Source organism: Gastrolobium bilobum, unplaced genomic scaffold (genome assembly GCF_033153095.1).
Source record: "Gastrolobium bilobum isolate Gb01-03AN ecotype WA unplaced genomic scaffold, APGP_CSIRO_Gbil_v1 utg14285, whole genome shotgun sequence".
NCBI classification, from domain to species: Eukaryota; Viridiplantae; Streptophyta; class Magnoliopsida; order Fabales; family Fabaceae; genus Gastrolobium; species Gastrolobium bilobum.
Genome location: NW_026897131.1, coordinates 157,085 through 284,996, shown reverse-complemented (window position 1 = coordinate 284,996; position 127,912 = coordinate 157,085). Strand labels below are relative to the sequence as shown.

At 35.5% G+C, this 127,912-nt stretch overlaps 2 protein-coding genes, 1 non-coding gene and 1 pseudogene across 3 annotated transcripts; all 4 read right to left on the bottom strand.

The window, feature by feature from the left end:
• Positions 1 to 21,731: 21,731 nt before the first annotated feature.
• On the bottom strand, positions 21,732 to 44,279 carry LOC133304399 (lysine--tRNA ligase). The gene is made up of 18 exons (XM_061504438.1): positions 44,125 to 44,279; positions 43,958 to 44,033; positions 43,672 to 43,740; positions 43,412 to 43,577; positions 43,219 to 43,312; positions 42,164 to 42,249; positions 27,169 to 27,308; positions 27,032 to 27,091; positions 26,432 to 26,557; positions 26,067 to 26,349; positions 24,169 to 24,268; positions 23,919 to 24,075; positions 23,125 to 23,268; positions 22,965 to 23,033; positions 22,726 to 22,869; positions 22,586 to 22,649; positions 22,396 to 22,507; positions 21,732 to 22,073 (listed from the first exon to the last, which is right to left on the bottom strand). Exons 1-17 carry the CDS (start codon positions 44,184 to 44,186, stop codon positions 22,479 to 22,481), a joined length of 1,869 nt encoding a protein of 622 aa, XP_061360422.1. The 5' UTR covers positions 44,187 to 44,279; the 3' UTR covers positions 21,732 to 22,073; positions 22,396 to 22,478.
• A 14,165-nt stretch (positions 44,280 to 58,444) lies between these two features.
• Positions 58,445 to 58,550, bottom strand: LOC133304411 (small nucleolar RNA R71). The gene has a single exon (XR_009750601.1). It is a non-coding gene; the product is annotated as a small nucleolar RNA R71 (small nucleolar RNA).
• A 5,846-nt stretch (positions 58,551 to 64,396) lies between these two features.
• Positions 64,397 to 75,928, bottom strand: LOC133304410 (homogentisate phytyltransferase 1, chloroplastic-like). The gene is made up of 13 exons (XM_061504447.1): positions 75,877 to 75,928; positions 75,723 to 75,755; positions 73,661 to 73,932; positions 73,445 to 73,528; positions 73,289 to 73,363; positions 72,349 to 72,432; positions 71,658 to 71,747; positions 71,056 to 71,157; positions 70,815 to 70,910; positions 70,639 to 70,710; positions 70,459 to 70,554; positions 69,510 to 69,614; positions 64,397 to 64,532 (listed from the first exon to the last, which is right to left on the bottom strand). Exons 1-13 carry the CDS (start codon positions 75,926 to 75,928, stop codon positions 64,491 to 64,493), a joined length of 1,203 nt encoding a protein of 400 aa, XP_061360431.1. The 3' UTR covers positions 64,397 to 64,490.
• A 30,629-nt stretch (positions 75,929 to 106,557) lies between these two features.
• On the bottom strand, positions 106,558 to 108,591 carry LOC133304405 (sugar transport protein 13-like; annotated as a pseudogene).
• Positions 108,592 to 127,912: the final 19,321 nt, after the last annotated feature.

Sequence of the window (127,912 nt, the reverse complement as noted above, 5' to 3'; positions counted from 1 at the left end):
TAAGATTTATTCTTATTCAGTTTTGATGCATCAATACACGTTCTGAGGTGCAAGTGCAATTTATCATACTGACTTTGATCAAGTCGAAATGCTTCTTACCTCGGTCGAGAAACCTAAGGGGGATAAATGATAATACTGCCTTTACCTTGGATAAAGCCGGATTACGAAATTTGGGTTAGGATGAAATGGTTAAGTCAATAAAGACAATTACCATCATCAATGCAGGCTTACTAAAATGGTTAAGTCAAAATAAACATGCGTCATAGAAAATGACATAAAACGAAATCCGTATAATGCTTTTTGACCTCGGCCAGGTCAATGTACAAGTACTCATAAAATGCACGAGTTGCAAAAATGAAAGTATATTCGAGTTGTTAAGAATAACCCATGTCGGATGGGGAGCAACATGACTAAGGTTTAAGAAAAGTGGGAAAATTTTCTAAAAGTTATAAACCTAGATAATGGATATGCTAATCTGTTTATCAAATAAAGGAAATGCTAAGACCTGAGAAGTATTTAATAAATACTTCAGGCAACCCAGAAAAAAGATGAACCTTAAATACTTAGGCAGACGCGTCTAAGTTATTAAAGGCATATGCAATGCAAAATATCAAAATGCAAAGCCAAATTATGAAGGCATAAAATAAATGAAGGACTTCAAAAAAAATATTAAAAGGATCGGGTATCACCACGACAATATTCATGGCAAGCTAAAATGGGGCTCAAGAGCCCCAATTAGAAACGAAAAAATTACAAGGTAAAACTGTCATTCCGGTCCTTCAAGCAGCAGATTGATTGGTGGCCTCCTTACCCGCTTCAACTGTGATCTACTTAACATCTTTGGTTTGAGTAACGGAGCCTTCAGCTGGAGATTCGGGAGGAGGAGCAACAATTTTACCCTTGCTGACATATGCCTTAGGATGCAACCCAATGCATTGAACTGCAAATCTGGATTGATTACCTGCAATTGATTCAATACATTATTAAAGGAGCCTGCCATCGACTTCTCAAGTTCACCCCGGTAAAGTAAAGCATTGTGTTTAGCCTCCTTAAGCTTTGCCTCAACCCTCTCATGGATAACTTTGAAGTCCGATAAGGACTTGGAATTGAAAGCATGCAAAGCTTGAAGTTCATTATGCTCTCTTTGATGATTGGTGAAATTTTCTTTCACCTTGGCCAAGTCCCGAATTGCCTGGTCCTTCTCATCCTTCACCTGGACCAACTCGGCAACGGTTTTTCCCCTTTCCTCCCGAGATGCGTTCACCTCGTTTAGAGTACAAAGAAACTTGGTCTTCAAAGAGAGTAGAGGCCTAACCATGGTGGGAATCTTCATGCAAGAAAGCTCCATATCCTCTAATTCCTTTATTTGAGTTGCAGTGAAAGGATATGAGCAAAAGAAAATTTCAAGAGGGCAAACAGTATCCCGAAAAGCTCCAGTCACTCCGGATTTCCACAAAGCATGCTTGGCAATTCCTGAAGACGGTGGGGGCATAGCGGACTTCGTCACAGCTTGAGAAAAGGTGGGGGCACTTTTGTCAGCAGGAGTTCCCTTCGCCTTGTCAGTCGGGATTCCCTTGGCTTTCTCGACACCCGCAGCAGGAAGTTCCTTGGTTTTGTACTCAGAGGCTTTCCTCTTTTTTCAGTCAAGTCAACAATAGCTTCCTTTTTTCCTCGGCCAAGAACCGACAGCCAGCTTGGTTGGTCATCCTGCTGGTCTTGCTGTTGGTCCTGTTGCTGGTTCAGTTGCTGGCTTTCCATACCGAGAACTGCAAAATCAAAAACAATAAAGATAATTATAAGATGCAGTACAAAAAATATGCATATATGTACAAAGACAAGACATACTTATTTCAGCATCGAGCTCTTCTTGGGACTTGTAAAGAAGAGATGCAACGCTAACATGAGTACGGGAACCGTTATACGCACGCATGGCAATGACACTATTGACATCAGTGGGGTTCAATTCAGACTCTTTAAAATGGTAGCTTGAAGAAGAAAATTGGTAGTGGTCAAATGACAAGCAAAGGGGAAACTTTTCCTCCACATCATCGGAATCACAACCTTTAACGAACCACCCTTCCATTCCGAGATGCGCAGAAACTTTAAAAAACTTCTCCTTGAAGTTTTTGAAGGAATCAGTGTAAACATGAAAATGTTTACGACCAGGGACACCCCGGATGGTGACCCAACCTTTTCGTTCTGGCGGTTCACGGCCAGTTCGAGGAGTAAGAGGCATAAAGAAGTGAAAAAAACACAAACAGAAGGTGGAAGGGCGAGGTATGCGCAAAATTGCTCGAACGCCTTAACAAAACCCCAAGCATTAGGGTGAAGTTGACTGGGAGCTATGTGAAGATGATTTAAGATGTCCATCTGGAACTCGGGGAAAGAAAACTTGATGCCGAGTTGAGTTACAAGATCTCGGTAAAAGAAGAAAAAACAAGGTTCATCAGAACTTCCCCCAGAACAAACTGGTTCATCTTCATATGGAAGGCCTATGTCAAAGTTTTCCAGCTTCCCAACGGGGAGACCGGCCACATCGTCCGTACTCATCTCGGACGTGGTTTTTAAAACTTCATAAATTAGAGGATACTAAGGAGGCTGGAGGAGAATCAGAGCATAACTCGACAGAACCTAACTCCTCTACAATCTCTGGGGGGGAGATGCCATATATACCTAAAATAATAAAGAACTTAATCAGAAGGACAGAATGAGCATACCTGAATCAAAAATGCTACTAGATGAAGAATCACTAAAAGTCGACTTCTCTGATATGGTGATTGGGTTATCTGCCTCACCAGATGCCGAGGTAGATCCCGGAACATCTCCATGCCGGTAGCTAGCAAACGTAGACTCGGCCAAAGAGTCACATCTTTGTTCAATGAGTTTGGAACTCATAAACACGCAGGAATAACACTAAACGATTTTCCGGATACGGAAAGACTGTGGGATATCCCGGTTGACTAATGGAAGACAAAGGTTAGCTACAAGTGAACTACTGGAGGGCTTAGAATCGGTTTGGGGAAAATGCTGGGGAATGCGTCTACTCACAGAAAGACGACTCCTACCCCGGGTGGACGAACCTCTACCCCGGCTTTGCCCTAATTCCCTGTTCGACAACCCGGATCTCCTCTAGGATCTACCACTGCGGTAACCACGAAGCATGGCTTCACGCTCTTCCTCTTCAGTTCTTGGAATCCCCCACAGCCAAAAACGAGCACCAGGGGAAATCTTTTTCAAAAAATATGAATCCTCCCCATCTTTCCCCTCACAATGCAGAATTGAAGAAGGAGGTTTTTTCCCCCTCATTTCGATTTAAAGTTCCAAATGACACTAAGTTTTAAAGCAACAAAAGAAAAAGCAACAACCAGAGGGTGACACACACACTAAAATGCAAGAAGCGAAGCGGTAGACAACGCTTTAGAAACACTAAGCCTTGGCACAGTAAGAAGAAAAACCATTCAACAAACAATTTTCCAGAATCAGGTTCGAAGAACAACAAACTCAAAACAGAAATGACAAATGTCTAAAATGCATATATCCAAATACACGTTATTCAGCAAGAAGATAGGGCAAGTATAAAGGAAAGTGGCAATACCTGAGTAAATGAGACGAATAAGATGAACTTGCAAATATGCACAAAAACACTTGCAGATGCTAGCGCTCAAAGAATTAGGGCAAAGACTTCTCCAAGATAAGCAAAGTAAAGAATGAAAAGGGGAAAGGTACGTACTTATATAGGCACAAGCGTAACTGCTGCGGTTACGGATGGCAAAGGTCAGGGGTACCAAAGTCATTTCACCCGTGAGTGGTAACCGCAGCAGCCGTGGATGGCAAGGGTCAGGGGCACCAACGTCATTGCACTTAAAAAGCAATGATTAAACGTCTGAAATGATGCTCCTAATAAATGTGCATGAAATGCCAAAATGGCATAAAACGGCTGCAGCACGTTAACACACGCGGCCAGCAGCACGTGTCAGAATGAAATGAGTGCTATTAATAAGTCGGCGCGTGAGACTGAAGACACGTGTATACGACAACTCTTAGTCGGGTTATACGAATGATGCTTGGTGGCAACTCGCCAGTTGGGTCCCAACTACTCAAGCACATTCATTACCCAATTACACATGTAGAGTATCTTGACGGGTTCATACATAACCCGTCCCAGTAGGTAACCTGGGAAAATCATTCCCGATTCCAGAAGAAAGCTACAAACTCAGGACGTGTGCGTAAGGAATGATGCTTGGGGCAACTCGCCAGTTGGATCCCAACTACTCAAGCTCATCCCTAACTCGGTATGAGAATACGTGAAATGTTTTCCCTGGTTTATGCTCAACCAGCCGAGATAAGGGGCAATGAGGACCCTGGTTGAAAATCCTGAGATATAAGGAACATGTATGCAAAGAGCTCACAAAAACTCAAACGCTCTTAGATCAGCACAAAGCCTAAAGCAAAACGCGAGGAAATTCACCTCGATAACTCGGACACCCAAGTAGCCTGACTGAGGGGCAACTGTTATGGACCCGTATAAGGGACCCATTGAATGGCAGGCCCAATAATGGGCAACCCAAGATTTAAATCAAGTGTAATTATGGATAATATCCATTAAGGATACTAATCCTAATACGACAGCGTAGCAGACAGGCCTAGGCCCTCATCAGATGTACTAAAGGTTCACATCATATTATCCACATGTAACCTCTATAAATAAAAGGTAAACCCTAAAGGTACATTACGCTCTCTCTCTCTCTCTTACTATTATGTTGTCACTGTGCACACACACACCCCTTTCGCAAAGCCGTTGTTTGTATACTGTGCACAATGATCTGCTTGACTCAAGGGTATCTCCTTCATAGATACCTTGGAAAGGGCACTAGATCCAAGATCAACATATCAGCCTATTGGGCTAGACATCTCTGTCTCATAGACAGAACAATACCCAAGACAAAAAAATGGTTGAGTGGCTTTAAGCTATTAGATGGAGGTAAGGTTATAATGGGAAATGATCAAATATATCCATTTAAAGGGATGAGATCAGTTAGTTTAAGATTAATAAGAATATGGCTCTCATACTCAAAAGGATGAATGGCAGTAAAAGCCTTTTTCTTGTTTCTAAAATAGAATTTCATGCAAACTTTGTTATGTGAATAACTTATTAATATACTCAAACAATCCATAATATACATTCTATCATATACAAAATATCAAAGATGAACTTAAAGTTCTAGAAATAAAGAGTAAATGTTAAGGAAAAATGCAAATCAGATTTATCCTGTTTCAATCACCACCAATTGTGACTTACATTCGAGTGCAAGTTGTAAGAACTCGCACCGTTAAATTAGGAATTTAAATGATATAATTACGAATTTAGAAAATAATTCCATAAAATACTTTGGATAAATATAGAAAGATTAGAATAATTATCGAGAAGGTCAAATAACGCTTAAATAGCTTTTCTGATAAAAAGTGCATATACCGGTTCTGCTTCATGTATAAATGCGTATCGATGAAGTATTCCGAATAATTATAATAAAAATACAAATATTCCTAGAGAAATATCTAAGTCAAGGATATCAAGTTTGGAGTAAAAATAATGAATGGTGATGTCAGAACTAATACCGGCTATGTATAAAATGTGTATCGGTAAAATGTTTCCAAAAATTATAACAAAAATATGATAATTCCTAGAAAAATGTCTAGATTCAGAATATAAGATTTGTAAAAAAATGATTAGCGGAGCTATTAGAACTAATATTGTTAATTAGTGGGCACACTTATATAAATAGCCATTTAAACTAAACCCTAGGTCAGTTTTTCTGATCCCAAGGTTGATCCCATTACTGCCACTTCCTCTCTTCATGAAAACTTGAGCTTTGTGCATGAAACTTAGCCTAGAATCCACCTTTCACCATATTCCTCTAACCTTATGCCATTAAACCATCATCATCCCTTGTAAAACTTGAGTCTTGTGAGGGAAAGATCATGTCTTGAGAGTTTGTGTACTGTTTTCATAAGTGGGAGGGCTAACCATTTGAGTTCTTAGTGTGTGAGCCATGGATACACTCTAGGAAGCTCCAAGAACCAAACTTTGTGAAGAAAGAACCTACCTTGGAGTGAGATTTTTGTGCACCACTAAGTCAATAGCTTATAGCACCCTCGAAGTCCTCAAAGCTTCCCCATTTTTCTATTTTCAAAGGTCCATAGGGAACTACAAACCATTTCCTTTGTAGTTTCTTGAAGATGAGTTAGTTTATGTGGAAATCTTAATTATACATGTAAAACATGGTATAGTGATGTTTAAGCATGTGGTTTGAACTACTGTTTGATGAAAAATTGGACCTTGGACCCTTGGAAGCCATGGAACCCGCGAATTATGCAGCAAAATCTGCAATTTTCGTGTTCTGCCCGCGTGGTAATCAATTACCATGTGGAGTAATCGATTACCCTGTTTATGGTAATCGATTACCCTCTGTGTGGTAATCGATCACCACCTGTCAAAATAACCAGAAACCAGTTCTGATGCGTTGAAAAGTCCCAATTAGGTTATGGTACCCTAGGGAGTCAGTGTTACTGCTGAAAATATAAACACAAATAATAGTAACGGTTAATATACTATAATTGTGGTTTAGGAAGTACTTGAGTCACTAAACGAAAAAGAAAACATTGCTCAATTAATGTGAAATTTGGGATTTTGAATATTAATAATGTTCTTGATATAAAACAGATTGCAATTGTCGAATTGTGTGACTGTTGGTGTGTCTGTGTATACTGAGCCTTTGTATAGAGATTTTGGCACTACAGGTAAGTTTTCGTGTCCTCGATTTTACCCATTGATGACTCCACCAAACCTCGTGGAGCTCATGGAGGGATGATTTATATGCATGATATATTTTTCTAAAAAAATATTTTTTACATGATAAATATTAAATATGCTGTTGAACTAAATTATTATTATAATGCATTTGTCATATGCATATATATGTTAGGTATTCCACACGTGAGGATAATCTCTTAGCATGTTGATGTTCCATGCGCGCATATGCTTTGAGTAGAACGGTACAAATAACAAGACGATTCATAAAGTTGTTTTATTATATTGTACTTTGCACGGAACTCCGCGCAAATTTTGCATTACTTTTCATGAAAGCATGCTCTTACGTATATTATCCCACCATAAAACAAAAAAATAATAATAATCAATTCATCCTCTTAAAAAAGTGATTAAATTTAAACAAAAAAGCAATGTTGTTTGTCCTTTGCATAAAAACCGGTTCAAAAGTAGGTGACAAAAAGTTAGTTCCATGGTCGAACTGGTAACTATTGAATTTGAAGTTTTTACGGCATTTATCAATAATTAATACAGATGATGATGATTTTTTTTTGGTGTCCTAGATGATGAGAATTTAATCACACGTCTCAAGTTTCAACTCTGAAAATAGATAAAATAATATTAAGAGAGTTGTATCCTATAATGAATCCAACCAAATTAGTTAAATAAAAAGAATTTATTGCATTTTAAATTTTTATAAAATCTCATAATTATAAATTTAAAAATATTTAACATATTGTAAAAGAGATATTGCATAATTAATTTAGATAAAATATAAAAAGTATAAATTTAAAGAAAAATGTTTAATATTATTAAACAAAGATGTACATACTTTATTCAAAAATTGAATTTAAAATTTTAAATAAGTCAAAATAAAATTCATTATTTTTAAAAATTGGAAAAAGAGTATATTTATACTTAAAAATATTCTAATTTAATGTCCAAATTACTATAAAGACTTCGCATACTCTTTCTCTAAATATTGACACGATATTTCTTTGATGAATTATTGTCCACGCATAGTGGTAAACGGGGTAGGTAGCTTAATTAGTAAAATTTTCAAAGAATAATTGTCCTCGCAAATGAATAAACGGCGCTTTAAAAAAGGCTATGAGTATGAGGATAGCCTCTTATGTCATCATGTTTCACATTCACTTCAATTTTCACCAAGAGTATAGTTGAATTAATTTATTTTATAATTAAAAAAATTAAATAATTCTTTTAGATTTTTCTTAAAAAAAATATGTCACCAAACGTACACTAAAAAATATCGATGTTCTAAAAAAAAGTAATAACACAGCAGACAAACCTCACTTTACTTTCTTCAAGAGTTGTATTACACTTGTATTCTTTTGTATATCATTACTTTCCTACATTATTTGCGTCAACTAATAAAATAATAATATCCGTTTACATTTTTTGTCAACTATCTAAATAAGTCACATCTTAGGCACTAAATTGTAAATCAATCATTTTCAGATATATATTAATATTACGTATGCTATTTCACTAAATAATAATATTTATTTGTCAATGAATCATTGTCCACGCAAAAAAATAAATGGGGCAGGAGAAAAATTTGAATATACTGAAAGTATCGAACTCGATACTTTCTTTTATTACAAACAAAAATTTAAAATTTTTAAAAAATATAAAAAAATATGGATAAAAAGAAAAAAAAAATCTCTATTTAATAAAAAAGAGCACAAGTTCGGTGCTTCCGTGCATTGATGTTTTTCTCACGGGGCAGGTAGTTTAAAAGGGACTTCTTACGATCGCGTTATGTCGTATTTCATATCTATTTGCAGTAGTCAACTTCGACTATAGACTAGCCGTACTGCTATTGCAAACTAAAAAGACAAACATTTCTGATATTTTTATATTTAGAAATCCATTAATTTAAGGAAAAAAATATTTGTCATCTTAAAGAATGGTTTGATGTTTGTCATTTTATGAGAGAGATAGACACAAAAAATGTAAATATGGGAAAGAAAGTGGATGAGTTTTTTTTATTTAAATTTTAAATATAAAATATTATTTTGTATTTATCTCTCTTAAAATGATATAATTTTATATCATTTAAAATGACAAACGTACTTTTTCCTTTAAAGAATGGTTAGTTTAGTTAAAATTAGTATTTTTTATTTAAAATATAAATTAAAAAAATCATTTATTTTCTTCTCCATGATTTGTATTGTGTATTTCTTTTTCTCATTTAGAAGGACATAATTTTATATCCTTTAAAATGACAAACGTCAAACCCTTTATTTAATGATACAATAAACAAAAAAGAGCAAACATGATGACTTAAACCATCAGGCACGCTTGTATTTCCTTAATTCTTATGCCAAATAATTGAATATTTTTCCTTCATAAGCGTTAAATGAAAACCACGAGAATGCGTTCAACTCTTCAACTTGTAGTTGGTTTTGACAATTGCAATTCGTATGAAGAAAAGGTTTATATGCCGAGTTTATTGCAATTTGCTTTATTTAATTGGTTGTTGTGTTGTTGGCCAATTTATGCAAAAATGTCCATATGATTACACGCTCCCATGGAAAACTACCATATATATTTGAATTCATTTTCGATTATTTCACCAACCCATTTATACGACTTTTTCTTTACTTAGTTATTAATTAACACCATATTATTTTCTTTGAAGGTTATTAATCACAAAAACCAAACTTCGGGTTATTTGTGTGGTCTAAAACAAAGGATTCATGTAACCAAAAAATAAAAATAAAATAAACGATCTTAATTATTTTTCTAGAGTTATGAAAAGTGTTAATTCAATCCAAAAGTTTAAGTTAATAGGTAAAGGTCACATGTCCCCTTGCACTAGTTCACCTACTTGTTCCAAAAAATTTCATAATATTTAATTATTTATTAATAAAATAAAAGATACGGAGGATCAAACTCGTAAGCACTTGTTTATCAATAATTTTATTCTCTAACAATACGCTTGAACTAGTTGACATAAGAAAAACGGAAAAGTTTTCATCAAAAAAAAAAAAAAAACAGAAAAGTTCAAAGATCCCCCAATGATTTTGCTTTGAATCACTTGCATCCCTATATATTTTTTTAATCACTTACTCCTCCGAACCCAAAATATGATTTTTTTTTTTTTTTCATCCTAGTTCCTCCTTAACACTATTAGAAATTTAACTAATCTACATATTTTACCTTTCTTAGAATAAGAGAATAGACTCATGACAAAAACAGAGAAAAATAAGTCCAAATATGATCGAAACTTACAACACCTACGAAAAAAGACTAAAAGTAAAAAAAAGATCAAATGTCTTAAATCAAAAAGAAGAAAACAGCCTAGGGCCCATCTGTTTACCCAAAAAAAGAAGAAGAAGAAAACAGATTAAGAATAAAAAAAATAGAAAAAAAATAAGATCAAATACAATAAAAATTTGATCTTTTATTTTTTTCACTTTTAATTTTTCTATCACTGTTTAAAAGAAATGACAAAAAAAAAGGCAAAAAAGAAATAAAAGAAAAAGGAATCATTTTTCAAATTTCCAATATATTTGGTGTTATTTTTTTTCTATTTTTTTATCCTCCATCTATTTTTTATTTAAAAATATTCAGTCTTATTTTTTTTCCTTTTTTATCTTCAGTTTATTTTATTTTTTAGACTATTTTCATTTTTTTTTACTTTTATTATTTTCCATTGTAAGTTTTCAATATATTTGGTCTTTTTTTTCTCTCTCTCAATTTTTCTTTTATTTTTAGTCTTTTCTATAAGTATTGTAAGTTTTCAACATATTTCGTCTTATTTATTCTTTTATTTAATTTTTTTTGTCATAAGTATATTTTCTTATTCTAAGAAGGGTAAAATAAGTAGATTGATTGATTTTCTCATGTGTTAAAGATGAACTTGAATGAAAAAAATCATAGAAAAGTAAATAATTAAAAAAAATAAAACACAGGGATGTAAGTGATTCAAAGCAAAATCATAGGGAGATTGTTATACTTTTTTTTAAAAAAATTCAAAATTATTAGTGCCTTGATATTTTCATAGATAAAGAAAAAGGAATCATTTTTCAAATTTCCAATATATTTGGTGTTATTTTTTCTATTTTTTTATCCTCGATCTATTTTTTATTTAAACATATTCAGTCTTATTTTTTCTTTTATTTCTTTTTTATCTTCAGTTTATTTTATTTTTTAGATTATTTTCATTTTTTTACTTTTATTATTTTTTATTACTGTTGTAAGTTTTCAACATATTTAGTCTTTTTTTCTCTCTCTCTCTCTCTCAATTTTTCTTTTATTTTTAGTCTTTTCTATAAGTATTGTAAGTTTCCAACATATTTCGTCTTATTTATTCTTTTATTTAATTTTTTTTGTCATAAGTATATTTTCTTATTCTAAGAAGGGTAAAATAGGTAGATTGATTGATTTTCTCATGGTGTTAAAGATGAACTTGAATGAAAAAAATCATAGGAAAGTAAATAATTAAAAAAAATAAAACACAAGGATGTCAGTGATTCAAAGCAAAATCATAGGGAGATTGTTATATTTTTTTTAAAAAAAAAATCAAAATTATTAGTGCCTTGATATTTTCATAGATATGTGGTCATGAGTTTCATTTCAAAATTCATATGCGCGAAAGAAAAAAAAACAAAAAAGAAAAAACATAGAAGACCAATGAATTCCCCCTGCGAAGGAGATAGAGGAGTGGAGAGAATCAATTATTAGTTCCAACATGGCTGCAGCTAATCAAGTATGACAGAGGTTCAACAAAATTAAAAACCTTTTTATTTGTTCAAATTAGTTTAATAATAGAGGCCCTTCTGTATGATACGTAATCATTCAAACTTAATTCTCATTATAAGTTCTATTTGGTCGGCTACATATGTGTCCACAAGGCGGAATCATGGCCAACTACGAAATTGAAGAAGGCTACTCTCAAGACTCAAGTGCTTATTCATATCCTTTCTTGAACCATGATTCTTGTGAACATGACCAATTCGAAGCTAAATTTGACGCAAAATACTCTGTATAAAATAAGAATTGAAAACTTGCACATATAAATTTTTGGGCATCGGTGTGCAGAAAAAAAAAAAAACTTTTTGATCATTGTGCTCTTAATTACATAAAAAAAAAATCACTTTGCTCCTGTATCAAAATATTTCACCTATCTTTCCATGTTTGACTTTTGACCGCACAATATACTCGAGTACATAACCTATATACTCGAGTACAATATCTTGATACTCAGAGTATTTTTCGTCGTCTGACTTTTTTTGAACATTTACTCTAGCATAAGACCCAAATATTCGAGTATTTGATGTTCCACGCAGGCAAAAAAATTAATTTATTACTTTTTTAATAAAAATTATGAATAAGTAGTCGTTTTGCAAAAAATTACGAATCTATAGCACTCAAACACGCCCACATGGGGCGTGTTCTGATGGAGAGAGACACGCCCATGTGAGGCGTGAGCTTATGAAGGAAACACGTCCAAGGTAGGGCGTGTGTGGCAGGAGAGAGACACGCCTAGGATTGGGCGTGTTCAGTGTGGTAGACACGCTCAAATATGGGCGTGAGTGACTTAAACTGACTGCTATTTAAACACCCACCCCCCTACACACTCTTCACAATTTTGTCATTGTTATGCTAAACTCTCTTATAGTTTGCACTTGTTTACTCATATTTTGTTTTATCTTTTAAAATTTAGATTTTAAAAATGAGTGCGAATTCTGATACTATTCGTGTTGTTCTATATTTTAACGGTAGGAAAGAAGAAGGTCGTCGTGGTGTCATTTTTGTAGGGGAGAAAAGGCCATCACGTATTAAACGAAACTCAACGGTTGCTGAGCTGCATTAGAAAATACGTCAAAAATTATGTCTTCAAGACAACCAATTGATCACTCTTGTCACGGCAAGATTATGGCAATATGAACAATACATTAGCTTGCAAGTGGTCGATGACGAAGACATCGATATGGTAATGGAAGAGTTCTTGAACCAGTGTAGAAAGGATTTCTTAGAGTTGTATGTGGATACTACAACCGCGGAGGAAGTTGTCATACCAATGAGGTTAGTTAGGTCTACTTCTCCTCTTAATGCATCATCATCTGTTGTTCCTGTTGTTAACATGTCTGAAGAAGATGAACATGACCCTACTTGGGTTATGGATGAGGAGTATGACGAAGATGATGAGGAAAATATTGCAATGGAGGATCGTCTTCTTTTAGAGGATGCGAGTGCATCGGACAATGACGAAGAATGTGGCAGGTCTGGTACTGAACTTCAACCATTGCATGATTTGGGGGAGTCTCGTATCGTTGTACATCATGGCACAACATCGAGTCAAGTACCAGAATATCCTGAAGGTATGCTATCAATTAATATACTGACAGTTTGGTTGTTGCAATTTTTTATTAAGAAAATAATTCAATTCTATTATTATTATTACGTAGTACATGTAGGCGATGCACCTGTTGATCCTTTTTGGTCAAAAATTCCACATTACACATATATTGATTGGGATTATCCGAGTGAGGCACAATCATGGACGCAGAGTTCAGGTTCAATCCAGGGTCCTTGGCAATTGGGAGAAAAGTTGTTTGTTAACCAACAATTTACATCCAAAAAAGAGGCTCAGATGGCAATCAAGCGCTACCTCATGAAGGAGCATCAAGAAGCAATTGTGGTTGGGAGCACTCCCACAAAATTAAGCATGAAATGTTGTGCACACGTCCAAGGTTTCCCGTGGAGGGTCAGGGTAATTAAACCAACGTATGGTGAAAATTGGAAGGTAACGAAATGGGGTGGTAAGCACAATTGCTTGAATGACCATCTTTCTCAAGATCATCGACAACTTGATTCTGACGTTATTGCAGCACTTGTAGTAGGTACGTAATTTCAAATTAAAAAGCTGATTAAAATTGCAGTTGATATACCTGTTGTCCTGTTAATGTTTATATCCAGCTTTTCTAATTCAGAGATGATAAAAAAGGAACCTTCAGTGGCCATTTCGCTCGTTCAGGAGAGGATAACTCATTCATATGGATTCAAAGTTTCATATCGAAAGGCATGGTATGCGAAGCAGAAAGCAATGGCAATGTTATATGGTGATTGGGAGGAATCCTATGCATTTTTACCCAACTGGTGTGAATATATGCTTCGTTTTTCACCAGGTTCCTTTTACAATATTCAAACAAAGGATTGTTTTGTTTGGGGGCAGTTGGTTATCGGAAAATGTGTATTTGTTCGTTGTTTCTGGACTTTCAGACAATGTTGTGAGGCATTTAAATTTTGCAAACCAATGATACAAATTGATGGCACTCATCTATACGGAAAATATAAGGGAAAGTTATTGATTGCCACAGCTCAAGATGGTCGCTAGCACGATTTCGAGACACAAGAAGGCAGGTAGCGGAATGGATTGATGCCATCCCTAAGGAAAAGTGGTCGCGTGCACATGACCTTGATGGACGAAGATTTGGGCATATGACAACAAACTTGGCAGAATCCATAAACAGAGTGTTAAAGGGAGCAAGAAACATGCCCATTACTGGTCTGGTAAAATTTACATACAGTAGATTGGTTCAATATTGCGTGGAAAGAGGTCAATCGACTTGTAGACAACTTGAATCTGGTCATACTTATTGCAAAAATGTGATTGAATCATTGACACATAATGAATCTGTGGCAACAATGCATACTGTGCGTACATATAATGTTGATGCAACGATTTTTGAGGTGGATGCAGGGTTTGAAAGGACATATGCTGTTAACCTTACTGCTCGTACATGCCAATGTGGACAATTTAAAGCATTTAAATATCCTTGTAGTCACGCCGTTGCTGCAGAGTTATCCATTTGTCGAAATTATCGACAATATATAGATGATGTTTTCAAGACGTCAAACTTGGTAAAGGCGTACTCATTTCCGTGGCAACCAATCGGCAATGAGCAAGCAATTCCACCCAACAATGCAGGTCCTGTGGTAATACCATATAACAATATGTTGCGGGCAAAAGGTCGTCCAAAGTCTACAAGAATACGGAACGAGATGGATGAGGTTGAAACTATTACATCACGCAGGTTATGTGGTCTTTGTAAGCAACACGGGCACAATCGTAGGTCGTGTCCTAACCGTGGAAATAATGCATGATATGAATTGTGGGTGTTTGTCACTTATGAACAATTATTTTGCCAATTAAAATGTATCGCTCTGTTTTTTTAAAATTAGCTTTTATGGTGATTGTGTGGTTTGCTTGCATATAACATATAACATCGCATACATAAAACTTATTTGTTTACTCCTTGCATGCTAATAGAAATATTCAAAAAATAGTCCACAATAGTCAGCGATAGCACAGTACACAATTACAACAGTCCCAAAAAAACAGTCAATACATCAGTCCATGTAACTAAACAAAAACATGAAATAAAACTACGACCAACGAGGCCATGGCCTATCACGTGCCTGACGTGGGGGTAATCGACGCCTAGACTGAGCCTCTATAGCCTGTGCAAATCCGTCAAGACATGGCTCCTCGTCGTCAACCGCCTCTGGAACATGAGCTGGTGGAGTCGTGCAAGACATGCCAGGTGTAGAGGCAACATATCCATCGCTCGCAGATGGTATAAAATCATGTTGTGCACTAACATGTGTAGGCCAATCGCCTACTCCGTCTGTGGTCAAGTCCAAGGTCTGGCACCACTCCGTTACGTCTTCCATATTCCACTCCTGATACTCTGTACCACAGGAAGGATCCTGAGAGACCGGTACCCCACCAGATGCGCATGCCATGGGGCTAGCCTGATAAACCTGGTCACTCTGTGTAAACCCCTGGCCATACGATGGACCTGGCTGGCTATCATAATACTGCGGCAGAGGAGGACCATGGTACATAGGCTGTGGCCCGCCTGCTTGGCTCAGCACTGGCGGTCTAAACCAACCCTGCATATCAGTGCGCGGTCTAGGAGCAATAATAGGATCGGGTATCGCTCGAACCGATTCCCGCTGTCGTCCTAGTCCACGTCCCCCCTGCCTGCCACTGGGCACCTCAATGGTCAACATCGGCTCCTCAACAGTCTGCGTAGGTGGAGCCTCTGGCCCTGGCTCCTCTACTCGTGCCGACTCTCTGAATATGGCAATAATGCGACCAATCTCGTCATGGACCCAGTCTAAGCCAAAGGCGGGGAACTGATCCGCAGTAGTCGCAAAATATAGCATCTCCAACCCATCAATCTATAAAGAAATGAAACAAAATGAAATAATTAAAAATGTATAAACACATAATCATATTCATAATTGAAGTGTCAAAACTTACTGCTCGTCCAACCCTTGCAGCTTTCCTGGCGACAAAACGTTTCCCTCGCTGTCTGTACCAGTGTAGGTACTCATGGTTCGGGGACATCAACCCGACCAGTTCAGGGGGAACACGTATGGACGTATCCCTGATCGTCCATCGATGTATGAAGGGCCTCAACTTACGCTCCCAATTATCATCCTTCTTCCCTCGCAGAGTTAGATCATGAACACCCTTAAGCTTTCTTGGTCTCCGCGGTATGGGCTGATCAAAACCAAATTGTCGCATACATCTATCCGGTTGAGCGTACTCAACTGTGTGGAAGCAAATGATAGGAGTAATGGCCAACCATAAGTACCGCTCATGATCAGATACAAACAATGTTGTATGGTACTCTCCGTATGGCTGCCACACAACCTACATATAAAAAAATGAGTAACAAGTACACAATTACCACCAACTATAATATGTAAATAAATAAAAAACAATTACTAAATAGATATCACAAACCTCGTCTCTATAAAGCGTGTCAAGGTTTGCCCGATACCAAGACTGCTCATGTGGCTTAAAGGGAGGTAGGGAATTAAACCTGTAATGGAATGTGTAACAAATTATCATACTCATTCGGCAAATGAACATGTAATAAATTAGTCAATATGAGTTAATAAAATATACCTATGACCAAAATGTCACTCCGGGTGGGTAGGCTGCGGGATAGGTGGTGCAATGGGGGGGAATCTAATCCAAGCCCATATCTGCAGTAATACGTGACAACCACCCAGATTAACAGTCCGCGGGTTTGTTGCCACACATAAACGTCTAAAGAGATGGGCGAGAACCGCAGACCCCCAACTGTATCCGCCAATGTCTGTAAAGTCCCCAGCAAGCAGTGGAACGTAACGACAAGCAATTTTGCTGCCACCTGATCTGTCACACACTAACCATGAGCCTAATAGCCGCAAAATGTGTGCCTTGGTGTAACGCCTCACCTCCTCTGGATTGTATGCTACTGTAAACCAATCAGCATATATCTTGTCTAAGTAAGAAATACGTAGATCGCCTCCGTGAATGTCTGTGCCCGCAACAAGGGCAGTCCCAAAAACCTGCTGACACATAGCAATCCAATCCAACGCTGTAGATCCGGTAACTGCCTGCCCGTCAGTAGGCAAACCAAGTATACCAGCCACGTCCTGTAATGTAACGGTCATCTCTCCCTGCGTCATGTGAAACGTATGTGTCTCCGGTCTCCAACGCTCAACCAAAGCAGAGATCAAGGGGGTATCGATCTGAAGGAAAAACAACAATTATACAAAGTCCACATACAGTAATTTAATTAAGTAATTTAAACATTACATACCTGAACATGAGTCATACGTGCCACGTGTATGAACCCAGCCTGTGTCAAATAGTCAGCGACAACGTCTGGTATATCATCATGATGGGGTCCCCCCTGAAGTTTCCCTCGCCTCGTCTTTAACCCTCTGAACGTATCCTCGTTCCACACAACTTGTGAAACGTGACTGCGTTGTGTCCTCTTACGGAGTACCTCCCACCTATATGGTCCAAGAAGTACATGCGTACAAGGATCGGATGGCTCAAGATCACCATCGGATCCAGAGCGCGAGGACTCTGATGAAGACGAATGGGCCATAATAGAATACTACTACAAATGAAAAATATGTACCCAAATTACTATTGATATTATATTAATTTACACTAAATAAAATTTAATTGCACTTAATTAAATAGCATTTAACTAACTTCAATTGTTATATTAATTTCAATTAAATTAACATCATTGACAATTAATTCATTTAACATTACATTATTCTTAAAATATATTTCAATACATTAAATAATTCAAATTCAATTTAAATTAATATTGCATACGGTATTCTTTTTTTACTAGCCCTAATTATAATGTGGTTAATTGAAAGGTCAATATGTTTGCAAGTGTCATTCATAAAAAAGTCATAAAACCAACATATACCAATTTAGAAGTAACTAATTAATTTTTAAGTCCATATCTAATACATAAGTCACATCACAATTCTCTTACATAGGTCACTAATATTTTTCTAACCCCCTAACAATTAAATAAAGTCACAAATATTTTTCTAACCCCCTAACAATTATCTAAGTCGCTAAATAACTATCATATATTAATTGCTGTTAATAAAAAAAATAAACAATAAATAGGGACTTACATGAGAGAGAGAGAGACAGAGCTTCGCTGCGCAAAACCCTCCAAAAGAAATTTAGAGAGAAGGAGGAGGAGGAGGTTTAGAGAAAGGATGGGAGGATGGAAATGAGGTAAAAAGGTGAAAAACGGATTTATATACACCGCGGAGAACACGCCCTACCTTGGGCGTGTCTCTCTCCTGGAACACGCCCTACCTTGGCCGTGTTTTCTTCAAAAGCTCACGCCCTACCCTAGGCGTGTCTCTCTCCTGCCACACACGCCCTACCTTGGGCGTGTTTCCTTCAGAAGCTCACGCCCCACATGGGCGTGTCTTTCTCCATCAGAACACGCCCCATGTGGGCGTGTTTGGGTGCTATAGATTCGTAATTTTTTGCAAAACGACTACTTATTCGTAATTTTTTATTAAAAAAGTAATAAATTAATTTTTTTGCCGTTCCACGCAATATACTCAAGTATATGGGTCATGTACTCGAGTATATGAGACCATATATTTCCTACAAAAAATTTCAAATGTGTGGCTCTCGAAAAGTTATGTGAAAAAAAAACACCTGATTCGGACACTCGAATCAAAAGTTATAGCCTTTCCAAGTTTCACTCTAAAATATTTATCCGAGTCAAGTCCAATATTATAAATATATAACTATATAAACTTGTTTGATCCAAAAAAATCTCGTAAAAAAAATTTAACCGTAAAATTTCGGAAAACCATATTTTTGGATCAAACAAGTTTATTATTACTTAATTTTCTTATAGCGAAGGCATAGTCTTTTTTTTTCTTCAAATAAAAAACTCATTGGCGCCAAGCGTGAGGGAATGCTAAACGTTTGGTAATTTCTCCTCCTGCCAAAATAAAAGATCCCTTGAAGCGGCTAATCCCATGCATACTGTCTGTACATCTGGTTGTACTTGTAGGTATCACAAAACCTATTGGTATTACAAAATTTTGGAAATGTTAGTGTAAAATTTTAGAAGGCCATAACTTTTGACTCGAGTGTCCGAATCAGGTGCTTTTTTATGCCAAAAAAATTTCTTGTTTAGAGATTTGGTCCAAAAAAATTCCCAAGTTGTGCCCCGTTTGGCATATTTTATGTTTGCGAAATGATGTTATTTAATTTTTTATTTTCAAACACTTACAAAATCCTCCGGGAATTTTTCAACGCGTAGGTCTAGAAAAATTATGTGGAATAAAAAAAAGCACTTGATTCGGACATCCGATTCAAAAAATATGGTTTCCAGAATTCTACCGTTAATGTTTTTTTTCACGAGATTTTTTGTATGAAACGAGTTTCTATAGTCATATACTTATAATATTGGATTTGACTCGAGTAACGTGAGGAGGAGCTGTGTGAATATCACAAAATCTATTGATATTATAAATTTTTAAAAATTTAGAGTAAAACTTCGGAAGGCCATAACTTTTGACTCATGTGTCTGAATCAGATGTTTTTTTTTTATTCCACATAAATTTTCAACAGCTACGCATTGAAAAATTCTCCTAGGAAATTGGGTTTCATTTACTCGAGTACATGATCCATATACTCGAGTATATTGCGTGGAACAGTAAATACTCGAGTATATTGCGTGGAACAGTAAATACTCGAGTATAAACTCATGACACTTGATTTATAGTTTACTCGAGTATAAAGGTCACGTACTCGAGTATAGAGGCCAATCAACAATCAAACAGAGACAGATTAGTATTATGTTTAGAAAAAATATCATCTTTTTTAAATAGTTTAAAAACGAGGGCAAAATGATATTTTTTTATGTAATTAAGGGCAAATACTAAAAAAAACAAAAAAAAACAAAAAAAAAAACCTCTTGCTATCTTTCTGAGCTTCACGCATGTCGATGCGCTCCAATAGAAGCACGAATAATTAAATTATTAGGACTGCTCCACACGCTAACGTGTAAGCATGTGAGCAGATATTTGACAATATTGGACCATTGAGAATGCTAGGCATCTCACAAGAAGTTCATTATTTGTTGTGAATTATTTTATTGCAAAGTACAATTTAGTGGCTAGATCCATGGAAGACCTTCCATTCTTTCATGGGCTAATAGGGTAAGTATGTATCAGATAATTTTTCAGTATAATTGCCTCTCCCATATTATTGCTTGACCCGATTTTAATACCAAATAAATGGAGAATCAAATTAAGTTAAAAAAGTTATTATTGATTAAGTTGTGTTTGTTTATTAGGATAGGTTTGCGGAGCTACGAAGGAAGGTACTTTTATTCTTAAATAATGCCTCGCTTGAGTGTTTTTTAGCCATTAGATTATTGTTATTTCTTAATGTGTATGTTTTGTTATTAAAAATTAAAATTAAAAATTATGGGAGTGGATTCTCTCACTAAGATTAATGACATGATTTAATCACGTTAAAATAAAATATAAGATGATGAATTATCCTTAACCTTTTACACATGATAATAATTGACTAATTGGGTTAATAAACCAAAAAAATGTTGATTAGATTGATTTTTTTTTTTCTTACATTATTGATTTGTGTTTAATTTATTGCAAATCTAGGAATCTTTCTTAATATTTGCTTCAAAATATCACCAAAGAACACCAGACATCCAGAAGATTGAACAAAATAGACATATAAAACACCAACACAAACAAAGGAACAAACAACTTTCAAACGGAGAAAAAAAGAAAGAAAGAAAGGCTAAACAACTACATACTTATAAGGACACATTAATTTTAAAGATCAGGGCTGTGAATTCACAAAAGGGATACATGTGAACAAATCCAAATGCTTATTTTGCCTACAGAATTTTGAGATAGACGAGAGATACATACCAAATAAACACAATAAAAAACGATTAATTTTCTAATAATTATAATTCAGTTTAAGTTCCGTTCTTCAGTTGACTACCTTTCAATATTTGTTTTTTCTTTCATATATAATTTATCTTTCTAATCACAATATATAATAGGTCGGATTCTCATAAGAAATATAAAGATAAGAGTATTGAAATAATTTATTCTTTTCCCTTTTTTTATTTTGGGTACTTATAAAAGATTATGTTTTTATTGTAATTTTTATATGACGAGTAATGTACGAGGGCTTTATAAATAAAAGGATATGATAAAGACACATTTTTGCTTTTGGGCTGAGCAAAAGGCACCATTTACTTAGTCCAATCAAGGGTCCATCATGAACGAACCGAAGGAGCTAAGTGGCCTGTCTTACCGTCTTTTTGGACAGAGACTTATGGATCAGTGACATTGAGTTGGAGCAACATAGGCTTCAGTTGATGGCAAGTCTATTTATCAATTTGACAAATGGAGAGACTAATAAGAAAAATTGCAAACGAATCAAAACTGCTTGAAAAATAAGAAAATGTATATAATAAGCGTGAAGTAATGATTGTCAAGAGTGAAAATCCTATAATCTTGCTCAGAAACTTTTGGAGATTATGAACTGATAGCTAACAAGTAACTATTAAACGATAGGTCAAATTGTGAAAGCTTAATAACAAACGGCAAATTGAAGTCTGAGCAATCCAACCAAATAAATCAAATAACAACTATGGTACTGTAGGGGGTTTCGGCTTTTAATACACGATTTGCTTATGTTTTAATTTACCTAAATTAGGTTCAAGTCAAACAAAATATAGAATAGCTAACTGCCCATGAAGAAAGATCAGTAAGTGTAGATGACGTATGAACAGTCGATGGCAAGACTACTAATCAAGTACACATATCAAAACTGAGTTCCCATCTTAATCATCTTGAATTTCTCATGTTCCTGAAATCAATTAGGAAGGGGAAAAAAAACCTCTTGAGCTACAACAAAAAAAGAATTATAACATGAAAACCAACATGAGCAACATATCTAAAAAACACATGCATTAAATACGAATCAATGGCAACAGGAAGCCTCGCCCTTTATACAAGTAATAGTTATGAATTAACTCGTAAAAACTCTTCCATAATATGTGGATCAAATGACAAACATAATTTTTCTACGCCCTCGTTTTCATTTAAAAAAAAAGAATGCACTAGGCAGAGTCATCATATCAATAGCAGCAAGTAGCAGTGCTATTGCTGCAGAGCAGCATTTAACAAACCTCGGTCAACACCAAAATCCAGTCGCGGAGTGTTATTAGTGTTGCAGCCACAGTAACCAATATAATGATGCTACATGCCTACATCACAGCCTGAATTGTGGCCACGATGCTTCTGCACAGATTGAAATCTGTTTTGACTTTCTTTTTGAATTAAAGTTCTATTATATGATCATCAAAACTAAAAGTATACCTGTAAACGATGCTTTCACTGGGCTGTGATCTTGAGGTTTCATGGCAGGGAAGAGAAGAACCTCCTGTCACCAAAAGGACCGAAGATTGTAAGAAATCGCCAGAATAAAGTGAGCGTGTAGATAGAGAAAGACCAAGAACCTTAATATTCTGTGAATCCGTAAGCAACATGGTCAACCGATCAATACCCAAACCCCAACCACCAGTTGGTGGCAAACCGTACTCCAGAGCTGTACAGAATGTTTCATCTAGGGCCATTGCTTCATCATCGCCTGATTGCCGATCCTGACATGTAAAACATATAATAAACCGTTACAGCGTTACTACTCTTATTGATCAGAATCAGTTTAGTACATAACAGTTGTATCATATCTCATTACCTTAAGTTGTTCAGCAAATCTTTGTCGTTGTACTACAGGGTCGTTCAATTCAGTATACGCATTGCAAAGCTGAAAAGTAACAAAAACATTGATCAGAACCCAGAAGCACGAATCCGTTAAATATTTTTTAATAATAATCATATATATATCAATATCTTACTTCATGTTTATTAACAAACAACTCAAAACGTTCAGTCAGGCCTGGTTTTGATCTGTGCCACTTTGCCAAAGGACTCATTATCTCAGGATGGTTTATGATGAATGTCGGATTCACACACGTTTCTTCCAAAAAGTGCCCCACAAGCTGCAATATGAAAAGAATACAATCATATATCCTGCAGACACCTCATACAGAGGCTCAAAATGAGGAATAAAGATCCAGGCAAACAAAGTGCAGCAATTAGAATTGCCTGCATTTAAATGGAACTTTACACCTATAATTAAGTAATAAAAAAGTACAGGAAAAATACACAAACGATGAAAAAGTAGTAGACCAGAGTTGTATCCAAGCTTTACTAAACCTGCAATAATATTAATCACAGAGAAATCAATGTAACAGTTCTCTAAATAGAATCGCCAGAGCTCATTACTGGAAATCAGAGTTTTAGTAATGGAATGGCTAGCTGTTGTTTTACAAATACTGGAATGTTTATAGTTCTAACCCCCCACCCTCCAATTCCTATCTATTTCATTTTCCCAACCATCAGAACAGAAAACTAGACATTAGTTTATCCAACATCTGAACTCTTATCATGGTCTTATTTGCTAATCATCCTAAATCAGACCTGAAACTCCACAATAAGTATGACATAGAAGGCACCACTGATAAACAGTGCCATTACAAATTTTGCAGCATTCTGACAAGGAAAAAGAAAGTACAATCTGCTTTTACATAAAGAGAAAAACTAAAAACAAAAGAGATTATTCTTTAAAAAAAAAGGGAAAGGAAGTTACTTTATCCAACAAGCGAGTAGTTGTTTCAGGAGGAGGACATTTGATCTCATGCTTCAAGCATGCATCCTTTAGATATTGATTAGCTTCCTCACTCGACAAGTCTTTGGGAATACTGAGGCCTGCCATCTTCTCTAATTCTTCAATCATGTCAATCCTTCTGTAACAATAAAAAAATCCAAATCAATCATTCAAAAAGAGAATACAATTATAACCAACCACCATAAGTGACCAGCAAAATTAAGCCACGTACCTGAAAGGTGGTGTAAAGTCAATTTCAATAGGATCCTTATCAATCCCATCTGCATGGTACTTGATTTTATAGCTTCCTTTTGTAAGCTCCTTAACCATACCTATTTAATGGTTTCCATATTATGAATGATAATGAAGGAACCCAGAAAAATATAGCACTGAATTCATTATCAATGGAGGCATAGCCTCTTTTCAGATACACTAATCAACAACATCAACATCAACAACACCTTTATCTCAAATTATTTTTTTTTTATTTTTTTTTTCAGATACACTAATACAAAGATAAAATGCAGAAAATAAACCCCAAGAAACCTCAACTCCCCCTCAAACCAACAAACCTAGGCTCAAGAGTTCAATAGATGTCTCCCAATTTCCCCATAAGCCAATACTGAATTCATGCATACCCATACTACACACACTGGTTACCTTTTATCCTATACTTAAGGAATATTCTAGAATAGTTTCCATAACAAACTAATTCACTAACATTTAGGCCCATGGCCCATCAATACTCCCCCTCCAAATCTCACCTTGTCCTCAAGGTGAAGAAAAAGGATAGGTGATGTGAGAAAACATCCACCGGGATCCCATTGTTTGAAGCATGTTGAGCAAAAATCTTGAGTGATTGACAATTCTGGTAATGACAGTACCACACCCCTACACATCCCTTCATTGTGGACTCTATGTCCATCTCCTACTTCCACGGAATATGTTTCTGTCTTAACCACCAGAAGCTTCCATTCTTGAGCCACTTGTATTGCTAGGAAATGGGAAACTCCTAAGTCCATTAAAAAAGCAACCCTCCTCTCTTCGATTTTTCCCCAAATCATTATTCCTACAACTGTGATTGTTTTTCTTTTTTCTTTTTCCTTCTTCAATTCTCGCATTTTTATCCAAATTGTCTCCCTCGCACATTCCATTCAGAATTCTTTTCCACCATCTATGAAGCACCGACACTTCAAAAACCCTGACGTGTCGTGTCTGACACTTCCCGACACTCTCGGACACTCCGACACTTCAACACGCATTATAGAAATTCAAAAAAAGGTTCAAAGGTTGCGTTGCGTTGAGTTTTTAGTTCCAACTATTAGATTCGTTGGATTACGATTATCATTTTATTGAGTTTAATATAAATATTTGGGATATCTTATGTTTGTTTGCAAAATTTTGTGAATATTATAAGTTTAGATTCATTTTTTTGTTAAATTATTGAATATTAAATATAATATACACTACATAAATTAAAAATATTATTTAATATCAAAATGTGTCCTAACGTGTCGAAATCTAACAAATTTTAAAATTAACGTGTCGGAGTGTCGTGTCGTATCGTGTCACGTGTCGTATCGGTGCTACATAGCCCACCATTGACGTATAGCTTCTTCCACCCTTCCCACTCCTTTTTCCACTCGATCCATGTGAGCTCCACAACATCCAATTTGTACTCCATTTTTTTTTTAGATATGGACAGAAGCATCCCGAGATCGAAAGTGCTCTGAGACAAAATTGACGAAACCCAGAAAAATATAGCACTGAATTCATTATCAATGGAGGCATAACCTCTTTTTACATACACTAATACAAAAATAAAATGCAGAAAATAAACCTTTAGAAACCTCAACTCCCCCTCAAACCAAGAGACCTAGGCTCGAGAGTTCCCTAGAAGTCTCCTAATTTCCCCATAAGCCAATACTGAATTCATGCATATCCATACTACACATACTACCTACTTTTTATCCTATACTTTAGGAATATTCTAATATAATTTCCATAAAAACTAATTAATTCACTAACTTTTAGGCCCATGGCCTATCAGATAATACGTAGGTGACTTGAAGATAAGATAAATGAAAAAGAATCAATATGAAAATCAAAAGGCACCTAGTAAATTCTTACCACTCAACATTTGCTCTGTTATACCCATCAAGTCATTGTAGTCCTGATAAGCCATATAGAACTCACAGGTGGTGAACTCAGGATTATGAGTCAAATCTATGCCCTCGTTCCTAAATTGTTTACCAATTTCATATACACGATCAAGCCCACCAACAACCAACTCCTTAAGATAGAGTTCTGGAGCAATTCGCATGAATAACCTCATGTTAAGTTCATTGTGATGAGTTACAAATGGACGGGCTGCAGCTCCACCAGCAATCATGTTCATCATAGGCGTTTCAACCTGAAAGCGGAGGAAAAAGTAGGTAAATGGAAGGAAAGAACCAGAGGCATCTGGCATCAGAATACTCAGTCAAAGAACAAACCTCCAAGAAATCAAGGTCATCAAGGAACCTTCTAATGTAAGAGATGATTTTAGACCTAGTCTTAAATATTTCTCGAACCTCTGGATTAAGCATCAAATCCAAATATCGTGACCGATATCTTGTTTCCTATAAAAAAGGATAAGTAATTGAATAAAACACATTTTTGTCAGTTCATGAATAATATATTTTGATAGAAAGATGAAGCAAACAGGAGATAATGCAAAAGAAAACTGTAAGTTCAGTTTCTACAGATTAGAGTTAATAAAACAGCTTTATTATGCCAAGCAGAAAATATTGAAGAAAAATCCATTTTAACTTTCAGTACACAGAACCAAGGACGCAAGCTTCAAAATTGCAATTTACTGTGTCCTTCAACAATCACACAATATAGGACTGAAATTTCTATGAAGTCAATTGCTATTGATTAGGGATTCAATCAACAAACATGATTCACTTCACTCTATTCAGTGCAAAAATAGGAAATTTTAGTTTAATTTCGAGTTAAAATCATCGGGCAAATGAGAGCGTTTGGCACGAAAAAAATTTAAAAGACCGAGAACAATGAAAGTATCTATAGAGTACATTTCATGCAAATGATACCTGATCCTTCAGAATGTATGTTTCAGGATTCCTGGTACTTCCAGGTACCCATGGAAGTCCCTGCAGATCATTAAAGAAAAACAATGTCATTGTTTATGGTCATCAAACAGAACCAAACATAGAGGAATTGTGCTGACCTTCACATTTGCATTATCAGCATCAGCAGGAGCAGATTTTTGGTGACCTTCAAATTTTTGCCTAGGCACCATATGTAGACTATGAGACAGCACCACAAAAATCTTCGGGAAAATACTAAGCTCTCCCTTCTTACTTTTGCCTGGAATATTAAACAAGGAAAAACTGAAAAAACTGCTGTTTAAAGAGTAAACAAACTTATAATCCAGAATATAATATTGTAGAATTCATCTCAATTCTCAAGTATTGAACATCAAAATAGAAAAATATATGCCTGATTGCAGAATATATCCCTTTATAATGATATAAATGCATCTAATACGGTTTCCGATTTTCGGCAATTAGCAAAAGATTTCAGTGTGATTCTTGTGCTTAAAATGGCTCCTAATTGTGTCATAAATCACATTGAGGCACGAATTTACTGGACTTAAGATAGAATAGTCTAATAATAAGCAAATTATCAACACAATATTTACATCTTAATTTATTCCCATATACCAAGGCTAATTTCAATTTCTAAAAAAGTCCTTATTCTCCTTATTGTATGTGTTTATACTTGGAAAGACAGAATTAGGGCTCGTTTGGCTCAATACAGTAAGTTAATATAAGAAATTATGGCTTTATAGTTGTTTGATGCAAGTACTAACTTGTATAGCTTATCATTTTTAAGTTAACATTTTTGGACTCTAATTGTATAAAAAAATAAAGGAAAAGGGAATCCACCAAAAATAAAATAAAGGAAAAGGGAGCCAAACATGCCAGTCCGAATAACACAAGCCCCGCATAGAGTTAGGCTAGGCCAACAATTTGCCAACTTGGACTAGCTCTATTAACAAGGGTTTGTGAAATAGCATGAGGAATCTCTTAAAAACCCCATTCTATTTATCTAAGATTTACGATCACTTTTCATTGAAATAGCAAATTAAAATCCCTGATATTGGGAAACATACAAATCAAATCCTAATTAATTAAAAATCAAGAGACATAAACTCCCCCTCAAGTTGGTGTGTGGAGATTCCGAAAACGAAACTTGGATAGTATGTAGCAAAAATCGCTCCCTGGTGCCTAGGTGAATAAAAATAGGCGAGTTGATGCTTAGAGGTAACTTTGGTTGATGCAATAATCCCAAATGAGATGACAATTAATTTCGATATGTTTAGCCCGTTAATGATATAATGGACTAGCAATGATGCAAAATTCAGCCTAATTATAACAATAAAAAGAGACCAATGGACGAAGCAGAAGACCAATGTCTCAGAGTCAATGTTGTTAAAACGTAGAGTCTACGTTGAAACGGTAGGGGTGAGAATAAATGTAAAATCGTAAAACGTAAACGAAACATAAGAGTTTACTACATACAAAGAAAATATATATATATATATATATATACATATCCAACATATATAAAACCAAAACACACTAATACATAAGACATCACAATTTTATTTTATAATTTTTGGGATACAAAGTCATCACATATCTAAGTCCAAACCAAAAAATACTCCCTGTTAAACTCGACTAGCGAGTGTGGGGTGGAGGCAATCCTTGTATGCAACCTTACCCTTGCATAGTTGCAAAGAGGTTGTTTCCTGGATTCGAACCTATGACTTTTCAGTCATGAAAGAATAGCTTTACCACTGTTCCGGTTCGCCCAAACCTAAGTCCAAACACTAAAGGAAATAAAAACTAAGTTCAAACTCAGTCATCATAATACATATTAAAATCAAAACACAAAGATAATAAAATTATAAAAGAGATCAACATCTCTAATTTAAGTTATTGGAGTCAGAGTCAATTTCTGATATTTGTTAGGGGAATTAGCATGAGTGGGTAATCGTCTCTGGAATTTATATATAAGTCCACTAAGAAAAAAGAGGGGATAAACCCAATGCTAAGCCCACTAAAAAAATGTTTTGAGCGGCGCATGTAATAGTTACCTCTCAGTCAAACTATTTTCTTCCACTTCCTCCTCCAAAAAGCTAATCTCTCTCTGTATTTACATTGAGACGCGAAGCAATCTATCTGGAAGTAGAATCTCCCCTAACTCAAATTACACAATTCGTGTTGCTTTGCCACAAGGATCTCACTGTTTTCTCCCTCTATAAACACCATTTTCATGCCTACATGACTCGCTTCTTTACCCTGCGCTACTGAGAACCTACTACATACTACCTTATAGCTCTAAGCTATGCGGAGCCTAAGACTATGTTGATAGTGGCAACGAGATAAACCATCTACAATCACAAGCGATGTAACTTCTAACATTTGCAATCATCGATACCCACACCCATGCACCCATGGTCTGTCCCAAGCAAGATAAAGGAGGAGGATTGGCGTCAGGTGTAGCGAACCGTCCATAAAAAGCAGCTATATTTTATGAGATGAACCCTTATGATTTTTCGTTGGGTGTACCCTTCATAGCGACGCGTTGCATCGGGCCCGAGGTGTAGCGAAAAATGGGCTAGAGCACTTGCCACAAGGCAAGGCGCTGCATCAGGACCCGGATGTAGTGATAAATGTGCTAGGGTCCTTGCCTCAAGGCAAGGCGCTAGGTCTTCACCCGGATTTGGTGAGAAGTATGTCAGGGTCCCAACACACAGATGGGCGAGCGTGGCGGGCAAGTACAGCCCAGGGGTTAAGGATGCGATTGGGAAGCTGGAACATAGGAACCTTAACGGGCAAATTGAGGGACTTAGCAGATGTTTTTGCTAGAAGGAAAGTGAATATTGTTTGCTTGCAGGAAACTAAGTGGGCTGGAGAAAAGGCCAAGGAAGTGGATGAAATTGGTTTCAAGTTATGGTACACAGGTATAAATAAGAGTCGAAATGGTGTTGGAATTATGATCGATAAAAGTTTCAGAGATAAAGTTGTTGATGTCAAAAGGAAAGGCGACAAGATTATTCTGGTTAAGCTTGTAGTGGGTGATCTAATCTTGAATATCCTCAGTGTGTATGCACCCCAAGTTGGATTGCAACCAAATGATCAGAGCCGATTTTGGGAAGACTTGGAGTAGGTTTTGAAGGGGATACCACGAGAGGAGAAGATTTTCTTAGGAGGAGACCTAAATGGTCATGTTGGTAAAAGCAATGGAGGTTTTGATAGAATTCATGGAGGTTTTGGCTATGGGACAAGAAACAAGACTAGAGAAGATATTTTGAATGTTGCACTAGCCTATGATTTGATGCTAGCGAACACCTTTTTCAAAAAAAGGAGTCACATCTAATCACATATCATAGTGGCCATAATCGTAGTCAGATTGATTTCTTTATGGCTAGAAGAGTAGATAGAACTTCTTGTATCAACTGTAAGGTCTACCCTGGAGAGTGTGTCGCTACGCAACATAAGCTGGTAGTCCTGGAGGTTCGGTTTAACAAAGTTCTTTCAATGATGAAGAGGGCCCAGAACCCTAGGATAAGACGGTGGAAGCTTAAGGAGGAAAAAGAGAGAGTTCAATGAAAGAATGTTGCATGAAGGACCTTCGGAGTTTGATGGAGGAGCAAATGCAATATGGAATGAGAAGGCTATGTGTATTCAAAATATGGGAAGGAGGGTGATGGGAGAAAGCAAAGGAAATGGATTTCATGCAAAGGAAACATAGTGGTGGAATGGAGAGGTGCAAGAGGCAATTAAACATAAGAAAGAATGCTTTAGATCTTTTCATAAAAGCCCCAATGAAGAGAACTTGCAAAAGTTTAGATTGGCGAGAAAAAATGCAAAGAAAGCAGTGCGGGAAGCTAGAGGCAAGGTTTTCGCCGACTTGTATAAAAATCTTGGGAGCAAGGATGGTGAAAAAGGTATTTATAAACTTGCAAAAATAAGGGATAAGAAAAGTAAAGATCTCACCCAAGTTAAATGTATCAAGGATGAAAACCAAAAACTATTGGTGAGAGATAAAGATGTAAATGAAAGATGGATGAACTACTTCAACAAGTTGTTTAATGGGGATGGCAATATAAGCGAGGTGGACTTGGAGGATGCCTATGATGATTTGAATAGAAGATTTGCCGCAGAATTAACACACATGAAGTTAAGGAGGCTTTAAAGAGGATGAAGACTAATCAAGCCTTAGGACCTGATGGTGTCCCTATGGAAGTGTGGAGAGGCTTGGGAGATGTGGCAGTAAATTGGTTGACTAATCTTTTTAATAAGATTCTTCAGACAAATAAGATACCTGAAGCATGGAGGAAAAATATGCTTGTGCCTATTTACAAAAACAAGAGAGATATACATAATTGTTCTAACTATAGAGGCATTAAGCTAATGAGCTATACTATGAAGTTGTGGGAGAGAGTTATTGAACATCGCTTGAGAAGAGATACCAAGGTTTCTGTAAATCAATTTGGATTTATGCCAGGAAGATGTACCATGGAAGCCATTTTCTTGATGCAACAATTAATGGAAAGATATCGAGAAAAGAAGAAGGACTTACATATGGTGTTCATAGATCTTGAGAAAGCATATGATAGGGTTCCAAGGAAAGTTTTACGGTGGGTTCTTGAGAATAAAAAAGTACCATCAAAGTATGTAAAGGCAATCAAGGATATGTATGATGGGGCTACTACATGTGTGAAAGCTTGTAATGGAACATCAAGTTATTTTCCTACCACGGTAGGTGTACACCAAGGTTCGACTCTAAGTCCTTATATCTTTGCCTTAATTATAGATGAACTAACAAAAGATATTCAAGAGGAAGTGCCATGGTGTATGTTGTTTGCAGATGATATTGTGCTTATTGATGAGAGCAAAGACGGTGTTAATAGAAAACTTGAATTGTGGAGAAACACGTTGGAATCTAAAGGATTCAGGTTAAGTCAGAGCAAAACTGAGTATTTGAAGTGTGAGTTTTCTCTGGTAAGAGATGTAGACCAAGATCCGGTGCATCTAAGTGGTCAAAGAGGTACACAAGAAAGATGTTTTTAGATACCTGGAATCCATTTTGCAGAAAAATGGAGAGATTGATGAGGATGTAAATCATAGAATCAGAGCAGAGTGAATGAAATGGCGTAATGCATATGGGTTTTTGTGTGACCACAAAATCTCCCTTAAGTTAAAAGGAAAATTCTATAGAACAGCAGTAAGGCCTGTAATGCTATATGGAGCTGAATGTTGGCCAGCACATAGACAACATGAGCATAAAATGGGAGTAGCAGAGATGAGGATGTTAAGGTGGATGTCCGGTTATACGAGATTGGATAAAATAAGAAATGAAGATATTCGACGAAAGGTAGAAGTATTACCGGTGGCTGAAAAGATGAGAGAACATAGATTGAGGTGGTTTGGGCACGTAATGAGAAGGCCCTTGGATGCTCCCATAAGAACAAAAGTTTGTTACCAAGAGCTCAATACAAAGAAAGGTAGAGGTAGACCAAAACTTACTCGGGGGAAGGTAGTAAAACAAGACTTAATGGAGTGGGGTATAGATTGGCAGACGGTGTGCCTTAGAACGGAATGGAGAAAAGCTATAAGCATGGTGGAGGGTTAACCTGTTGTTATTCCTATGTTCCAGATAGTCCCTTTTTAGTCTTTTTCCTCTTCATTTTCCCCTCTTCTTCTTTTCCCATTCTTTTATTTCTTTTATATATATATATATATATATATATATATATATATATAATAACTATTTTATTTATTTATTTATTATTATTATTATTATTTTATTTTTTATTTATTTATTTTTTATCTTTTTCCAACCTTTTCGTATCTTTTATTTGGGTTCATCTACCATCGACCCCAATTAATTTGGAATAAAGGTGTAATTGATGTTGATCCTCCATTTTTTGTTTTATTTTTTCAGTATTGAGTCAACTCAGTAAACTCGTCTAGTAAACCGAATTTACCGAGTCCACTTGGCGTTCCAATCATTTCTACACAGATTTCGTTCCTACCATCGTTCCAACACGTTTTTTGACCCAAAAACGTAGAAACATCCGCTTCTACGTTTGGAAACAAAGTTTTAACGCTGCTCAGAGTAGACTTGATAACCATATGAGCTCACAAGTGGCTATAGCCATGGCACAATATTCAGCCTCGGCAGAAGATCGGGAAATAGTCGTAGATTCTTCGTCTTCCACGAGATAAGGTTAAATTCAAGTAGGACGCAATTACCGATTGTTAAGTGACAAGTCATAGGGAAACTTGCACAATAGACTTGGAGATCAAGGTATCAGGAGAGAAATGTAGATCTTGGCCCCAGGTTGATTTGAGGTATGGCAATAAGTTGTGGTCAATATCGAGATGTAGTTGACGAGGTGAATGCCCTGTCATCCCTTGTAGAGTCAACCAAGACTCAGATCAGAGAGGTTTCCACTAGCTTTGTAGGCACTCTGCATGCCTCACAAAAACATATGAACATGATTTTCTTGTCCTAAAAGGTCCCTTTACTGATCTAACATCACCTTATGCTCTTTCAAGTAGATATTCTCATCCAGCATCTCACCCAAAGTCAACAAGGTCTTAGGTGCCTCTTGAATGGGTGAATTGGCAATGAGGGAAGAAGCTTCATTTCTGAAGATGGATCAAGTGTAGGAGAAGTTATCATCGACAGGTACAACGAGAGAAAATCCAGGTTCAGATGTTGTTGCAAGGCATGCAAAATGTCATGAATGCTTACAATGCTAGTGGAAACCTTGTTGCACCTGCTGCAAAATATGTGGATACGGTTGTTCCTCAACCAGAATTTAGTTACAAACCTCATCTAGGTGTTCCAACTTTAGTTACAAACCTTACAATCACAACCTCAATCTAGCAATTCAAATGTTGAGGGTGGAAATTTCTCAACAGCCATGACGAATGTACATGACACAAAGAGAAAGGATACTAAAGTCGTAGATGCTCCTTCAACTGCAAAAAATTATCTCGTGGTAGATCATCCAATAGAAAATTTTCCATCCAAGATCAAAATGCACTTCAACAATCTAATAATGTTCGCAATAATGCAATGGTAGCTCAGCCCTCTTCTGCAATTTGATCTTCACAAGAAAGCTACATAACTAGTGGGTCACAAGTTCAGGGATCCAATGTTGCTCAATGCTTATTTAAGAAGTCCCCAATTTTTGCTCCGTGCGACTCTCCAATTTCAAAGAATTGTTAGAAATACAAGTGCGTGACTAATTAAGTCTCACATCAGCAACAAATGGACTATGGAATATATAAGTGAAAGGACACAAACTTAATTTATTAGGTTAACATGTGGCATCAAGACCACTCATTGTTTGTTCGGTTCCTTAGTTAAGCCATTGTTAGTGGCCTCCCCTATTTTGGGCTCCCCCTATCTATCATAACAATATTGCAAGTTACAACTAAAGTTTCAACCGAGAGAGTTATAGTCTACAAAACAAAATGGCTTACATATTGATGAGTCGTTGCATTTCTCCTGTCAAGATAAATTCAGAGAAGACAATTAAGAGTGATCATGTTAGAAGCAACTTGGATTTTGATTACTCTGATGTCTAAGAGCTTGGAAAATCCATTGCTCAATGAAATTTCTACATTTGAATCTAAAGGAATTGGACATATTTGTCAATGATTTTCCCAACTTGGATGCCTTAGGATTCAACTTCTCCTTCGTAGAAATGTTAAATGATCTAGACCTTCCTTGTGAAGGCATTGATTTTTTTTGCCATGTTAAATTATCTCATGAATGCAACGATAATCATGTTACACCCGAATTATCAACTGTGAGCGAAGTTGCATGCGAGAAGGATATGAAAATACAAGGCCCTAATTGTTTGACTGCAATGAAAACGGTAAAGAAAAAGCACAATAGTTATAAGCCCTAAGAAAAACCGCCAGCGGTCTCTGGTTCAGGAAAATTGTAAAAGAGTGACATTTTAAAGAATGACTCAGGCCTACTTGTCAACCTTGTGATATGAGCCCAATGAACCCAAGCCCAACAACCGACACCACAAGCCCAATAACCGACACAACAACTCCCATTGAAACAGGTCCATACACGTGTTTAGAAGAAACAGTGGATCGAGTGATATTAACCACAAATCACTCACATGAAGAGGAAAGCAAGGCTGAGCAGATACAAGCTCAGCAAGAGAGCCCAATGGAGACGATGGGAGGAGACATGCCAAGGAGATCTAGAAGGAGACCGAGAAGACTAGATAGGGAGAACTACATGTGGTAGGAGCAGGGTTACTATAGCAGTAACCATGATTAGTATTCTGTTATGTAAATCAAAGAGTAGCATATGTGTGTGTTAGGGAAATTCTGTTAGCTGGGTTATGATTGTATAAATAGGAAGTTGAATGAGAAGAGAAGGATCTGAATTGTAATCAACATTGTTCTGAATAAGAATTCTTTTTTCTCATCTCTCTTCTTGTTCTGTTCTACCAGTAGGTCAATCCTATCAAGTGGTGCTTTCATCCTTGAACGATGGCTCCCGAGACACGTGCTCGTTCAATCGACGATCGTTTGGACCAAACGCAATCGGAGGTTGAAGGTTTGAAGGACCAGATGCACAAGAAATTACATGCAAGTTGGACGCGATCTTTGATAGTTACAAGGAGCGTACCCACTCTCCATCTTCTTCTGGACACAGCAACACAGGGCACAATCGTGAGTCCGCAGCAACGCGTAATCTTCGCATCAAAGTTTCTCGGTTCGATGGCTCTTCTGACCCACAAGGTTGGATTTACAAAATCAATAAGTATTTTGATTTTCATGACATTGAGGAAGGTCAACGTCTTCGTATAGCTTCCTTTTATCTCGATGGGAAGGCTTTATCCTTCTATCAGTGGCTCCACAAAAATACCAAGATTGAATCTTGGGATTCCTTTTTGCAATCTCTGCAGGTTCGATTTGGACCCTCCGAATTGGAAGATTATCAGGGCAAGTTATCCAAGTTGAGACAGAGAGGCTCTGTCACCGAATATCAGGAGGAATTCGAGACCTTGTCTAATAAGGTCGATGGTCTTTCTGAATCCTTTCTCCTTAGTTGTTTCACTTCTGGCCTTAAACCTGTGATTCAACAAGAGGTAAAATCGTTTCGCCCTACCACCTTAACTTCTGGTTGTGTTGTTCCACAAACACTGCGATTCACAGGACATATTGGTAAGTCTGCTATGGTGGTCTTAATAGATGGGGGGAGCACACACAATTTCCTCCAACCGACGGTAGCATCTTCATTAGGCCTTCCACTGTCATCTGATCGACAGTTTGATGTGATGGTTGGCAATGGACACATGCTTAAGTGTGAAGGTTTCTGTCCTGCTGTTCCTGTTCAAATTCAGAAGCACATTTTTTTGATTGATTTTTATGTCTTACCCATACAAGGGGCAGACTTGGTGCTGGGTGTGCAATGGCTACAAGGCCTCGGTCCTATTGTCCTCGATTACAACCAACTCACTATGGAGTTTTCTTGGGATAGTGCTTCAATTCAGCTACAAGGGGACAAACATCAATCTCCAATGTCCTTCAATCAGTTCAAGAAAATGCAGCAGCAAGGTCAAGTGGCCTCTCTATTCCAATTGACTCTTCTGGACTCATATACAAACAGAACCGAAACTGCATTGGACCACCAGGTGGCACAATTGTTGGAAGAATTTGCTTGTGTGTTCCAGGAACCAAAGGATTTACCACCTCATCGACAGCTGGATCATGCCATACACTTGGAGCCTCACTCCAAACCAGTCAATGTTAGACCATACAGCTCTTCTCTGGAGTTACATTTGCATCATCTGCGTTCAGTTCTGTTTACCTTGGAAAAACATCAATTTTTCGTTAAAAGAAGCAAGTGTTCTTTTGGCCAAAAAGTGGTAGAATATTTGGGGCATATAGTCTCAGTCTCTGGGGCCAGTATGGACCATAATAAAATCAAAGACATGCTGGAGTGGCCAGTCCCTACACACTTGAAGCAGCTAAGGGGATTCTTGGGCCTTACAGGCTATTATAGAAGATTTGTTAGTGGTTATGCTTCAATTGCTGCCCCTCTCATGGACCTGCTCAAGAAGGATTCTTTTCAATGGAATGAGAAGGCACAACAGGCTTTCAATCACCTCAAGACTGCAATGACTTCAGCCCCAGTTCTGGCCTTACCTGATTTCACTCAAGAGTTTGTAGTGGAAACAGATGCTTCAGATTTGGGTATTGGAGCTGTCCTCCTTCAACATGAGCATCCCATTTCCTATTTTAGCAAGAAATCCACCTTAAGAATGCAAAAGGCTTATGCCTATGTCAGGGAATTATATGCCATAACAGAGGGAGTTAAAAAGTGGAGGCAATATCTTTTGGGCAGAAAATTCCTCATCAAAACTGATCAAAAAAGTTTAAGGGCATTGTTGGATCAGATAATCCAAACACCAGAACAGCAGCACTACTTGGCCAAGCTTTTAGGCTTTCAGTATACAATTGTCTATAAACCTGGAAAGGATAATAGGGTGGTTGATGCCCTCTCTCGGTACCCTACACAGTTGTCTTTTACAACACAATCTGTGGTGCAAGTGGATCTCCTGGCAAAATTACAGCAAGAGAATTTGCATTCTGCCTTCTTCCAAGAGAAGTACAGCAAACTGTCTACGTCTGATGATAACAGCAGCTCTTTGGAAGTCAGAAATGGGTTGTTATTGGAAAAGGGAAAACTCCTTATTGATCCCTCTTCTCCCTTGGTTCAACAAATTATACAGGAGTTTCATTCTACTCTGGCCAGTGGACATTCAGGTATTCAAAAAACCATGGCTCGGGTAACAGCATCCTTCAAATGGCCTGGCCTTAAACAAGATGTCAAGAAGTTTGTCCAATCTTGTTCAGTTTGTCAGCAAGTCAAGTATCAAACTCAGCCTCCAGCTGGTTTGTTGCAGCCTATTCCTATACCACAGAGAATATGGGAAGACTTGTCAATGGACTTTATTACAAGATTACCTTTATCTCATGGCCATACTACCATTCTAGTGGTTGTTGATCGTTTATCCAAACAAGGCCATTTTGGTTCCCTGCCGCAAAAGTATACTGCTGCCAAGGTGGCAGATTTATTCACACATATAGTTTGCAAATTGCATGGTCTCCCTAGGTCCATCATTTCAGATCAAGATTCAGTGTTTCTTAGTAAGTTTTGGACTGAATTGTTTGAGAGAAGTGGTACCCAATTACGGAGAACAACGGCCTATCATCCACAATCAGATGGCCAATCCGAGGTGGTGAACCGCATTCTGCAGCAATATCTTCGATGTTTTGTGGCTGACTTTCCAAAGAGATGGTCAATGGTATTACATTGGGCAGAATTTTGTTATAATACTACTTATCATTGTTCAGCTGGAATGTCTCCCTTCAAGGCTGTTTTTGGGCGTGATCCTCCTACTATTTTGGATTATGTTCCTTCCACCACAGCACCCATAGAAGTGGAGCAGCTTTTATTAGATAGACAAATCATTCTGCAGGAGTTGAAAGATAATTTGCAGAAAGCACAAGAGTCTATGAAACACAGGGTGGATCAACACCGAAGAGATGTGCAGTACAAGATAGGTGACTTTGTTTAGGTGCAGTTACAGCCATATAGACAGACATCACTTGCTCACAGGTCCTCTAATAAGCTAGCCAGGAGATATTTTGGGCCTTTTGAAATTTTGAAAGAGTGGGAGCAGTGGCATACATGTTGAAATTGCCCTCACATGCCAAAATCCACCATACTTTTCATGTCTCTTTACTAAAACCTTTTTGTGGGGACAGTACCATACAATCCTTGCCTGTACCTGATATAGTCCGTGGAGGACTACCAGTGATGGAACCCAAGCAAATCCTAGCTACCCGTGTGGAGCAGCTCGAAGATAAACAAGTGCAGTGGGTACAAGTCCTATGGGATGGCATGCCGACTGATGTTTCCACATGGGAACCTTGGGAGGATTTCCAGGCCCAATACCCTTCTTTCAACCTTGAGGACAAGGTTAATTTTAATGGGGGAGGTGTTGATATGAGCCCAATGAACCCAAGCCCAACAACCGACACCACAAGCCCAATAACCAACACAACAACTCCCATTGAAACAGGTCCATACACGTGTTTAGAAGAAACAGTGGATCGAGTGATATTAACCACAAATCACTCACATGAAGAGGAAAGCAAGGCTGAGCAGATACAAGCTCAGCAAGAGAGCCCAATGGAGACGATGGGAGGAGACATGCCAAGGAGATCTAGAAGGAGACCGAGAAGACTAGATGGGGAGAACTACATGTGGTAGGAGCAGGGTTACTATAGCAGTAACCATGATTAGTATTCTGTTATGTAAATCAAAGAGTAGCATATGTGTGTGTTAGGGAAATTCTGTTAGCTGGGTTATGATTGTATAAATAGGAAGTTGAATGAGAAGAGAAGGATCTGAATTGTAATCAACATTGTTCTGAATAAGAATTCTTTTTTCTCATCTCTCTTCTTGTTCTGTTCTACCAGTAGGTCAATCCTATCACCTTGCTGCTAGAGATGCTCATATCAATTGCTCTCATGATGAAAAGGGTTTGTGAAATGGCACGAGGAATCACTCAGCAGCCCCATCCTATTTATCTAAGATTTACAATCCCTAATATTAGTAAATATAGACATCAAATCCTAATTAATTACAAATCAAATCTTAATTGATTACGAATCAAACCGGGATACATAAGAAGCTCAAATGCTCTATCCACATCCAAATTGACACCAATAAGAGGCAACAATTGACGTCTCACTTGAAACACTCCAGTCGATGCTTTGGTCGCTATAGACATTGGTAACATATTGAGTTCCTTCCACTGAGACGATGATGTAGAGGGAAATCCAAATTAAAAATAATAATAAACTTTTTATTTCAAAAATTATGTGTAGCAATTTTGTTATGGTTAATTATGACTCTCTTTATTTTATAAAATTGACAAATTGAATAGTGTTTGTAATAATATTCTTTTCAAAATTAATCAGTTATACATATAAACAATAAAATACAAGAATAAAATTAAATTGTAATACTTCATTATGTAGTAGTGCATAGATAAAACCACTCCCCATTAAACCCCAACTAGCGAGGGTGCGCTGAGGCAATCTTTGTACGTAGTAGTCATAATAGTTAATTGCACCGCAATAGCGCCGCATGGGCATTGCGGTCAATGTTGTTAAAACGTAGAGTCTACGTAGAAACAGTAGGGGTGAGCAGAAACGTAAAATCTTAAAAACGTAAACGAAACGTAAGAGTTTACTACATATAAACAAAAAAAATGTATCCAATATATATAAAATCAAAACACACCAATACATAAATCATCACAAATTTAAGTCCAAGAAAATAATTGTTTTAGTATTTTAAAAACATTTTAATGCTTAATATTTTTATTTAATAATCAAGAAGATTATTAGAATGATGGGCTTGAAAAAAATTAGAATTGTTTATTTATTATAATTATTTATTTAGTTAATGTTTTTATCTATTTCACCTACAAACGAGTGCAGGATCTGAGTTCAAGTATTTGAGGTTTTGGGAAACGGGTTCAAACTAAAGCCCAATTTTTTGGCATTTGACTCTTGAGCTCCCATTTTCAGAAGCAGCCAACAAATCAAAATTTCTTTTTTTTTTTACTCTCCCGCACGAGAATTCATAGATCCGCGTCACCCTATTTAATTCAATCTCAATTTTCCATCATTATTAGATCAACGATTGTCATTGAACACTCCCTACTCCTCCACACATCACGTCATTGATCCGCGTGCTGCTACAACTGCAAACAAATGACAACCATCCATCCCCTTCAAAAGGAATAAATGGTTAAGATCATAATCTATTCATCCCCATCATCGTTTTTCTACCTTCAACCAAGCCTTTCCTCGATCCTCCCAAGGAACACACCTTCCATTTGCAAAATTATGAAGGGAATGAAGTTTGGACTCCACCCTTTCTGCCACTGCGGGCACCATCTTGAACCGCCTCAAAACGCCAGCTACCACCCTCTGCGTAGCACTTTTGAGTTGGGGGAAATCACCCCAAAATATCCTCTGTTTCTGTTTTTTTCTCTCCAGTGAGTCAACTCGGTAAACTCGTTAAGTCAACCAAGCCAACTCGGGGTTTCAACCGTTTCTACCTCATTTTCGTTTCTACCACCGTTCTAAAACGTTTTTGTCCTAAAAACATAAAAACGGACGTTTCTACGAGTTGGAACGACGTTTTAACAACAATGATTGCGGTGCCTCGCTGCAAGAAACTGCGCCTTGCCGCACCAGAATGCAATAGAGGCCATTGCGATCGCATTTGCGGCCATATTGTTGTCATAAGGCAAAATGTCAATTTTCTCCTAAATTCAAATGTGTAACATAAATATTTTAAGGGGTTTTTAGTCTATCTACGTCTTTCTCTGTCACTTCTGTTATCTCTCCCTATAAAAAATGTTTATTTTTGTCATTATTTCTGTCATATATCTATTCCACGATTTTCGCAACCACAACCCGCTATAGCGCTATATGAAATAGTAGTGCACTATATTTCGGGGTTGGCTACGACATGCCGCAATCCACATTTGGTGCATAGATAATTAAAAGAAAAAGTGCATATGAAAATTTTAAAAAACTACACAAGCGCATATAAATATGTTACATAATAGTAAGAGTCCAAGGCTCTTGCAAGACCCTCCCCCTCCCCACCAAAAAAAAAAAATCATTGACTAATGGAACTGATTTTTTTTATTGAATGTACATAGTGGACAAGAGTTTTTTTCTAGGCCTTAGGGACTTTTTTTAACACTTGGAAAAAATTTAACATTTTTAATAAAAATCCTCTTTACTTGAAAATATACTATATTCATATAAATTTTATAAGGAATTATACAGTACATATATACATATGTGTGTGTATATATATACATATATAAAATGCCACACAAAACACTCCATTGTATTAAAAAATTTAAAGTTCTTACACTATCGGGCCTTATCCTATCATTCATAGGAAATGGGCCCTTGGAGACCGACCTTATATTGAATAATGACAAAGTCAAAAAAGAAAAAGAAAAATAGAAAACGTAAAGTTTGTAGCTGCCAAACCTGGAAACCCAGTGACACCAACAATATCACCACGCTTCACATTAGAATGGAGTTTGGTAAACTCAGCCTCATCCAAGTCTGATTCACTGCATTTCAGAGATATCAGTTGTTTCTGTCCCACTAAAATCAGACAGGATAAAAAGAAGAAAATATAGGATCTGACAGTAAGAAAAAGACAGCATTAAGAAAGGATTAAAACACTAACAGCATCATAAATTGAAAACCCAAACAGTTACATCTAAGTTAGTCAAACACCAAGGTAACCAGGAATACCATAGAACATGACATTGTAATTTAAACTCTTTTAAATTACATTTGCTGTACTTGAATTATTGCAACTAAATATTATCCTTCATAACTCTAGCATAGTAGCACCTACACAAAGTTGTATAAAGAAAAGTACGAAAATTTGATGAGACTAGATTGATAGATGTTATATTTACAACCTATTTTTGCTTACAACCTCTATAACAACTGTTTTTATCCTTAGATCAAAATCAAATCAACGGTAACAAGATAACATCAAGTGACAGCCGTTCATTAGATTTTAATCCAAGTATAAAGAAAGTGGTTGTAAAAGGTTGTAAACAAAAATATGTTATAAGTATAATCTCCCTCTACTAAATTAAGAGACTTCACTTTATTCTGCCAATTTATATTAGCCTATGGTCTGTGTGTAATAAAATTATAAAAGACACAAAAGGATAATGCACAGTGTAAAAATAATTGTATGACTAGACTTCTATGAGATAGTAATTCAGAATATTACTCTGATTTAATCATTTAACAAAATGTTCGTCAGTAGCTAATAAACTTTTTCATATGGTTCAACAACATCAAGCATCTCATAAGTCCTCTGCTCCGTGACAATCAATATAACACAATTTGAAATAAAATTCCACAAAACAACCCCAGAGAAAAAAGTCTAATAAATGATCTATATTAATTTGTACCACCATTTTATCTACATGTGCAATCAAAACAAGAGTCCATTATGCAGTGTCTTTTGCAGTTCTACTATATTTAGCAATGTTGGAGATAACAGTGTTGGGTACCTTGCATCAGCCATAATCTGTACTTTGAAACCATCACCGTACAGGTCATAAAAGACAAGCTTTGCACCAGAGGCTCGCTTGAGCATGATTCGGCCTGAAATGCAGAAAGATTATTAAAACCAACATAAATAACAACAAAATCAACCACGAAAATAAAAAATCATCGACATTCGACACAGAAACTGCTGACTACCAGCCAAAGACTCAGAGACATCCTCAAGGCGCTCCCCTTCGCTTAAGCCTCCATAATTCTTGATGTACTGATCAAAAGACAGAGTCACAGAGAACTTGTGCGGATACGGGTTATTCCCTTCTGCTTTCTGAGCTGCAAGATACTTTAGCCTATTCTCATAGTATTGCTGCAGTGAAAACACCCAAAGTAAAAAACTTCATCAAAATATTCTATAGCTGAAATAACATGATAACATTGCAGTGACAAAAGTAGAGCTATACGGTTTGGTCCATATCATCGTCATCAGCAGGTGCAGATTTGTTATCCTTAGCACGTTGCATCTCAGCTGCCTAGAAAAGAAAAATTATAAACTATAAATAAAATTCTATTTAAGATCAGAAATTGAAGTACAAATGCAAAGAATAAAATCACACAAAATCTTACTGAAATATATTTAAAAAAATTGAATTAAAAACAAAAAAAGAAAAACTATCACCACTAATTGAACGTCAAATCATTAATTGATCGTAGTGTTCCGCGGTTCCGGAACATGGAAATGAGAAGTACCTTTTTAGCCTTCTCCTCCTCTTTGCGCTTCCTTTCTTCTTCTCTTTGCTTATTCTTCAATTCCCGCTTCAGTTCACTACAAACAAAATTATAAAAAAGAATAAAAAAATCAATTCAATGGTGATGGGGAAGTCAATTTTGCATTGAGATAGTTTTTGAACACTCACTTCTTGCTTTTGGTTTCACCGGCGCCATTTCCGGTGGCTGGCGGCTCCGAAGGAGGTTCCATCGGTAGAAAAAGAGGGTCGCCGGAAGGGTTTGGGTGAGAGAAGCAAACTAGAGTGTGAGTGTGAGCAAGAGCACTCTGGAACTAGGGTTATAAGATACGGCGCGCCTAAATAGGCTAGCCGCTAGCCTATACTCGGTTTAAATAGGTGTGGAAAAACTATTGGGTTTGATGTAGCTTGTTAGTTTCCTGTAAGCTTGAAATTATAAGTTTCATCTGAGTTATATTCAAAAAATAAGAGCTTTCACTTAGATTTATTAGCCTGTATAAAATTATTAAATATTTAATAATTAAAAGAATAATTAAAATAATATTACTTTATGAAATAGTATATTGTAACAACTAAGTAATATTACTACTAATATTATTATCAATTAATTTCATCGTTAGATCAATTATGTTGATCCAACGATTATATTTATTTTCATCTTTATGTGGTTATGATTCCTCATATTTAAAGTGAAAGCATTAAATATGAGAAATCATAATCATACAAAGGTAAAAATAAATATAAAGTATTAAATATGAAGAATTATAACCATACAAAAAAGAAAATAAATATAACCGTTGTATCAACATAATCGATCTAACGGTAAGATTGATTGATAGTAACACTAATTGGTTGTTATAATATCCTTCCTCGTACTTAAATATCTATAAAAACATATTAATTTCAAATATTTTAAGATGAAAAATAATAAATTACATATCATTCTTTAATAAAAAGATCAATCAAACATATAATATTTATGATATTGATATTTCAAGTTTAGTCGATGACATCTCTAACTATAAAATTCTATCCATATTGCATAAGCGTAACCAAGATAAAATAAGTGCTATAGGTACATAATTTATGTAAGTTAATAAGCTACATATCATAGTTATTAATATTGTACTACACACGATACAATTAATACTATACAATTTGATTCACAAGCGCAGCAATACATATTATGGGGTGTATTGGGAAAGGGGTTTGTATCAGATATCATACAATACGATACGTTTCGTGTATCTACAATACTAAAATTAAATTAAAATTTTTAATTTTTAATATAAAAAAGAAATAAAGACTTGATTTATCATTTAAATTAAAAAATATAAAAAATTATTATTAATAAGGAAAATAAAATAAAGATTCTATTTAAATAATAAGGAAAATAAAATAAAGATTCTATTTGTGATTTAAACTCAAATTAAAATCAATCTGAAAAATTTGAATTAATAAAGTAAATATTTTCATAATTTTTAAATTTTTTTATTATATTTTTGTATCTTACAATTCAATACGCTTTACGATATACGATACAAAAAATGGGTCAAACGATACACGATACGTATTGCGATTCAACAACCTTGCTACAAATCACTTAAATATTCAAAAGAAAATAAATTTTTTGTGTGTGAGAAAAAAAAAGACATCAATTGATGAGAATAAACTAAATTTATTTTTTTATGAACCAGGTCGGGTCACCGGTTGAATCGATCGGATCATCGCTTTTTATAAAAAATAATATAATCGCACTAATTTTATAATATGGCAGGTCCAATATGAATACCAAACCATAATCGGTTCTGGATGGTCGAGTGGCTAAAGGCGTAGCATTGAAACTGCTATGTAAACTTTTTGTTTAGTGAGGGTGCACATAAATCGGCCCGGCTAGTTCATCCGATTATTATAACATTGATATATTAAATACAAATTTGGTTTTAACTTGAAACTGATGACATAAATGAAAAATACAAAATATACAAAAAAACAGTAATATAATAAATAAAAAAAGCAGATAGATTTGTACATGGTATGTGCAATTTAAATAAAATAAATCTTTAATATATGAGTGTTATTCGGCATACGCTTTTTCATTGTGTATTAATATTGTTCTTGGGATATGCAAAAATGAAGTACTGCAAGTAATTTAAGAAGTAAGAGGCACAAATATGAGCATGATTATAAAATCTAAGGAGAAATATATCTATATATATATATATATATTGAAAACTATCTTAGGAGAAATATTGAGTACTAGTCTAGCAAAACAACTAATAAATTAAGTCCCGTCACTAACATTTTATGAGGAACGAGAATGAAAAGAAAAAGAAAAAAAAATTTGTGAAGGTTATACATGTTGGTTCAGGTGCCATAGACTTTCTAGGAGGCTAGTTGCTTGTAAAGATAGACTTTCTCAAATGAACATAAAATGATGATTTTATGAGGTAAAAAATAGAATGGAAATAGAATATTTTGGTTATTCATAAAATTATAACTTTTTCTTATACATCTGGAATATGTTTTTTTGAAAATAATTTTACAATTTTATAACAATAACTTTCACTTGAATAAAAAAGTGTTTGAATTTAGTATTATCTCTTAACACTATCTTTTATACGTTGAAATTCATACCATAAATTAAGAGGAAAATAATTTATGTTTGTTGAGATATATAGTCTCACATTGATTGTATTAGCAACTAATGTGGAGTTTATAAGGCCTTAAGCGCTCCCACCCTTTGAGCTAGCTTTTGAGGTTGTGTATCGCAAGGTTCTTATCAAGTGGTATCAGAGCCCCGTATCCCGGGTTCGATCCTCGTCGCCCCCCACTTTCTTTCAAGTGAATTCTTAACCCAGGTAGACTGAGCCTGTTGCATCATCCACTCTTCAAGCCTAATGGGCTCTTGTGTGAGGGGGCGTGTTGAGATATATAGTCTCACATTGGTTGTATGAGCAACTAATGTGGAGTTTATAAGGCCTTAAGCACTCCCACCCTTTGAGCTAGCTTTTAGGGTGGTGTATCCCAAGGTTCTTTACATTTGTTGAGATATATAGTCTCACATTGGGTTTGAAGAGTGGATGATGCAACAGGCCCAGCCTACCTGTGCTAAGAAATTCCATAAGAGAAAGTGGAGGGCGGCGAGGTTTGAACCCGGGACAAGAGGCTCTGATACCATGTAAAGAACCTTGAGATACATCACCCCAAAAGTTAGCTCAAAGGGTGGGAGTGCCCAAGGCCTTATAAACCCCACATTAGTTGCACATACAACCAATGTGGGACTATATATCTCAACACGCCCCCTCACACGAGAGCCCATTGGGCTTGAAGAATGGACAATGCACAGGCCCACCTACCTGTGCGAACAAAGAAATTCCACTTGAAAGAAAGTGGGGGCGGCGAGGATCGAACCCGGGACACGAGGTTCTGATACCATTTAAAGAACCTTGGGATACACCACCCCAAAAGCTAGCTCAAAGGGTGGGAGTGCCTAAGGCCTTATAAATCCCACATTAGTTGGCTCATACAACCAATGTGGGACTATATATCTCAACAATGTTCATGCAAATGCTTCAAGAAAGAACATGCAACATGAAATATTCAAAACATACACCAAACATGCTAGACAATCAAACATAATCAAAACTTGCAATGAAAGACTAGGAAACAAAATTCGAGCTCAAGGATTCCTTTAAACTAGATTGAATTCCTTCAATTTAACAATTTGTCTGAACTATTCTGAACAATAGCAATAACATCTCTAACAGAGTCATATTTTATAAGCACCATTTTTAATAGTGATTACATAACATATTTCTTGTAATTGCTCAGCAATCAATAAATTACTTTTCAAATCAGGAACATACAATACATTAGATATTGTTTCAACAAAACCATTCTTGGTTCTTATTTTGATATCACATTTTCCCATTATACTTTCGCAGTAGAATGATCACCAAAACTAAAGATAGATTGAAAATTTTCTCTCGGGTGAGAAAAAGAAGAATTACTACCACTTATATAGTTACCGCATGAATGAAAATGTGATCTTTGTAAGAACCCGCACCGTTAATTAAGGTATTTAATTAATTAATTATGCAAAAATAGGAAATAATTCCATAATTGACCCTAATAATTATTTATGAGGCTTAATAATCATAATAAGTGATTAAGAATGCTGAAAGTCGTTTTTCGGAAGAAAAGTGCAGATACCGGTTATGCTAGTCGGTATAAATGCGTGTCGAAAAAGTATCCCGGAAAATTAAATTAAGTGCATGATAATTACTAGAATAATATGTAGGACTTGTAAAACGAGTTTCAAGTCCAAATAATGAGAACTGGTGCTAGAAACCGGTACTGGCTTTGAAAAGCGCGTACCAGATAGGTGCTCAGAAAAATATAAGATAAATATGATAAATCTTAGAAAATTATGTAGTTTCATAATCCAAAGTTTGGGATTAAAATGCTAAACGTAGCAATTAAAGTTAATACTGTGTGTTTAAGTGTGTTTGGGCTATAAATACTCCCATTATGGGCACAAAACCCTAGGATCAGAATTCTATACGTGACTTGGTGGCTGAGTGCACCTTGGCACTGTTCCATTGTTGTGTTCTTCTTCCTTGAGAGTCTTGGAGCCATTTCTTCCTTGTTCTTTGTGGTTTCTTCTCCTTAAACACTTATGTGAGGGAGAGTCACTTTGGGAAGGGGTTTGTGGTGTTGTTTCTGAGTTGTGAAGTCTGTGCGAGGGAGGTTTGGTTGCTGACTTGTTGGTTTTGGGTTGGGAGAAGCTTGGTTTTGGTTTTTGGAGGTCCAAGTGGTGACCTTTGTGTTAAAGAACCAACCTTTGTGAAGCCATTTTCGTGCATCTTCCTTGAGTCAGACTTGAGGGGCTGTGTTGAGCTCCAAGAGCATCTCCATTCTGAGTTTTGAGTCTTGGTATGTTGTACCAACCTTTAACTTGAGTTTTAAGGCTTAAAAATGGTACCTTGATGCATCTAATGACTAAAAGATGATAACTTGTTGTTAGGTAATGTTGAACACGCCTAGAAATGCATGATTAGGTGTTTAAAATCGGTAAAAAGGGAACCTTTAAGGGATATCTTCACGAAAAACCAGAAACTGCATTCTGTCGTGAAATATCCGGATATTTGTCGAACAGTTATCTGGATATTGGATATCCGGATATGTGGTTTTGGGATATCCGGATATTGGATATCCGGATATGTGAATCTGTATATCCGGATATTGCATATCCGGATATGGACAGTGAGATATCCGGATATTGTATATCCGGATATGGTCCCGAGGAATATTCGGATATTCTGGGATTTCGCAGAACAGTAGCTGTGCTTTGTGTACAGTAGGCTATTGGGGGTTTGTGGACCCTAGTTTGATGAAGTTGAACTTCTGTATGTATTGGTCTAAGCCAGAATCATGGGATTAAGGGCTTGTGGCTTTGTTAGAAGCTTTAAGACTTGAAAACATAATGAAAATGCGTTGTCTTTAATTTGTATGCATGTGGTACATGTTATTGATTTATATTTGGTCCATATCAGATTGTGATCTGCTGTGATTGGACTTTGAGCTTGTGGCATTGGATAGCTAACTTAGAGGTAAGCTTTCGTGTCCTCGGTTTAGTCATATTGTGGTTCCACCATGTCCCATGGGGATATGGTATATGCATGCTGTGTTACATGCTTTTGATGTTTTGGAAATGCTGTTGAGCTATTGTATGTTAGTGCCTTGTTGATATGCATGGAGGTGTTCCACCTATACGGTAAGCCTGAGTATGTAGAACATACAAGAGGGTGAGGCTGTGGGTGAGGTGCAAGCGGTGTTCCTTGTACTACGTGTAGGGAATAGACGTATTCCTACATTTCTCTGACCAGTAGATAGTGATTACACACATGCCATAGATATCTATTGCACTACATGGTTTTGGAACTGATAATGATATAAATGCTTTTTGAACTTATATTGCACATGTAAGTGAGCTTGGGGTGGAAGATCCTTGAGGACCCCTTGTCTTACTGAGATTTCTAGTTTAGAGATCTCACCCCACGTTTGGGGAATGCTTATTTCAGGGTCAGGTAATGTTGAGACCTCAGGCGGCAGGAGGCCGTAGCTGAGTTAGATTGCTGTTATATTATGCTGCCATGATTGGATGCTGGATTTGCATGCTGCTTTTATGCTTATAGCTTCGGTTTATGTTTTGGAGTATTATGTTGAGACTTGTTGTTTACTATGTTTATTTGGTGAGCATGAGAATTATCCATGACACATAGTATTATTATGTCTTGTTTATGTCTTGAGTCTTTTGGAGTTGTAATAATGTATCAGGATATTGTCCGGATTACTTGATGTAATGCCGTGATTTAGATACACACTTTATCTATATATTGAGGTATTTCAGTAGATGTCTTATTGCAATTTACATACAGGCGATATTTTATGAAATTGATTAAGTAATCAAGTTGGTAATTGACAATGACGTCATAATTGAAAAGAAAAAGAATATTCCGTTTTTTTAATTAAGCACCGCTTAATACGATGTAATGTTAATATTCCGAGTATACATGAGGTGTTACAATCTTTTTCTCACATATTGAAAAAGGCACTTTATGGACTAAAACTAGCCCATCGAGTTTGGTATAGTCGTATTGAGTCTTATTTTCTTATGGTTGGTTTTACAAAGTATCCTTATGAATATACACTTTTTATGTTTGAAGAATTTAAAAAGTCTATGATGAATGAGTTTGAAATGACTGATCTTTGTATGATGCATTACTTTATTGGCATAAGTGTAGCACAATCAAGTGATTGAATTTTTATTTCTCAAAAGAAATATGTGGGAGATATTCTAGATAGGTTTCAGATGCAGGATTGTAATCCTGTGCACACTCCAGTTGGATGTGCTTGGAGTTACATAAAGATCGTGAAAGAAGAAAGGTTGACAACACCTTCTACAAACAAATTATGGGAAGTTAATGTATCTCACTACAATAAGGCCAGACATAATGTATTTTGTGAGTTTGCAGGTATATGGAGAATCCTACAGAAATGCATTTGTTAGCTGTCAAGAAAATCTTTTGCTACTTGTAAGGAGCAAGAAATTTTCGGATATTTTATAAAAAGGGTGTAAAATCTGATTTAATGGGATTTATTGACGATAATTATGTAGGAGATCAAAATGATAAGAAGAGCACATCAGGTTATGTTTTTATGATTGATACATGTGCTATTTCATGGGCATCAAAGAAGCAACCAATTGTCACTTTGTCAAGCACATAATGTTAGCAAAAATCGGTATAAGGGATGGAATGTTGAAATGTCTCTTTAGTTTCCTGTGTCAGTTAGAATGTTGAAGAGTCAATTGTCTCTTCATTTTCTTATGTCAATTATGAAGTTAAATAATCTTGATGTTTAATGTGGGTGTTATCAGTAGTTTATGAGGCTTTTATTAGTGGTGTTATGAGGTTGTTATTAGTGGCGTAATGAGGCTCTTGATTAGCATTGTAATGAGCTTCTGCATTGGTACTTTCAGTTTTTATTTTGCCTTTAATAGGCTTGGTGTATTGGAGTCACACTAGCCTTCTACGGAGGCCTTGAAACATCATTGTCTCCCCAAATACTTGGTTTAGCCAAACCATAGGCTTTGATACCACTGTTAGGAATTGTACGGGGGAGCCCACTTATTGTGATTTATCATTTGACTCATTGGTGAAAATATCCCTTGCAAAGGGTTTTGGGCTGCCCCGTACCATTCGTAAGAATGGTATTAGAGCCAATGGTTTGGCTGGACCAAGTATTTGGGGAGATATTGATGTTTCAAGACCTCCACAGAAGACTAGTGTGACTCATACTTGAAGAGAAGAGACTTCTGTTGAAGTTGCCCTTAGTGGGGAGCATGATATTGGGCCTCACACTTGAGGGGAGGATGTTGGAGATATTCAAGTGTGAGTAGTGGTGTGAAGTCCCATATTGGCTAGACAAAGAGTGAGTGAGAACCGTATAAGTATGGAAAAACCCATAGACCTACAGCCTTCAGGTTTTGTGTTCAGATATGGTGTTGGAACCATTTGTTGTGGGTTTGTCACTTAGCTTCATTTGATGTATGGATAGTAGTCTCCCCGAATTGGACTCCCCCTAGCTGCTTCCTAATAGGTTCATCTTGAGAATATTTCTTGGACCTTGGACCTTGGAGCTCTCAAGACACTAGAATAGTCTTTTGATTATTTTAGTTGATCTTTTGTGTGTGTAAAATCTTGCTTCTTGATCAATAAAATTTCTCCACGAGTACTTCAGTCTGGATGTTATAACACCATGTGTACACTTGGTATATTAACTCATTATGGTATTAAACGCAACAAAATAATTAAGAAATCATTAAGAAAATTCCTTTACTTTGTCACTTACACTTAGTGACTTAACCATTTATTCTTATATAAAAATGTGGTTAACTTTTTCCTTTCGTAAACATGGTATTCAACTCAACTTAACTTAATTATAATCTATATAACTTATACATTCACTTATTCAACTCATTTTTCGATAGATTAAATCTTTGTTAACCCTTAAGTGATGGGTATACATGTTGGAACTCTAAATCATGGTGGAAGAGATTCATTTAACTCATCTAGGGTCACATACCCTTAAAACATCAACCAATTGAACAATAGAGTCCATAAGCCCTTCCACTGGAAGACGATAAAAAAAAACATATTCTATTGTCAAACTAAGAACTGAACCGCCATTATCATTTTTGAAACTGAGAGTACATAGGTTTACCCTTAATTTTAATATTTTACTATGTTAAACTAATATCTCAGGCTTTCTAACAAGGTATAACATTAACTATTTGGTTAAGTATAGCCGAAGTTATACAACTCATACGCCAGCTGTCCTATATTGACCTCTACATGCAAGTTAGCCCTTTTACGAGGAATTATTGGAAATTCATGGGTGCTATAAAATTACTAGATTTTGGACATGATAAACTAGACTATTTATTCTTTCTAGAGAATATTATATGCCTGAATTGGATTTGTACATCTCAAATTATGCATGTCGCAAGTCAACTGCTTCAAATAGAATTTTTGGAAATGGGGCAATAACTTCAAAACGAAAATATGATTAATCCTCTCATGCATAGGTCCTAAGATTTAGAATTATAGGTCTTTGAGTTAGCTTCAAGTCTCACTCAATTTGAGCTCTATAACTAGAGAAATGCTTAATTCATTATGCTATCTCCAACGCACGAAACAACATTGGCTTGTAGTAGGAGCGTTCTTTAGCGCCCTCAAACTGAGGGTTTTGGCCTTTAAGCGCATTTTAGCGCCCTATAATGCCCTCAACAGGTATTTTACTCTGATTTAATGCACTATTGTGTCCTGCAACGCATTGTAGCACCCTCAACTCGAAGGTTTTGGCCCTTATCGCATTTTACGACCCACTAACGCTTTTTAATATGCTAAGTCCAAAATTTAAGGTTCATTTTGGTGCCTTAAACCCCTTTTAAAGAGCATGAATACAATTCTTTCACCTAATAAACCATGCCATCAACTATACAAAAGAACCAATCATTATGTACACATTACGAATGATTCATAAAAGGATTTATCAAAAAATATCATGGTGATTATTGTACAAACTAATTTCCTTGATTCAAAATACATTACATCCAAAAGTATGATATCCATGTATTCATCAATCCAAGCTTGCTTTACAAGTTATAAAACATCTTTAAGCTTCCCCAAATGAATTGGTTTTACAAATATCTATACCCCAAGATATACAAGCAAAACCCCTCAAAAGATATATAAATATCAAAAGATGAAATCAGCCTCAATAGCTAGGCATGCTCTTTTCCCAGAGATGGTCAGTTCTTCCTCAATGAGTACCTGAAACATTTCTCCAACAAGGGTGAGAAATAAATACTAGTAAACTAAGGGCCCTTGGAGATTACTCCAACTTTAAGTTAACTTGCTTGCATGAAATGATAAAAACTTAGAACAACAAGGTATAATATAACACAATATAAATGGTGGGCAACCTGGAGTTCATCAATCCATACACCCCGTGCACTAGGACCACTCAATGAGCCATCACTCAAACAAGTGTCCACATAGAACTTCCAACGGTTTAACCTCCGAGGATAATACCCCAAAACAAAGCCCATGCCATGTTCCTTTGGCCACTGAATCTACTCAAGCCAAAAATTCAGTGGTAAAATTTTGAATATAGTTTTTGGCTCTTAAACATTGATGCTTCATGTAATTTAAGTTTCAGTGTTATTATAAAGGCCACTTAATGACAGAAATACAAAAGATTATAGTTTTTTAAGAACTTCACAGCTTTTCCGTTCCACAAATAACTTAGCTCATGGCTGTAACTATAAACATAATTATTCCAAATTGAAGTCTCATAGACCCGAAATTCAGTCCAGAGATAACGATTGAAAGAGAAAAGAAATAACAACTTATACTAATAAGAAACAAGATTAGGTTACATGAAAACAAAAATGGAGAACTATGGAGGTTGCTCGTGAGGAGTCTCAAATGGAAGGTATAGAATGAAGAAAGAGTTGTTGTCACTTAACTATTGCTAAAAACTATACAACAGAAATTGAAACTATACTAAGTGATCTCTTCCTAAGAAATTCGATGATTTTCTTTGTGTTGGAACATCATATTTATAGGCCAGAAGAATGGATGGCAAAGCTTGTAATTTCCTTTGAGTTGTTTTCTTGATTGCATGAAAGGGGCGGTGTGAACAGTACTCTTTTGGGAAGCAAGTTGCTGGATGAGACACTTATTGTTGAGATTTTCCTTTCCTTCTATACTTTCCATGCTTTGCTTTCGTCTTGCCCAATGGGAACTATTTATTCTTTGCTGTACACGTTTCTTCTTGCTTGATTGTTGTATCTCTTTATGCTTTTTGGAAGCTTCTTTTCAACGTTTCTTGCAAAGTGGTAAGAGATATTGAGTTAGTGGAGCAGGTGTATTTAATAAACCAATCCGTTCCCCTTTTTCCTATATTTCTCAAATGATTACCTGATCATCCGCTCCTTAGTGTGTTTTTGTTATAAAGATTTAAACATGTGTTTTTAATGCAAAAGTGGTTCACGAGGTGAAGGAACATATAGAATTTTACCATTAAAATGAGCCTAGATGGGAACGAATTTTTGTCCTATCAGTGATTTTTCCAACAATTAAACACAAGAGTCAATATTCGTACACCAAATATATACAAAACAACCATCAATTTCCACCCTAACAACCCATAATCAAAACCCTAAAATTAAAAACTCTAAGTTCATAACTCTTAAGAGAACCAAGGTAGGTCATAGGTCTTTACCTCTACCACTTAAAGCATGTAAAGGAAGAAGCTCCAAGCTTCCAACAATGGAGGGGTCCTTCTCCTTGTCTACTTGAAATGGCGCACAAAAGGAAGGTGAATAAGGTGAGTGGGTTGTTGCTCTCTTTTATTACTTGATCTCTAGGTTTGGGTTCTAATGGTCAAGGTGAGTAGAAGAGGATGTAGAGGGTTTAGGGTTCCCTTGGTTCTTGTTCATGGTTGAGAGCAAAGAGAGAAAAGAAGCTTTCTTTCTCTTTGAGATGTTGAACACGTGGGAATGAGAGGAAGAAGATGAGATGTCGATGGAGAGAAGAGAAAGTGAGGAAAGAGAATGTATAGTCACCTTTTGACTGGGATCAAAATATCTAAGTAGGTAAAGACCTCTTTACCCTCCCCTACTCTCCACATTTACACTTACTCACTTTAACCACTTAACATATGATTTGGGATAATTGAGTTTGGATAAGGTGTACCAAACTTTATTTATTTTGGAGGTTTTACCCAATTTTGCATAATTGTATTTTTGTCCCAAAACTTTTAATATTTGTAGTTTTGCCCCAAAAAATAACTTAGTTCTAAATTTAGATTTTTCATCTAATTAACCCTCTAATTACAACTTAATTATCAATTAATATAATTTAATTATTCAGATCATTATAGACGTAGCACTCCATTGCACTAGGTTTATTCATCACCAGAGTGGAATAATAATCCTGGTTGTAATTTGACATTTTTTTTGAATTTTATTTGTTATTGTTCTTGGTATCATCTTAATTTCTAATGTGTGTATTCAATTCTTTAAATTTCTTACTTTCTATGTAAGTTGCTTCTAGATATTGTTTTGCCTATCTAAATATATTGTTACTTGTAAGTAAAGGTGGCAATATGGGTTGGCCCGCCGTTGAATATGAGTTAAAAAAATGAACCTACTCTGTTTTATAGTGTGTTAGCGGGTCGTCAATTAAAAAAAGTTAATTAAAATTCAAAAATAATATTTTATGAATTTTATAATATTATTTAATTTTATTTCACACTCCTCTTAATTTTTTCCAATCTTAATCTTACATGTATACTGATATTCAGTTAAATATTCTTTAGGAACTCATTTGTCTCCATATATAGATAACATTTATCATGAATAAAGTTTGTATTCTTTATTTTTTCTAGGGAATACTAAGATAAAAAAATTTGGATATACCACAAGCTTAATAACAAAATAAAAATATTACTTAATTGTAAACTGATATGCCTCTGGCAGATGTAGTTTTCTAAGCTAAAATTGATAAGGATTAAGTCATAAAAGAGCAGTTTATAAACATGTTTGCTTACTATATTGACTTTTCCACGTCAATGATATTTCTCACCTTTTGGTTGTGTTTATATAGGTAGAAAAAGAAGAAAATATGGAAATTACGAAAAGCTTAGTGATCTGATTCCACTCGGGTGGAAATTCAATGCTGCATAAAAATTGATGGGCCAAATTCCAGAGAGTTGGCGCGGTCCAGCGCCACAGCGGCGTGGATCTGCGCCAGTTTGCGAGACAAAAGTACCGCGTTTTAAAAAGGGCAAACTTGGAAGAAGGAAAGAGGGCATATAAAAAGGAGACTTTACACAGAAAAATAAAACGCTAATTCTTGAGAGACGACGGTCGTGCTCAGAGATAGAGTCTTGGGAAGATCTTGTTCATCTTGTTCTTCTCTTTTCCAATTTTCAGTTCATGTTGAATATTGATAGGTCAGTTATGATAATGGTTGGCTAGTTTCTTTTTATTGTAGTTAGGGTCACGAACCCTATGTGAACCCTTGTTACAACGGATTTGTTTATAGTTATTCGTTTATATAATTATCTTTATCTCTACCCTGTGCGTAATTTCTGTCTTCGTTGTTAGAACTGATCAATCTAATAGTTGATGATAGTTTGAGGGTTAGAACCCTAGATAGAAATATTGGGGTTTTGATCTTGAAAGGGGGTAGGATAACAATTTATATGCATGCTAGGAATAGATGTATATTTGATTACAGATGCTTAAATTATTGGGTTCATTGCTTAATGCCATGATGAACATTGCAAGGAATTGGGGTTAAAGGGTTAATCTTGCAAGGAATTGAGGGTTAACTACTGAATATTTTTAGATAATAATTTATCCGAGTAATTATATAAATGAGTATTGTAAATCAATCAAAAGTAAGAAGCGAGAATCATTTGGTGGGTGCACTTTAGCTACAATGTTTTCTCATACTTTTACAAACCAATCCTTATTTTTATGTTATTTTTTATAACAAAAATTCTAAAAACACGTTCTTACTTTTAGTTCTTATTTTTATCCAAATCAACAACAAATTTTCATATCTATTTGAATTCCTTCCATCTTAAAAAGAACGATTATTTGATATTTGATCATAATCCTTGTGGAGACGATACTTTTCTTATCATTGTATTACTTGTGCGATCGGTACACTTGCCGGTGAGCATCAAGTTTTTGGCGCCGTTGCCGGGGATTGGCATTTCTGATATCATATAATTTTGATTTTTAAGATTGGATTTTGTGAATACTTTTATTTTATTTTATTTATTTTTATTTGAAAAGTTCTACTAATCTCCTTTCTGAGTTGTATGCGAGGCAAAACTGCAGAATTTCCATTTGATTCGGAGATTACAAAGACTGAAAAGAGAAACAGAAAACTCGCTCGGAAGAAGCTTGCATTAAACGAGTTAGAGACTCTTCCTGAAGAACCACAAATCATGGCCGAAAATAATGATGCAAACAATCCATTCATGGATACTATTCTCACTCCAGCATTTAACAGACCCAACTCAAGCATTGTTCAGCCTACTATTGCTAAAAACACTTGGGTGCTCAAATCTTCTAACATTTAATTGGTGGAGAGAGCTTAGTTTGGAGGAGAGGAGAATGAAGATCCTCACAGATTCATAGACAGATTTCTGATGATATGTGACTCAACCAAACATCCTCAAGTGTCCAATGATGCAATCCGGTTGCGATTGTTTCCCTTTGCTGTTAAGGGAAAGGCTCTTAATTGGTTGGAAAGACAGCCTGCAAGAAGCATTCCTACATTGGATGATTTATCTCAGAAGTTCTTTGTTGAGTTCTTCTCGATGGAGAGATACAATCAGATGGTGAATGATATCACCAATTTCACTCAATCAGAGGGTGAAACTATGTGTGCAGCATGGAACCGATTCAAAGATTTAATGAGGAGGTGTCCTCATTATAACTTGACTGCTGGAAATCAGGTGAGAATCTTCTTCGAATGGTGTTGAATGCTGCAACAGGAAGCACTATTAAATCCTTGAGAGCAAATGAGACTCTTGAACTGATTGAAAGAATGGCTGCAAATGAAAATGAAGGTTTGTCATCCAAGCCTAAGAGAGGTATCCTTCAGCTGGAAGGTAATGATGTGGTGCTAGCTGAAAACAAATTATTATCTCAGCAAATAACAAACTTGACTTCAAGGCTTGACAATATGCAGCTTTCTAGTATTCAGGCTCAAGCTACTGCTGTTGTATGTGAATATTGCAAGGACAATCATGAGTCTAATGAATGTCCTTATTTGATGGCTTCTGATTCTCCACAACAAATGCTAGTGAATGACATCTGGTATGATCAGAGACCTCAGCAGCAAAATGTTCAACGAGGTCAGAATTTTTCTGCTGGAGGTAGTAATTATCAACGGAGGATTCAAGGCACTGGTCTTGATTTCACATCAAACAACTATCTGCAGCCTCCACCAATCCAAACCAAGGAACCTTCTGATTTGGATAGGTTAGTTGGACAAATGGCTCAACATTCTAACGCCTTCATGGAAGAGACTAGGGCCAATACAAAAAATACAAATGCATCTATCAGAAATTTGGAGAATCAGATTGGCCAACTGGCTAAGCAAATTGCTGATAGAACTCCAGGTACCTTCCCTAGTAATACAATTACTAATCCAAAAGAAGATTGTATGGCTATCACAACTCGAAGTGGTAAAGTGGTGGCAGCTCCAGAAAGGCCAAACATAAATGTAGGAGCTGATGAGAAGTTTAAGGAGGTTAAGGAGCCAGAAAAAGAATTGGTAATTCCTTCTACTGTTGAGAAGCCTCTTCAGAAAGGTGAAGAAGAAAAGCAACTGTTTGTTACTGGAAAAAAGAAATTTGAGTTGAGTCCTGAATATGTGAGAGACATGTCACCTTATCCTGAAAGATTCAAGAAAGATGCTCAGAAGCAGCAATATGCCAGATTTCATTATATCTTCAAAAAGTTGTATGTTAATATACCCTTTGCTGAAGCCTTGGCTAATATGCCTAATTATGCCAAATTTATTAAGGACCTTTTGTCAAGAAAACACAAGTTGCAGGAATGCCAAACAGTGACACTCACTGAGGAGGTAGTGCAATAATACAGAAGAAGTTTCCTTATACGCGTCATGATCCAGGGAGTTTTAATATTCCTATTGCCATTGGTAACACAAATGTTGGCAAAGCTTTGTGTGATCTTGGGGCAAGTATAAATTTGATGTCCTTGTCAGTGTATAAATCTTTGGGGATATCTGAGCTCAAACCTACTATGGTTTCCTTGCAACTTACTGAAAAATCTTTAAGGAAACCCAATGGTATAATTGAAGATGTCCTTGTGAAAGTGGACAAGTTCATCTTTCCAGCAGATTTTGTAGTGTTGGACATGGAAGGAGGAACTGAAATGCCTCTTTTGCTGGGTAGACCTTTATTGGCCACTGCTCGGGCCATGATTGATGTTGAAAATGGAAAGCTTGAGTTAAGGATGAATGATGAGACCATTACCATCAACGTTTTTGACTCTATGAAACAATCTTCTAACAAAGGCGATTGTTTTAGACTTGATGTTCTAGAGCAAGCGGTGAAAGAAGAAATATCTTCTAGTCAAGAGCTTGATGAAGAACTTGAAGCGCGTGATATTGTTCCTTTGAAGGAAGAAAAGAATGTGGCGTTGGAGGTTCTTGAAAAAAAAGATTATGACAAAGAAGATGGTGCCCCTAAAGTGGAGTTGAAGGAGCTTCCTGAAACTCTTAAATACACATTCTTGGGTGATGAGGAGACTTACCCTGTTATTATTAATAAGGGATCGTCTTTTGAGTAAGAAAGAAGGTTGATTGAAGCGCTGAAGGAACATAAGACTGCCATAGGGTGGTCTATCTCTGATTTGGAAGGTATAGATCCTTCTTTCTGTACTCACAAAATTGACATGGAGGATGATGTCAAACATATGAGGAAACCTCAAAGGAGGCGTAATCCTACAATGAAGAAGGTAATGAGAAAGGAAGTGGTGAAACTCTTTGATACCGGTTGGAGGATGTGTGCAGATTACCGGAGGTTGAAGGCCGCCAAAAGGAGAATCTGTGAAAAGAGACACCGAGACTCTATCTCTCAGAGAAAACAATACTTCAAATAGTTCTTCACCTGGCTTCATGGTTGGAATCAAATCTGGGAATGGTGGTCTCATGCACCGATGCATCCAGTACCACCAGATCCTTCATTTGCTGAGTCATCCCATGCTGCTGAGGGGGATGACATGGAGGATTGATTATATCTCCTTGTTGTCAGAGATTTCTTGTATATTATTTTAGTTTATGTTTTTGATATTTTTGCTATTTTATTATGACCATAGGTTGATGTTAGGGTCATTTAGCTGATTTGAGTTGGTATATTTCCCAAACACTCTGATGTTTTATTGTGCACATATAGTTTATCCTATATGCTGCTGTTTGTTCCACGGTGCAGGTTTTTCATCCATCTTTTGGTTTGACTATTGCTGGGGACAACAATTCTTTAAATCTGGGAATGGTAGGCTTTCGGAAAGCACCTTGGAGCTGCACTTCTTCTATCAAGGGAGATATTTTAAACTCTTTTAAATTTTTTCTATTTTTAGTTAGTTATTTTGTGTTATTTAAAAAAAATAAAAAAATAAAAAAAATTCTCAGGTTTAAATGTTCTTATCCAGTTAATGTGCTTGAGTGAATTTTAAGAAGTATGTTGTATGACATTCTGGCATGACATTGCATAGGTATAATTGGATTACATGATTGCTCATTTGTCTGAATTAATGTTGTGAAATTCTGATAATGTCTGAAGTCAATTTTCTTGAGTCTATATTGAAACCATAACTGTGAGGTTTGAGCTTAAACACTGAATTTTCTTGTTGAGAGACCTCACTGTTGTAACACTTTATAACTTGATTTGTTTCTCTGTAATGCATGCATTGGTTGAGAGGATAAAGGCATTTTGTTCTTGTTAACTATGGCCAAAATAGCCCACCTGTATGAAATTTTTTCATTGCTAGCCCCTTGAGCCTGAACTTAATTTGTTGATAAATGACCTGTGGCCTGATTGATGGTTTAACTTATATCCATGTGACTTACCTTGATTGAGATTGAATTACTGATGTTTTGAAAATTAAAACAAAGAAATTGAGGTAAGCTCCACAAAGTTCAAGTAAGTAGGGGATGTAGATGTCATTTGTACCCTTATAAAAAAAAGGGTGAATGTGCATAAAAGGTGGCTGACAGGAATTAATTCCCAAAATTCTGTTGGAATTTTAGTGGAGCAAAATCATTGAGTTAAATGTGCTAAAGTGAAAGAGTGTCAGTTTTTCAATCTCATTGTTGTTTGAGCTACTATCTATATATTCCTACCCTTTAACTTGGCCAAGTTACAACCTGTGAAGTCCTTTTGATCAATTGGTGCATGTGTTTGATTCTTCATTTTTAAGAATTTTTGAGAATATGATCAAGCCTATGGTAGTGTTATAGCTGTGATTGATTGAGTGCTCATGATACCCTTAAACATTGAGTGTTGAGTGGACATTATTTATCTATGTGAGGGGTAATCAATGTAGACTTGTATCTTTAAGAAGCTGATGACATTGTTGGGAATTTATGATATTGGGTCAGTCATGCATGGCATATTGTGTCTGAGAGTGTCTATGGATTGTTATGCTAGATGAATTGATTGTTTTCTGGATTGAGTTTTGTACATTGCTGGGGACAACAACGTTTAAATCTGGGAATGGTTTGATATGCCTCTGGCAGATGTAGTTTTCTAAGCTAAAATTGATAAGGATTAAGTCATAAAAGAGCAGTTTATATACATATTTGCTTAGTATATTGACTTTTCCATGTCAATGATATTTCTCACCTTTTGGTTGTGTTTATATAGGTAGAAGAAGAAGAAAATATAGAAATTACGAAAAGCTTGGTGATCTGATTCCACTCGGGTGGAAATTCAATGCTGCATAAAAATTGCTGGGCCAAATTCCAGAGAATTGGCGTAACTTAGCGCCACACTGGCGCAAGTTTGTGCCACCATACAAGGCCAAATTCCAGAGAGTTGGCGCGGTCTAGCGCCACAGCTGCGTGGATCCGCGCCAGTTTGCGAGACAAAAGTACCGTGTTTTAAAAGGGCAAACTTGGAAGAAGGAAATAGGGCATACAAAAAGGAGACTGTACACAGAAAAATAAAACGCTAAGTCTTGCGAATATCTTGTTCATCTTGTTCTCCTCTTTTCCAATTTTCAGTTCATGTTGAATATTGATAGGTCAGTCATGATAATGGTTGGCTAGTTTCTTTTTATTGTAGTTAGGGTCACGAACCCTATGTGAACCCTTGTTACAACGGATTGGTTTATAGTTATTCGTTTATATAATTATCTTTATCTCTACCCTATGCGTAATTTCTGTCTTCGTTGTTAGAACTGATCAATCTAATAGTTGATGATAGTTTGAGGGTTAGAACCCTAGATAGGAATATTGGGGTTTTGATCTTGAAAGGGGGTAGGATAATAATTTCTATGCATGCTAGGAATAGATGTATATTTGATTGCAGATGCTTAACATATTGGGTTCATTGCTTAATGCCATAAGGATCATACGTCTCTCTCTATATGTATGTATATATATATATATACATATATATATATATATATATATATATATATATATATATATATGTATATATATATATATGGTTAATCGGATGTCAAGTCACTTGACATAAGGATTTGTCAAGTGGGAGAATTATAATCATACAAAGGTATATCATTGATAAAGGAAGAGAGAGAAATATGATATCCATTTTCGATCAATAAAATAAGAAAAATAAATATCCAAAATGACGTAATTTTGGATGACAGGATGGTCAAGTGACATGATAAATAATTAATATATATATATCTCTATATATATATATATAGGGGTAAGATATTGTAACAATATTAATGTTTCTCATATTGTCGGAGATAATATGAATTAATGTTGCTTATATTGTCGGAGATAATTTTATCTCCTACACACATAAAATGTGTAGCCCACTTTTTTTTTGTCTTCTCTTCACATGGGCTCACACATTTTTATATGTGTGTAGAAGATAAAAATTATCTCCTATATCATAAGAGACATTAATCTCATATATATAAACACTATTATATTATAGAATATCAAATCCAGGTTCTCTAAAACATGTAGCATATAATTTAAGGGATTAAAGTTTCTAAAATTACTTTAGATAATTTTCTCGAATATTCATCAAAATATACACATAAAAGTGTGTAAGGTTCGTATTTTCTTTTTCTCTCTCTTCTCTTCACATGGACTCCACACATTTTTTATGTATATTTTAGTGAACATTAGATAAAGTTATCTAAAATAACTTTAGAAACTTTAAACCTATAATTTAAAAAGTAAAATATAAATTAAAATGGATGATTTTTTTTTTAAATACTTATTAACTCCACCCTTTACTCTAAATAGCTTTTCTACCAGATTACGTTGTTGTTGTTGTTTTTTTTTTTTCGAAATTATTCCAAGGGTATCCCCCAGCCTAAAGCCAAACGCGATCGTGGGTGCAGCTTCTCTTAACAAAGCATTTTCTATACACATGGCTAGGGATCGACCCCTATCAACATAATTAAATGATCCAACTATCTATCAACTATGTCGGATTTTGTTGGTTCAGATTACGTTTTTAGAAAAAGCATCAATCACACCAAATTGATGGCAAACAGTAATGAAACAAGACTCAATCTCAACATAAATATTCTTCATTTGCAATTGTCATTGTCAATTTAAACTAGTATAGTACAAACTCAAGTCTGGTATGTAAGACATCCGGCGCCATTTCTTTAAGTCAAAAATGCCATTGCATCCTCATCTAACTAAAGGTATGAGGAAGTACTCCGCATAAAATAGCTGCAACAAAAAACAACTCAAATTAACAAGAGCTGAGAGCAGATGATTTAGTTCAAACAAACATGTGAAAGCAAATATATGAGGAGGTTACTATCAGATTAATTGGCAACGATTCATCTGGACAGTGTTGAATTTTTCACAACTGTTAATCACCAAGAGACAAGAGGTATTCATTGTAATCCTTGTTATATTAAACTACACAACATTGGTGCTATTATATAGCAAACCAATTGAAGAATACAAAGAGACACACTCAATGTGGGACTTCTATACTATGTACAGCAACACCCCCCCTCAAGGTGGAGCATATAGATCGTATACACCAAGCTTGTTACATATCTGGTCTATCCTAGGTCCTCTCAAAGACTTAGTAAATACATCAGCTAATTGATCATTTGAGTTGACAAAACGAGTGACTATATCTCTTGAGAGAACCTTTTCCCTAAGGAAATGACAATCTATCTCAATGTGCTTAGTCCTTTCATGAAACACTGGATTTGAAGCAATATGCAAAGCAGCTTGATTATCATAAATGAGAGATGTTGGGCCAGTGTCTCCAAACTTGAGTTCCTTCAGTAGCTGTTTTAACCAGATGAGTTCACAGGTAGCTGTGGCCATGGAGCGATATTCTGCTTCAGAACTTGATCTAGCAACTACACTTTGCTTCTTACTTCTCCAGGAAATCAAGTTATCTCCAACGAATACACAATACCCAAAAGTGGATCTTCTATCAATAGGAGAACCTGCCCAATCAGCATCTGAGTATCCTACAACTCTGGTATGACCTTTGTTTTCATAGAGAAGACCTTTGCCAGGAGCAGTCTTGATGTACTTGAGGATACAGATTACTGCATTCCAGTGATCTTCACAGGGAGAATTCAAGAACTGACTTACTACACTGACTGTAAAGGAAATGTCTGGTCGAGTAACTGTGAGATAGTTCAGTTTCCCAACCAATCTTCTATACCTTTCTGGATCAGAAAATAGCTCCCCCTGATTTGGTAAAAGCTTGACATTTGGATCCATAAGAGTATCAATGGGCTTAGCATTTAACAATGCTGTTTCCTCAAGAATATCCATAGCATATTTTCTCTGTGATAGTACAATGCCATCTTTGGATTGGGCCACTTCTATCCCTAAGAAATATCGGAGTCTTCCAAGGTCCTTTGTTTGAAAATGATGGCACAAATGTTGTTGTATCTGAGTTATGCCATGAGTATCATTACTTGTAATGACGATATCATCAACATATACTACCAAATAAATAGAACTTGAATCAGAGTGTCTGTAAAAGACTGAGTGATCAGCCTCACTTCGAGTCATGCCAAACACGTTGCACAATAGTGCTAAACCTTCCAAACCAAGCCCGGGGAGACTGCTTTAGACCATACAAGGATCTTCGGAGACGACAAACTAGGTTAGACTCCCCCTGAGCAACAAACCCAGGAGGTTGCTCCATATAAACCTCTTCCCGCAGATCACCATGGAGGAAATCATTCTTTATGTCCAGCTGATACATAGGCCAGTGATGAATGGCTGCCATAGTAATAAAGAGGCGAACAGAAGTCATTTTCGTCACGGGAGAAAATGTGTCACCATAGTCAAGGCCAAATATCTGAGTATAACCTTTAGCCACCAAGCGGGCCTTAAGACGGTCCACCTGACCATCCGGACCAACTTTAACCGTGTATATCCATCGACAGCCAACAACAGACTTCCCAGAGGGAAGGGGAACCAGATCCCAGGTACCACTACTCTGAAGTGCACTCATCTCATCAATCATGGCCTGTCGCCAACCAGAATGTGATAACGCCTCACCTGTAGTCTTAGGAACAGATACAGAAGAAAGAGAAGAGAGGCAAGCAAAATGGGATGGTGAAAGACGATGATAACTCAAATTTATTAAATACCTGGGAGGGGGACGAGAATCACGAGTACCTTTCCGGAGTGCAATGGGCACATCAATGTCAGACGGAAGGATCGGAGCTGCCGGAGGAGATGATGACGGAAGTGAGTCCACAGGAGCCTCAGTAACAATAGGGGCAGACTCGGTGGGGGCAGGGTCCTGGGGAACAGGGGGTCGTTGCCGATGATGATAGACCTGGAGGGGGGAACAAGGGCGGGAACAGGGACGGGGACATCGAAAGAAGGAGATGGTGAAGGTATATAGTGAACTGAAACAGGTGGTAAAGGTAGCTGAGTAGCAACAGAATCACTGGGATGGGAGGAGGAGTCAAAGAATGGAATAGACTCAAAGAATGTAACATCCGCCGAGACAAAGTAACGACGAAGACTAGGAGAATAACAATGATAACCCTTTTGTGAGCGAGGGTAACCCAGGAAAATACATTTATGTGACTTAGCAGATAACTTGTCAAGACCAGGACTGAGATTGTGGACAAAACAAGTAGAACCAAAGATGTGAGGAGTGAGTGGGTACAAAGGTTGATGGGGAAACAACACAGAATGTGGTGCCTGATTATGAAGTACGGAGGAAGGCATCCGATTAATGAGATAACAAGCTGTGAGGACAGCATCGCCCCAATACTGGAATGGGATATGACCATGTAACAAAAGTGTCCGAGTAGTCTCAATTAGGTGACGGTTCTTGCGTTCAGCAACCCCATTCTGTTGAGGGGTGTGTGAACATGATGTCTGGTGAAGGATGCCGTGAGATGCAAAGAAGGTTTGAAACTGATGAGACAAATATTCACGAGCATTGTCACTTCGAAAAATGCGAATCGAAACACCAAATTGAGTAAGGATTTCATTAAAGAACTTGTTAAAAATAGAAAACAATTTAGACCGAATTTTCATTAAAAATAACCAAGTACATCGAGAATAATCATCGATGAAAGTGACAAAATATTTGTACCCCATAGTGGAAACGGTACAACTAGGACCCCAAATATCTGAATGAACTAAAGCAAAAGGAGACGAAGACCGACGACTGTCACGATCGGGAAATGAACTACGAGTGTGCTTCCCTAACTGACACGGCTCACAAGACAAACTAGATAAATTTGAGAAACGTGGGACCATCTTCTGGAGCTTAGCAAGATTTGGATGACCCAACTGAGCGTGGATAGTAAGCGGAGAATCCACAACAGAGCACACTGGAACAGAAGTTGAAAGCTGATAAAGGCCATTGGACTCAGATCCGACGCCAAGTGTCCTCCTCGAGCTCCGATCCTGCAAAATGACAGACTCTTTAGTGAAAGAAATAATACAGTCAAGGGATTGAGTCAAGCGGCTAATGGAAATAAGGTTGAAAGGAGAATGAGGAACATAAAGCACATTCTCAATGGGAATATAAGGAAAAAGGAGAACAATGCCAATCCCTTGGGACTGAACCAGTGACCCATTAGCCATAGTGATACTGGGCAGGGGACCAGACGTACAAAGAGAGGTAAATAAAGACTTATTACCAGAAATATGGTCAGATGCACCAGAATCGAGAATCCATGGACTAAGAGAGGACGAGTGAGAAACACCAGCAAAAGAATTACCCGTGTGTGCACTAAAGGCAGTGGTACCAGGAGGTGGCTGTGATCCAGCAATCAAGGCAGAGTCCGAGGCAGGAACAGTAGTCTGAGCAAAATTAGCGGAGCGAGGAGGGCGACCGTGAAGATCCCAGCAACGATCAATAGTATGGCCCGGCTTTTTGCAATGAGTGCAGAGAAAGCGTCTCGTAGAGGGTTTACTTCCACGTGCAAAACCCTTGGAGACAAGGGCAGATGGGTCAATTGAAGAGGGAGCAGATACTGCAGGCTCCATAGAAGTCTTAGGTGGAATGCGAAGCAACGTAGACCAAACAGAGTCCAGCGATGGAACCAGCAACGAAAAGCAAAGAACTGCCCGTGAATAGTGACCAGCAACGGAAAAGACACCGTAGGAAGCCGAAACGAAGTCGAAACAACAAAGTGAGGACAGATCCAAGTGCGCAAGGAGAAGACGAAGGGAACCGTGGTGGTCCGACGGCCAACCGGAGTGGGACGCGCCGCCACGCGCCGCTGCAACAAACGGGTTACAGCCGCTGTTTGACGCGCGTGGAGGAGGATCTGAGGATGGGTCCTGGACAGAAAGGAGCGCCTTCTCATGGCGATCAGATCGATATGGGTTTCACCAGAAAAGTCGCCGGAGACGGCGGTGCCTAATGGCGGCAGTGATCAGACAGGTCCGTAGACGATATATGGAAGCCGGAAACTGACATATATGACTGTTGCCGGGGGAAAAAAAAATATTTTACTCAGCAGACAGTGGTCCACCGGAAAAAAAAAACGCGGATTAGGATTCCTCTTGTTAGGCTCTAGATACCATGTTAATCACCAAGAGACAAGATATATTCATTGTAATCCTTGTTATATTAAACTACACAACATTGGTGCTATTATATAGCAAATCAATTGAAGAATACAAAGAGACACACTCAATGTGGGACTTCTATACTATGTACAGCAACAACAACATATCAATAAATGACTAAGCTCACAATCTTTTATTTTTCTCTTTTGGTTTGATCAAAATACTGAAAGCAACAGCTCACTAACTTAATAATATTCTTTTAGGCAATAGCTCCGAAATTGTGAACGAAATTAACTGGCTTAAGCAAGTGAAGGTTGGGTGAGAAAAGAAAATTGAAGGCCAAACCCATACCCTTGTCTAGATGTTACAATTTACAATAGAAAAAAAAGGTGGGGAAGGGGTTAATTAAATTAAAATAATTAATTTATATTAATTTAAATTATATTATCAATTATAATTAATTATATTATAATAAAAATGCGCGCCAATTTTTCTGATTCCAAGTCATTAGATATCAAACAACTTTGAATTCTCAATACAAGGCAAAAGTAATTAGATGGCTATTTCTTTTGAACAATCATTTTATTGTATAAAGTTAACTATTAAGCAATGCGTATCAATCTTGAAAATGAATTCCTAAAATGATAAACAGCCTCGAAGGTTGGCGATTACCTTCCAGATAAACATATAGAAGGATGTTATGGCAGCCTTGCTTTTCAGATCTACAGACTTGGCTTGATACCAGAGGACTGAAGCCAGAATGGCATGTCCCAGACCCTAACACATTGAAAGTGAGAATAAACTTCAAACTTTGCTGTAATGATCAAACACATCCACATTCACTATATATCATTCTATATAATGAAAGAAGATAATTTGAAATTTTTTGAAGCAGCCTAAACTTTCTCCTTAAATAATGCCTCCTTGAAAAAGCCATTTTATCATTGACAGTACAAATACCAATACCATACATAAAATGATAAAATCAGGATATTTTTTGTAACAGAGATTTCTTTTCCAAAGGAGACATTTCCTTTTTTTTTTTTTTTTACAAACATTTCCTTGTTTTAGTGTAAACATAACTGGATTCTGCAGTGCTAGCTCAAAAAGCAGATAATTAATGAAATTTTGATAATTAACCAACCACTGTAATGTAAAGATGCAGCATGAGAAGGAAAGCGAGTATATAGATCAAATTCCTTGAAACACACTATTCTACAAATATTGTGCTAGTCAAAATCACACTCATATCATTATCCCCCAAGAACAAAAATTATAAATGCTCAAGAGGCAAAAGGATACAGCTCAAGTTGTTAAGTGATTGACCTTCAATAATTTTATATTATATCTTTCTAACACATCTCTCAGGGCAAGAGCCCTTTCGACTTAAAGTGTGGACATTACATAGGCCCGTCCTTTTGGATTCTACCTTGTGCTGACTTAATTCTACTAAAAAATAGGGGCGGTAAGGATCGAATTCATGACCCTGTGATCACGGAGGCTCTGATACCATGATAAACAATCATCTCTTCTAAAAGCTCAAGTTGTTAAGTGATGGGCCTTCAATGGTTTTATATTATATCTCTCTAATAGTAACCTATACAAGTAATTAACACATCACCGTGGCTGTTTTGCTCCAGAGGCATGGAGATGCTGCTCCAACAAGAAGGGCAACTCCATAAGCCATTTCAAGAAGTGAAACACAAATCCAGAATACCTGGCAAAGATTAATCAATCAGAGAAAACCATAGAAACGTGAGAGCTCAACCAAGCCTTCTGAATTGTTGCATAAGACTCATACCCGCTTCTGACCCAAACGCACTGAAAAAGATTGGATACCAAATTTTTTATCTCCTTCAATGTCAGGTATATCCTACATAAAATCCAGCATAGGTTTTTACATCAGGTACACATGTTGGACCAGAAGTCTGATATATGAAAAAGAAATGCATATTTTAAGGAACCAGAAGCTTTTACCTTAAACAATGCTATAACTACAGAGAAAAAGCTCATGAATGTCGTAGCAAAAATCAGTGATCTTGAAAACATAGGTGGTCTCTTGTACACACAGGTCTGGACATTTTTACACGTATTAGTTTATATGTATTCAACTAAATCAACCCAAAAACTTCGATAAAGATTTGTTGCTGCTGTTACGTGTAGTAAAGCTAATGCATGCACATACACAACAATAGAGCACAATTCAGTAGGACAAAACCTGCATGTGAAGAAAAAATGCAAGTTGAACTACTACTGCCCGAACAACCAGGATGCACATGGCTGCAAGCACTGAAAATTTCTTCCATCTCAACAAGGGCAACTGAGAAATTTCAGATACAATGAAGTTATGAAAACAATGAAGTCACCATCAAATGAGAATTCTAAGAATATAATATTCGAATCTCACTTATATAAAGCATACTAGTGTCACATAATGTCCCAACTCTTATAAACCCTTCCTCTAATACATAGTTTTCCTCCTAAAAGGAAAATTAAGAGAAGTAGATAATGTATAACATTTATTACCATGAATTTTGACCGGAACAATACCAATCCGAACTCTATAAAGTACAATATAATGGGAATGGATCGTCATGTCTCGTTTAACATGTTCATCACTCAATCCTAATTAGCTATTTCTCTAGTCTCTCATCACATTTGATTTGTCTGTGGGAACTGGAATCGTCTCACATGATATGATCTAGTTAAACAATATAATTCCCTGATTTTGAAATGAACAAATTGTACAATTACCATTTTCATAGTTATACCCTAAATAATGAGAGAAAGGAAGTTTAAATGCCATCCAAATGAGCTCACATTGATTGAATAAGCAGTTCCTAGTACAAAACTGATGAAAAGAGCCCAAAATAATGGCCATGAACCTACAATCCACCCAAGCCAAAAACTCTGTAAAAGAGAATAAAACGATAAGCCTTCCTTCTGCCTTGTCAATGAAGGTTATGTTGAAAATATATCATTAAAAAAAGCACACCACAAAAGGTAAAGTTACTGTCATCATACTCTTTCATTAATATTCAGCACTAAAACCATGTTGTGTTAGTTCAATTGCTTGGGCATCAGAGAATGTGCAACCAATGCTGCAGTAACTTAAAATTTCATCGCAGGAGGCTATAGAGAAAGAGGATATAAACAAGAAAAATATTAAAAAGGAAAGGCTTTGAACATAGAATACAGTTTGTAACAATCTCTGGTAGGGGGGAATCTAATAGTCTCACCAGAAGCAAATAGAGAAGAAATAAGCTAGATTGGTTATTACAAATTTTAAATTTTCATACAACTTCTGATATTAAGAAGAGAATAAAACAAACAAAAATATGTGTGTATGTGTGTGTGTCCAAATTAATATCAAGTATTTCACCAGTAACAAAGATACTAATTGGTTCCTTAAAACTAATAGAAAAAGAATTTACATAAATGACGAGGAAAATCAAGCAGGAAATATGATGTTCATCAAAGTTTCCGAAAAGGATTATTCTATATACTGTACCAGAATTGAAAATGATGCAACAATAATGACACCAGTTCCAAAGGAATATTCCCCTGATGCCAATGGAAGATATGGCTTGTTTATCTGCAATAAAACATGTAGCACAAGTCAATAGTAAGACAATTCATATATTATTTGCTCAAAAAAGTTAGTGAACCAGTGGGCTCACAGATGTACCCTAGGAGGGTGTAATATGTATGTGTATAAAGGGGAGTGTGTATGGGTAACTAGAGTAGCTCTCCATAGAGGCAGAATAACAGAATAAGTGTAGAAGAAGATGATCCTCCTCTTTAATGTGTGAGGGGTATTAAAAGAAAGAAAGTTCCTCTCAAGCGTGGGAGAGAGAAAGCATAGAGCTGTCACCCAGCGGGCCTAACCTTTTCGGAGTAGGTATGCTGCCTAATGAGCATGGGGCATCAGTGCGAAAAAGGGGAATAACCGAGTAATAAGTGTCTATGGCTTTTTATGGGTGTGTGTGTCTGAAAAGTTCCTAAGTATAAGTTTTGATATTGGACCCAACCGATTGAGCTTACAAATGTAGGCCGGACAAAACAGTTAGTAAGCAATAAAAAGGTTGTTTGTTTTTACCATGTTACAAGCCAGAATAATTGACAGAGATGCTTGATAAATCTATTTGATGTAATACTATTATATAATACAAGTTTCTTTATGCAAATCTTATGTCAGGTGTCACTTTTATATTCATTTTTTTTATTTCATAATATTTTTCACAATTTTGCACACTCTTTAATTCTTATTTTCATATATGTATATTTTCAAAATTAAAAAAACAGTACAATACATCCACTGCAAAGTTAAAAAAAATACTGTAAAAATATTAATTTATGTTAATTTTTTTTTTTAAAAAAATATTATATATTCAAAGTGTAACCCAATTTCAATTTAAAAATACACCAAATCTGTAAATAAGTTATAATACCTTGTCTATTTCAACATCAGATAATTGATTCAAACCAACAATATAAACATTCATAAAAAGTGCAGCTGTCACAGCCTGAAACAGAAAACTCCAAAGTATTAATAAACACATAAATTGGGAAACGCATGAAAATAGCATTAGCCATTGAGACCCCACCTCCAACACCCCAATAAAATATGGCAGAGATATATCTGATAATTTCTCCACTGCAAGGAGAGACACAGATATTATGCTTAATGCCTGTACAAACACAAACAAAGTAAGCCCTTTTAATAAAAAATTCCGAATATTACATTTATAAAAAATTAGAGGTTCATACAATGAATTGGATTAACAATAACAATGAGTATTATTCAAAACCTTTGACTTAACTGTACCGATTACTGTGTGTGGCCTGCTAAACCTGTAGAAAGCATCCAAGGCATCTTTGAAAGAACCCCAAATGCTTCTTGAATCATGATCTTGAGGTTCAGATTCAAATGATTGTCCAGAGGCTGCATTCACAACACAATTTCTAGCACATTCTTGGGATTTGGATCCTCCTTTGTAGTGATGCTTCAAATTATACTGTTGAGGCCTCACGTTAGGATATTCATTCTGTACTTTCTCAGTTTTGTACCATGAAGCTTTTATTACATAAGAGCCTACAATACCCAATTTTGAATGTTAGTAGCAGTGAACTCGAAAAAATGAAAAATATAAAAAATTTCTTCATTTGGGATGGAATAAACCTATAGCAAAATCTACTAAGAAGGGAAACATGGAAGGGATGAGAATTGGTATCATATATTGACAAAAATGCATCCTTTTATGCGTTTTCCATTCTCATCCATTCCCTTCATTACTCCCATTTTTCTTCCAAGTGAACAAAATTACCAAGATTCAAATATTCTGCAATCAATGTTAATAGCAAGTGAAGAATACACATCATGAAGCATTACAATAATTATTGTCCACAAGGAACAAAGGGAATATTTGACATTTTTATTAGATATCTTATTACAGAATGGGAGAGGTTATACTTACTATTTATTTTTCTTACTACTTGTTACTACTAAATCTTAACCGTTGATTTCCGTCAATTTAACGGTTATAATTTATTGTAAATTAATAATTAATTAATAAGTATGATTCCATAAATTATAACTGTTAGATTGACAAAAATCAACGATTAAGATTTGATAGTAACAAGTAGTAAAAAAAATAAGTAATAAGTATAACATTTCCTTACAGAATAGGCCAGGATCCTCTGCATTTATAAATAAAAACTGCATGAGTTTCTGTTACTAATCCAAAGAATTCACATTTATTGAACTTTACTTACTATTACGGACCTCCACAATGGACCTCTGTATTGGGCATATGGTCAGGCCCAAATCCATTCTCAAGCAAAGAATCCTCTATGAAAAGGGAATTTCACCCCACATGTATGCATTCCTAAAATTCTAAGTCTGTTTGATTGTGTTTTGTGTGTTTTTTTTCTTTTTAAAACTGTTTTGTAAAATAGTTAATGAAAAATGTGTTGTGTTTGATTACTGTTTTTAAAAACAGTTTTTTAGTTTTCAAAACAAAAAAACTCGTTTGGTAAGGTCTGTTTTGTAAAGAAAGTTTTAAAAGCTGTAACTATTTTTTAGAATCAAATTTAGAGAACATGTCTGAGTTATTTTTATTTTCTGTTTTGATTTTTAACTTTCAAAACAAAAAAAAACACAGAAAACAACTGTTTCCGTAATTATTCCACAAAACAGTTTTAAGAACAAAAAAAACCAAAACTCAATCAAACAGGCCCTTTTTTTTGTTTTGAAAGTTAAAAATCAAAACACAAAAAAAAAACAACTCAGACATGTTCTCTAAATTTGATTTTAAAAACAAAAAAAAATTGTTATAATTTTTAGAACTATTTTTACAAAACAAGCCTTATCAAACAAGTTTTTTTTGTTTGTTTTTTTTTCAAAAATCAAAAAACTATTTTTAAAAATAATATTCAAACAGGATCTGGTCTCTTGCTATCACTACACACATACCATCCCTTTTTTAAGGTCTCTGTTTCTTATTGTGCATACTGATTTGCCACTGGTTACTTACAGTCGTTTTCTCCATAGACACCATAAGCCCGAGATCCAACATCAAGCTTTTAATCCACTAGATCAAACCCTTGCCATTTTGTTTTCTCACTCAGATTGTTTGTTTATACAGCTTTAACATAATTGCAGAGGATCTATTCCCTTATTACAATATTATTTTTCTAAATAAATACTATATAGATTGATACTTTCCATATATAGAAAGAGGTTCACTAGCGTACCTCTACATCATACATGTTCTTAATATAAAGCTCATGTAATTATTGTAAAGAAAATTAAAGTGAAATGTTCTACTAAAAAAATAAACAAATAAATAAAGAGAAACAGAAGGAACGATATATTGAACGTACTTGCATAGTAATTTTTACTCCAGCAACTTCCACCTGCCAAGTGCCAATGGTAGTCAGCAAATATTTTTTAAAAAAATGAGGGAATATATACCTGAAATTTTCAGACATATTACACACACACACAAAAATGATCCAATTTTCATGCTATATATACCAGTTGTAACAGGAGAAGCTTTAGGGAAAGATCCAAGAAGCAAAGAACCCATTATATACGGTAACTTTTCAGTGGAACTTGAAACAGAACAAACCCAGTTCTCAATATAGAATGGTTAACAAAGGATAGTGCTATGTATGTAAGCATGAAAATGCATTCATTTACAGAATGGTTGTTAGTTCGAACAAGACAAGTTGCCTTTTCTGAAACGACAAGCTATAGTGCCAATACAGTGGATGCAACTGTTTTCTCCATTGAAAATTCAGCAAATAGAGGGATGTCAGAATCAGAGTGTACGTTTCATTGAATTAACATTTTTTGAAAGTATCGGAATCTTATGACTAATTAATGGAAATTCGTATGATAAGAGTGAAGGTAAATAAAAAGAGAGGTATTCGTTTACAATTTTTTTTAACAAATTATATTAAATATGATTGGTTATACATTTTTGATTGAAGTATGACTGATTATATTTAGTATAGTTCGTAAGAGTTTCTAAATAAAAAGTTTATAAATATAATATTTCCCAAATAAAAATAAATAAATTAGTTATCTTATCAGTATATTGAACAAATTGCTTAGATTAAATATATGCCTGATTATAAATTTTTATTTAATTAATAAATATTTATTATATATTTAAATTATTAGTATTTAAATAATAATGGCTAAAATTTTCTTTGAATAATATTTGGTTAAAGCCTTAAACATATATTTTATAAAGCATAATAGGGAGATTTATATATAAAATATAAAATTATATGATATGATTTAATTTTATTTATTTATTACAATACTTACATGCATTTTTTAATTTTACGTACATAATTTAATTGAAAAATGATATTGTATTTACTTTGGCATGTTAATTAAATTATTTTTTAAATATAAAAATACATATTATTATTACATGTTAATTAATTTTTTTATGCTAACCAAAATCTCTATTTGTTTTTGGTAAGATGGGAAAAAACCTCCAACAGAAAAATTATAGTAAGGAAATATGACGCATTCTACCTGACAGAAGCTAAATCAGCATCAAATAAAAGACTAATCCCACGAAGGGGCAATTGAAAATGCATAGGTTCTCAGCATCCTAAGTTCTCCAGCAGCAAATTGGCAAGTTAGTCCGCATGGAAGTTACCTTTTCTGTATGTGTAGACTGATCAGATGCTTCACTCTTGGTCTATCCAGCCCATACATACTCGAGTAATCGGACGGGCAGCGCGGGCTGCAAAATCTCTATTTAATATAATATCTTGTATTTTTAAAAATATTAGTGCATGCTAATATTATTAGTTAGTATAATTAAAAATATATATTAATAATTGAATAATATAAATTAAATAATTTTATAATATTATTTAAATATTGAGTAAATATCCATTCTGGTACCTGACAAAAGACTCGGTACCCGTTCTAGTCCCTAGCAAAAATAAATTGACCTGGAAGTCTCCAACAAAGACAAATAGATCCCACGTTAGTCCTTCTGTTAGTCCCAAATAGACGGCGTCACTGACGGAGCTGATGTGTAACATTAATGGCCATGCTCAACTGCCACGTTGGAGTGGAAACAACGTCGTTTGGAGACCTGAGTCAACGTTGCTCAGAATTATTTGGAGAAACCCAAAAGTGCCCCTCACCTAACCATTGTTCACTTTACCATTTCCCTCTCTTGAAAGTTGGACACTACATTGTTGAGAAGGAAGACCATCGCTCTGTCAACATATTCCTGCGTTTTGATTCTACAGCAGTTCAACAATCGGAGGGAAGTGGAACAAGAAATATCTTTGGTTTGGTACGAGGCTCATTGTTCTGTATTAAAAGTTAAGACAGTAATGTATTTTGGAACACTTTTTATTGTAGTTGCTATTTGTTGTTTATGGTCGCCATGGAGTTTCTGTTGTTTAATGCGTGTTTCATTCGTGCATGCTCTATGGACAATGTGGTCCATATTTCACTTTAGGGTTTAAAGTAAACAAATGGCTACCGGGTGTGGTGTGGTCCCTGTGTGAGTAAAGTGGTCCAAGGTTGACTTATGCACAATTAAAAACCACATGAAAAGTATGGGAAAAACGCATGTTCACTTTGTCTATTTGTTTATGGTTTTTTATTGTTGTCGAGGTATTATTAAAGAATTAAATAGGACCAGTGTTGGGAGTTTTTTCAATTAGTCATTGGATTAAAGAAAGCTAACTTATTTTTTGGTTTGTACAGATGTCTACATATATAATCATTGTTTATCATCATGGTGGTGTTTTAATAAGAGATGAAGATGGAGTGCTTACCTATGTAAATGGTAGAGTGGACTCACTGCCTGAGATGGATATTGACTACTGTAATTTGTGTGACCTTGACACTCTGTTTAAGGAATTCGGGTATGAAAAATGCAAAAAGATGATGTGGCTAAAGCCTGGTGAACCCGATTTATAACAAGGCCTCAGACCACTTAGTATCGATTCTGATGTATGTGCCATGGGTGAGGCTGCCTTAGGTAATGGCAATGAGATACATGTGTATTTTGAAGACTGTATATCAATTCCTCAGTTTGGTTCACCTGAACATGAAAGTGCAGAGGATAATATGGTTAATTTCATATATAATTAGGATGATGCACAAGAGCCTGATGGGGTGAATTCGGATCATAACATTTCATATGATGATGGGCTTAATGCAGATCATGAGATTTCACATGGTGATGGGGTGAATCATGAGCATGAGAGTGCGGGGATGGTGGTCATTCATCGGAACATGACACTGCAGATGATGAGATTACTTCTTCGGATTCATATGAGAGTGCAGAGGATGAGGCATATAAGCCTCCCCCAGGTGTTGAGGACCATTCAGATGATGAAACAGAACATACTGCACCATGTGGGGGGGAAAAGCATGTAAAATTGACCCCAAGGAAGAAGGCATACAAGAAGGATGGCAGCAATGAAGATTCTGATGATGTACTTGATGAAGAAGAAGACCAAATGTCATTTGAAGAAGATGGATATACTTATCTTTCTGAGGAATTAAGAACCCCTTCTTCAAGTGATGATGATGGGAATGTTAGACCTGTATTGCCAAAGTTTAATGAGCATGTTGCCTTTGGGCATGTTTATTTAGAACTAGGTATGTAGTTTCTGAATTTGGAGCAATTTAAATGTGTTGTGAAAGACTATAATATTAGCCTTAGGAGGCAGTTTATCTGGGTTAAGAATGACAAGGTCATAGTAAGGGCCAAATGTAGTTTTGAAGACTGTAAATAGATGGTGTATTGTGCTTGGAACACCAAGCTAAGCACATTCCAGAAGTTTATTTCAAGAAGACTTAAGAGATCATGGAGTTTATGATTAGAACTTCATATCAGATCAACAAAAGGTACTACTTTATGGTTTATGAATTTATTTATTTATTTTAAATTTCTTGTGTTGATTGATATATAACAATCAGTTTCATTTTCACATACAGCGACTGGTTACTGGTTCCAGCTTTGAAGAAAATTATGCCAGGTGCACATCACAGATTCTGTGACCAATATGTGTGGAAAAACTTCATGAAGCAATGGAAGGATAAAGAGACCAGGGGAGTTATGTGGGAATGTGCTAGATGCACAATTGTTCCCCAATTTCAGAAGGTTAGGCAATGGCTGAAGACCTTAAATGAACCAGCATGGAAGTATCTTGACAATATATATCCATCTTGTTGGGTTAAGGCTTACTATAGTCATTGGCCTAAATGTGACAACATTACAAATAACATGGCTGAGGTGTGGAATTCAAAGATTATGAATTATAGGTCCAAACCTATAATGACTTTGTGTGAGGAATTGAGATGTTACATAATGCGAAGGATGACAGCACACAAGAGGATTCTGCAAACATTTAGGGGCAAGATTGCACCTGCACAACAGAAGAGGCTGAACCAATTGAAGGTTGCCAGCAATGCTTGGACACCTACATGGACTGGAAACTTGGTCCAAGATGTGTATGAAGTCTCTGGAAATGGTCAAAGGGTTGGGGTGAACCTAACTAACTAATCTTGTAGTTGTAATATTTGGCAATTGACTGGATTGCCATGTGAATATGCTATTGCTGCCATTGCTCACAAGAATGAACCTGTAAAAAATCATGTTCATTAATGGCTGACAGTGGATGCTTTTCATGACACTTATGAACACACACTCAACCCAGTCAATTTCCAACAGTATTGGCCATCGTGTGATGCCCCAAAGCCACTTCCTCCACGCTTGAAAATGCCAATTGGACGTCCTAAAAAGCATCGCAAAAAGGATCCATCTGAAGAGCTTATGAAGGCTAACAAGAAACAAAAAGAGTCTTATACAGTTCAATGCTCCAAATGTGGTCAGACTAGTCATTACCCAAAGACTTGTAAGGGACCTGCAGCTCCTTCAAGGTCAAAGCAAAACCAGTTAATGTTGACATTCAATCAAGGACAATTGAAGAAATAGTCATGACTCAAGGATGTCCTGTATCAGAGACAAGCAGCCAGCATGCAACAACTGATGCTCAACCAGGCTCAAGAGCATTAAGAGGCAGCAGCCCACCTCCATTCAATCCTACTGAGGTTGTGTCCAATGAGACACTAACTGCAGCAAGTAGTGGCTCCAGGGCCAGATTCATAAGCTTCATGTCTACACCAGGGTTCAAGCCACCAAGATCAGCCCCATAGAATTGATTGGAATACTGTATAATCAATGTCATTAGGCCATTTTTGGATGCCTCTGATATAAGAATTGATTGGAATTGTAATTAGGCCAGTTTTTTTTTGGAAATACTTTGGTTTTGGCCCTGTTGAAATGTGTCAGTAGGCTTTTTTTGTATGCCTCTGATTATGGCCAAAGTTAATAGGAACACTATGCTTTTTTTGGAACACTATTGTATTGGTCTTAATGGAAATATATCAGTGGGATTTTTTGGTAGGACTGTGGAATGTTGGCCATGGTTAGTACTTGTAACTAGGATATGATGAAATGAATGGAAAATGTCTGGTTACTACTTGTCTTTGCTGTCATTACTCTCTACCGTGTGCAATTTTTAAATTTTGGTCCACACAATTTGTCATTACTACTTCTACTGATACATTTTCTTGTTTCTGTCAATATTGGTATTTATCTTGTGTTTGCTGTGTCATTTTAGTGTCATGTGTAGCATCACTGCACTTGTCATCCATCAGTAATTCATTTGCCTTATAGGTCCTTAACATTTTTTATCGAGGACCTCTTTAGTCCTTGTTTACTGCCACATAGATCCATATTGGTCCTTAACAATTTTATCGGGGTCCTTTTTAGTCCCTGTTAAACTTGTGGTTACACCAGTGCCACAATAAGTTGTTAACAGACCAGCAATGTCATTTCCCCTTATGCATAATTCACACAATCACAGTCTCAGTTTAGTGTTCATACAGTGTTTCCATTTTTTTTATCTCCTTCAAGTTTATACTACACTTTGTGCCAATAAACATAAGTTCAACTACATAAGCCATGTTATATACATTGCACGAACAACATTTCATTATATTTCAACACTGGTCCTTCCATTACAAATCTTTACATTCCAAAATTCTTACAACATGTAATGGTACATACACCAACAAATGTCAACAGAACCACACTTTTTATTTCATTCCAGCCTACTTGCAAGATATATACATATTACAAACACAACAATAATGGATCCAGCAAACACCCTAGCACACCTACACATATGTTTAATTTCCTTGTCCACCCTTTCAAACTATCCATGCATCTTCATTGATAGTTCATTAATCTTTACATGGTGCTCATTAATCTTCTTTTTGTGGTTATTCACCTCCAACTGCAGTTCATCATTGAGCTTCATGTCCACATAGTTCAACTTGAATTCCATTTCAGCTACATTCAACTCCAGCTTATTGATTCTCCAATCTTCCAGCTCCATGGTATCAGATGTAGCATCATCCACCCATGTAAAAAATTTGCAGTGTGGCTTCTTTTCCTAACACCAAATGAAACCAAACTCTTAATAACATTCAACTTAGACAAAGAATGCATGCAAAAAAAAAACCTTGCCTTGAAATTGGGACACCCAAAAAATGCTCTATTTGGGTTTCTACCCGTTTTAGAGGTGTAAACAACACTGTGCCTCCCACATTTACACATTGGAGAAGCTCTCCTTCTTTGACTTCTGGACCCAAATGAACTACAAGGGCTTGAGCTCCCCCTCCCAGAAGAAATATTCATCTCCTAAACACTAAGTTTCAAAAAATGCACAAAATCGAGGATAATCCCTAAATCAGTAATCCCCAAATTGAAACGTTCAATCTTTGATTCAATCCCCACCTAATGTGTTTCTGTAAACCCTACACTATACGACGAGTTTTTGTGAAGAAATTGGGGGGGGGGGGAGGGGGGACAACTTCACGTTCAATTGGTTTCTCCAAATGATTCTGAGCAACGTGAACTCAGGTCTCCAAACGTCGTCGTTTCCACTCCAATGTGGCCGTTGAGCATGGCCATTAACATTACACATAAGCTCCGTTAGTGACGTCGTCTCTTTGGGACTAACAGAAGGACTAACGCGAGAACTATTTGTCTTTGTTGGGGACTTTCAAGCCAATTTATTTTTGCTAGGAACTAGAACGGGTACCGAGTTTTTTGTCAAGGACCAAAATGGGTATTTACTCTTAAATATTCAACTTTTATATTACCAGAAAGAGTAAATACCCTTTTTGGTCCTCAGCAAATTTTCGCTTTAGTCCCTAGCAAATAAAAAAGCTATTTGTGGTCCCTAAGAAATTTAAAATGGACCGGACCCATTTAGTTGAAATCGTGGTCCCTCACAAATTCAAAAAAGACCCACATTAGTCCCTCAAAAGAACTAAAATGGGTCCATTTTGAATTTCTTAGAGACCATGTAACACCCCGTGTGCACCTGGCGTATTAAACATACATATGGCGGTAGCGCAGCTAATTAAATGCGGAAGCTAACTTTTTATTTTCAATTATGACGTCATTATTATCAACCAAGTGGATTAATTAATCCTCTTTCAAAACATTGCATGTATGTACGTTGCAATAAAAGCTAACTGAAATACCTCATATATATATTAAGTGTGTATCTAGTCACGGAACTACAACACGTAGACCAGATAATATCCTGATACAATTATACAACTCAAATCTAAATAACATAGTCAAGTCAATGTGGCATGGACAATCCCCATGCTCACCAAATAGGAAACAAGCCCAACAGAGTCTCAACTCAAACAATAATATCACGACAATAAGCATACTTCAGCATCCAATCAGATCAATATAAATAGGCAATAAACAGTCAACTAAGCTCCGGCCTCCTGCCGCTCGAGGTCTCAACCCCCGAGGTACCTGAACCTGAACTGTGCCCCAAACGTGGGGTGAGATCTCTAAAAAGAAATATCAGTAAGACGAGGGGTCCTTAAGGACTCTTCCGCCCCAAGCTCACTTACAAGTATAATATAAGTTCAAAAACAGTAATTTCAATGCATGTTCATGTTAAGGCATTTATATCATGACAATATAATCTCTTGTTCAACGAGTCAAATACTACAACTCATTAATCATGTGATGTATGCAAGTGCGGTTCGACTTGCCAGGGAACAAGATAGGATTTATACACGTCTGTTACCTACCAACATGAGGGAGGCTGCCTCATGCCTTGCACATCAGGTTGGCTGCCTGATCGTACAAGTACTAACATCACATTCATACATTACATCAACAACTATATTAACATGTCTCAAGCATATATCAATGCATATATCATTTTCATAAAAGTATACATGCATAGAAACCACCCTCCCATGGAGGTCGGTGGAACAAACAACAGACCAATCCGAGGACACGAAAGCTTATCTCGCAAGCTAACTATCCAAGCCAAGTCACCACAAGCTCAATCTCACCAAACAGCACAATCACATTCTGTTTATACAACAATTAATCATCAATAATCATTGCCCAAGGTTACATTAAGTGATTAAGGCTTTCCAACTCATTTTAAGTGATTTAATGCAAATTCTGCTAGAGGTATTCGAATACTCCTCGATGAGTATTCAAATACTCCATGCCTCCAGATAGTATCTGAATACTTTCACTTAAGTATTCGAATACCACAAGGTATCCTAATATTTTTCTCCCAGTATCTCAATACCACCAGGTATCTGAATACAAACACAACAGTATTCGAATACTACACAGTATTCGAATACTTACTCAAAGGTATCCGAATATTTTTCTTCCCAGAAAAGTATCTCAATACTCATGCAAGGAGTATTCGACTACCAAGGGATAAGTATTCGAATACTACACGAAAAGTATTCGAATACTTATCAGACAGAATGCAGAAATTCGTGCATTCTCTGCATAAGTCCCATTTTAATGATCCAAACTCGATCTGGAGTCCAGTAACTCCATCAACAGATGTTCATTAACATATATTAGCCTCAGAATCTCAGTCCTTAACTCAAATGATTCAAGTTTCACTTGTTAATGGATTAAACAAGCTTAAATCATGAAAATATCAAAGAGGTGATCAAGGTATACCTCAAGTGACTCAAACTCAGAAAAAGACTCCTCCTTGGAGCTCCCAACACAGTCCCAAGGTGCTGACCTTGCAAGGGCACGAAAATGCACTACAAGATGGGTCCTTTACACCAAAAGGTGGCTCCTTGAAGTCTCCAATGACAAGAGAATGGCTCCCTCCACAAGACTCAACAACTCAGCCCTCAAACCACACAAAGGCAGAAACCAAAACTCAGCAAACAATGACCTTTCACTCACACAAGCGTTGCTCTCACTCACCTAAATCACTTTGATGAAGGAAATATGAACAAAGGTGGTCACTTTGGTGGAGTTTATGTAGAAGAAGGCTATGGAATGGTAGAGGAAGGGTGGCAGCTGATGAGTGTTCAGATTTCTTCACGTAGGCAGCCTCAATATGGCCTAGGTTTAAGAGCCCAATAGTCCATATAGCCCACCTAAGTGTAATCGCACAGTATTAGCATTAATAGCTACGCTTAGTATTTTAATCCCAAACTTGGGATTCTGAACCTAGCCATTTTTCTAGGATTTGTCATATTTTTATATTATTTTTCGCAGTATTTTGTCGATACGCGCTTTTACAAAGCCAACAACAGTTCTAACATCAGTTCTCATTATTTTGACCTGAAACTTGTTATGCTAGTCCTATATTTTATTCTAGTGACATACATATTTTTCATAATTTTTCGGGATACTTCATCGGTACACATTTATACCGTGAAGCAGAACCGGTATCTGCACTTTTCGTCAGAAAAGCGACTTTCAACATTATTAATCACTCACCATAATTATTTAAGCCTTCTCATAATTATTAAGGTCAATTATGGAATTATCTCATTAATCTCATAATTAATTAATTAAATTCCTAAATTAACGGTGCGGGTTCTTACAGACCACAAATAGCCTTTTTATTTGCTAGGGACTAAAGTCGGCATCGTAAATTTTGCTGACGACCGAAAAAAGTATTTACTCTAAGAGAAAACTTACTATAAAGGTGAACCTTAAAAAAAAAATTGGAATGGAGACCTCACTATATTATAAGGTTTAAAGTTACATATTTTGTTAGAAAAATAATGTCAAATAATTACAGGTTGATTATCTATGTTTAAGAAATTAAAATGTTAATCATTGCAGACCAGTGTTTTAAAACTCCACCCCGCCCCCGGGTTGACCGAGGTCAACCCTAACCCCTATGAGGGTTTGGGTCACAAGTTGGACCCTATATGCATATCGACCCTCTAACCCCCAAAACCCGGCCGAGTTTAAGTGACTCCCGGGTCAGAGGGGGTCACTGTATGATTTTTTTTTTTAAATTCCATGAAACAACATCGTTTTATTAAAATAAAAAAATAAAAATGCTTGCAAACGTAAATCTAATTGTTCTCTTCTCTCCCAGCGACCTAGACATCTTCAATCTTCACGTCGCTGTCGTGAATCTTCTACAAAAGGTAAGAATTTTACCCATTCAAATGAAATTCTTACGGTCGTCGATGAAAAACAAAAACTCATTCTTACTTCCTTTAAATTTTTCTTTGTCAGGGATCTTCTCAAAAGAGACAGAACCGGGTCAGCGTAGTGACCCCATTATAATATGATTTTTGTACTTTGGTATCTTGATACTTTAATTAGGTTGTGTAATATTGACTTGTGGTTGTAATTGGTGAATTATGTTAAGTATATTTTGAATCTTTGATGATTGGTGGTTTGTTTTTTAATATTTTCATATAGGATATATATATTGGGAGAGGTTATACTTACTACATCTTTTTCTTTCTATCTCTTACTACCAAATCTTAACCGTTGATTTCCGTCAATCTAATGGTTATAATTTATTAAAATTAATAATTAATTAATAAGTATGACCCAATAAATTACAATCGTTAGATTGACGGAAATCAACGGTTAAGATTTAGTAGTAAGAGGTAGTAAAAAAAAGAAGTAGTAACTATAACCTCCCCCATATATATTTATATGTTTTAATATATAAATCGGGTCAGCGTAGTGACCCCTGACCCCCGGTTGAACCCGTGACTCCGTGACCCCTGACCTCGGCCGGGTCAATGGCCGAGCCGGCTTTTTTAACATTGTTGCAGACACTCTACCTTGCATAATGGAAATCCCACGAACTAAAAATGGTTTTATAAGTCATTGCATCCATCGTTCCCGATGCAGTTATTTCTCTTTGATCAATTGCAAATTGCATTGAATCTCATATGCATACAATCACGATAGTTAAACTTCTTTTTCGTGTGGGGGATTGCTAGAATTAATTTTAAATTGATTTTTTTTATGAATAAAAAGTTTGATTTCAAAAAGATGTGTTGTTTCATCACTGAACAAATGTGTTGTTTCGCTGTTCAATGGGTATAGTTCAAATGTGACCTCATATTTTTTTTAATTAAATGGGGAATCATAATTTTCGAACACTAGTTTTTCTCTATATACATTCTTTTGCATTTGCATCCTTCTATTACAATGTGGCTGGTCAGATATAGGTTGAGTTTGATGATGTTGTTCTATGTTAAACTGTTGCAACAAAAACAGAGGTAATTTATTCTATTGTGGGAGACAATTGGCATTCACTCTTGCAAATCATAGAGAGAACAAATTATTTTAAGGACATAGTATTTAATATTAGGCTCAAATTTTCTCTTTTTTCAATCCTATGTTTCCATACTTACATTTTAACTTCGAGTTATTACATGTCTCGATTTCTTAAGTACATTTAATGTAATTATTTGTGTTGCTGAATTAATTTCTTAAACACAGATAATACACCCATATTTATGTGACATTATTTTCTAACATATTTATAATATCAATTGTTTAGTGGTGAAAAACCTGGATAATTTTGATGAATTGTAGGTTTAAGTTTTAGTGCTATCATTTTTTTTTAGTAACATAAGGGGCAAATGCCCAGAAGAAAATTACAAGGGAACCATATCCGAGTCCAACAAAGGACCCAGTTCAACAGGGTAATCAACAAGGAGAACAAAGTGCTCCCTACTATAGATGGCCATGTTTGCAAGAAAGTCTGCACTACCATTACAAACTCGATTTACATGCTTGAAGTTGAGACTCCAATCTCGCTTACACAGATTCCTTATCCTTTCCACCAGCTGGAGTTGGCCGCTGCTTTCATTGTTTGAATTGATAGCTTGGATTGCAAGGAGCAAATCACTCTCCACCACAAGGCATCTAGCATTGTTGTCCCAAACCACACCCATTCCTATGTAGATAGCCCATAATTCTGCTATGAGGGGGGGGCATATGCCAATCTTATACAAAAAGCCTTTAATCCACAAGCCTTGATCGTTTCTTAGTAGCCCTCCACAGGCGGCTAACTCAGGATTCTTCTTAACTGAGGCATCAACATTTAATTTTCACCAACCATTCGGGGGAGTTGTCCAGTTGTTACTCTGCCTAGGAGCCGTGGGGATATGAGTCTGGGGCTTGTTAATGGCACTTGCTCTGATGTCTCTTATGAAGGAGGAGATAACCACAACAGGATTTTAGTGCTATCATTTTAACTAAAAGAATATAAACATTTCATAATAGTATTTTTAGAGTATTATAATAAAAATATATTTATTATAAAGTATGTATTTTCTAATTCATTAAAAATAAATATATTTGATTGCTATTTTAAAAAAAATCAAAAAGATGAAAACTCAACAACTGGAAAACAAGAAAGATATATAAATCAAGGGTTTTATAAAAGTTAGAGTAAATATCTTTTTTGGTTCCTAACGAAAAACACGGTCCTCACTTTAATCCCTTACAAAAATAAATTAGTCAGTTAGTCCCTAACAATTCAAAGTGGACCAATTTAGTTAAAATCGTGGTCCCTCACAAATCCAAAAAGACCCATATTAGTCCCTCAAAAGGACTAAAATTGGTCCACTTTGAATTTGTTAGGGACTAAGTGACTAATTTATTTTTGTAAGAGACTAAAGTGGAGACCGTGTTTTTTGTTAAGGACCCAAAAGGGTATTTACTCTAAAAGTTATGTTGTAGAAAAAGTGATTGTGTAATGTTATAGAGATTCATTTTGCGTGTCATAGTTTTTTTTTTTTTTTTTTGCTTTAAATAGTGTGGACCCCACAAAATATTATGTGTGTAGAAAAGTTTTTCTGATCATGTTAAAGGACAAACTAAAACCCAATAAATCAAAATCAAAAACTAAAAAATATTACCATAATTTACAAAATTTAAAATTTATCATGTTTCACTTTATTGCATTTCTAATTGCTTCGTGCCATTAACTTGGAGCAATTAAAATAGTACAAAAATCAGTGAAATCAAATCAAGTGATAGACTTGTTGAACCATCCTGTCATGTAATTAAAACAATATATTTGTTATCATTTTATGACTATTTTCGTAGATTTCAAGTATGAATTATTTTCCGATTTTGTCCCGTTTGATGAGTCAATTTAAATGATTCAATGATTTTCAAAAGTTTCATTAATGTATTATTTGGTTCAATTTTTACAACGTTAATTAGAAGTATAACATAATTAAATTATTTTAGCAAAAATGATACGGAAGATGAACTTTCATCATAAATATCACATAAATTTTAAAAACTTAAGGTTCATGTTAATTGACTTAGAAACTCTGAAAAAAAAAATACTCTTTAAAGAAATAAAAAATTAATCTGCAAAACAAGATCACAAAGTGATGTGAACACTCGAAAACCGAACAATTATACATACAATATATATGCATTGTGTGAGACGTGGGCAAAACAGTCCTAAACTTTGTTCACATAAAAACGAGATTTTAAGGTCCCCAAAGGTTTCGTCCTTTTATGAGGGTGGGGGCATCGGTTGTCCTCTCTTCCTCGATTAGTCCTCACAAACGAGATCATCTTCTATGTAATAGGAGCAGGTGCTCCATCCATTGGTAGTGGGACACTGATCAAATTTGTTTTTTTTTTTATACTCACATACCAAAAAATATTTTATTTTAAATGGTCGAGATTATTGAATCAAATGGTGGGTCAAAATCATATTAAATATTTTCCTCATAAATAATAATATTGGCAGCACATACTAAAGATATTTCCGTATGGGAGATAGCAGTATGGTGAGACCCACCCATTTGCTTGATCTTTAGGGGATGTTTGGTATATGAATTATTTTGGGAATCATGGGAAAATGGGGTGGGGAAAATAATTTTCCCACATTTGATAGGAGGAAAGTGAAAAAAATCCTAACAAAATTTTTTTCTTGCATTTTGAATTACAGTGTCGATTCTCAATAGAGAAAGCCATCTATGGCATGATATTATTTTTTTCAGTGGCGGACCTACATGGGCAAGGGATGGCCCCCGCCCCCTCTAAAACTTGGGGAAGTTTTTTTGTATATGGATGCCTGAGTGAATTGTTGAGGATAGGACAAGCAAGTGTATTGTGGACTATAGAAATTGTTAACGAGTGGTGCATGGACAGTGGCAATTAGAGAAGTCCATGGTGTTTTGCTGTAAGATAGATGAGAAGCCACGTGAATAAAAAAGATTTTGAAAATATAAACCAAACAAATAAAACAATAATTAATAATTGATAATAATTAAATAAGATATAGAAGTAGAAACACTTCGACAAAAACTGGTTGAATGGTTCAAATTAAAAAATTTAACTGTGTAAAATAAGACAAAAATTTAAAAATATAACCATTTTGTCTTATTAAAAAATAAAACCATTTAGATCTATATGATATAAAGTCAAATATGAATTGACAAAAATATAATACATATTAAGGAAAAAAATCATGATACATTTTATAATACAATAACTTCATTCAAAATATTGTTAAAAATCATATTCGGTTTATATTGTACGCAGTAAGTATTTTTATTTATAATATAATATTTTTTGTTTTGCTCCCCCATCGTATTCATTTCTGGGTCCGCCACTGATTTTTTTCCTGGGAGGTGAGAAAGTAGTCAGCCATATTTCAGACAAAAATACCTCCAGCTCTAGCTTTGGTTGTGTGAAAAAATTGAATTGCTCTGGAAACACATCGTTGCATAGAAACATATAGTTGGTCTGAATCGAAATGATTTCCACAAAAACTTGACTGCCTTGTGTGGTTCACACGATTTGCTGTGGAACTTGCCACCAGGTATTGTACATGGATTTTATTGTTTTTTGACAGGGTATAAATTTGGAAACATATCCTGCGATAATCCCTTCTATTTTTCGTGGATTCTCAGGTAGCTTGATTCTACGAGGAAGGTCCTTTTGGCCACTTACACAGATTATATTCATTGGAGTTGCAAGACGACATTGGTTCGTAGTAGCATGTTATTATATACTTTTGTTTTGGTGCACTGGAGGGTGATATCGCAAAGAGCAGTGAGTGAGAGAGCGCGCGTTCAGAAACAAACAGATATTTAATATTCAAAATTTAGGATAATTTTGTAATTTCAGTACATGTTCTCGTTAATATTTTACAATCAATCAAATATAACATCAGTAAAATTAATTCAATTTTTTTGAAAAAAATTTGACTTACCAAACACCTTTTTGTAATTCATCAGAAAAAAAAGTTCATCATATTTTCGAAAAAAAAAAAATTTCGATAAAAAAAATCTCCTATATCAAATGCGGCCTTAAAGGGATTGAGGTCTTGTTAGAAAAATGTGTACGAGACTCATTAATAATTACCGTTCTTTGAATTACTCGTTAGGAAAGTAAGGATTCATAATAAAATAAAAATTAAGTAAGAATAAAAATAAAATAAAATAGAACATGTCATTTCTTTATTGGGCAATGAACTTTTCATGCAGGAAGAGAAATTTTTTTTCCTGCTAACTCTTTGATTCTCATGCTAGCTTTTTTTTTTTAACATGTGGGCCTCACATATTTTTTTCTCTCCATGCCATAAGATAATAAAACGTGAGAGAAGTATAAAATCCTTCTTTATTTAAAATAAATTTGTTCAAGATAGATTTAAATTTATATATGTTCTTGATCAACTTAATGTCATGGGTTGACCCTTAAAGACTGGTCATTCTCTTGTCCCCCTAGTGAGCACCAGAGACCTTATTGTAAAGGATCTCTTACTCCCCTATATAACTCACCACAGTATACGTAGTGGTGCGCATCCTCGCTCTTCTTGTGAGGTAATGGGCAAACGATTATAGCTCCTCTTTCTCTCATCATTAGGGAATAATTTTTACTTATAAATATCCATATTCACCCATTAAAGAGGTATCTTGTATCCATCACTTTCATAAGTTGTTACTATATCTGCTGGAAGATAGAGTCATTATGCCCTTACATATTCCCCCTCTCAACATTCACGATGATTCCTCAAAGAGCTTCGAACCATATATGCAACCGCCTCTAAGCATTGGCGGACCTATTTATGTGCAAGTGTGTGCAAGTGCAGTCATAAACTCTTACGATTAATATTAATATGAGAAAGTGTAGATTGGTCATTTATTCAAAAACTATGTTCAGAACTCTCATGCCCTACAAGTGTATAAAATGGTAGAGAATAATTTTATCAAATGGAACAAATGACGTAGATAATAACACACATTACTCAAATACTTTACATGCCTCAGCTTACCTCTCAAAAAATAATTAATATAAGTTTTTAATCCAAGCTATTTAAAATACAAGGTTAATCACTATGTAATTCCCAAGTCGCATCCACCTACTTTATGTTACTCTCAAAAGTAAGGATAATATATATATATATATATATATATATATATATATATATATATATAGTAAATAGCGGTAAAAAAATTAAAATATTATTATTTCAATAAATAATTATGAATATATAACTGTTTCGAAACTATTTACGAATATATTGCACTTACTTACGTTCAATTTGGGCGTGACCATTCACGTTTAAGTTAGGCGTGACACATCTAGTATTGACACGTGACACAAAAAAATCAACAATTACCAACGGGGGTTGGCTCAAGTGGTAAGGTACTTGGGTCCGCTTAAGCAAGGACTCGAGTTCGAGACCTTGTATATGTAGAAAATCCTCGCTGGGAGACTCACCTGCCAATGCTAGGTAACCTACCCGGGTCGGACTGGACATAGGCGGGGCGAAGCCCCGAAAACCAGTGGAGCAATCCAAAAAAAAAAAAAATCAACAATTTTACCGTAAAACTTCGGAAGGCCATAATTTTTGACTCGGGTGTCTGAATTAAACAATTTTTTTTTGATTCCATATAACTTTTAGAGATCTACGCAATGACACCTCATTTGACATATTTTATTTCTCACAAACATATTTCGAATTTGCAACAATAGTACCATAAGAGCGTTTAAACCTATAAGCCTAAGAGTTTTTTCCGAATCAGCATCAAATAGAGTCTTCTGCCTACTAGAATCTCCTTATCCCTATCATATATGATGTATTCTTATCACTGTGAATTGAGACCTTATCTTGTAAATCGTGGCCGGAAATTAAAGATGCACTAAAGTGGGTTAATTCATCTATAAATAAGGATACTTAATGTCATAGTAAAATACACACTTTCTACCAAGTGTTTGAAAAAAAAAGTGTATAATATTGTGAGAAAAGAAAGTGCCACAATATAAAAGTGTGAGAGAGATTGGTGAGATTATAATGTGTGAGAGATTGGTGAGCATTCTATGTTCTTTTTTTATATATATACATGAATTCTATGTTCTTTAAGTTGCATTAGAAAATGCAAAACTTTTGATGTATTGCATTAAAAATATATAAAAGTTTCTCTCCATGTTCAATCTCTCTTAATTTCTAACATTCTGTAACTTCACGACTACAACCGTGGCATCCAATTGCAGGTTTTTCATGGGCATCCAATCCAATTTTTGATCCTAGGTTAACTTGACATATTGACTGCACAACAGAAAAACATATAATTTCCTCTAAAGTGAAGTACTTTGATTTCTTCAAATAGCTTCACAATATGTGAAAACAAAATTTAGAGTGTAATTTCCCCTATTTTAGATCATTAAATAAAGAATTCTATGACTTATTTTGCTTCGAAAAAATTCGAAGGCTTTTTTTGAGTTTTAAACGCTCTTATAGTATTATTGTTATAAATTCAAACTGTGTTTATTAGAGATAAAATATATCAAATGAGGTGTTATTGTGTAGATCTCGAAAACGTTGTGAAATTGAGGGTCTCCTCCCCTCCCCCACACCACAACAGGTCTTTGACACTTGATTAAGCTCTCCTCATCGTAAACTTCAAGTATTCGCCTCGTAAGTTGACTTGGCAGAAGCAACCAATAGGAACGATCCTGCAACTTATATTTTTTCATAAAAATAATGCTACATTCCGGCTAACATTCGTAGTGTTCTCTAGCTTCCAGTTCTTTAAGATCAAATTACCTTACACGATTTTTATAATTTTCTTCTAAATAGATGCTATTTTAATTTTTTAATTTTTTTATTTGTAATTTTGTTTTTTTCTTCTTATTTATGGATATGTACTCATTCAACGGCATTTTTAATATATTTATTTCTAATCTTGTTTTTAATATTTGATTGAATTGGACGATAATGTAGTGTTTTATTTTGACCGTGAAACAAAATTAAATTCAAATATTAAATAATTAACTATTATAATATTGTCTTTTAGAAACCAAAAATCAATGCCCAAATCTTAAATTGAATGGTGCTACTGTTGGAATTTGGTTTTGAAATGTTTGTGTCTCCAATGGTGATGAGAATAATACTTGGATTAAAGGTACAATACTACTTAGATAGCTTGAGCAAGAAAATTGCCATGTTGGTGGTGGTCATGGTTTGCACATTCGTGTCATCTTTTGCATGGTCTTGGGGTCCACTTGGGTGAGTGAGACATTTCCGCTAGAGGATAGGTTAGCTGGTCAAAGTGCGGCTGTATTCATGAACATGCTCTTCATCTTTATTATTGTACAAGCTTTCTCGTCCATGTAGTGCCACCTCAAATTTGAAATAATCTTATTTTTCTCGGCTTGGGTGCTTATTGTTACTAGACCAAAATCTAAAATGATTTGGGCTTGTTGAGGCCCAGCCCATTAACTTAACTAATCAGTTAGTTCAATTTCTGTTAGCTAGTTAGTTAGGATTAAGTTAGTTTTGGTTAGCTGGTAGTTCTGAGAAACCTTATGTATATAAGGATTAATCCTTTTTGCTTTCATCAATTATTCAAGAAGTATTCTTCAATCTTTGCTTCAACTATTTTCTTTCTCTCGATTCTGCAACATTTGCATGGTGATGCTGCTGTTGTAATATGGTATCAGATTTTTCTTCGCTTTAAGCTTTGTTGTTCGCATCTCTGATTCTTCCTTCTTCTTGCATCTTTCTTTATCTTCTTGATTCTTCAATTTCATGGCAAATCCCAACAATGCACTTCCGGATTTTTACACAAACCCTGGCAATCCTTTTTTCTTGCATCCAAGCGAAAGCCCTGGCTTGGTGCTTGTTTCTCCCCCTTTGGATGAACGCAATTATCATTCCTGGTCCAGATCCATGACTATGGCTCTATTGAGCAAAAATAAAATTGGTTTTGTGGATGGCACAATTGCTCCACCACCAGATCATGATCCTTCCTTCTCTGCATGGCAGCATTGTAACATGATTGTTCTCTCTTGGATCCATCGATCCATTAGTAGTTCCATTGCTAAATCCATTCTCTGGATTGATCGAGCCAGTGATGCATGGCTAGATCTTCGTGGTAGGTTCTCTCATTCTGATATTTTTCGCATTTCTGATTTACAAGAGGAGATGTATCGCTTGCAACAAGGTGAACGCTCCGTAACTGAGTATTACACTCAAATGAAAATCATGTGGGATGAGCTTGATAACCTCAAGCCATTGCCTTGGTGTCGATGTGCTAATCAGTGTTCATGTGGTGGTTATACCTTAATGCGCACTTACAGAGATCGTGATCAGGTTGTTCGATTTCTTAAAGGAATTAATGAGCAATATGCTCATGTCCGTTCCCAAGTTATGCTTCTGGATCCTTTTCCAAGTTTGATTCGAGTTTTTTCTCTCATCGTTCAACAAGAGAGACAAATGCAGTCTGTACTCTTAGTTGACCCGAATGATGATATTAAAGCCTTCAACAGTTATTCTGATAACCAGCAACGTCCCCAATTTGCAAGAGGCAGGGGTTCTGGTGTTCCTGCATTTGGAAGAGGCAGGGGTTATGCTGATCGTGGTCCAACTAGGGTGTGCACCTATTGTGGGAAGCCTAATCACACCATTGACACATGTTACCAGAAACATGGTTATCCTCCTGGTTTCAAGCCTAGAGGTCCGAAAGCTAACTTTGTATCTCAAGATGTTTTTGATAATCCTGAAGAAGTTGAATCTCCGGATGGCATGATGACCATTTCTCAAGAAGAGTATCAGAATTTGGTTCAAGGTCTGCATCTGAGTTCCTCCAAAGAAGACACTCCACTTAGTTCCACTAATTTGGTCCAAACCACTGCATTGAATGCTCATACCTCAGCTGTCACAGGTAATTCTTCAAAATGGCTCATTGACACAGGTGCCACTGACCATATCAGCTCCTCATCCTCCATTTATAGCAATCTTTCCAAAATTAATCCCATCTCCATCACATTACCTGATGGATCACATTCCACAGCACAATATGCTGGCACAATAGTTTTATCTCCCACTTTGACACTTTTCGATGTTTTATTTGTGCCTTCTTTTCATGTGAACTTAGTTTCTGTTACCAAATTACTTAAAACTATCCCTTGCTATCTAATCTTTCGTGATTCTTATTGCCTCATCAAACAGATGAATACCAATGTGATGATTGGTTCAGCTGATCAAACTGATGGATTATATGTGATGAAGCTTACAAGTACAGAAACTCCAAAAAGCCAACCTACTGTCTGCAATTTTCAGAATTCTATTTTTCCCATTTCTCTTCATTCTGTTAATAACATTGATGCCTCCATGTTATGGCATTCCAGACTAGGCCATGTATCTTCTTACATTTTGAATCATATGGAAATAAAATTTCCTTTCATTTCTGCTAAACATGTTTCCCCTTGTGATGCTTGTCACTTTGCTAAACAACATAAACTATCCTATCCTATCAGTAACACAACAACTACTTCTATTTTTCAACTAATTCATGTTGACATTTGGGGCCCTTATTCTATCCCCTCTGTCCATTGTCATAGATACTTCCTCACCATTGTTGAGGACTTTTCCCGTTTCACATGGGCTCTCCTTTTAAAATCTAAGGCTGATGCTCGATCCTCTTTACAAAATTTCATTACCATGATTCAAACTCAATTTCACATAACTGTCCAATGTATTCGATCAGATAATGGGGCTGAATTTGCTATGTCCTCATTTTATCAAAAGAAAGGCATCCTTCATCAAAAGAGTTGTGTAGAAAACCCCCAACAAAATGGTGTTGTTGAGCGAAAACACCAACATATTTTAAATGTGGCACGAGCCATTATGTTTCAGTCAAAATTGCCATTACCTTTTTGGTCTTTTTCCATTACACATGCCATCCATATCATCAACCGCACAACCACACCTCTTCTCAAATACCAAACTCCATATGAAATTCTGTATAAACAGCCTCCCACCCTATTGCATCTTAAAGTTTTTGGTTGCTTGTCTTATGCATCTACTCTTTTGTCTCACAGAACTAAATTTTCATCAAGAGCTCATAAATCAGTATTTTTGGGCTACCAAGAGGGTGTCAAAGGATATATCCTCCTTGACATTCATACCAGAAAAATATTCTTGTCACGAAATGTCATATTTTTTGAAACTGAGTTTCCTTTCACTGTTTTACACCATGCTTTTGTCCCTCCCAATTCTCATGTTTCCCCCAATACACATATAGATGAATTTGATCATTCTTCCTACCCTACACCAACAGTAATGCATCCACCAAACCCCATTCCCCACACTGACATACCCCCAGCCAATCCCAATACTCAATCTACCCCATCAATATCCACTCTACCATCACTTCCTGTTACTGACCAACTCATACAGCCTATGCCTATTCCCACACGAAAATCCACTAGATTGAGTAGACAACCATCTTACTTGCAAGATTATCACTGTACTCTATCAGCTACATCATTTATTCCATCTCTCAGGTAATTCTTCTTCTTCCACTCCTCTTTATCCCATATCTTCAGTTTTGACTTATGATAATTGTTTTCATTCCTATAAAACCTTTTGCTGTAACATCTCCACACACAAAGAACCAAATACTTATCTACAGGCTTCCAAACATGATTGCTGGCGCCAAGCAATGCAGGCTGAAATTTCAGCTCTTGAACTCAATAAAACTTGGACTCTTGTACCTCTTCCCCCTGGCAAGAACGTCATTGGGTGTAAGTGGGTCTACAAGATCAAGTTTCATGCTGATGGTTCCATTGAGAGATACAAGGCACGCCTTGTAGCAAAATGGTATACCCAAACTGAAGGATTGGATTATCTTGATACTTTCAGTCCAGTGGCCAAGCTCACTACTGTTCGATTGCTCATCTCTCTTGCTTCCTCCAAACAGTGGTTTTTAGAGCAACTTGATGTCAATAATGCCTTTCTCCATGGTGATCTACATGAGGAGGTATACATGGCTTTACCACCGGGCTCACAATCTTCCAATTCTTCACTTGTTTGTAGGCTCCACAAGTCTCTCTACGGGCTCAAGCAAGCAAGTAGACAGTGGTACTCTAAACTGTCCACTGCTTTGCTGTCTCTTGGATATTCTCAGTCTCAAGCTGATTTTTCCCTTTTTACCAGAAAGCAGGATCACTCATTTACAGCACTCCTTGTATACGTTGATGACATCATACTTGCTGGTGACAATATGGATGAAATTCACAGAGTCAAGTCTTTTTTGGATGCCACATTCAAGATCAAAGACTTAGGTAAACTCAGATTTTTTCTGGGCCTTGAGGTCTCTCGTGCTTCATCAGGAATCATCCTCAACCAACGTAAATACACTCTGGAGCTACTCTCAGACTCTGGTCTATTAGCTTGCAAGGCCGCTAATACTCCAATGGATTCCTCTTTGCGTCTTCGTCGTGACCTTGGTGAGCCTCTACCTGATGCTTCTTTGTATCGCAGACTCATTGGACGTTTGTTGTACCTCACTACCACCCGTCCAGATATAAGCTTCAGTGTCCATCAGTTAAGTCAGTATCTGTCTGCTCCAACTACCATTCATCTTGAGGCTGCTCATCGTGTCTTGCGGTATCTCAAAGCCTCTCCTGCCCAAGGGTTATTCTTTCCTGCTAACTCTTCTCTACAGCTCAGTGGCTTTGCTGATGCCGATTGGGCTTGTTGCCTTGACACGCGAAGATCAGTGACTGGATTTTGCATCTTCCTTGGTTCTTCTCTTATTTCCTGGAGATCAAAGAAACAAACTACTATCTCCCGCTCATCCACTGAAGCTGAATATCGTGCTTTGGCTGCCATAACTTGTGAGCTACAATGGCTATCCTATATTCTTCAAGATTTTTGCATCCTGCGGGAGAAACCAATTCCGGTTTTCTGTGATAACCATTCAGCTATTTACCTTTCTCACAATCCAGTTTTTCATGAACGATCCAAGCACATCGAGCTTGATTGTCACATCACTCGGGAGAAGATTCAATCAGGTCTTTTACATCTTCTTCCTATCTCCACTGCTGACCAGACAGCGGACATCTTTACCAAAGCTTTGTCACCTTCATCCTTCACTGCTCTCCATGACAAACTTGGTCTTCGTGATGTTCATACCCCAGCCCAAGCTTGTGGGGGGGGGGGGGGGGGTGTTACTAGACCAAAATCTAAAATGATTTGGGCTTGTTGAGGCCCAGCCCATTAACTTAACTAATCAGTTAGTTCAATTTCTGTTAGCTAGTTAGTTAGGATTAAGTTAGTTTTGGTTAGCTGGTAGTTCTGAGAAACCTTCTGTATATAAAGATTAATCCTTTTTGCTTTCATCAATTATTCAAGAAGTATTCTTCAATCTTTGCTTCAACTATTTTCTTTCTCTCGATTCTGCAACATTTGCATGATGATGCTGCTGTTGTAATACTTATCATGTCATTTATTCAAGGTTTCCTAATTCCAGAGACAAAAAAATATCTCCATTGAAGAGATGATTGCACTAGTTTTGGAAGAGTTATATGGATGATTAAATTTGAGGAGATATGCACGTGGCAGTACATTACCTTGAATATTTCGTACTGAATAGACATACATATCCAACATCAAATAAAAGTTCTAGTCAACCATATGAAGATAGCTCTCTCTTTCTTTTTTGATTCTTTGTGTGTATAATTTATATCTTTTATCCAAAAATAATATTCCCACATCTTTACACTTTATATGTTTATGATAGAAAAGTAAAGTATGTAAGAATATTGTAACATTTTAGTGTTTTACTATCAGGAAATTTTTTGCATAATATTGATTAGTATATTTTTTTAATATTCAAATGTTACTATTATTGTTATCAAAAAAAAAAATGTTACTATTATTATTATTATTATTATTATTATTATTATTATTATTATTATTATGATGATGTTATCTTAGGGCCTAGAAAAATCCTATCAATCTCTAGTACGAAATCGGGTAAAGAAAAAAAATGAAAATGAAAACCAAGGTATATTAAATTTCTATAAAAATTACTTGCAAACAAATATTTCAAATAATGAATTAGGCTCAAAAGATTAATTGTCTGTTCTTTTATGTTAATAATTATTGAGCTTGTTTTGGTACAATTTAATGATAAATGTTGCAAAAAGAGGATGCAGTAAATATGGCAAACGGAAATTTGATAAAGTAACACTCCTTTAATTCGAGTTCATTCGGAAAAACAAATCTCTAGTTTACATCACATTTTTTTTTTTGGTGAAATACATCACATTTTTTTTTAAATCCTAGTGGGCCATCTTTATTTTGCTTCTCATTTCGCAAAATATTTTTGGTATTATAGAAGGGTTTTATAAGAGTTATGTTGTAGGAAAAGTGATTGTGTAATGTTATAGAGATTCGTTTTGCGTGCCTTAATTTTTTATTTATTTTTTTGTTTTAAAAAGTGTGGGCCCCACAAAATATTGTGAGAGTAGAAAAGTTTGTTATGTTATGTTAAAAGATAAAATAAAAACCCATTATAGATATACCGAACACTCGATGTATCTTTTATTAAATATGAAAAAATAACACATTTATATTATTTTTATTTCTATGATTATTTCTTTTTCTTTTTTCATTTTGAAAAAGAAAGTACTTATTCCCTGACCATTGAAAATGTGCTCCTTGTTCCTTAGCATTGGTGTGCCAAGGTTGCATTCCCAATGCTATGCAGATTACTGAGAATTGCAATACTGAGGTCTGCAAGAATTTTTTTTTCCAAATTTAGCGGAACAGTGATTATTTTGTCATTGTTGGCAAAAAAATTTATCAGACTGTCATGCCAACAATAAATTTTGCCAAAATATCACGTGGCATATTTCGTTACATTGTGTAGCGAAATATGTGTGCAAATAATTCACTACACAGTGTAGCGAAATATGCCACGTCAGAACCAAAAATGTCACGTGTCAAACAGGGAGAATTTCGCTACTCGGTGTAGCGAAATTCTCTCTGTTTGACACGTGGCATTTTTAGTTCTGTGCATTCTGACGTGACATATTTCGCTACACTGTGTAGCGAATTATTTGCACACATATTTCGCTACACAGTGTAGCGAAATATGCCACGTGACATTTTGGTAAAATTTACTGTTGACGTGACAGTCTAATAATTTTTTTTGTCAACAGTGACACTTTGGTCACTCTTCCAATTTAGCATTGTGTAGTTTTCGCCCCAAATAAGAATAGGAAACAAAATCTCTTGCTCATAATTACGTGCAAGTTGCGAAAGTCGATGATTTGTCATTACCGTGTTTGGTGGAGTAGAAATTTTTTTTTATCCGAAAATTTTAATTTTCAGAAATATGATCGAAATATTTAATTTACAATAATATCCGAAAATTAAAAATTTAGAAAAATTCAGTTTCCCGAGAATCCTACAAAATACCTTGTACCAAATGCCATGTTGAATTGTTTATGGAAAAATATTTGTCTTTTTAAATGACATAACTTATATCATCTTACTCTCACAAAGAGGTAAAATTCACAACTTTGTTTTTTTGTCCACTCTCTCTCCTCCTTTATCTAGCTCTTTTTCTCACTTAAAATAACATAATTTTACATCTTTTAAAATGATACACACTTTTTCATTGTATATTTTATTATTTTCACCTCCTATAGTTGTTGACACACAGAGCACAATTGGTGAATACGTGTATGTATAGAGAGTACTATTAGTTTTATGTATATATATCAGAGTACTATTACTTAATTTTGGTTGGGTATTTCATATTACACATATTAGTTGATAAACAGTCATGATGGTCTCTCAGGGCATGCTCCCGTGAGTTGCACATACATAAACTTGTCATGTGCTAGTTGCGCACCTGTGTGTATAACTATATGTATTAGTTAGATAAAATAGTAGTAAATAATAAGTATGGTAACTTATTTTTTAATTGCAATTTTTTTTCCAAGAGTAACAACTCAACCATAATATGAGTAAAAAGAAATGACTAAAGGGTGAAAAAAAAGTAAAAATTCATAATTAATAAATATTTATTTGCGTTTAAATTATAAAACAATTATAGGAATATTTTTTGAACCATTAATTATAATTTGTTTTAAAATTAATTGTAATTAATTATTGAATTCACAAGAAAATTTTCATCAATGATTAATTATTAATTAATATTGATTGGAAATTATTAATATATATTTTTTTAAAAAAATAGGTTCATCAATTATCAAATTATTAATATAATAATTAATACTTGTAATAATATATTAATTATTAATTTTAATTATTTACTATTTAAAATTAATGAGTATAAGGATAAGGGACTTTTTATAGAAAGAAGAGTCAAAATTATTTTTTCATTATTTGGCATAAAAAGAAATTGGCTAACCAATTTGAGTTTGGCACTCTCAAATTGTGCCATGTAGTGCGATTGGCCCATTTTCGTTCTTTTTTTTTTCCTTTCAAAAAGTAAGAAAAAAGAATGTCAGGGGAGGGGGTGCGCCATTAACTACCCATGACGGTAAATAATTTGTACACACACTCTAAAGTAGTGTTTTGCAAGAATAAAACCAATATTTGATCAAAACTTGCTTCTTAAAGAGGATGTAGAATCATATAACAAACTTCATCTCTCCTAAGCAATAAAACTCTAGTGACAGAGTAATTTGGAACTAGCTAATAAAGCTATGGAGGATTCAACTTAAAATCTACCTCCTCCTATCTAGGAAGAAACTTAAATAATTCAAATTTTAAATGGCATCTAACATAGAAATGGGACAAATCACCTTAACACATTTGGTCTTTCTTATGGATTTTATTGGGGACATTTTACTTACGACTGGAAATAGGGTGAGAAGACATGTCCTCTGCCAACTTGTGTCATAGGTGGTAGGAGGTCTTTCTTATGGATTTTATTGGGGACATTTTACTTACGAATGGAAATAAGGTGAGAAGACATGTCCTCTACCAACTTGTGTCCTAGGTGGTAGGAAAATCTTGAGATTGCAATCCATGTTTTCTGAGACTATTAATTCTTGGTCTTAGAGAGATTGCCTATAGGTTCTTCCTCACCAGGAATGTGCTATTTTGTTCTCCACGTTCTTCAGAGAGTGGCTTCACTCAAATCTAATGCCAATCTAGCATAGTCCACCTTGGTGTGATTGGTCCAGTCTCTTTGGAATTATGTGTTGGTTGATCTGGAAAGATAAAAATAACTTGATTTTCGCATAGGTAAGCTCTTATGAAGAGGTTGTGGATAGGACAACTTTTGACAATAAAGATAGGGTTAGAGCTTTCTTATAGCTCAAGGTTTGGAAAAACAACCTAGGAGTCTTCAACTAATTGCTTGGGCATTTCCATAAGAGGGGTTGATTAAGGTCAATTTTGATGGATCGAGTGCATTGTAGGGTCTTAGAGCTGATTATGGGGGAGTAATCTGTGATTGTGCTAGTAGGTGGATTTTTGGATATTCCAAGAACGCAAGTTTAGGAATTCAATGGTGGCAGAGCTTTGGGGTGCATACCTTGGCCTTGAGCTAGTATGGGATCAAGGGTTTAGCAAGGTTTGGCTACATTGTGACTTTCTTTCAACCAGGAACTTCCTTTTAAATGGTTGCCAAGCTAATCATCCTCTGCATCCATTGCTTAACAACATCAGGTTTTCAAGGTCATGAGGGTGAAGATTATACACAACTATAGAGAAAGTAATAGTGTGGTAGATTGACTTCAACACATGTTTTTTAGCAGAACTGAGATCTGAAAAGGTGAGAGATTCCTCCCATAAAATGTATTCCTATATTGCAAAATGATACAGGAATGATTAGTTTTTCTCGTCTATGTTGTAGGTAGCACAACATGTTTCTCTCTCTCTCCCCCCTTATGTTAAAAAACAAGAAAGAAATTTAATGATTCTTTCGAGCATAATTCAATAGTTGAAATATTTGCTTATACTTTTTTTATATGATGATGATGATGATGATGATGATGATGATGATGATGATGATGATGATGATGATGATGATGATGATGATGATGATGATGATGATGATGATGATGATGATGATGATGATGATGATGATGATGATGATGATGATGATGATGATGATGATGATGATGATGATGATGATGATGATGATGATGATGATGATGATGATGATGATGATGATGATGATGATGATGATGATGATGATGATGATGATGATGATGATGATGATGATGATGATGATGATGATGATGATGATGATGATGATGATGATGATGATGATGATGATGATGATGATGATGATGATGATGATGATGAAGAACTTTTGGGACCGACGACTCTTGAAGAATCATTTTCATTCTTTGGTTATGTACGGAAAGATAGAAATAAAATGATTATATTTTATTGCTTATAAAAAAATTGCACTAATGTCATATATACAAAAATTTTAAGATAATAAAAAATTAAAAACATACATTCTTTTATTGTTTTACCCTAAACAATTAAAGTGTAAAGTATGGTGAAAGAATTTTGATGTGGAGATATTTTGATGCACTTATAGTTGGCCCATTGCACATGGCCTAACCATTAATTCAGAAAACCCAGAATCAACTAGAATTGTGACCCAATAAGTATGACCCAATTGTCAAAAGAAGCAGTGATATGGAATATAACAAATTACAATCGAATCCAAATCCTAGTAAAACAGCAGATGTGATTTTGATTTGTTTGGCAAGAAAAGGAAAGCAAAACAATTGGCATGATTTGAGATCTAAGATTTAGGACGTGTTTTCAATGATTTAATTGTAAATAGTTATTTGTAATTGGAAGTTAGTTATCGTTACATTTATGTTAGGAATTTTCCTCATTTTTAAGATTTTAGATTTTTGAATTTTGGATCAATTTGTAATTAGTCTATAAAAGGGCACTTATGACCCTCATTCTAGGAATTGAATATTTTTTTATTTTGATAATTAGAATTGAGAATCAGAGGGTTACTCTTTTGTGAAATCTCAACTTTCTGTTTAGCCACTTTTCTATGCGTTTTCAGCGTCATTTGGTACCAAAGCACTAGGTTGCTTTCAACCAATGGCTGAACAGAATCGTGAAGGTTGACGATGGCAGAGTCACGAGGGTAGGGAATATGGATTTGTTCCTGAAGAATATAGACAACTGCGTCAGATTGACGCGCGAGATATAGAAAATGAAGAGCTCGGAAGGCAGATCTAGGATTTGAAGCGACAACTTGACCAAGTGTTGGATAAGAAAATCCAAGTTTTGGAGCGAATACTTGTGCGAGCGCAGAGAAAGATAATTCAAGATTTGGAGCGACGATTCGTGCGAGTATGCATGAAAATCCAAATTTTAAAGTGAATTCTTGTATAGGCGTAGAGCATGCAAATCCAATATTTGGAGCAGCGATTTGCGTGGACAAAATTGGGCATTCAATCCGAAGAAGGAATGGAATTAGAGGACGCATCCGATGATGAAGAAGAGGACGTTAATCCCTTAGGGATTCTAAACCAGGGACAGAATTGGAAAGTACGACCTGGAAATCAGTCCACTTTTAAAGATATCAAGATGCAAATCAACATTCCTGACTTTGAAGTTTATGATCATAATCCATTTTATGATGATTATCCGATCTATGATAATAATCCAATTTATGATGATTATCCAATTTATGATAATTATCCGATTTTTGATGATTATCCAATCTACGATGATTATTTAACTTCTGATAAATCTAATAGAAAATTAGATGATGGAGATTTTATCGAGGAAGAATTGTCACTTCAGATTCTACCTAAAGAGATTGAGATCAGGGAAGAAAAAGAAGATTCGAGGGAAATTTTTATCCTAGCAGGGGAGAATGACGCACTTACAGTTGGGCCATTGCACATGACCCCACCATTGATTCAGAAAGCCTAGAATCAACTAGAATTGTGGCCCAATTGTCAAAAGAAACAGTGATTTGAAATATGACAAATTACAATCGAATCCAAGTCCTAATAAAGCAGCAGATGTGATTGTGATTTGTTTGGCAAGAAAAGGAAAGCAACACAATTGGCATGATTTGAGATCTACGATTTGAGACGTGTTTTGAATGATTTAATTGTAAATATTTATTTATTTTTGGAAGTTAGTTATCGTTACATTTATGTTAGAAATTTTCCTTATTTTTAAGATTTTAGATGTTTGTATTTTGAATTTTGGATCAATTTGTAATTAGTCTATAAAAAGGCGCTTATGACTCTCATTCTAGGAGTTGAATATTTTGTTATTTTGATAATGAAAATTGAAAATCAGAGGGTTATTCTTTTGTGAAATCCCAACTTTCTATTTAACCACTTTTCTATGCACTTTCAGCATCATATTTTTTTGGATAAAAGATGAAAATAAAAAAATTGGGTAAATATCATATCGCCTTATCTCGTGCAAGCCAAAACTAACTTGAACTTTTGTAGGATGTGGGGTCGATTATATAGCTACAAGTACCCACGAAGTAATGTTCTTCCACGTGTATATGGCCTCGAATTTAATTATCCATGAATCTCTTCCAGAACCAGTGTTGTTTCCATACTTTCTCGGTCATCTCTTGAATTGGGATATTCTTTGTCTCTGGAATTAGGAAGATTGTGAATAATGACATGGCAAGCACCCAAGCCGAGAAAAATAAGAAGATCCCGAACTTGAGGTGGCACAACATGGACAAGAAAGCCTGTGCAATGATAAAGGTGAAGAGCATGTTGGTGAACACAGCCACACTTTGCCCGGCTGACCTAGCCTCCAGTGGGAATGTCTCACTGGGAATTAGCCACCCAAGTGGACCCCAAGACCATGCAAAAGATGACACGAATGTGCAAACCATGACCACCACCAACATGGCAATTCCCTTGCTCAAGCTATCTGAATAGTCTTGTACCTTTAACCCAAGTATTACTCCAATCACCATTTGAGACACAAACATTTGAACACCAGCTTCCAACAGGAGCACCCTTCTCCCTGCTTTGTCAACTAAGAATACTGAAACCAATGTGGAGAGAACATTCACAGCTCCTGTGATTACTGCTGAGTACAGTGCAGCATCTTGCTGAAATCCCAATGTGTTGAACAACACTGGAGCATAGAACATGATCGCATTGATGCCAGTCATTTTTTGGAAGACCTGTACCAATAGAAAATTCAAAGTAAAAATTAATCAAAACACTAATTAACAAATTCTTATGTTCGCCTGTTCAGCACCTAAAAATTTATATAAGCTCATATATGAGTCAAAATAATATTGTTTGGTTTATGATTAATGGCAAATTAATATGAAAAATATAAGTAGTGACCTGCAACAAGATGGCAATGATCAAAGGAGGACGGTTGTGGCGCTTGAAGAGGTTGGTGAAAGGGTTTTTGACCTCTTTAGCCACTTTACTAGCTTTAACGATATCTTCAAATTCAGGGTCAACATTTTCTACACCACGAATCTTCTTCAGCACAACTTTTTCTTCATCCTCAAAAACCCTCTCAATAAGACTATTGGGAGTGTCATCCACTACAAGGGACCCCACTGTTAGCATCAGAGCTGGAATGCCTGCCAATGCCACTGATATCCTCCACCCATATCCACCTTCAATCATATTCCCCAATTTTCACAATTAGAGTCTAATAACCAAAATTTCAATGAATCAAAATAAAATTACGTAGTTTAATTTGTGCCTATCAATTTTCTGTTAATTATATAAGGATTATTTAGCTTACTTTGCAGTAAACCAGTTGACAATGTTTGCTATGAGAATTCCAATGGTGATGTTAAGCTGGAACATGATGTTAAGTGCTCCACGAATTCTTGTGGGTGCAATCCCAGAAAGAAAAACCGGCACAGCCTGTTGTGAAAATTATAATTCATCAAGAATCAACAATATTGAAAGAAAAATATCGTGCATGTGGATGTGATTGTACCCCAAAAAATGTAACAAAAAATAGAAATTAAAAATGCAGTGAAAAATGAAACATATAATTAAGTACCTGATTGGCGAAACCAACACCGCAACCAAGTATGATCCTGCCTATAATGAGGAGGTAAAGGGTATTTGCCACTGCATTTAAGGCAGTTCCAACAATGAAGAAAGCCCCCGAAATCAACATAGTTTGCTTGCGGCCTAGTTTTCTGGTGACTCCAGAGGCAAATAGGGTTGCAACCAAAGCTGCAAGGTAGAGTGAGGATGTGAACAATTGAAGGTTTTGATTGTCATATTTGCAGTAGTTGCTATCAATCCCGTGCTCCTGTGTCCTTCTGTATACTTCTGGGAAAAACTTTTGCAGAAAGCTAGGCATTGATGTGACACCGCCTGTATTCACAATTTTCACACATTAAATATGATTTTGTTTATGATTTAATTTAATCTAATCTAATCGGGAATGTTATTAAGTTTTATATATATTCACCTGAAATTCCAATATCATAACCGAACATAAGACCACCGGTGGCGGCCATTATGCAAGAAATGATGACAGTAAATGTGATCTTCGCTTCGAATTCGGTGTTCCCAGCTGCTGATGCAAATCCTCCGCCCGCCATGATTGCTAGCTAAATGTCTTGCCAAATTTACAATGATTGTCTTTTTGTGTGTGTATATATATATGTGTATATATATATATACACACAGCTTGGTTTTTGTAGCTTCAAGTCTTTCTTTGACGTATGGCCTGTCTTCGTTTTTTTCTTTTTTTTACAGGGAGCTGAAGGCGATTAAGTGGAAATAAGAATTGTAAGATAAAATAGGCTGTGATGAAGTTTTTCTAACAATATGACGCAATATATATAGGGGCTGGTGCCACAGGACGAGTGGATATCTTTAGAAGTTGATAGCAGATCGAGTGGATATCGATATCTTTAGATCCGTTTGGATTGGGTCACCACCGGTTATTTATATCTAATTATATCTAATGTAAGAGGTACTATTATAGATGTTATATCTAATTATGGAGAATACTAGCTACGAGGGAAATGGGAGCAGAAGTCATATCTTTTTAACATTTGCATGCAGGATACTATGAAATTAATGGATGACCTAGCTGTCCTAAGACCTCCCATCTTCTGTAGCGTTCCTCGGCTTTATAATAGAATATATGCTGGGTAGATTAATTTATACATTTATACTGTACATTTTAGAACTCTTGGTTAGCTTCTTTTATGTTGATTGTAATTACGGGCATAAATAGGTTGAGTTAGGCTAGACTTTGACTTAAATAGATTAGGTTTGTGTAAAAAATATTGAGTCTGACCTGGTTTGTTAGTCTGTGTAGGTCCCAAATTACAAGTCTGGTCTGACCTATAATTTAAAAATAAATGTATTAACAAGGAGCTATCTTTTGCGTAGGATGCATTTATATAGTTACTTTACCTCATTTATTTATGGGAAATACTTATCTTATGTCACATAAGATACTTGTCTTATGTTCACACTCATAAAATCTTGTGCCTATTTTTTCTTTTTTTAAAAATTGTGGGCCCCACAACTTTGTTTCACCAACATAAGATACCTATCTTATGTAACATAAGATTAATATCTCCCTTTATTTATTATGTTACGTATTTGATTGCTGTTGTACGCGCCTAAACATTTATCCTAATGTCCCACTCTTCATTCGTTGACGAAACTACCCTTGATAGGGAAATAAGTTGCTGCTAAACTTGTGTTGTAGTTGGAAAGCACTATTCTCTTCAGATATGATAAAATATTAGCAGTAGTGAAGTACTGTTTTCTAGATTTTAGCATTTTTCTGCTTCCTTTTTTCTGCACTTGCTGTAGCACTGCTAAAAATTCTGGTCATCAGCAGTAAAATTTATGCGTCTTTGTGTTCAGGTTTTATATATTCTTTGTATTGAGTTAAATATGATAAATCAACAGCTATAGTATGGCTCTGATTGTGTAAACAAAATTTTGTTCTAAGATCAATCATGGTTTCGAAAAAAGGAGCCACATCTCATCACATATCATAGTGGCCAAAATCGTAGTTAGATTGATTTTTTTTTCTGGCTAGCAGAGAAGATAGAATTTCTTGTGTCGACTGTAAGGTCTACCCTGGAGAGTGTGTCGCTACGCAACATAAGCTGGTAGTTCTGGAGGTTCGGTTCAACAAAGTACCTACAATGAGGAAGAGGGCTCAGAACCCGAGGATAAGGTGGTGGAAGCTTAAGGAGGGAAAAGAGAGAGTTCAATGAAAGAATGTTGCACGAAGGACCTTGGGAGTTTGATGAAAGAGCAAATGCAATATGGAATGAGATGACTAAGCGTATTCAAAATATGGGAAGGAGGGTGTTGGGAGAAAGCAAAGGAAACAATTTTCATACAAAGGAAACATGGTGGTGGAATAGAGAGGTGCAAGAGGCAATTAAACATAAGAAGGAGTGCTTTAGATCTTTGCATAAAAGTCCCAGTGAAGAGAACTTGCAAAAGTTTAGATTGGCGAGAAAAAATGCAAAGAAAGCAGTGCGAGAAGCTAGAGGCAAGGTTTTCGCTGATTTGTATAAAAATCATTGGAGGAAGGATGGTGAAAAAGGTATATATAAACTTGCAAAAATAAGGGACAAGAAAAGTAAAGACCTCACCCAAGTTAGATGCATCAAGGATGAAAATCAAAAACTTTTGGTGAGAGATGAAGATGTAAATGAAAGATGGATGAACTACTTCAACAAGTTGTTTAATGGGGATGGAGATATAAATGAGGTGGACTTGGAGGACGCTTATGATGATTTGAATAGAAGATTTGTGCGCAGAATTAATACACATGAAGTTAAGGAGGCTTTAAAGAGGATGAAGACTAATAAAGCATTGGGACCTGATGGTGTCCCTATTGAAGTGTGGAGAGGCCTGGGGGAGGTGGCAATAAAATGGTTGACCAATCTTTTCAATAAGATTCTCCAGACAAATAAGATGCCTCATGCATGGAAGAAAAGTATGATTGTGCCTATCTACAAAAAAGGGAGATATGCAGAATTGTTCAAACTATAGAGGCATTAAGCTAATGAGCCATACTATTAAGTTGTGGGAGAGGGTTATTGAGCATCGCTTGAGGAGAGATACCAAGGTTTATGTAAATCAATTTGGATTTATGCCAGAAAGATGTACCATGGAAGCCATTTTCTTGATGCGACAACTAATGGTAAGATATCGAGAAAAGAAGAAGGACTTACATATGGTTTTCATAGACCTTGAGAAAGCATACGATAGGGTTCCAAGGAAAGTTTTATGGTGGGTTCTGGAGAAGAAAAAGGTACCATCAAAGTATGTAAAGGCAATCAAGGATATGTATGATAGGGCTACTATATGTGTGAAAGCTTGTAACGGAACATCAAGTTATTTTCCTATCACGGTAGGTGTACACTAAGGGTCGGCTCTAAGTCCTTATCTCTTCGCCTTAGTTATGGATGAACTAACAAAAGATATTCAAGAGGAAGTGCCATGGTGTATGCTTTTTGCAGACGATATTGTGCTTATTGATGAGAGCAAATATGGTGTTAATAGAAAACTTGAATTGTCGAGAAGCACATTGGAATCTAAAGGATTCACATTAAGTCGAAGAAAGACTGAGTATCTGAAGTGTGAGTTTTCTCTGGTAAAAGTTGTAGACCAAGATCTTGTGCATCTAAATGGTCAAGAGGTAGCCAAGAAAGACGCTTTTAAATACCTGGGCTCCATTTTGCAAAAAGGTGGAGAGATTGATGATGATGTAAATCATAGAATCAGAGCAGAGTGGATGAAATGACATAGTGCATCTGGGTTTTTGTGTGACCGCAAAATCTCCCTTAAGTTAAAAAGAAAATTCTATAAAACAGCAATAAGACCTACAATGCTATATGGAGCTGAATGCTGGCTAGCACATAGGCAACATGAGCATAAAATGGGAGTAGCAGAGATGAGGATATTAAGGTGGATGTGTGGTTATACGAGGATGGATAAGATAAGAAATGAAGATATTCAACGAAAGGTAGGAGTACTACCGGTGACTGAGAAGATGAGAGAACATAGATTGAGGTTGTAAGAACCTGCACCGTTAATTAAGGAAGCTAATTAATTAATTATGTGAAATTAGGAAATAATTCCATAATTGACCCTAATAATTATTATGAGACTTTAATGATTGTAGTAAGTGAGTAATAATGTTGGAAGCCGCTTTTCTGACGAAAAGTGCAGATACCGGTTCTGCTAGTCGGTATAAATGCGTACCAATGAAGTATCCCAAAAAATTATAATAAGTGCATGAATATTCCTAGAATAATATGTAGGACTGTGATTTCAAGTTTCAAGTTAAAATATTAAGAACTGGTGCCAGAACTGATACTGGCTATGGAAAAGCGCGTATCAGAAAGGTGCTGCGAAAAATAAAATAAAAATATGATAAATCTTGTAAAATTGAGTAGGTTCTGAATCCTACGTTTGGGATTAAAATTCTAAGCGTAACATTTAGCGCTAATACAATGCAATTAAAACTTAAGTGGCTATATATAGCCTTGGCACATGATCCTAGGTTTATTTTGTGAGCCTCCAGTGTGAGAATTTCTGAGTGCAGGAGACCAGCCACCTTGCTACTCCTTTTCTTCTTCATTTTCCCACCGAAGACACCACCTTTGATCATGGTTTCTTCTCTTGATCAACTTATCTTGGTGTGAGCTACCTTGGGAGAGAGAGAGGACCTTGTTTCTGAGTTCTTCCTACTGCTTGTGAGGTGTGAGGGGCTGAGATTCTAGTTTTGGAGTTGTGGTGTGTTATTCTTGGTGCTTGGTTCTCCAAGAAGCTACCTTTGTGAAGAAAGAAACCACCTTGTGAGCCATTTTCGTTCTCTTCGAAGTCAGTACCTTGGAGTTGACTTGTGAGCTCCAAGAGCACCTTTGGTTGGCTGTTTTAAGCTTGGGTAAGTGTTACCACCTTTGATCATGAGTTCTAATGGTTAAAAGAAATGTCTTGGCATGTTTAATGAGTTAAACAAGTATGTAAATGAGAATGAACCTTTATGTGCCTAAAAATGGAGTCTTGAACATTTTTAATTGGTAAAAGTTGGGCCTTTGATGAATATCTTCGTGAAATGCAGAAACTGCATTCTGTCGCGAAATATCCGGATATTGATATCCGGATATGGGGATCTGGATATCCGGATATTGATATCCAGATATTGGCAGAGAGATATCCGAATATTGATATCCGGATATGCCCCCGACATATTTTCGGATATTCTGGGTTTTCGAAGAACAGTAGCTGCACTGTACATACAGAAGGCTATTGGGGGGTTTGTGAACCCTAGTTGGAGGAAGTTGAACTTCTGTAATAATTAACTAAGTCAGAATCTAAGTGACTAAAGGCTTGTGGCTTTATGAGAAGCCTAAAGACATGAAACGTAAAAGAGAAACATTGTCTTTATGTTTATGCTTATGAGCTATGTTTATTGATATGATTGCTGGTCCAAATCAGATTGTGATTCTGCTGTGTTTGGACTTTGAGCATTGGTTGGACTCTTGGCTTGGATTGTTAGCTTGCAAGGTAAGCTTTCGTGTCCTCGGTTTAGCCATTGTTGGTTCCACCATATCCCATGGGGGTATGGTTATATGCATGTTGTGTTACATGCTTTGATATTTGAAATACTTTTGAGCTGTTAAGTGCAAATGCTTATGATATGTATGTGGTGTTCACCCGAAGGGATGTGATCCTAAGGGTAGTACGACATGGGGTATTGTGTGAGTAATAGACGTATTCCTGCATTTCTCTGGCCAGTAGATTATAGCATTGACACACATTACATGATTATCTGCCATTTTGCACTATTTAGGAAATAATGTTGATAAACTGGTTTTGAACTTATATTGCACATGTAAGTGAGCTTGGGGTGGAAGATCCGTGAGAACCCTTTGTCTTACTGAGATTTCTTGTTTACAAATCTCACCCCACGTTTGGGGACGCTTATTTCAGGTTCAGGTAACTTGGGGGCTGATGCATCTGGCGGCAGGAGGCCAGAGCTTAGTTGATGATTATTGTTGTTTATATACTGACATGTTTGGATGCTGGATATATCTGCTGATGTTATGTTTTTAGCTTGCTTTTAGTATGTTGTTGTTGTTGAGACTTCTGTTGGGCTTTGTCGCCTTATTTGGGTGAGCATGGGGTTTGTCCATGCCACTTTGATTTATGTTATGTTTAAGTTTAACTGAGTTGTATAAACTATCAAGGTTGTCCGGTCTACGTGTTGTAGTTCTGTGACTAGAGACATATTTATATTGTTAATTTAATGAGGTATTTCGGTTAGATGTCCTTTGCAATTTACATACAGGAAATATTTTATTAAATGATTAAGTAAGTTGGTAATGATTAATGACATCATAATTGAAAAGAAAAAGATATTCCGCATTTTTAATTAAGCGCAGCTTAATACGATGATATGATAACATACCGGATATATACGGGGTGTTACAGAGGTGGTTTGGGCACGTAATGAGAAGGTCCTGGATGCTCCCGTAAGAACAGAAGTTTGTTACCAAGAGCTCAACACAAAAAGAGGTAGAGGTAGACCGAAACTTACTTGGGGGAAGGTAGTAAAATAAGATTTAATGGAGTGGGATATAGATTGGTGGGCGGTATGCCTTAGAACAGAATGGAGAAAAGCTATAAGCATGGTAGATGGTTAAACCCGTTGTTATTCCTATGTTCCAGATGGTCCATTTTTTAGTCCTTTTCTCCTTCATTTCACCCTCTTCTTCTTTTCCCTTTCTTTTTTACTTTTATATTTATATATATATATATATATATATATATATATTATTACTATTCTATTTATTTATTTTTACTTTTACTTTTATGTTTCTTTTTTCAACCTTTTTGTATCTTTCATTTGAGTTCATCTACCACCGACCCCAATTAATTTAGGATAAAGATGTTGTTGATGTTGATGTTGATCAATCCTGGTTTCCCAAGAAAGTATAAAACAAGTTTGTGATCTTAGTTAGGCATAATTGTTGTAGTAGTTTGTAATGTTGTGTATCTCTATCGATTCCAACTTTCTATGGACAAATAGCTTGAGGTTCAACTTGAGCTTCTAATCAAGTGTTTCTGATTTCTTATATTGTTTGGAAAACATGTTCTTTCTTAGGAAAATTCAGTTTTGAAAGAATTCACAATAACAATGAATTACATCCATTGTATCATTTGTTTCAGGCAAGAACCCATCTCCAATGTGGGACATAATAGTTTTCAATAAAATAAAGGACAAGCTTGGAGGAAGAGTTCGTCTTATGGTGTCAGGTGCCTCACCTTTATTACCTGATGTCATGGAATTTTTAAAGGTGTAAGTTTTGCATAATATTGGAGTTTATATTGCTAGAGAGGATTGTCTTTCTCTTATTATTATTTTTAATTAATTTTTTTCTTGTCGAATGATGTGTGGCATCTATTTTACGGTTGCTTTGGTGATCGAGTGACTGAAGGATATGGAATGACTGAGACTACTTGTGTTATAACCTGTATTGATGAGGGTGACAAACTTGGTGGTCATGTTGGCTCTCCTAATCCAGCTTGTGGTGAGTACTTAGTATGAAATGGTCAAACTGTCAGGTAATGCAATATACCAACCAACTTGATCATGAAATGGTCAAAATCTATTTTTTTATTTTATTTTAATTGCAACATCCCATCATTTGTGGTTATTTTAAATGTTCTTCTTCTTTGCCTTTTAGGGATGGGCTGTTTTCTTTTTTTGATATGTTGTTCTATAAAAATGTTAGCTAAATTCTTGACTCAGCCTTTGTGCCTAATTTATGCATGCTAACGGGCTGCTGAGGTGTTTTTTATATGGGTTTCCACGTAGTTTAGTTTTATTTTTGTCTTTTGTTAGAAATACAAATATAAAAAAAATTCATGTGCTTTCAACTAACACTTTAAATGTTTGAAAGAGTTGGTTCATGACACTATCTTAAAACCGAATCTTACCGGCCGGGTCGACCCGAGTGAGTTTCGGCAACCCGGTGGCCTTCGCGATTTGAGCTGGCCATAGGATTGATTATGTACTCCAACCGGTACTAAACTGGTGAATCGGACCAAAACTGGGATCAACCCTGGAAGCGAGTTTACCACTAGATCACTTTTATTTGTTGGACATAATGTTCATAATTTCACATTTATTATATCTTATTTTATAAATTTAATTTAAACGATTGAACCAAGTGACTCATCGGTTTAACCACTGACCCATTACCTTGACCGATTCGATGATTGAGCCGAGTTTTAAAACACTAAACACTAGTCATGTTGTGGGCTGGCAATTTTTTTTAAAAAATTACTATTTTAATAATTATTTTTAATAATTATTTACGAAAACATAACTATTTTGAAACTAAAAATAAATTTATTGCACTCAGTTACGTCCAAAGTAAGGCATGATCACTCACGCCCAGCAAGTGGTGTGACCTATAAGAGATACACGTTATGCATGAGGCGTGAGTTATGAGGAGAGAGACATGCAGAACTCTGGGCGTGAGTGAGAAAAGACTCATGCCCCCTATTGGTGTGACCGAAAAGGTTTTGGTAAAATAACCGGAGTTGTTGTTGTCTTCAATGTGGTCAGAGACTCAAAAAGTGAAATAAATCTTTAGTGCATCAGATCAACGACATACTTGTTTGGTTGCAATTGTCTGCAATTGCAGACATAAAGTTAAGGATGTTTTTCATGGGTGAGTGATTCAGGTCAAGTAAAAATAAAAATAAAAATAAGAAGATTGAAAGGAAAAAGGTAAAGATAGGCCCAACTCAACCAATCCTTACAATTAAAAGCTTAAAAGCTTAAACTTTAGCTCATTACTCTGTCGGCAAAAAAAATTAAAATATTATTATTTTAATAAATAATTACAAATATATAGTTGTTTTGAAATTATTTACGGATCTATTGCACTCATTCATGCCCAAATTGGACGTGACCATTCACGCCTAAATTAGGCGTGACTCCTAAGGCATAAACCTTATTAGTTCCAAATCTTAATAGACATCAACGATTCCTGAAATTCAATCTTCATTAAGGGAAGAATCGAAGATGTGATTTTTTTTGTCTATGTGTCACAAAATAAATAAACAAGATGCACTAAAAATTTATCCCAAAAGGTGACGACAATCGAAGATGAAGTGTTCGTTTGGAGAAGTCAGAACCGCTCGCATTCTTCATTTTCAAACGTTCTATTAAAGAGCGTATATATTAGATATTCTATTAATAGAATATCTAATATATACGCTCTTTATTTTAGATATTCTTTTAATAACTATCTTTAAAATAAATAAAAAATATAAAGCATAAATTTTAAATAAATAGTTTTATAAAATTAAAAATCTATTACTATAGTAACAATTATATTAGCTCCCCCAATATTTTTGGTTAATATATGCGTTGCTAGTGTAAACAGCATATATATTGAAACCAATTAAAGTTACGTTAATATAACTTAATAATTCAAATTAAAGCTTTCAATAAGAAAAAATGTGTGTTTTTTTTGAAGGACACAAACTCAGGTCCTTTTAAAAGAGAGATAGACACAAAGAAATGAGACTCACGAGGGGTGTAAATGGGCTAGGTCGGTCTACAGGGGCCAATGGCCTAGCCTATATTAGGTCAAGTTTGGCCTATTACAAATAGTAAAATAGAATAGGCCTAGGCTTTTAAGAAAACTTATTTTGGAAACAGGCCATAGACTTTTTTGTACATGTCGGGCCTGTAAGCCTACAGACACGCCTATATTATATTATTTATTTTAAATAAAAGAAGTAAAATTATTATTTTAAATTTTTTGAATAATAAAGTATTATTATTTTAATTATTGTTTTAGTTGTGGAATGTTTAATAGGCTTAAATAGGCTAACAGACCTAGGGGAGTTCGTGGTTTGGATTGAATCGATTTTGAAAGAAAAAATCATCTAATCCAATCCCTTCGGTTTGATCATGTAATCATCCATTCGGTTTGAATTTTTTTTCCAATCCGATCCGATCCGATCCAATCCAATTTCTTTCGGTTTGGATTCGATCGGTTTTTGATTTTTTGAAAATCCTAAAATTTGTTTCATGATTATTGTGCAAATAACATCTTTTGTACATATTGGCTTTGTAATTTTTTTTTTTGAAATACAAAAGCATCAGTAAACGATAATATAGTTCTTTTTGGGCAATGAGATATAAAGCTCTACATAGATGAAATTTTGTTGATGAGATGTGACTAAGTTTTTTTTTTTGGATTTAGTTGATGGGTTAATAGATCTTGGGTTTAGAAATTTTTGGTTTATGATTGCTGAAAGGTCCAAGTAGGTAAAAGGGAATTAATATATTGGATCGGTTTTCATCAACCAATCCAAAAACCGATCCAATCCAATTAAAATTTGTGGTTTTTTTTCGATTTTTGGTTTTTCGATTTTTGGTTTATTTGGTTATCGGTTTTTCAGTTCGGTCACTGCGGATTGAATCGGTTTGGATCAGTTGATGAACACCCCTAAACAGACTTAGGCCAATGCTTTTATTTTTTAAATATAGGTCAGGTCAGACTTGTATTTCAGAACCTACACAGGCTAACAGGTCAGGCCAGACCCAACATTTTTTACATAGGCTTAGCCTATTTAAGCCAAAGCCTAGCCTATTTACACCCTACTCACGAGGCATTCACGTCTAAGTTAAGCGTGACTCATCTGGTGTTGACATGTGACATAAAAAATCAATAGTTTTACCATAAAACTTCGAAAAGCCATAACTTTTGACTCGGGGTGTCCGAATCAGATAGTTTTTTTGATTCTATATAACTTTTCTAGATCTACACAATGACACCTTATTTGACATATTTTATATCTCACAAACATATTTCAAATTTGCAACAATGGTATTATAAAATCGTTTAAACCCAGAAGTCTCAGAGTTTTTTTTCCAAATCAACATGAGTCTTCTGCCTACTAGAATCTCCTTATCCCTATCATATAGAGTGTCTTCTTATCATTGTGAATTAAGACCTTATCTTGTAAATAGTGGCCGGAAATTAAAAATGGTACTAAAGTGGGTTATGTAAGCATTTTATCACTAATTTAATAATTCATGTTCAACAATATTCATTCAGGAATATGACAGAGGATCTTTAGAATTTATGAGTTTCACATAAACATACATTTATCCATTAATGCGGAAGATCTTTACAGTAGAATGTCCATTTCAGAGTCATGACCCTCTTCTGTTCTTGTATCTTCTTTGACATGGATTGGATACAACTTTTATGGGCAGACAATGATGAAGATGGTTTCTGTAGACCCCTTTATCAGAAAACCTCTAGTTTCTCTGAATGTAACTGAACCTGTCACCAGTTACTTGTTTAAAAACTTCCCTTAATAGTCAAATTACCATAATGCCTTTTTTATTAATTAAACCAAATGACACTTAATATCATACATGAGACAATTTTACATTCTCCCAGTTGGCTCATGACATGAGGTGTCCCTTTATGATTTAATGAACATTTATTATAATGCACATTTACTAGGCTAAGGTTCCATACATTGACCTCATCATAATTCATTATTAGAAAAAAAATCAACACGAGTCATGGCGGTTCTATGCTATCAAGTTGGCATAATCCCTTCCATGTACCACTATATTGACTATTCTTCCTAACATGATACTTTAATAGGAAGTACACATTATGTCCAACAATAATGTCTTCATTACGGACCATAAATATTTTTCAATATCATCACATATACTTACATGCATACATAAATTGAAAACAAAACAATATCAGAAACATATATTCATCAATAAGCTCAGAGTGTCAACACTTAATACATTACAATAATTATCATCATTCACTAGCTGACATAATGTCCATTCTACATACATGACCAGTAAATGTCTTGGGCGGTAATCCCTTCGTCAAGGGATCAGCTATCATAAGATCAGTGCTAATATGCTCTATAGACACTATGTTTCTGAACCTTTTCTTTAACGGCAAAGTATTTCAATTCCATATGTTTAGCACCTTTGGAATATTTGTCGTTTTTAGAAAAGAAGACTGCTGCGGAATTATCACAATAAATTTTCAGCGGCTTTTCAATGTTGTCGACCAATCCAAGCCCTGAAATAAAGTTCCGTAGCCATTTAGCTTGAATCATGGCTTCAAAGCATGCCACAAATTCATCTTCCATAGTGGACGCAACAATTACAGTCTGCTTCGCACTTTTCCATGATATAGCTCCTTCAGCTAAGAGATACAGGTAACCACATGTAGACTTTCTTGTGTCTACGCATCCTGCAAAATCTGAATATGTGTATCCAATCACTTCAAGGTTGTTAGACCTTCTATAAGTAAGCATGTGACCTTTAGTTCCTTGCAAATATCTCAGAACTTTCTTAGCAGTTTTCCAATGATCCATACCGGGATTACTTTGGTATCTACCCAACATCCCAACTACAAAGCTAATATCTGGTCTCGTACAAGTCTGAGCATACATTAAGCTCCCAACTAATGATGCATAAAGAATTGCTTCCATTTCTTTTCGTTCCAATTCATTTTTGGGACATTGCATGAGACTAAACTTATCTCCATTCTGAATTGGAACTGGAGATGATGAGCAGTTTTCCATTCTGAATCTCTCTAAAACTTTATTAATGTATGCTTTCTGAGACAAACCTAACAGTCCTTGTGATCTATCACGGAATATTTCTATTCCTATCACATAAGCTGCCTCACCCATATCTTTCATTTCGAAGTTACTAGAGAGAAACTTCTTAGTCTCATTTAAAAGACCAAGATCGTTAGTTGCAAGCAAAATATCATCAACATACAGAATCAATAAAATAAACTTGATCCCACTGATCTTCAGATATAAACATCGATCAACGATGTTTTCTTTAAATCCAAAAGAAACAACAGTATCATTAAACTTAAGGTACCATTGTCGTGAAACTTGTTTAAGTCCGTATATTGACTTCTTAAGTTTGTACACCATGTGCTCTTTACCCTTTTCTATGAACCCCATTGGTTGGTCCATGTACACATCTTTATCTAAATTCTCATTTAGAAAGGCAGTTTTCACAGCCATTTGGTGTAACTCTAGATCATAATGAGCCACAATGCCATAATAATTCTTAAAGAATCATTCTTTGAAACTGGTGAAAAAGTTTCTTTATAGTCAATGCCATCTTTCCGAGTGAATCCTTTTGCAACTAGTCTGGCCTTATATCGTTCCAAGTTACCATAAGAATCATGTTTGGTCTTAAAGACCCATTTACAACCAACTCTCTTGCACCCTTCTGGTAACTCAACAAGATCCCAAACCTTATTCTGTTCCATAGATTTCAACTCATTTTTCATGGCATCTAACCACTTATCACCAGTATCACCATTCATGGCTTGTGAAAACGTTACTGGATCATCCTGAACACCCATGTCAAATTCAGACTCTTGTAGATATACCACATAATCATTAGAAATAGCAGGTCTCCTTTCTCTTTGAGATCTTCTTAATGCTATTTGTTGTGGTTCTTCTACTATGGGTTCATTCGGTTCATCAACAATGATCTCTTTATGAGTAGTGGGATCATCAACTCGTCCTTCATTATTATTGATTGGTTCAATAACATGAGGAATAACAACTGTGCTAGAGCTACAAGTCAATGGAACTTGTATTCTCACTTCATGAATATCCACTTTACGTGGTATTTCACTCCCACTAACTTTACCATTCTTAATGAACCTTGCATTTCCAGATTCAATAATCCTTGTAGTATGATAAGGACAGTAAAATCTATACCCTTTCGATTTTTCTGGGTAACCAATGAAATAACCACTGATTGTCCTTACATCCAGTTTCTTTTCTTGCGGATTGTAGTATCTAATCTCTGTCTGACAACCCCAAACATGTAGGTGTGTTATACTAGGTTTCCTTCCAGTCCAAAGTTCAAAAGGAGTCTTTGGAACTGACTTACTAGGAACCCTTTTCAATATGTACATGGCAATTTTTAGAGCATAAGTCCACAATGAAACAGGTAAAGAAGAATTGCTTAACATACTCCTAACCATATCCAGTAAGGTCCTATTATGCCTTTCTGATACACCATTTTGTTGCGGTGTACCGACATTGTGTATTGAGCATAAATACCACGTTTTTCTAGAAATTTAGCAAATGGGCCCAGATGTTGTCCACTTTCATCATACTTTCCATAATATTCACCACCCCTATCAGACCTGACAATTTTCACCTTTCTATCTAATTTCCTTTCAACTGCATTAATATAAATCTCTAAAGCATTTGCAGCTTGAGACTTATCATGCAGCAAATAGACATAACCATAACGTGAATAATCATCAATGAAGGTGAGAAAATATTTTTTTATTGAAAGCATTAACATCAAACGGACCACATACATCAGTGTGTATAATTTCAAGAAGCTGAGTGCTTCTTGTGGCTCCTTTCTTTGTGTGTTTTGTTTGTTTTCCTTTAGTACAATCCACACAAACATTTAAATCAGTAAAATCTAAATCCGGAAGGATTTCATTCTTCTCCAATCTTTTCATTCTTTCTTTGGAAATGTGTCCCAAACGTTTGTGCCACAAGTAAGCAGAACATTCATTAATTAAGGTACGTTTAGTACCAACATTATGATGTAGAGTCATAAGCGTTTTAGCATAAAGATTATCAAGACATAATTTATATAATTCATCACATAAAGTACTATTACCAATCAAATGATTGTGCTTGTACAAACTGAAACTACCACTACCAAATTTAAAAGAGTATCCAGCAACACCAAGTTTGGAAATTGAAACTAAATTCCTAGATATACTAGGGACATAAAGAGTTTCACATAAGTCCAAATGAAATCCACTGTCGAGAATCAAACGGTAAGTCCCAACAGCTTCTACCGGAACTTTCACTCTATTGCCCATAAGGACAAACTTTTCATTTGGCTTTGTGGTTTGGGTCATAAGGAATCCATGCATTGTATTAGAAACATGAGTAGTACAACCAGAATTAATCCACCAAGTATTATAAGGAACTTCAGCCAGGTTTGATTCATAACATACATAAGCACTAGGCTTACCTTTCTTTTCAAACCAAGCCTTACGTTTCAGGCAATCCTTTTTGAAATGCCCTTCCTTTTTACAGAAATGACATCTCATCTTTGCATTACTTTCCTTTTGTGGATTTTAGAAGAAGAGGCCTCATCAATCTTAAGGGGTCCTCCTCCTCCTCCTTTCTTCTCATGCTTCTTAGCTTTATTCTTTTCAGCTCCTTGATGCTTTACATAATTGACAGAATGAGCTCCATGATTCTCGAGTCTGGTTTCCTCCTGAACTAGCATATTGTGCAATTCTTGCATATTCCATTTATCTTTCATGGTATTATAGTTCATTTGGAAAGGACCATACTCTGACGGTAATGAGTTCAATACGAACTGCACCAGGAAATTCTCATCCACAGCCATTCCCAATGATTTCAATTTTTCCGCAATGCTTGCCATATCAATAACATGCTCATGCACAGTATGTGAACCATCAAATTTCATGGTGGTCAGTGTACTCATAAGTGTCCCAGCAAGAGACTTATCAGCGGTTTGGGAGCGTTCTTCCACAAATTTCATGATGCATATCTCTATCATAAATATTTGTCATCTTTGGATGTCCAAATGTAAGGAAGTATACCAACAATACCAACATCCATGTTCATTTTATAAAACAAATAATCTTTCTTTGGGTTGACCCTAACTGTCCTATAATAATGAACTTCAATATACCACAACATGAGCAATTATTTTATACTCTTCATAGCATCACAGTCATGGTAATTGAAACAAAATCATAATATTTGAAATTAAAACAACTCTTCAAGATTTGGCCACTTTGGTGACTAACAAATCTACCATATTTAATTTCAAAATTAAAATATTTCATAAACAGTAATAGAATTAAATTTTCACATTCAATTTTAACCCAACCACGTCACATAATCATTTACAGTTTAGCAAAATGGCCACGGAAAAATAACTAGTGATATTACATGCTTGATCCTGTTGTAACATGCTTAACCTAATAGTAGTTTTAAAACCGTGGACATAGTAGCTTACTTCAAAGGATAAAAGAAAGGAAACCACATCACTCAATCTCCCATTAAGCCTTTGTCCAATAATTCATAAAAAATAGAAATAAATGAATGGCTACGTACGAAAAACCGAATTGCAATGATTCATAAAACCGAATGGCTATAATTCATAAAAGTCCCAACTTCTTTTATAAGAAACACGAAACCCGGGAAGCAAATTAATCATGATGCACGTTTAATTGATTTCAAAGAATATTATGAAATCCAACAATGATGCACGGTTATCGAAAAGTCATATACTTCTCCAAATCAAATCAATATTAGTTTCTCGATTTTTCAAACAGCGATCGGTTGTAAATTTCAAATGCTATTCCATAGACACAAAAATCGAGAATGGCAAATGATCTTTAATTCAACCAATTTACAGTGCACATTGCCAAACCGAATGCAACTTTCATCCAATAATTCACTTTTTCAAATCAATATACGGATGAAAAAAAAATCGAGAAATATCGATTGACATTTATTTTATATTCAAGGATGATCGTGAATTTTCAGAACCTAACTTTTCATTAATTAAGAATTCATTCATAATTATATATGAAAAACATAAATTTTAAACACATGCTCTAATACTACATATAAGCATTTTATCAATAATTCAATAATTCATGTCTATGTAGCACTGATACCGACACGGGACACGTGACACGATACGAAACGATACTCTGACACGTTTATTCTAAAAAATATTAGATTTCGACATGTTACGACACGTTTTGCTATTAAATAATATATTTAATTTATGTAGAGTATATTATATTTAATATTCAATAATTTAACAAAAAAATGAATCTAAACTTATAATATTCATAAATTTTGTAAAGAAACATAAAATATCCTAAATATTTATATTAAACTCAATAAAATGGTAATCGTAATCCAACAAATCTAACAGTTGAAACTAAAATTCAATGAAACGCAACCTTTGAATCTTTTTTTTTTTTTAATTTCTATAACGCGTGTTGGAGTGTCGGGGAGTGTCCGAGAGTGTCAGGAAGTGTCGGACACGACACATAAGGCTTTTTGAAGTGTCGGTACTTCATAGATTCATGTTCAACAATATTCGTTCCGGAACATGACAGAAGATCTTTAGAATTTATGAGTTTCACATAAACATACCTTTATCCATTAATGCGGAAGATCTTTACAGTAGAATGTCCTATTCAGAGTCCTGACCCTCTTCTGTTCTTGTATCTTCTTTGACAGGGATTAGATACAACTTTTATGGGTAGACAATGATGGAGATGGTTTCTGTAGACCCCTTTATCAGAAAACCTCCCGTTTCTCTGAATGTAACTGAACCTGTCACCAGTTACTTGTTTAAAAACTTCCCTTAATTGTCAAATTACCATAATGCCCTTTTTATTAATTAAACCAAATGACACTTAATATCATATATGAGACAAATAGTTTTACAGGTTAGTCCATATATAAATAAGGATATTTAATGTCATAATAAAATATATACTTTCTACCAAGTGTTTGAAAAAAAAAAGTGTAGAATATAGTAAGAAAAGAAAGTGCCACAATATAAAACTCTGAGGGAGATGGGTGAGAATATAATGTGTGAGAGAGATTGGTGAGAATTCTATGTTCTTTTTTTTTTATATATACATGAGTTCTATGTTTTTTAAGTTGCATTAGAAAATGCAAATTTTTTGATGTATTGCATTAAAAATATATAAGAGTTTCTCTCCATGTTCAATTTATTTTCATTTCTAACATTCTGTAACTTCATAAATACAACTGTGGCATCCAATTGCAGGTTTTTCATGGGCATCCAATCCAATTTCTGATTTGAGGTTTAACTTGACATATTGATTGCACAACAAAAAAACATATAATTTCCTCTAAAGTGAAGTACTTTGATTTCTTAAAAATAGCCTCACAAAATATGAAAACAAAATTTAGAGTATAATTTCCTCGATTTTAGATCATTAAATAAAGAATTATGTGACTTACTTTCGTTAAGAAAAAACTTGAAGGTTTCTTCTGGGTTTAAACGCTCTTATAGTACTATTGTTGCAAATTCGAACTGTGTTTGTGAGAGATAAAATATGCTAAATGAGATGTCATTGCATAGATCTCAAAAAGTTAGATGGAATAAAAAAAAATTTATTTAATTCGGACACCTGAGTTAAAAGTTATGACTTTATGATGTTTTTCGGTTAAAATATTGACTTTTATGTGCCACATGTCAACACCAGATAAGTCACGACTATTAGGCGTGAATGCCTCATGAATCACACCTAACTTTGGTGTGAATGAGTGCACTAAATTCATAAATAATTTCGAAATAACTATATATTCATAATTATTTATTAAAACATCAATATTAAACCCCCCTAATAAACAACTACTTGTAACCTCAATAGCACGAACACGTTGTTTTGTTGAAAATTTACGTGTCGGACACGTGTCCGACACGCACACGCTCCGACACGCTCGGATACGCATCCGACACGCGGTCAACATTTGAGGACACGTGGTCAACTCTCGGACACGTTCCGACACGTTTTTCCGACATGCAGTCAACTGTTTCGGACACGCGGTCAACGCTCAGACACGCTGGGAAACTTTTTTTTTATTTTTAAATCTTAATTTTATTTTTTTAATTAAATATAAAAGAAATAATTTATAAATTAATTTTTTTCTGTTATGAAATTTGAAATAAAAAATTAACAAAGTACAAAAAATTATTTATATTTATATTTATGTTATGAAATTTAAATGTTTGATTGGTTATATGACTTATAATGGACTCTTATATGTACTAAATATAAATTATATTATATATATTAAAAATTTTATTTACTATGAAAACGTGTCCCAATGTGTCGAAATATGACATTTTTTAAAATTAACGTGTCGGCGTGTTGTGTCGTGTCGTGTCGTGTCCCGTGTCCGTGTCCGTGCATCATAGCTTGTAACAATCCACTGCTCAAGACCCAAATTTGTAGTATTATATTATGGGTAAAATGTGTGTCATTTTAAAGGATATAAAGTTGTGTCATTTTAAGAGAAAGAATGAGATAGATAAAAGAGGAGAGAGAGTTGACAAAAAAAATAAAGGTATGAGTCCCACCTCTTTGTGAGAATGAAATGATATAAGTTGTGTCATTTAAAAGGATAAACATTTTCCCCTTATATTATATATGTAAGATTATATTTACAACTTTTCTTTTATAAACTCTTACAAATTAATTATGGGTAGCACATACTAATATATACTATTCGTAGTATATAGTATAATTTGTAAGAGTTTGTAAACAAAATTTTTGTAAATATCACCTACCGTAATATATAATGTAATTTGTAAGAGTTTTTAAATAAAAAATTTATAAATATTAGGGTGAAAGATTTCTCTAGTCAATGGAGATAAGTTATGTCCAGTGAGTCCAAAACGACATAGCTTCGGCGTAAAAATTAAGATGTTTTTGTAATTTTAATATATTGTATAGTTATATTAGTCTTTATAATTATAATTTTTTAATCTTATAACACAAAACGACATCATTTTGTGTTCACTAGAGATAATTTTATCTCCGGTAACTGGAGAAATATTTTTCCCTAAATATTATGTAGTATATAGTATAATTTGTAAGAGTTGGTAATAAAGAAAATTTATAAATATAACCGTTATTATATTAATAAGATTAACATAAAAATCTATTCTACCGTAAAAAAAGTTATTAAAAAGAAAATACCAAAGACGAAATTGATATCATTTCTCCAGTTTTA

Excerpts from the sequence above, each read along its gene's own strand:
- LOC133304399 (XM_061504438.1), bottom strand. The coding sequence starts at position 44,186 with ATGGAACCTCCTTCGGAGCCGCCAGCCACCGGAAATGGCGCCGGTGAA. Across the intron at positions 44,034-44,124 it reads GGTGAAACCAAAAGCAAGAA|TGAACTGAAGCGGGAATTGA; the intron begins GTGAGTGTTCAA and ends TTTTGTTTGTAG. Across the intron at positions 26,350-26,431 it reads ATGACCTTGATTTCTTGGAG|GTTGAAACGCCTATGATGAA; the intron begins GTTTGTTCTTTG and ends CTCCGCTTTCAG.
- LOC133304410 (XM_061504447.1), bottom strand. The coding sequence starts at position 75,928 with ATGGGTTCTTTGCTTCTTGGATCTTTCCCTAAAGCTTCTCCTGTTACA. Across the intron at positions 70,555-70,638 it reads TGCGTTTGGGTCAGAAGCGG|GTATTCTGGATTTGTGTTTC; the intron begins GTATGAGTCTTA and ends AATCTTTGCCAG. Across the intron at positions 64,533-69,509 it reads TCTATATGTTTATCTGGAAG|CTATTTTATGCGGAGTACTT; the intron begins GTAATCGCCAAC and ends TTTTTGTTGCAG.